Source organism: Bos taurus, chromosome 18 (genome assembly GCF_002263795.3).
Source record: "Bos taurus isolate L1 Dominette 01449 registration number 42190680 breed Hereford chromosome 18, ARS-UCD2.0, whole genome shotgun sequence".
NCBI lineage: Eukaryota > Metazoa > Chordata > Mammalia > Artiodactyla > Bovidae > Bos > Bos taurus.
In genome coordinates, this window is record NC_037345.1 from 20,090,438 (window position 1) to 20,234,616 (window position 144,179).

General features: G+C 41.1%; 1 protein-coding gene and 1 long non-coding RNA gene across 3 annotated transcripts; one reads left to right on the forward strand and one right to left on the reverse strand.

Moving 5' to 3' along the window:
- Positions 1-19,147: 19,147 nt before the first annotated feature.
- Positions 19,148-95,049, reverse strand: LOC132342806 (uncharacterized). 2 transcript variants are annotated; one of them, XR_009491309.1, is made up of 3 exons: positions 94,036-94,182; positions 50,610-50,758; positions 19,148-25,256 (listed from the first exon to the last, which is right to left on the reverse strand). It is a non-coding gene; the product is annotated as an uncharacterized lncRNA (long non-coding RNA). The 2 variants fall into 2 exon arrangements; XR_009491310.1 differs by lacking the exons at positions 19,148-25,256; positions 94,036-94,182 and adding exons at positions 47,406-47,598; positions 94,968-95,049.
- Positions 95,050-115,760: 20,711 nt separating this feature from the next.
- LOC516179 (homeobox protein Nkx-6.2) lies at positions 115,761-124,454 on the forward strand. The gene is made up of 2 exons (XM_059877309.1): positions 115,761-115,943; positions 123,430-124,454. The coding sequence occupies exons 1-2, from the start codon at positions 115,761-115,763 to the stop codon at positions 124,036-124,038; spliced, it is 792 nt and encodes a 263-aa protein (XP_059733292.1). The 3' UTR covers positions 124,039-124,454.
- The last annotated feature ends 19,725 nt before the right edge of the window (positions 124,455-144,179 follow it).

Consider the following 144,179-nt stretch of genomic DNA (forward strand, 5'->3'; position numbering starts at 1 on the left):
CTGAAAGGAAAATGACATCGGAATCAAACAATGAGAATTCTTATCAATTATTTGGTGTCTTATTAGAGATTGTTTGGACGATGATGTGAAAGAGTGTGTAGAATGAAGTTGCTGACATTTTGAACAGCTTTCCTTTGCCTCAGAGGCAAGCTCAGTGCTGCACTCACATGGCTCATAGTTTTAAGATCCATTTGTTGCCTGAAGACAGGCTGTTTGAGTTCAGGTTTTGGATTTGATTAACAGCAAGGCCCCCACAGGCCCCTTCTGCAGTGGGGGCTGGAGTCTGAGACACGTTTGGAGCTAAATCTCATTGTGAAATCCATATCTCTTTCATGAAGTGTTTTGGTTTGGGATCATGACAAAATTAATGTGTGCTCAATGCTAAAAAAACCCCTTCCTTGGAGGAAGTATGTGGGAGGTGAGAACGGGTAACAGGAGAAACACCCCAAGTTCAACAGCAGCCTAATCACATTTTAGATGTCAGGAGGCAAACTTACTGAGTATTAATCAAGAATCAGGATGGCTTGATTATTTTTTTTTTCTAGTAATAAAAAATTAAGACAGAAATACATAAAATAGACGAAATAAGAAAATAGTAATTCTTCTTCTTTCAATCTGCCTTCCTGCTGTTTTGTGTTTCGATGTAATTAAAAAGTGGAGAGATTTTTTCCTTCCTTGGAAAAACTAATGGTCTCAGTTTATGTTCCTTTATTGTATGTTCTCTGGTCATTTTGTGACTTGTCATTTAAGAGCCGGGGAAAAGAGGCTGCTTTGTATCAGGAGAAGGTTTCAACTGGTCCCCCAGCCTCGTTGCTACAAACATATTGGCCAGGGAAGGATATAGAAAGGAACTACAGAAGGTGAATAACGACTCCTCCAACAATTTAGAATGTTTGAAGTTAATTATCCTACTCTGATGACTGGTTGTCTAGACATTTTAAGTATTTATTTTGTGGTGTCCCCTACAGTTCATAATTAAAGACCTAAAGGAAGGCTCCCGGAGGTTTTTACTGGCCAGACCAGAAATTACCCACACATCATACTGTGCTTGGGCAAAACACAGGAAGAAGTTGAATTCCTTTTTTTCATGTAGTCTGATCGGAGGCAGTGGCTAGAGTATTGACTGTCTTTGAACCACAATGGTATTAATGAACCTAACCAAGATCCATTAGGCTCAGCTAAGAAGAATCTCTGCCTGGGACTCAATGTGTCAATGGCTCCTAAGAGACAGAATGGAAGTGGGACAATCTGCTAGAGTCATGAGCTTCTTAGTTTTTATCTATGCATCAGAGTCAGGAACACAACGGGAGACACTGAACTGATATGTAATCCACAATGCTGAATTGCTCATTCATTCATTCTTTCGACAAATCTTTTCTCAGTGCCCTGGGTCAAAAGTATTGAGTTAATACTTTTGATAAGAGCACAGTGATTGGGCCTGAATCTTGGCTTTGCTACTGAGATGTGTGACCTTGGGCAAGCTGTTTAAGCTCTCTCTCACTTTGTCAAGTGAGGATAATAATATTCATTCTCACATAATTTTCAGATGCATTAAACAAGAGAAGATATATACCATTCACTCAGCATAGTGCCTAGTACGTAGCCAAATGTTTAATCATGGTGGATTTCCAATGTGTGAAAATATTTGCTGATGATACAATGGACACAAAGGCGGTGTAGAAGTTGTGGAGTTCTACACAGTTGTGATGGTGTTTTCAGTTCTGTGAATCTTTCCTAAGTTGGGGGTCCCAAGGATATGCAAAGAAAGAGGTTCATTGAGTGTCTTCGGTGTTAGACCTTTCCTTTCATCAGGAAACTAAATAAATCCCCCAAATGGAGTAAAATAACACTCAAGAGAGGACAAGCCAGGTTCTAAGGCATGGGGGATGGTGTAAATCTAGAGGGCTGGCAGGACCCAGCGAGGCTTCAGGGACAAGGCAGCATTTATAGATGAGATCTTCTGTTGGCACTCAAGAGGCTGCACTTTGCCCTCTGCCTGGGCCTCTTGGCTTCTTCCCCAACCCTCCCAACTTTAAGAAGAATATGCAAGTTAAACGCAGACACACATGCACTCAAACACAGGCAGAACTTAAGTGAGATCACAGTGTACTTAAAAACCAGTGTGTGTGTATATGTGTCTGTTTGTGTGTGTGTGTGTGTGTCTGTGTGTCTGTGTTTGCATCAAGCTATAAATCTTTTTATTTGGTCTCTGAACATTTCATCCCCAACTCTTCTTCGTGAACTTTCTGCCTTCACTTCATTCCACTTCAGTGCCATACTCAACACTCCAGGGCTGCCCTCTCCTCAGCTGCTTCTCTGTGCTCCAAAAAAAATCCCAAGTATCATCATGTCAGCGAGTGGTAAAGTTAATTGCAAAGCTCATTCTTCAAATTCTTCATCACTTCTCAGACCCAATGTCTGCCTTCTAGAGCTTTCTGCATTTGGTTGGAAAACTAAGCCGCTTTTGAGGAGTATCTAGAGAAGTGAACAATGGGCGTGTCACCCTTAACCACATTCATTTGCCCCAAGGATGGATGCTCACAACAGGTAAACTTGCGGGTTGTGTTCTTTGAATGTCGGAAAGGAAGCACTAGCTTCAGAAGAAAGATTGGTTGAAGGTGAGGGCTATGTCTGAGCCCCCAAACTTAGCATGTGATAGAGAGTGGGATAGAGACTGGTGGAAGGACATGGAGACAGCTGAATGTAGATTCAAAGTTCACTTCCAAGACAAAGGACTTAATTCAAGGACTTTGGTCCAAGCTCTGGAATAGAGGAGCCATTTTCTACAGATGGTGTTGGTTAAAATGAGGATGTAGACCCAGAGGTAATGGAGAGACCCTTGAATGAAGAGAGGGATTAAGAATGGGAGGGAGAGAGACAGAGAGACAAAGAGTAGGAAACAAGTCATGGTGACATTGTTCAACTACCTCCTGCCAGCCCTGCCTGAGCCCATTATACTACTAGACTTTTCTGCCATATGAAGCAAAAACCCCACCCCGCCCCTCTTCCCCCTAAGTCTTTTTGATCATTTGCAAACAATTGATTTAAGTCTTGATTAATACAAATGATTGGAGGAGTTTAATATTATTCTTATTTTTCTTCTGAAAATATAGGAGAACATGACTAAGAGAAAGGTAGAGAAACATGTTTTATGGTATGTTCCACAGTGATTTATATTCTCTGAGAACTTTTGAAGGGTTGAAGAATCAGACCAACAATAATCCTGCCTCACAGTAGGCTTAGCTTCTTTAAATGAAGTAGCTACCCTTAGCTTGAGCAAAAGTCGTCATCTGGGGGACAGCGACATTGTTTGGAGAGGGACAGCACTGGGGTGCAGATAAATTGGATTCTGGTTTTCTTTTATGAGGAGAGGAGGGAGGACGTGTTATAATCTCTGTGATGATGTGATAAGTCGCTTCATTTATGTCTGCCTCTTTGCGACCCTATGAACTATAACCTGCCAGGCCCCTCTGTCCATCGGATTCTCCAGGTAAGAATATTGGAGTGGGTTGCCATGCACTCCGCCAGGGGATCTTCCTGACCCAGTGATCAAACTCAGGTTTCTTATGTCTTCTGCATTAGCAGACAGGATCTTTACCCCTAGCACCACTTTGGAAACCTGTTATAATCACTGTTTTTGAGCAATAGGCCACTTGGTAATTTTCTTTTTTTTCAGAAATTAATTATCCACCTTTCCCTCTGATTTAGGTATTGGAAAAATCCTTCTCTGGAAAAAAGTTGACTGAGGTCAACTATTAGGATATCCTCCTGAAATTATGTCCAACATGTTCCTTCAGGTAAGAAAAAAGTGGATTTTAAATAGCTCTGATATTTCCCCTTTGTTTTATCAATACTGCCTCATTTCAGTGTGGGCAGGCCAAATGGTTCTGGCTTCATCCCATGAATTAATGATTCTTCAAATCAATTTAATCTGGAGCCTAATAAATTTTCTTAATGACAAATCAATGTCAAAAATAATGAAAGAAGGTGTGATTCAATGTATTTGCTCCCCCACCCCAATCTCTACCTACCTAAGCAGAGATGTATTATCTGAAGGGCAGATTTTTGCATTTTCTCTTTCTACAATGCATGACACTTTTTCCTATGCAGAGTGAATTGTCAGAGGCAAGAATACAGATTCTTTCACATCCTACAGTCAGACCCTGGTGTCTACATGTTACCCTTTCTCATGCTTTTTAAAGCTTGACCAGAGTCAGCCTCAGAGAATTAAATTATTTAGTGTTCCCTGCGCAGACAAAGAAACAAACATTTTTAAAAAGATGGTGATTTTGTGTGCGCGTGTGTGTGTGTAATACATGTGTTTCTGGAAAAAATTTAAACAGAGTTGATAGGTGAAGATAGGCAATGTATTACGTAATGGAGTATGTAATGGAGAAAAACGGACAAGACATGAGTACGTTTCTTCCTCCTGACTTGACTTCCGTAAATTGAAACAGACATATAATGACACTATTAAGCTAGCATTACTTCTGTCTCCAGACGCTTGGTTGATAGCCCCAAAGAGGAGTCTGCTCTGTGTCCATCACTGTAAGGTACTGTAAGTAGTCGATGAGATTAGGTCTCAGCCTTCATGAAGTTTGTAAGGATGCAAATCTAACACACACAAAACAGTTAGAAGGAAAGGTGGCTGCTGATAATGCTGACAGGGGCTTCTCAACTCTTTTCAAATTCAGAGTTGGGTGGGAGGCCAGTTGTGAAAGAACGTAGAAGAAGAAAAAGTCATGTTTAAGAGGCTGAACTGCAGGGTTTCGGCAAAAAGCCAGGGACTGAGTATCACCTGAGAGTGAGGATAAAAACCTGATGGACAAGAAGGTGATAGCCTCGTTGATTCTTCCCCAGTTTGATGGGCGAGAGATTCCACCTGTACACTCATTTGCTCTTCTAGGGACCCTCTTTAGTGCTGCCTCCTGAAGGAGTGCTGGGCTGGTGAGGGTATTTTGACTGTGTAAGTCATGCTCATGGTACTCCATTTGTAAAGGGCAATGGGGATATATTCTCTGTGCATTTATCTTAGTTCTCTAGACTACCTTCAAGTTGAGCTGAAAGATATGGGAGTAGAAGTGACCAGAGAAGATGACCCCAGGAAGATTTCCAGAGATAAGTCTCCTAGAAGTCTCAGAGGCATTCTCTTCCAGGGTCATAAACCTCACCCCTCATACGTCTGCCTTAATGGATGTGTTTAATAATACCCATTGCCCTTTTGGGAACAAAGTTCAAAAAAGGCTCAACCTTCCCCCCCCCCCCCCCCGCCCCGTCAGAACTAAACATCATCAAATATTTAACACTGGAACTCTCCCTTACCCTTGGCCATTGTTCAAGGGAGGGAGCAAGGAGAAATCCCAGTCTCAATCTTGGTCACCTTGAAATGCTGATTTTTCTCTTAGACATTTAAGTGGAAACCAGGTGGGTTAATGACAAATTAGGACAAATTAGAACAAATTAGAACTTGGAAGCTAGACTTAGCAACAAAACCCTCTTTTATTCAGCCAAAGTTTTTGGAAAAGGGAAACTGGTCTGTGTAATACCATCGATGGTTAACTTGCCCTTGGATCAAGATAGATATGTTGACAGCCCTTGATTTTTCCAAGTGAGAGTGATGGGTTTTCATAGGTTAGAGGCAGGGTTAGGATATAAATGGGAGACGAAAATTAGGAAAGATTCACTCAGAAGATTTACCCTGCATCATCAAGTCTTAGAGTGTCATTTTAAGCATTTTTTTATTGCTTATTAAATAAAAGCTCAAAATCATGATTTGAAAAAAAGTAGTATCATGTGACTTTCTCATTTGTAAATTACATTGAACTAAATATTTTATTTGAAATACTTGGATGTCGCTTGAGAAAAATGTTACTGGGGTGAAATGAATTGGAAAGAGAGCATCCTTTGCTGTTGCTCTGGGTGAGGTCAATGACTCTAACTTAGAAGCATCCCCTTGCCCAGGACAACAAGTGAGTAACCCCGTTTTTCACTTGACGATTGCTCTGCTTTGTGGGCTCCACGAGTGGAATGAGAAACACCTTATGTCCTTTCTACATCTCCAGTGACATTAGCATATTGCATGTTCTGAGATACATGTAGTGAGGAATTCTGGTTATCCTGCACATCATGCTTTATATGACAATGGGACAGATGTGTTTAGGTGACGTCCCTTCACTTGGTTCTCTGTAGAGTATGGTTTGGGAAATGTGCCATCAGCCATACTTTAATTCTTTGACTTTACCCACACACATCCCTGGCAAATTGCACAGTGCACATTGCACAGCATATACTGAGTGCCCATCATATATTTTTCTAAGTGAGAATGATGGGTTTGCATAGGTTGGAGACAGGGTTAGGATATAAATGGGAGATGAAAATTAGGAAAGATTCACTCAAAAGTTTTTCCCTACACCATCGAGCCATACAGTGTCTTTATTGCTTTCAGGGTGCTTTAACATTTATGACTTCATTTGACCCTTGAAACAAAAACTCTTCATCTCACAGACAAGAAAAATGAGAGGCAGGGGAAGTCCAGTGACCTGCCCAGTGGTAGCATAAGAATCTTCATTGATGTCTGCTCAGAAAGCATCTGGTGAGAAGTGTAAAGTCACCCCAAAGCAGGAAGAATGGGAGCCCCCCACCAAACACATGAAGAGTCTGGATTCATCTCCACATCTCCACTCGCTCTGAAATGTCCCACATGAATGTCTCTGTGCCAGGCTCAGTAGCCTTGTCTTCCTGCCATAATTCTATAATCTAAACAATGGAATGCCAACGGGTCAGCTGAACAGGGTATCTGGTTCCCAGTCTGGTTTTTCTTGCTTTACATTCTTATTGTTCTGAAAATCTTGGCTAACGAATACATCAGAGCCCTAAGAGTAGTCTCGGGCTGCTGTTGAAGCTAGACTATACCTGGCCTAGATGCTATGATGCCAGGGTAGATACATCGCAGTGTACCCCAACCAAGGCCAGTGGGGTGTGCAGGAAACGCAGGAAAACAGAGCATGGTTCCAGGCTCACCAAGAAGAGAAGTCCCTGACTCAAAGCTTCATAGGCTGAGAAAGATGGACTGAGCCTTGGTGAGGCAGGAATCCCAGAAGATCAGACCCAGGGGCATCCCAGTGTTTAGTCTATCTTCATCCTATCCATGTGGTCAGTGCCTGTGAGCTTTCTCAAGTCCTTGCGTCATCCTCTTCTTTGGCACAGTAGCCAGTAGCTACAGCCTGTTGTCCTGGGAGGCACACACCTTTGCCTGACTTTCAAGACCTCCCAGAATATAGCACACTGTCCTCCATGCCCCATCTGTCTACCATCTCTCTGTCCAGGCTACTCAGCTCACCGCTCCTCCACCATCACATCCAGTTCACCCAAGTCCTCTGTATTCTGGAATAGTCCACTGAGGTCACACTGCCTCTCCAACTCCTAGCTATCCTTCAAAAACCCTGTAGTCCCACTTCTGCTCTGAAGGGTTTCCTAGCAATCCTAGCCCTGACTGATTCTGAGTCTGACTTGAGTAGCCTTCATTTTGGCTGTAGTGGGTTCTCAGCCCTGAATTATCAATGCTTAGTTCCGTGTGAGTACTTCTGGTCTCACCAGACAGATTTGGAGTTTCTTGGTTGTTATCGTATGTCTTCAAGTTCCTGTGTCTCCACCCTTCCTCAATTCCCCAGTGGCTAGAATGACAGGAGGCTCAAACAAGTCTTCTGATACCTCTCCAGTCCTTGTTCATCGTATGACATTCTGTAGGTAGCCTTGAAGGTATGCTCACTTCTTTAAATAGTCACAGAATAAAGTGTGGCATCTGGAGCAGTTTTTTTAGATTGGTTATTACTTTTTAAAAAATGTTTATCAAGCATCAGCTATTTCTCCTAGGTTCTCTGCATAAATTATCTCATTTAATCTTCCCAAGAATCCCGGGAATGGAGGCTCAGAGAAGTTAAAACAACTCGCCCAAGGTCATTCTGGAAGTGGCAAAGATGGGATTCAAATCCAGTAAGAACATTCCCCAAGCCTTGGGTGGCAACTTCCGCTCAGGTGGGATTTATTCTTTTTCCACTCTGGCCTCTTGATGTGACTGTTGAAATCTGCTTCTTCCTTGTCACTCTCCAAGTTGGAAAACAGACGCTGTCTGCCCTTTACCAGTCACTTGGGGTCAGAGAAGCCAGCCTTTGACAAAGGACCCCCCGGAAGAGCCACTTCCGTCCCTGCCACGCCCCCATCCCTTGCCTGTGGTCTGGAACCTCTGTGGTTGCTGCCCCTACCTCCTGCATCTTCCATCTCCCTAGTCCCCCTCCTCTGCCCTCAACCCCCATCCCCACCATTAATGAGAATCAGAAGGAGGGAGAGGTGGGGACTTGAAAGAGTCATTCCTTTCTTATTTATAGGTCTCCACCAGAGGACCAGGGGCGAGGAGTGTGGTCTCTACCCTAAAGCGAGGAGCAAAGCTCTCATACGGGCCAGGGTCCTGGCTGGGCTTGGCCTGTGACCCCTAGTGCCTTAATCTCCCCAGCTGTACAATTAGGTAAAAGTTGGGCTACAATGAAAACCAGATGTTACATCAGGAGCAAAGTCTCCTGGGCAAATAAATTAAATAATAAATAAATGCTTTCGGTTTTACTAGCGACTGGCCATTCTGTCTTTCCTCCCAGGCTCCAATTAGAGTACTCCCGTTGTCTTGTGGAGTTTTAAAACCCAAGTGTAAATAAGAACGGGTCCTGCAATGGCAGAAATGCTTGCTAGTTTTGATTTTTATTTTTGTCGATGGTTTGCCTTTGGTTTGGTTTTCTGCAATGTTGTGAGCCTGTTTTTGCAAATCCTCCTGAGTATGACTTTACATTCAGGTTTAAGTTGGGGGTGGGGGGCAGCAATTAACCAGGTTGTACTTTTTTTTGGTCATTTGGGGATCACTGATCTTGGGACAGTCTCATGCATGAAGGACTCTGAGGATCACGGAGACATAGCGTGCATTTCTCTTCTCTGCCAAAAACCCACACCAAACCCAAATCTGCAGGACTCCAGCTCTAGGAAAAGCAACACTGAGCTTGCCGGTTTAACTACAGCCAGCCGTTCACTTGAGAGTCTCTCTACAGTGTTTGTATCTGCTTCTCTGCCTTGGCATTTAGAGAACCATACTTGGCTGAATATAGAACTTAAGAGGTCTCAGACACATTACGCTCATTCATTCTTTGCCTTGTGAACTCATTCATTCATTTAGGAAATATTTATTGAGCACCTGTTACGTGCTCAACACTTTTCCTGGAGCTGAGCATACAGCTGCAAACCAGCAGAGTCCCTGCCAACAGAAGGACTAAAAGAAAAAGATGCTGATTGTACCACCGATTTCAGCATTAGGGCTCTGGTCATTCCTATTGAACCCTTGGGGAAAACTCAGGAAAATGTGTATTGACAGGCAAAAAGGTAGTGTAGTTGTCATGTGGAAGTGTGACTCTTCCACAGTCATGTTTGGCCAAAAGTGATCTGAGCTTCCATTAACACTGTTACGACCGGGATTCTCACTAAGTGAGCACCTACTAAGTGTTGGGCATGGGTAAGCATTTCACACACATCACCTCATCTTATCCTCATCATTTTAGAGTCGAGGAAACAGAGCCTCCAAGAATCCTGTCCTACCTTATGCAAGTTCTCCCATTCCTGTTGGTTGCTAGGAAACCTGTGGAAATGTCTAGTAGAAATTATAACAGTATCTAGATATTAATTCAGAACCTACTCGGTGCTAGACACTGAGCTGGCAACTTTTTGCCTGTTATCTTGTTTCATCCGCAGTCTTTCTGGATGGTCACTATCGTGATCAGTAATTTTACAGCACAGGAAAGGGAGGCTCATCAGGGTGAAGTTCCTTGCCCCATGTCACACAGCTCATAAGTGTCAGAGCATGATTCATATTCAGGTCTTTCTGCTGCCTAAGCCTGCATTTAGTCACTTCCCTTTAAGCTTTGTATTTTATAAGCAAACAAGGAAAGGCTGGAACCAAGGAAACCAGCCTCAGTGGCTTTGCTTAGCTCCCTTGACCTTGTCAGAGCCTGAAATCTCAAGACATGTTCTAGGGAGTTCCCTAGAACATTTACGCCTAGAGGGTGATGATTTTCTCAATGGTCATATGAGGACTCTGAAGCCAAGATCGGTTGTACCACTTTCTCAAGTCCTTAGCCGAAGTAAAGAACAGGGATTCCTTGGCTTTGCCCCTAGTTGAGTTTCGTCTGAGACACTGAGTAGAAATATACTCTGACACAGTGTTCTCTTGAGTGACGTGGGTTAGAAGGATACAGGGAAGCTACACGAGGGACCAACCCTTGTCTCTTTCCCTCTTGTGTCCCTCAATCCAGCTACAAACTTGGACACAAGTCTGGATCCAAGAAAGATTTGCCTGATCAGGATATGGGTTTTTTTTTTTTTATTACTTATATCTTGCTTAATTTTTGTATCAGGAGGAACATCTTCTAACAAACAGCAATGATTTGTTAAATGGATACACTCATATAACCACTGTCTCAATCAAAATAGACATGGGATATGCCCATCTCCCCAGAAAAGTTCCCTGTTCCCCTCTGCAGCCAAACTACAACCCCCACCCAGGCCAGGTAACTGCCCATATAATTTTGATATTTTCTCCTCTCTCCCCACTTTATTGTCTCCTTTTCTAGTGATAGTAGTGTTTTCCCCTTGTAGGAATGCTGGTAATTGCAAATCACACACATTCTTGGATCATCATCTTATCAGTTTGTTTTTTTCCAGTGTTCTTATCTGGCAAAATAGAAAGTTTGCAACCTTAGGTCTGTACCTTTTACTGATCTATGAAATCAAAAAATCTATCTTTATAACAGTGAAATGATTTGCTTAACTGTGGACATAAGAGAAAGAATTATGCAAAGAAAGTGTTGGGAGTAAGGATTCAACATTGTGTGTATAAGCTCTGTACTTAGCATGTTGATCAGTAAGCTCTGCCCAAGGATGATGCTGGCAACTGGTTCCGAAATTCACTTTTGAGTGAATTTGACTCAAAAGGTCCATCTTTGAGTTCCAAGAGGCTTCAGACAGTGGTTGCTCTTTTCTTAAGTATTTTTTTAATTAATTTTAATTGGAGGATATTTGCTTTACAATATTGTGTTAGCATCTACTGTACAGCAAAGTGGATCAGTTATACGTAAATCAGTCCTCTTTTTTTGAATTTTCTTCCCATATAGGTCACCGCAGAGCACTAAGTAGAGTTCCCTGAGCTATAGAGTAGGTTCTCATTGTTGTTGCTATTCAGTCGCTGAGTTGTGTCTCACTCCTTGTGACCCCATGGACTGTATGTAGCACACCAGGCTTCCCTGTCTTTCACTTTCTCTGAGTTTGCTCAAACTTATCCTCATAGAGTCGGTTCTCATTAGTTATCTATTTTGTAGATAGTATCAATAGTGTTTGCATGTCAATCCCAATCTCCCAGTTCATTCCACCCCTCTTTCCCTCCTTGGTATCCACACACTTATCTCTACATCTGTGTCTCTATTTCTGTTTCACAAATAAGATCGTCTATACCATTTTTCTAGATCCTGAGCTCATTCTGCTCATCTGTAAAGTAGATTGGTTCGATTATTTCGGTGGTCTTGCTTTCTTCTCTAGCCAGGTTTGGATTCATCGGCACTGATTTCCCCAGAGTCACTTGGGGTCTGAACTCCAGGCTAGCATTTCCACCCCAAAGCAAACACGGCTCTAAACATCAGGCTTCGAGTGAGTTCTGTCTAAAGTTTCCTTCCACCTCTTTCTGGGAAGCAATCAAGGGGTCCCTTTTCTAGGAGACTGTAATTTGTTGAAAAGCATTTGATTGTTGTATTGAAAGGTGCACTGTATGTGTAAAAAGGTGTTTATGAGGCTTCGTACAGTATAGTTAATAACCAACCACAACCAGGGTCTTTATAACAGGGACCCTGGCTGCAAGCACCTACGCTGTGCCGTTCTGAGGCCCACTAATGTATAATTACAGTGGCTGGTGGTCTGGAATATAAACCCAGGGTGCTTGCTGCAGGCTTGCAGGTCAGCCTTCTCTTCTATCCATGGCAGCACTCTGTACATTTCTCAGACTCAGCAGAAATACTCCTCCTGACCCTCTCAACCCAACTTATTGGACACCTGCAGATTCTAAGGTAGGCTGCATCCGTGCATGCTAAGTCACTTCAGTCGTGTCTGACCCTTTGTGACTCTATGGACTTTAGCCTGCCAGGCCCCTCTGTCCATGGGGATTCCCCAGGCAAGAATTCTGGAATGGGTTGCCATGCCCTCCTCCAGGGGATCTTCCTGACCCAGGGATCAAATCTGCATCTCCTGCATCTCCTACATTGGCAGGAGGGTTCTTTACCACTAGTGCCATCTGGGAAACCCAAAGTAGGCTGAGCAAGGTGCATCTTTAAATGCATTGGAAGCAAAGAGCTGGGCAACGACTAGTAATAATATGAGTTCTGGTGTTTGTTTATGCAGGCTTCCTCAATGGCTCAGCAGGTAAAGAATCTGCCTGCAATGCAAGTGACACAGGAGATGCAGGTTTGATCCCTGGGTGGGAAGATTCCCTAGAGGAGGGAAATGGCAACCCACTCCTGTATTCTTACCTGGAGAATTTCATGGACAGAGGAGCCTGGCAGGCCATAGTCACAAACAGTAGGACACAACTGAGTGACTAAGTATGCAGCAAAATGTGTTTACTTATGAAGGGGAAATTCATGACTGAAGAACCAACTAGCTCAAGCTACAGCATTTCTTGCCAGGAGAAGGATGACTTCTTAGAAGGCTTCTCATTCCCACTCTGCCCACTCGTCACTCCCACCCCTGCTCCCCACTCCCCTGCTGAGCCATGCCCCACAAGGCAGGTAGCATGCTCTTCTAAATACACAAATCTGACCAGGGTTCCTTTTCTTAAAACCTTTTGATGGTTCCCCATTGTTCTCTAGGATCAAGCTCCACCTCTCCATCAGGGATCTGGGGCCCTGCACCATCTGCCCTGGTGATTACCTGAGACCTCTGTGGGTCACAGAACACTTTGCTTCCTGATTCTCTTTCTCACTGACCTCTTTTTGGGTCCCTTCCTCCTCTGAATCCCCCTGTGACTTTGGGTCTGTCATCTGGCCTGATCCCTCCCCTCTGCCTTCCCTTCTTCAGTGCCAGTGACCCTGGGCCCAAAAAGGATGTTGCAGTTGTTTCTGAAATTCATTCTCCACCTCTGAGTTCCCAGTGATATTTCACAGTACAGATGAACCATACTCTATCTAACCTGTTTCTCATTGATGGTAAATTTCTGCTCTGTCTTCAGATACCAGGGTGAAATGCCACTTCTTCTGGGAAGCCCTCCCTGGTCTCCTAGACCAGGTCAAGTTCCCCTACTTGGTTCCTTTATTCTTTTCTTCCAGAATTACTCTTTCCAGAGTGTGTAATATCTGCCTGAAACTGAGGTGAACAAGTTTCCAGGATATAATTCACTTAGGAAGCATGTACTGAGAATATCCTCATGTTACAAATGCAGAACCTGAAACTTGGATGGAGTCAGAATGTTGCCCAGCAAGTAGGAGAGCTGGTAAGTGACCAAACAAGAATTCAGAAACTCTGAATACAAGCCCTTCACCAAAAACACAGGCTCATCAACATTTTATTGCAGAGTGGGGAGAATGGCACATAGAACACTCACATATGTTAAATATCTGTCTCCAAAACACAAGGAAAAAATGTAGTAGCAAGACTTCAGTGAAAGACACAACATATTAATAACAAGTATTGTTTAGTAATGGTTCTGGGAATAAAGTTCTTTTCCCCTTTCAGTTTTTCTCAAATTTCCTAATTTTCTTCAATGAGTACCTATTCTTTTTCTAAATCCACTTAAGTGAAGTGTGGATTGCCTGAAACATTAAAACTCCTAGAATTAAAAAGAAAATTTACCCACAATATCACTACACTAAGCAAACCAACTGTTTCCAATTTGGTGTTTGCCTCCCAGGACTGATCTCTAGAAATATTTCATTTCCTTATAGTTGTAGTCATAGTGTACATTCTATGTTGGCATTCTGTTCTTTTCAGTTAATATTTCACCCTGATGATCTCGTAAATAATGGGGGAATGCTCCATCAAGGTGAACTTCATCTCTGGTTCTAGAGTCATTCATGAGTGATTCTGGCCTCCAAGACCAGCACTATCTTTTGGTTTAACCCAGTTCACCCTGACATTCCTACTTCCGTTCAATGGTTTAATCATTCATTCCACAACTATTTTTTAAATGCCTACTATGCACCAAGCAGTTTGCTAGGTATGCTCCAATCTACTTACACTATGTGACAGCTACTGCTGAAAGCAAAACAATTTATTTCTTAAGATGTTTTTAATAAACTATCGAAGACTTTGGGGATTAAAAGACATCCTATAGTAAAATGAGGATTCGTGCCCTTGAGCGATATTCCCTTTTAAGTCAATAAATTTCAATTGGTGAATTACATAGAACTTTACAGTTTATAGGCTTCTTCTACACCCATTGTCCCTTTTAATTTGCTAACATCTGGGAAATGGAAAGATTCTCTTCAGATGAGGAGACTGAGGTCCCAAGAGATTATTTCATTTGTCCAATTTTTCAGTCCATGAGAAATGTGCCCATACCACACGCATGGTGTTTTGACCTGATTCCCTCACATTTTAATATGTCCTGGGAATACTTCTATGACAGAACAATCATTAAAAAACAAACAGTTGCAGATGATTTCACAGTATGAATGAATCATAATTTATTTAACATGTTTCCCATTGACGGACTTTTATGTTCCTTCAACTTTTTCATTGGGACTTCCCTGGTAGCTCAGACAGTAAAGAATCTGCCTGCAATTCAGGAGACCCAGGTTTGATCCATGGGTTGGGAAGATTCCCTGGAGAAGGGAATAGCAACCCACTGTAGCATTCTTGCCAAGAGAATCCTATGGGCAGACTAGCCTGGCAGGTTACAGTTCATGGGGTCCCAAAGAGTCAGACATACTAAGTGACTAATACTTTCACTTTCCGGTTTTTCATTGTTTTAATGTTGCAATTAAGAAGACCTTAAAATACATCTATTCACACACTATCAATATATAAAATAGATAAAAACCTACTGTATAGCACAGGGAACAAAAAAATAGTCCCTGTAATATATCTTTGAGCAAATGAGATTATTTCTGTAAAACAGACTCTTTGAAACATACATAGGGGAGTAGGTAGGCACATTATAAATTTTGACAGCCCAATAAAGGCCTCCATGGCTCAGACAGTCAAGTGTCTGCCTACAATGCGTGAGACCCGGGTTTGATCCCTGGGTTGGGAAGACCCCTGGAGAAGGAAATAGGAACCCACTCCAGTACTCTTGCCTGGAATATTCCATGGACTGAGGAGCTTGGTAGGCTACAGTCCATGGGGTTACAAAGAGCTGGACACGACTGAGCGACTTAACTTTCACTTTCACAGCTATGTTGCATGGTGATTGCCTATTTGCCAGCAACTGTGTGGATTGTTGAAATGATTGATTTTAGGGTTTTGCCAGTATTATAAGACCAAGATAGTGTCTCACTGTTATTTTCAATCTGCATTTTCTTATTTTTAATTTTTTTTTTTTTTTTGCCCAAGCTGCGTGGCATGGGGGATCTCATTTCTCCAACCAGGGAATGAACCCACACCCCTGCATTGGAAGTGCAGAGTCTTAACCATTAGACTACTGGAGAAGTCCTTTACTGTGATTTTCAATCTGCATTTTCATCATTAGCAATGAGTTTGAGTATTTTCTCATATGCATATAAGCCTTTATTAGCATTTTATCTAGAAAGAACTTCCTAAAGTCCCTGGGAGAAGGCTTTACAGGAAGGGCCCCTGGGGCTGGGGCAGGCTTTCTCTAGGAAGTCTGTGGTTTATGCAGTCAAGTCAGGAAGGCAAGGAGAAGCCAAAAGGAAGAATCAGTAACAAGATCAGAGGCTAGAAGAGGAAAGAAAGAGAAACAGAGAGAGGATGGGACAAGGCTATGTCAGATTCTCCTTGATACAAAGTATAAAGGGAAGGAAAACTACAGACCCTCCCTTGTCACAGTTCCCAGGATATATTATAGAAGTATCTCCTTCAAGGAGTCATGCTCCCTGGCATGAAACTCTGAGGATGGAGTCTGTGCTGGGGGAGCTCAAGGAGGTTTGGGCTTACCATGAAGTTCATGAAGATTGATTTTTAGCACTGCTCACTTGCACAAACCCCTTCCGCAGCCCAGAGAAGGGCTTAACAGTGGGTTCACGTGATCACCTGTTGTATAGCGATTGTGTCCCCTCCAAATCCATATGTGGAAATCCTAACCCCCAAGAGATGGTGTTAGTACATGAGACATTTGGGAGGTGATTAGGTCATGAATGGGATTCGTGTCTTTATAACGGAGGTATGAGAAATCTCCCATCATGTTCAGTTCAGTTCAGTCGGTCAGTTGTGTCCGGCTCTTTGCAACCCCATGAATTGCAGCACGCCAGGCCTTCCTGTCCATCACCAACTCCCAGAGTCCACCCAAACTCATGTCCATTGAGTCGGTGATGCCATCCAGCCATCTCATCCTCTGTCGTCCCCTTCTCCTCCTGCCCCCAATCCCTCCTAGCATCAGGGTCTTTTCCAATGAGTCAACTCTTCGCATGAAGTGGCCAGAGTATTGGAGTTTCAGCTTTAGCATCAGTCCTTCCAATGAACACCCAGACTGATCTCCTCTAGAATGGACTGGTTGGATCTCCTTGCAGTCCAGGGAATCTCAAGAGTCTTCTCCCACACCACAGCTCAAAAGCATCAATTCTTAGGCACTCAGCTTTCTTCACAGTCCAACTCTCACATCCATACATCATTACTGGAAAAACCATAGCCTTGACTAGATGGACCTTTGTTGGCAAAGTAATATCTCTGCTTTTTAATAAGGTTGGTCTTAACTTTCCTTCCAAGGAGTAAGCGTCTTTTAATTTCATGGCTGCAATCACCATCTGCAGTGATTTGGGACCCCCCCAAAAAAAAGTCTGACACTGTTTCCACTGTTTCCCATCTATTTCCCATGAAGTGATGGGACCAGATGCCATGATCTTCGTTTTCTGAATGTTGAGCTTTAAGCCAACTTTTTCACTCTCCTCTTTCACTTTCATCAAGAGGCTTTTGAGTTCCTCTTCACTTTCTTCCATAAGGGTGGTGTCATCTGTATATCTGAGGTTATTGATATTTCTCCCGGCAATCTTGATTCCAACTTGTGCTTCTTCCAGCCCAGCTTTTCTCATGATGTACTCTGCATAGAAGTTAAATAAGCAGGGTGACAATATACAGCCTTGACGGAGTCCTTTTCCTATTTGGAAGCAGTCTGTTGTTCCATGTCCAGTTCTAACTGTTGCTTCCTGACCTGCATATAGGTTTCTCAAGAGGCAGGTCAGGTGGTCTGGTATTCCCATCTCTTTCAGAATTTTCCACAGTTTATTGTGATCCACACAGTCAAAGGCTTTGGTATAGTCAACGAAGCAGAAATAGATGTTTTTCTGGAACTCTCTTCCTTTTTCCATGATCCAGCAGATGTTGGCAATTTGATCTCTGGTTCCTCTGCCTTTTCTAAAACCAGCTTGAACATCTGGAAGTTCATGGTTCACGTATTGCTGAAGCCTGGCTTGGAGAATTTTGAGCATTACTTTACTGGTGTGTGAGATGAGTGCAATTTTGCGGTAGTTTGAACATTCTTTGGCATTGCCTTTCTTTGGGATTGGAATGAAAAGGTTACACTAGAAGACAGCTGTTCATGAACTAGGAAGTGGCCCTCACCAGACATTAATCTGCTGACACCTTGATCTTGAACTTCCCAAACTCCAGAACTCTGAGAAAGAAATATTTGCTGTTTCCAGGCTACCCAGTATATGGCATTTTGTTTCAGTGACCTGAATAGACTGATTAAGGCAGGATGTTTTTGTGAAATTTGCAAAATTATGTATTTTCATTGCACTTGGGTCACAATGGCACCCCACTCCAGTACGCTTGCCTAGAAAATCCCATGGATGGAGGAGCCTGGTAGGCTGCAGTCCATGGGGTCGCTAAGAGTCAGGCACGACTGAGCGACTTCACTTTCACTTTTCACTTTTATGCATTGGAGAAGGAAATGGCAACCCACTCCAGTCTTCTTGCCTGGAGAATCCCAGGGATGGTGGAGCCTGGTGGGCTGCAGTCCATGGGGTCGCTAAGAGTCGGACACGACTGAGTGACTTCACTTTCACTTTTCACTTTCATGCATTGGAGAAGGAAATGGCAACCCCCTCCAGTCTTCTTGCCTGGAGAATCCCAGGGACAAAGGAGCCTAGTGGGCCGCCGTCTATGGGGTCTCACAGAGTCAGACACGACTGAAGCAACTTGGCAGCAGCAGCAGCAGCAGGGCTGCTATTTCTTTCTGTTTCAATTTTCCTCACATTACACTTGTCCATGTGTTGGTTGCTGACAACGTTTTTCAGGAGCTGGTCAAGAGGACACTGTGTTGAAGACACTTTTTGCCTGTATTTAGTGAGATATATTTTTGCCCATGGAGAGTAAGCTATTGATGGCTGCCCCAGGGTAAGTGTGGGTTCAGGCAAGCTGTGAGTTCAGCTCCTGCCCCTGGGCCAGCTCACTGCATTGTGACAAGATGGTGCAAAGACAGACACTGTATTGAGATAGGAGCATGTCTGTGGTCCCCAGTCCTAGAATTAGGAGGACAGAAGAGGAAGGAAGAAACACGTTTGAAAAGCAGTGAGTCAGAACAAGGTTATGAAAAACTCTGTACTGGTCAAATGTGCAAACTTATAAGCAGAAATTTCTGTTCACATTAATTCCTAGTCAAAATAGAAGCTCTTTCCTGTCAGAATATACCAAATAGAGCAGCATTTTATTGACAGTATAATTATAAACCCACCATCATTTATATGAACATCTCATGAAATATAATTTATCAGAAATATTGTGTTTGAAGGGTTCAAACCTGTATCTTTCAGTGAGGACTTCTCTCGGTGAAGTTACATGTTTCACACAGCCCAAATATCATGTTTTACTATTTTGATCAACCATAGAGAGGAAAGACTGACCTGTCTTTCTAGTCTCTCCACTGAAAATATGACAAAGTTATTATCATAAGAGGCAATCCAAGAGTGTGAAGCCAAAATTGTAAGAAAAAGTACTATAGAGGTGTTCCAGGCAGCTAATTAATTTAAAAATTCTTTGTCTGGAAGTTTTAATTAAAAAATTGGTCAATCAGCTTCTTTTTTTTTCTTTTACTTTTAAATTTTATTTTATTTTTAAACTTTACATAATTGTATTAGTTTTGCCAAATATCAAAATGAATCTGCCACAGGCATACATGTGTTCCCCATCCTGAACCCTCCTCCCTCCTCCCTCCCCACACCATCCCTCTAGGTCGTCCCAGTGCACCAGCCCCAAGCATCCAGTATCGCGCATCGAACCTGGACTGGCAACTCGTTTCTTACATGATATTCTACATGTTTCAATGTCACTCTCCCAAATCTTCCCACCCTCTCCCTCTCCCACAGAGTCCATAAGACTGTTCTATACGTCAGTGTCTCTTTTGCTCTCTCGTACACCAGGTTATTGTTACCATCTTTCTAAATTCCATATATATGCGTTAGTATACTGTATTTATGTTTTTCCTTCTGGCTTACTTCACTCTGTATAATAGGCTCCAGTTTCATCCACCTCATTAGAACTGATTCAAATGTATTCTTTTTAATGGCTGAGTAATACTCCATTGTGTATATGTACCATAGCTTTCTTATCCATTCATCTGCTGATGGACATCTAGGTTGCTTCCATGTCCTGGCTATTATAAACAGTGCTGCGATGAACATTGGGGTACACGTGTCTCTTTCCTTTCTGGTTTCCTCAGTGTGTATGCCCAGTAGTGGGATTGCTGGATCATAAGGCAGTTCTATTTCCAGTTTTTTAAGGAATCTCCACACTGTTCTCCATAGTGGCTGTACTAGTTTGCATTCCCACCAACAGTGTAAGAGGGTTCCCTTTTCTCCACACCCTCTCCAGCATTTATTATTTGTAGACTTTTGGATCGCAGCAATCAGCTTCTTAAAATTGGTATCTTGTCATGATTTCCTTTCTTGTTTTAAATAAACATGACCATCATGCCTAAGTTTATGTCATGCTTTCACAGTCTTTTTCTTGATGTTGTTCTAGTTTTAGTCCCTAAGTCATTCACTTCTGACTCTTGGTGAACACATGGACTATAGTCCAGGCTCCTCTATCCATGGGATTCTCTAGGCAGGAACACTGGAGTGGGTTGCCATTTCCTCCTCCAGGGGATCTTCCTGACCCAGGACTTGAAACTGAGTTTCCTGTATTGCCGGTGGATTCTTTACCACTGAGCCATCAAGGGCTCCCAAACTGCATAGGTTTCAGGCTCCACCATCTGTAGGAGACTGGAGAGTTTGAGGTCAGCCTCAATGACATGATTAGTCTAGACCATAAGCACAGGAAATGTGAGTTCATGGTATCTTCTGTCTAAACCCTTAAATCACTGTTACCTGCAGTAACCAGTGTCAAGTAGTCACTCAAAAAACCTTTCCCATGACTGAGTATGAATGAACAACACTTCGAGCTCTGTTTTTTGGTACTTATGGGAGATTGTTGTTCAAAAATGTTCACTTTCTTCCCTTCTTCACTGCCAAAGGAGCAATATACTTCCCCACTGACTGCTATTGAACTTGGCCATAAGGCTTGCTTCCCCCTCATGGTGGGAGGAAAACACCTGCTGTCCGTTGGTGTTGGATGCTGGAAGAAATGATGCAGGTGGAAGCCAGATCTGAGCTTCATGGTTAACCCCATCCTCTTGTACTTCTGCTCCCATCTCACCATGAAAAAGGGCAGGTCATGGTTAACCTGCTGATCCAAAGAGAATGAGATGTCTGTTGACAGAGGAATGGATAAAGAAGATGTGGTGCATATATAAAATGGAATACTACTCAGCCATTAAAAAGAATGAAATAATGCCATTTGCAGAAATGTGGATGGAACTAGAGATTGCCATACTGAGTGAAGCAAGTCAGAGAAGGAGGAACATCATATGACATCCCTTATATGTGAAATCTAAAAAGAAATGATACAGATGAAGGTATTTACAAAACAGAAAGGGACTCACAGACTTAGAGAATGAACTTATGATAGCTGGGGGGAAGTATGGGGGAAGGGATAGTTAGGGAGTTCAGGATCAGTATGTACACACTGCTATATTTAAAATGGATAACCAACATGCATATCTCAGGGAATTCTGCTCAATGGCAGCCTGGATGGGAGAAAGTCTAGGGGAGAAGGGATACATATACATATATGGTTGAGTCCTTTTGCTGTTCACCCAAAATTATCACTACATTGTTGATTGGCCATACTCCCTTTAAAAGAAAAAAAAAAGTGGGTGAGAGACATGCGATTTGAACCTGACACATCCAGGAGTCTTTATCGTCTCTGGGTGCAACTGTGCCCTGACTTTTGGCATGTTTCTTGATTTTTGCCTTCCAGCTAGAAACTAGCCAAGAAGCTATGTCCCCATGCAGACAGATACATGAGCAGGGGTAAGATGAACCAGCCAAAGTGAGAGGCAAGAAAAATAGCCTTGCAATGCAACCACTTAGACAAAGTCAAATATAGATTTAACAACTAATTATAGGAGAAAGCTGCAAAGTGCGTTATAAAATCAAGTGTTTGCACAGAAACATTTTTGCTAGAAAGCAAAGTGGTAGCTCATTTGCATGTTTGGTATTGTTAGCATACAAAGGAGCTGAACTGCTAAAATTAAGATAGTGAGTTGTTTGAAAACCTCATTTTAAAATAGAATAAATCACACCACAGACAGATGTTCAAGAGTGTGCCTGATGTGGGGAGAGCTGGCCTCCAGTGTGAGGCTTGGCAGGGTTGAGCCTTCACTCTGGAAAGGCCAACCACATTTCTCTCTGAACTGCAGGGATTGGGGATATGGGAAACTCAGTATCTAAGGTTTCCTGGGAGAGGGCCTTGGTTGGAGGGGGGCTTCCAGTCTGGGGCTGGACTGAGAGTGAGTATCAATTCTAGTAGCTACCAGTGGCAAGTACATGCCAAGTGCTCATGGGCAGTAGATGTGAAATGTCAGGGGCCAACTCTGCATTTACATACCCTGAGAGCTCACTCTAGTCCCAGCTCTCACATGCAGCCTCAATTTTAGCCCTCATCCAACATCATGAGTTAAAGTATTAGTATCATGGTTGCCATCCCATTTCACAGATTGAACATGTGGAGGACGGGAGAGGTTGTAAAACATCTCCTGAATCCAATAGGAGGCAAGTAGGGGTGGCTGTAAATCGACCCAAGTGTAACATTATAGAGATTTCTGATCATCAGACCTTTTTATTGCACACCCCATTATGAAGAAAATGCGTGAAGAGACACTTCCATCACTATCTACTTATTGATTTATAAATGATACACAAGCATGACTACATTATCTACTGTATATAACAAAACTCCAAGTAGAAATAGGGAAATAATGAGATAGAGAAAAATATGGAAATATTCCTGTTTTCTTCACACTAAAATGGATTATCTCCATTTTTCAGGGTGTGAGTTTTTCCCACATTGGAGATAAGTACTTAACCAGTATGCATTTCATTCTAACATGTCCTAGGCTTGGGAGGTATATTAGTCTGGGTTCTTGAGAGAAACAGAATATGTGTATGTGTGTGTGTGCATGGATGCGTGTGTGTATAATATGTCTCCAATGGGAGATATAGCTGTATCTATCTATCATACACCTATTTATTGATGGAGAGAGACTGATTGATTATGATGCATTGACTCACAAGATCATGGAGCCTGAGAAGTTCCACAATCCACCATGTGCAAACTGAAGCGTGGGGAAGAGAATGGGGGACCCCATGAGGCTGGTCCTGTAATTCCACTCAGGTCTTAAAGCCAGCAAATCAGGGGAGCTGATGATGGTGTAAATCCCAGTCCAAAGGCAGAAGACCTGTATATTGCTCAGTCAGGCAGTCAAGAAGGAAATGGATGCTCTCCCTCACACATGGGGGAGGGTGATCTACTTTCCCTAGTCCGTCAATTCAAATGCTAGTTCATGAGGAAACATGCCCAAAGATGATCCCAGAAACAAAGTTTAATCTGAGCATCCCATGGCTGGTCAAACTGACACATAAAATGAACCTTTGCAGGCATGTGTGTGTGCTAAGTTACTTCAGTCATGTCTAACTCTTTGTAACCCTATGGACTGTAGCCTGCCAGGCTCCTCTGGCCATGGGATTCTCCAAGCAACAATACTGGAGTGGGTTGCCATGCCCTCCTGAAGGGGATCTTCCTGACCCAAGGATGAAACCCAGTCTCTTAGGTCTACTGCGTTGGCAGGCAATTTCTTTGCCACTGAACCACCTGCTTTTGACGTATAAGGTACTATTTGTAGGTTACAGGGGTGAGGTGGAGATATGTGGGGACCATTGTTCAGTTTTCCACAACATCTCTCACAAGGTTTGCCCAACTGTGACTTTTCACAGACTCAAAGCTCCACAAGTACAGAGGCCACCACTTAGGGAGGCCAACCATCCAGGGGCTTTCCTGGTGTTTGCACGGAAAATTCCCTGTCCCAGCAAACTCTCAGACCCAGACAAACCAGGACAGTGTGTCCCTTTACTGCTTCCTATAGGCGCATGGTACCATATTTACAGTAGCACACAGTGAGTGCTAAATTGACCCTTCTTCCAGAGCTGAAATGACCTTTCCTTAAAGTCTCTCTAGACTTTTCTAATCTCTGTAATTTCCCTTTATGATCCAGATTGGCAAGAAGATCAAACCAGTCCATGCTAAAGGAATCAGTCCTAAATATTCATTGGAAGGACGGAAGCTGAAGTTCCAATACTTTGGGCACCTGATGTGAAGAGCTGACTCATTTGAGCAGACCCTGATGCTGGGAAAGATTGAAGGCAGGAGGAGAAGGGGATGACAGAGGATGAGATGGTTGGATGGCATCCCTGACTCGACAGACATGAGTTAGAGCAAGCTCTGGGACTTGGTAATCGACAGGGAAGCCTGGCTTGCTGCAGTCCATGGGGCCTCTAAGAATCAAGCATGACTGGGTGAGAGACTGAAATGAACTGAACTGATAATCCAGATCTCCCCCAAATCTTGAATATTTATCCAAGTCCCATGTTCATTGCACAATCCTTTATTCCTACGTGCATATAAATTGTTTCATGAAAATAAATTCTGATGCTTCACTACAACATTAAACCCATGAACCCAGACATGAAATCATCTTGTATCTTTCTCCTTCAGGTCCTAAAATAGACCTCAAAACAACAAAATGCTGAGTGGATACTTGCCATCCCACCTTGCCATCACAAGGCAACTACACAAAATTGTGGTGTAAAGATGTGACAGAGATGGAGAAGAGAGCAGGGGTGGGGGTCTTAAATCATGACAGATTATTGGTGGTGATGAATTCAAAGCCATTGCCTAAAACAGTCATTTTCATAATTTTTGAAATATGTGTCACATTTGAATGTTTTCATCTGTAGTAAAGTTTTTTTTTTCTTTCTTTTTTTTTTACTTAAATACATTTGAAAAGAAGATTAAATATTTAGTGGTAGCTCAGTGGTAGAGAATCCGCCTGCCAATGCAGGAGATGCAGGTTCAATCCCTGGCTCAGGAAGATCCCTGGAGAAGGAAATGGAAGCCCATTCCAGTATTCTTGCCTGGGAAATCCATGGACAGAGGAGCCTAGTGGGCTACAGTCCAAGGGGTCACAGAGATTGGACCTAGCTGAGTACACACCAATACAAATGTTTAGTCTGCCCGTTTTCTCCCACTACACATTATCATAAATCTGATGTTACTCGAATTATCTATTGCTGTATAACAAAATAGCCCCAAAACTTACTGACTTAAAACAACATTTACTATCTCATGGTTTCCACAGCTCAGGAATCCAGGTGTAGCTTGGCTGAGTTCTAAGCCTGTGGTCTCTTAGGAGGCTGTAGTTGAGGTGTCCGTTGGGGTTACTGTGGTCTTGAAGCTGGACTAAGGAAGAATTTGCTTCCAAGTTCTCTCCGTGGCTTTTGGCAGGATTCAGTTTCTCCCAGGGGTTGCACTGACGACCTCAGCTCCTTGATGGCAGTGGGCCAGAGGCCACCCTCAGTTCCAGGCCACCCGGGCCTCTCCATAGGGCAGCTCACAACTTGACAACTGTCTTCATTGAACTGAACAAGTCAGAAAGCAAGAGAAGGCATGCTAATGAGACAGTCATAGATTTTTGTAACCAACCACATCTTGAACGGGACAGCTCAGTACTTTAGAAGCAAGTCGCTAGTTCTAGCCCAGACTTCACAGGGAGTGGATTATCCAAGGGTGTGGCACCTCAAGGTGGAAATCGTTTGAGGCCACGTTCCATGTCTGTCCAGACCACTACCCTCTCTGAAATCAGCGTTCTTACTCTCAGGGTTCAGGTTTTGCATGTTGGCAATTCCTCACATTAGGGATGCAGACAGACTTAACTTGGCACAGGTGGCGGTGGACAGAGGGCATAAGGAGGCGGGGGAGTTAAGAGCCAGCCACAGAGAGACCACAGGAAACGTGTGGATGTCAGGGCAAAGAGATTGAGTGGGAAGATGAGTGTGAACTGCTTCACTGGAATGGAAAGATCACTGGAGAAAAATGAGGCTGTAGAATTTTCTGAAGTAGGAGAAAATTTTAGAACCAGTCAGCAACCAGTCACTACTTTCCCTTGTACATATCAGGCCCAGCTCAGTGAGAAATTCAGTAATAGCTTTTTCATTTGCAGAGAAAATTATTTCAGATGGATTTTAACAGATAGCATTTGATAGAGATAGATTTAATGTGAATTCATTCTGTATTTGAACATAAATTTTCCCAAGGATTCTGCACTACTCTCTATAGTTGAGCACACCCCAAATCCCATGAGAACTTAGATCTTATCCAGTCCTCTAGAGCAAAGTTCAGCAAAACTATGGGAGCCAAAGCTGGCCAGCTGCCTGTTGGTTTATGATCCAAGAGGTAAGAATTTTTTTTTTTTTACATTCTGAAATAGTTACATTTTAAATACTTATACAAGTACCTACATAATAGCCTTGATTTTTAACTCCTGACTGGCAAAGCCTAATATTTATTATAAGAAAATGTGTACCAATTCTTGCTCTAGAGTTCCACAAAGCTTCAGACCCAGCACAAAGAGGGGTCAAAAAGAGATGAGTTATATTGTTGTTTTAGAAAGAACAGGAGGAAAGTTCTTGTTTTCAAGAGAAGGGAGGGAAGGAGAAAAGGAAGATTCTTATAGCTCACAGCATCTACAGCCTTCATGCCACCCCAGCCCACCTCCACCTGTACTGATGCCGTAAGTACCCAAGCTGACAAGGGAAACACCATCCAAGACTGGCTGTCTTTCAGCCATCAAAACCTCTTAGACCAAAAGGTACTGAAATATCCTTAGGTTAAAAAGAAAGATAATGTTAGGACCTAACCAAAAAGGAAAAACAGAAACATCACTTCAAAAACACTAATGCGAAAAGATACATGTATCCCAGTGTTCACAGCAGAATGATTTACAACAGCCAAGACATGGAAGCAATCTAAATGTCCATCAGCAGATGAATGGATAAAGTGGATGTGGCATGTATGTAATGGAATACTACTTGATCATAGAAAAGAATGGAATTTTGCCATTTGCAACAACATGGATGGAATTGGAGGGCTTTATACTAAGTGAAATAAATCAGACAGAGAAATACTGTATGATGTTGTTTATATGTGGAATCTAAAAAGTAAAACAAATTAGTGAATATAGCATAAAATAAGCAAACTCAACAGATATAGAGAACAAATTAAGTGTTATTGGAGGTGGTGGGGGGCAATATACCAGGGATGAGGGAGTGAGGGGTACAAACCATTGGGTATAAGACAGGCTGTATTGAACAGCATGGTGAATGTAGCTAATATTTTGTAATAACTGAAAATGTAGTGTAACTTTAAAAATGTATCAAATAATTTTTTTAAATGTGTCCCCATTATCTGGAAACTATTGTGGTAGTGGCTTAAAGGGAAAAGAAGAAGTTCTCAATAAAAACCCTTACTTAGTCCAAGAAATGTAGAAGAGAGGGATGGAAAAGAAACAGTTTAAAAAAGAAGAACCAAGGGGCCTAGAACTTTACACAAGGGGATGTAAACAAGAAGACTGCATATATATACAGTTTTTTTTGAAGGAGAACATAACATATCTTCAGGAAGCGAGAACAATATGTGAAAGTTTCCCCAAAAGTGTTGTCTAAGTAACATGCTATTGAAACTAGAAAAGAATCAGTCTAAAACCCCTTGAGATTTAAAACCTATGGCAAAATTATGAATCCATTGTCATGAAGGGAGTGAACAGAATCACAAAAACCACATATTTCTGTCCATAATAATAAATATCTCTAACAAGAGTAGAGAAGACTGCGGTGGAAGAAGTGTCTGACTTGGACTGAACTTTCTCAACCTTTGAGGCCAGTGTTTCTAATTGCTGTCATACCACTTCCTTCTTCTGTCAGAGAACAGCTTGAAGATATCTATTTTTAACATCTCACAATGTTCCCTGGAATTGAGTTGCAACAGATGAAGGTATTGATGAGCATGGGATGGCAGTTGCTTAAGAAGGTAAAATTATGCTTATCAGTTGATCCAGTCATTCTACTCCCAGATATTTACACAAGAAATATGGAAGCATGTGTCCATATGAAGACTTCTATACAAGTGTTTACAGCTGCTATTTGGAATAGCTGAAAGCTGGAAACAATCCAATGTTCTTCAACAGATGGACGAATAAACAAATTGTGGTATATCTATACAATTGGATATTACCTGAGGATTAAAAGAAATACTCTATGGGTATGTACTATGACATTTATGAATCTCATAATAATTATACTGAGTGAAAGTGATAAATCAGACCAAAAATATATATATGCTGTATTACTCCATTTATATGAAAGTATATGAAATGTAAACTGATAATAGAGATCATATTGGTTATTTGGAGAGGTGGATAAGAAGGAAGAAATTAAAATGAGACATGAAGAAATAGGTGACTGATGAATTTGTTCATTATATTGTGTGTAGTGATGGCTTCAGGAATGCATATATACATCAAAATTTATCAAGTTGTGCACATTAAATGGGTAGCTTAATTTATGTCAATTACACCCTTGCAGGTCAGGAAGCAACAGTTAGAACTGGACATGGAACAACAGACTGGATCCAAATAGGAAAAGGAGTACGTCAAGGCTATATATTGTCACCCTGCTTATTTAACTTATATGCAGAGTACATCATGAGAAATGCTGGACTGGAAAAAGCACAAGCTGGAATCAAGATTGCCAGGAGAAATATCAGTAACCTCAGATATGCAGATGACACCACCCTTATGGCAGAAAGTGAAGAGGAACTATAAAGTCTCTTGATGAAAGTTAAAGAGGAGAGTGAAAAAGTTGGCTTAAAGCTCAACATTCGGAAAACGAAGATCATGGCATCTGGTCCCAACACTTCATGGGAAATAGATGGGGAAACAGTGGAAACAGTGTCAGACTTTATTTTTGGGGGCTCCAAAATCACTGCAGATGGTGACTGCAGCCATGAAATTAAAAGACGCTTACTCCTTGGAAGGAAAGTTATGACCAACCTAGATAGCATATTCAAAAGCAGAGATATTACTTTGCCAACAACAGTTCGTCTAGTCGAAGCTATGGTTTTTCCAGTGGTCATGTATGGATGTGAGAGTTGGACTGTGAAGAAGGCTGAGCGCCAAAGAATTGATGCTTTTGAACTGTGGTGTTGGAGAAGACTTGAGATTCCCTTGGACTGCAAGGAGATCCAACCAGTCCATTCTGAAGGAGATCAGCCCTGGGATTTCTTTGGAAGGAATGATGCTGAAGCTGAAACTCCAGTACTTTGGCCACCTCATGCAAAGAGTTGACTCATTGGAAAAGACTCTGATGCTGGGAGGGATTGGGGGCAGGAGGAGAAGGGGACGACAGAGGATGAGATGGCTGGATGGCATCACTGACTCGATGGACGTGAGTCTGAGTGAACTCCGGGAGTTGGTGATGGACAGGGAGGCCTGGCCTGCTGTGATTCATGGGGTCGCAAAGAGTCGGACACGACTGAGCAACTGAAGTGAACTAAGCTGGTTTAAAAAAAAAAAAAAGCCTTGTTCAAAAATTCAATATTGTTAAAATGCCAGTTCTTCCCAACTTTATCTATCAGTTCAGTACAGTTCAGTTGCTCAGTCATGTCTGACTTTTTTCAGTCTCATGGACTGCAGCATGCCAGGCCTCCCTGTCCTTTACAAACTCTGAGAGTCTACTCAAACTCATGTCCATTGAGTCGGTGATGCCATCCAACCATCTCATCCTCTGTCATCTCCTTCTCCCCCCACCTTCAATCTTTCCTAGCATCAGCACTTTTTTTCAATGAGTCAGTTCTTTGCATCAGGTGACCAAAGTTTTGGACTTTCAGTTTCAATATCAGTCCTTCCAATGAATATTCAGGACTGATTTCCTTTAGGATGGAATGGTTGGATCTCTTTGCAGTCCAAGGGACTCTCAAGAGTCCTCCAATACCACGGTTTAAAAGCATCAATTTTTTGTCACTCAGCTTTCTTTATAGTCCAACTCTCACATCCACACATGACTACTGGAAAAACCATAGCTTTGACTAGATGGACCTTTGTTGGCAAAGTAGCATCTCCGTTTTTTAATAAGCTGTCTAGTTTGCTCATAGCTTTTCCTCTAAGGAGTAAGCGTCTTTTAATTTCATGGCTGCAGTCACCATTTGCAGTGATCGTGGAGCCTCCTAAAATAATATTTGTCACTGTTTCCCCATCTATTTACCATGAAGTGATGGGACCAGATGGTAGGATCTTTGTTTTCTGAATGTTGAGTTTTAAGCCAACTTTTTCACTCTCCTCTTTCACTTTCATCAAGAGGCTCTTTAGTTCCTCCTCTTCATTTCCTGCCATAAGTGTGGTGTCATCTGCATATCTGAGGTTATTGATATTTCTCCCAGCAATCTTGATTCCAGCTTGTGCTTTATCCAGTCCAGCATTTCTCTTGATGTACTCTGCATGTAAATTAAATAAGCAGGGTGACAATATACAGCCTTGACATACTCCTTTCTTGATTTGGAACCAGTCTGTTGTTCCATGTCCAGTTCTAACTGTTGCTTCTTGAACTGCATACAGATTTCTCAGGAGGCAGGTCAGGTGGCATGATATTCCCACCTCTTGAAGAATTTTCCAAAGTTTGTTGTGATCCACACAGTCAAAGGTTTGGCATAGTCAATAAAGCAGAAATAGATGTTTTTCTAGAACTCTCTTGATTTTTTGATGATCCAGTTGATGTTGGCAATTTGATCTCTGGTTCCTCTGCCTCTTCTAAATCCAGCTTGAGCATCTGGAAGTTCACGGTTCATATACTGTTGAAGCCTGGCTTGGAGAATTTTGAGCATTACTTTGCTAATGTGTGAGATGAGTGCAATAGTGTGGTAGTTTGAGCATTCTTTGGCATTGCCTTTCTTTGGGATTGGAATGAAAACTGACTTTTTCCGGTCCTGTGGCCACTGCTGAGTTTTCCAAATTTGCTGGCATATTGAGTGCAGCACTTTCACAGCATCATCTTTTAGGATTTGAAAGAGCTCAAATGGAGCTCCATCACCTTCATGAACTTTGTTGGTAGTGATGCTTCCTGAGGCCTACTTCACTTTGCATTCCAAGATGTCTGGCTCCAGCTGAGTGATCACACCATCGTGGTTATCTGGATCATGCAGATGTTATTTTTTATAGTTCTTCTGTGTATTCTTGCCACCTCTTCTTAATATCTTCTGCTTTTGTTAGGTCCATACCATTTCTGTGCTTTATTGTGCCCATCTTTGCATGAAAAGTTCCCTTGGTATCTTGAATTTTCTTGAAGAGATCGCTAGTCTTTCCCAGTCTATTATTTTCCTCAATTTCTTTACATTGATCACTGAGGAAGGCTTTCTTATCTCTCCTTGCTATTCTTTTGTATAGCTTTCCTTTTTTCCCTTGCCTTTCGCTTCTCTTCTTTTCATAGCCGTTTGTAAGGCCTCCTCAGACAACCATTTGCCCTTTTGCATTTCTTTTTCTTGGGAATGGTCTTGGTCACGGCCTTCTGTACAATGACACGAACTTTCATCCATAGTTCTTCAGGCGCTCTGTCTATCAGATCTAATCCCTTGAATCTATTTGTCACTTTTAGGTCATGCCTGAATGGTCTAGTGGTTTTCCCTGCTTTCTTCCATTTAAGTCTGAATTTGGCAATAAGGAGTTCATGATCTGAGCCACAGTCAGCTCCCTGTCTTGTTTTTGCTGACTATAGTTTCTCCATCTTTGGTTGCAAAGAATATAATCAATCTGATTTTGGTATTGAGTATCTGGTCAAGTCCATGCGTAGTCTTCTCTTGTGTTGTTGGAAGAGGGTGTTTGCTAGATTTAACATAATCCTAGCACATCATTTTATAAATACAGACAAATGGATTCTAAAGTTTATATACAAAAAAAAGCGAAACCATTTTTTCTAGAATCTCTGTGTGTGTGTTAGTTGCTTAGTCATGTCCAACTCTTTGTGACCCCATGGACTGTAGTTCACCAGGCTCCTCTGTCCATGGAATTCTCCAGGCATGTATACTGGAGTGGGTTGCCATTCCCTTCTCCAGGGGATCTTCTCAACCCAGGGACTGAACCCAGGTCTCCCACATTGCAGGCAGAACCTTTACCATCTGAGACAACAGGAAGCCCAATGTCAATTCTTCCCAACTATATATATATATATATATATATATATATATAGTTTTAACATAATGCCAGCACACTATTTTGTAGATCAGTTTAGTTCAGTCGCTCAGTCGTGTCTGAATCTTTGCGACCCCATGGATACAGACAAACTGATTCTGAGGTTTATATATGTTAAAAATTTTTTTTCTAGAGTTCATATATGTGTGTTAATATACGATAGTTGTTTTTCTCTTTCTGACTTACTTCACTCTAGGTTCATCCACCTCACTAGAACTTACTCAGTTTTGATGAAGCTACTTGCAGGGAAAGAATGGAGGCTCAGCTGTAAAGAATGCACTTGTGGACCCAGTGGGGGAAGGAGAGAGTGGGATGAGTGGAGAAAATAGTATCAGGGTATATATATATAACCATGTGTAAAATACATAGCTGGTGAGAAGTTGCTCTATAACCAAGGGAGCACATACTGGTACTCTGGGGGGATCTAGAGGGGTGGGCAAAGGGAGGGGAAAGAGGCTCGAGAGGAAGGGGATATATGTATAATTATGACTGATTCATGTCATTGTATGGAATAAATGAGTACAACATTGTAAAGCAATTTTCCTCCAACTAAAAAAAATAAATAGAAAAAAAAAATTAAGAGTATGTACCCAGAAAATAAAAAGAAAACAAAAGACTCAGAATAGCCAACATAATGCTGAAAATAAAAAACAAATTTGGAGGACTGACAGCAGTGAGCTTCAAAACTTACTATAAACCTACAATAATCAAGGCAGCATAGTATTAGAAAAAGAATAGACACATAGTTCAGTGGGACAGAGAGAAAGCCCAGAAATAGAGTCACACAACTATAGTCAACTGATCCTTGACAAAAGAGCAAAGCCGATTTAATCACAAGAAGATAGAAGATAGTCTTGTAAACAAATGTGCTTGGAGACATTTTGACTTGCATAAGAAAAAATGTATTTAAACACAGACTTTACACTTTTAAAAAAACTAACTCAAAATGAATCACAGACCTAAAAGAAAACTTTGAAAGTATAACATAGGAGAAAATCTTAAATTTGGTAATAAGGTTTAGATACAGCACCAAAAGCACAATTCATAAAAGAAATGATTGATTAGTTGGTCTTTATTAAGTTAAAACCTTCTGCTTTGAAAAAGAGACTGTTTTGCAAATGAAAAGACAAATCACAGATTGGGAGAAAATCTTTGTAAAACACAGATCTGACAAAAGAACTGGTATCCAAAATATACAAAGAACTCTTAAAACTCAACAACAAAAGAAAAAGCCCAAGTAAAAATGGGGAAAAGATATGAACAGACACTTTCCTAGAAAAGATACACAGGTGGATAATAAGCGTATGAAAGATGTTCAACATCATTTGTCATTAGGGAACTGCAAATTAAAGCAACAAGATACCATTATACTATTAGAATGGCTAAGATTCAAAACTGAAAACACCAAGTGCTAGTGCGGATGTGGAGAAACAGGAACACTCCCTCATTGCTGACCGGAATGCAAAATAGCACAGCTATTTTAGAAGACAATTTGGCAGTTTCTTACACAGCTAAGCATATTTTACCACATGACAGATAATTGCACTCGTAGGTATTTATTCAACTGAGTTGAAAACGTTTGTTCATCAAAATATGCACATGAATGCTTATAACAGCTATATTTTGATTATTCACCCCAAACTGCAAGAAACTGAGCTGTCCTTTCATGGGTGAATAAATACATCGTGAAGGTGACAGCTGTTCTGTCGTGTCAGACTCTGCAACCCACTAGGCTCCTCCGTCCATGAGATTTCCCAGGCAAGAATAATGGAGTGGGGAGCCATTCCTTTCTTCAGGGGATCTTCCTCACCCAGGAATCAAACCTGAGCCTCCTGCATTGAAAGCAGATTCTTTACCATCTGAGCCATCAAAGAAGCCGAATAAATCGTGGTACATCCAAACAATGGAATATTTTCAGTGATTAAAAGAAATGAGCTTCCAAGCCACATAAAGCTATGGAGGAAACTTAAATGTATATTCTTTGGTGAAAAAAAGCCATTCTGACAAGGCTACCTTCTGTATGATTCCAGTTATATGTCATTCTGGGAAAGGTAAAATAATAAAGATACTAGGAAGGTCAGTGATTGCCAGGAGTTTGGAGGGGAGGTGAAAGGAATGAATAGATGTAGCACAGGGGATTGGTGGTAAAAATATTCAGTATGATTGTGTGATGGTGGATACATGACACTACATATTTGTAAAAACCCATAGAACTTTATGGCACAAAGAGTCAACCTTAATGTATAAAAATTTGAAACAATAATTTAGAATCTCAGAGGGTCCCAGGAATGAATGCAGACTGCAATGAGATTCTCACTATATAGTGAAACAACCTTGTGGAAGGGAATGGGGGGAAGGTGCTGAACTAAGTCATTTTGGAAATGGAATCCGTAAGACTAAAAGCAAAAGGAGCTGCACATAAGCTCTGTACTCATTGACAAAGTTGTTTCTGACAGGGGTGTGTGTGTTAAGTCGTTTCAGTCATGTCTGACTCTTTGCCACTTCATGGACTGTAGCCCACCAGGCTCCTTTGTCTAAGGGATTCTCCAGGCGAGAATATGGAGTGGGTTGCTGTGCCCTCCTCCAGGGACTCTTCCAGACCCAGGGATTGAACTCACACTGCCTACCTCTCCTGCACTGGCATACAGATCCTTTACCACTAGTGCCAGCTGGGAAGCCCTTCTGATGGGGGTCTAGGTTAACAATTCTGACAGCGGTGTACATGTGCATTGGAATTGAACAATTCATTAAGTGGATGGGGAATTTGGGAGGCAGGTTTCTTGACGCTGTTGTGGGAACTTACATAAACAAGCGGAGAAGAATAGAATGATCCATATGGTAACGGATCAGAGTTAGAGATACCAGTAAGAGGTCATGTTTATCTTAAAATAGATAGAGATGGTTACATAGAGAAATATTTATAGATATGTGTATATACACAGGTTAATATAAAATACAGATACTCCTTTGCCCTGTCAACTTAGGGGGTTCAGATGCAATGATACCCTAGTAATGATAAATCCATCTAGTACCCAGATTTTAGTTTCTAATACCATATTCCAGTTAAAGTAACCTCTTAAAACAAAGGCTGATTCTTGGACTAGAGGAAGAAATAAAGATGAGCCTGGAGCGTCTTGTATTGCCAGAAAATAAGGACATGGTAAAAGAAAAACAAACAACAAAAATTAAAAAAAAAATAAACCCCAAACACATTGATAGATACATGTCAAGGGGGCACAGGATTTAACTTAAAGAGCACACAATGGTCAAAGCTGAAACAAATTGAGTTAAAAGATAAAGTAGTATTTGATTATAACCCAAAGTATAAAATAAATATTCACAAGGACATACTGATATAAATAAATATTGGGTAAGTTAATAAATGGAGAAGAGCCAAATTGGCCAGGCAGAAAGATTCCAAATAAATTATGTAGTTACTTCGTCCTCAAGGAGGGAGATAATAAACCCCCAGTCCTTAAGTGAAGGCTACACATTACCTTCCAAAGAGGACACTATAGAAAGAAATGGACAGAGTAATGGAAGTAAATGGACAGAGTTTACAGTAGAGAAACCTCATAAGCACTAACTGAACCAGGTGACCAAGATGAACACCAACAACAATAGATCATGTTGATTGCATGTATCCTTGATATGATGTGATTAAAATGAGATTTTAAATTTTTATTTTTTTATTTTATATACCTCGACAGCCTATTAAAAAGCAGAGACATTACTTTGCCAACAAAGGTCCATCTAGTCAAAGCTTTTGTTTTTCCAGTAGTCACATATGGATGTGAGAATTGAACTATAAAGAAAGTTGAGGTCCAAAGAATTGATGTTTTAGAACTATGGTGTTGGAGAAAACTCTTGAGAGTGCCTTGGACTGCAAGGAGATCAAGCCAGTCAATTCTAAAGGAAATCAGTCCTGAATATTCATTGGAAGGACTGATGCTGAAGCTGAAACTCCAATACTTTGGCCACCTGATGTGAAGAACTGACTCATTAGAAAAGATCCTGATGCTGGGAAAGATTGAAAGGGAGAAGAAGGGGATGACAGAAGAGGAAATGGTCGGATGGCATCACAGACTGGATGGACATGAGTTTGAGCCAGTTCCCAGAGTTGGTGATGGACAGGGAAGCCTGGCCTGTTGCAGTCCATGGGGTCGCAAAGAGTCGAACACGATTGAGCAACTGAACTAAATTAAACATGAGATTTTACCTCTGTGATCTTCTTTCTCCAAGTCTATGACCCCAGTCTAACCACAAAAAAACATCGGACAAGTTCCAGTCAAGGGATATCCAACAATATACTTTACCAGTATTCCTCAAAAGTGTTAAGGGTTTTAACACTTTAACAAAAACAAGTAAAAGTCTGAAAAAAACTGTCAAATCAAGAGAAGTCTAGGGAGACATGACAATCAAATGTAACATGGAATCCTGAATGGGATTCTGCAATAGAAAAAAGATTGCCGGGTAAAATCAAGGGAGATCTGAGTAAACTGTGGACTTTAGTTAATAATAATAATAATAATAATGTATCACTGCTGCTGCTGCTGTTAAGTTACTTCAGTCGTGTCCGACTCTGTGCGACCCCATAGACGGCAGCCCACCAGGCTCCCCCGTCCCTGGGATTCTCCAGGCAAGAACACTGGAGTGGGTTGCCATTTCCTTCTCCAATGCTTGAAAGTGAAAAGTGAAAATGAAGTCACTCAGTCGTGTCCGACTCTTTGCGACCCCATGGACTGCAGCCTACCAGGCTCCTCCATCCGTGGGATTTGCCAGGCAAGAGTACTGCAGTGGGGTGCCATCGCCTTCTCCTGCTGCTGCTGCTAAGTTGCTTCAGTCATGTCCGACTCTGTGCGACCCCATAGACGGCAGCCCACCAGGCTCCCCCATCCTTGGGATTCTCCAGACAAGAACACTGGAGTGGGTTGCCATAGCCTTCTCCTAATGTATCACTATTGGTTCATAAATTGTCCAAATACTCCCAGTGGCTCAGCAGTAAAGAATCCACCTGCAATGCGGGAGACACAGGGTCCATCCCTTGCTTGGGAGGATCCCCTGGAGAAGAAAATGCAACCCACACCAGTATTCTTGTCGAGAAAATCCTATGGACAGAGAAGCCTGGTAGACTAGAGTCCGTGGGGTCACAAAAGAGTCAGATGTGACTTAGGGACTAAACAACAATGGACTTTAGCTAACAATAGTAATGTATCACTATTGGCTTATTAATTGTGCAGACATCCAACGCCTAATGTGAGATATTACCAATAGGGAAAATTGTGTGTTAATATGGGAAAACCTATACTATCTGCTGATTTTTTCCTGTAAATCTGAAACTGTAATAAAAACAAGGCCTATTGATTAAAAAACAGAGTGACATGACTTGTGAAATTCAGGAGATGGCCCAGCCTCCAGGTACCTCACACTCCTAAGACCAAGATCGTTCTGTCACACACCCTTGCCTTTTGCCATTAGTGACTGATGTGAACTATTTCAGTTATGGCCAGTGCTATCTAGAATGAGCTGGAAACCTCATCACATAAGTCACTCTGTATCTTCTTACAAGTTGGGCCAATTCTGTACCTCCTGCCCACATCTCTGAATGGTTAACAACTGCTCATGGGCAGAAGGGGGATGGGGGAGGGGAGGAGATAGTCTTACCCCCAACAGAGTTTATGGAAGCTCAGGAACATATCCCATATACAACTTAAGCCTCATGTTTATGTCTGGGAATATATTAAATGCCATCTGCCTAACCATTTGCCATGTTATAAATTAAGGCGACATCAACAATGCTACAATGCCAAGGAGCACTCTGCTGCCTTCCAGTTTGATATTAAATGGGTTTTGTTACCAAACTCTCCTTACAAACAAGAAAAGAACAGTTGTAAGCCTTCTGGAGGAGCAGATGGTCCCGGAGGCTTCCCAACGCTGGCTTGCTGTGAAAGTTACAGGGTTTACATTTTCTTTTCTCTAAAGAGTTGTCTGAGTTATGGCTGCTATGCGGGAGAGCGAACATTGGGTGGGGGTGTTTAAACCATGGCCCTGCCACTTTCTTGCTGTGTGAACTTTGGTAGGTTACTTAACGTCTTGGAATCTCAGTTTTGTCACCTGTAAAATGGGGGTAACAACATCAACCTCAAGATATAAATGAGAAAACTCAGGGTTCCTCTAACTGCCCTTGAGTTCCAAGGAGGAATATATTTTCCCCTTGACCTAATGCACATACACACTCACACACATAATTGAAACAAAGCTTTCATTAGCAAAGCTAATCCTTGCAACACATGATATACTTCACACTGCTATGTTCAAAATGGATAACTAACAAGGACCTATTGTAAAGCACATGGAACTCTCCTCAATTTGTATGGCAGCCTGGATGGGAGGTGGGTCTGGGGGAGAATGGATACATGTATATGTTGGCTGAGCCCCTTCACTGTTCACCAGAAACTACCACAACATTGTTAATCAGCTATACACCAATGCAAAATCAAAAGTTTAAAGTTTGAAAAAAAAAGGAAAAAACATAAAGATTCTTTATTCATTTATTTATGTATTTATTTTTGAAACATAAAAAACACACACTGCATATGTATTGAAAATAAAGTTAGCAGGGAGAAAAGAAGCCAGACTTTTCTTGCAAAGTCAGTTTGATTTACGAGGTTGCTTTGACCAAGAGGACTGACTTGACTAATTAGATTGTACCATGTACACATAAATTAAACGTATTCATAAATTAAATGAGTAAAATCAAGATAGTGTATTTAAATACAGGAAAAAGTGCTTGACAGGTGAAAGTTATGCAGTGAATGCTAGCAGATAATATGGTGATCACTGGCATTATTATTGATCATGGCAAAGTGATGTGAAGAGGTAGAATATAAAACCATATCAATCTGTTCCCACAAATCCAGTCAGTAGGCTAGTTCTTTCCTAACCTCGAATTCTATCTACTAACAAAAGCAGTAGCATTTTAGTCTTTCCAGTGTCCAGCCCAGTACAGTGATAGAAACTCCAGTGCTTACTCCCGGAGGAGACTCTCCCCTCTTTCAGCTCCCGCAAGGAGCTGCCTCCCACAAGGTCAGCTTCTCTCTCTTCCTCACTTTCCTGCTATTTCAGAGTCCCCAGCAGGACTAACCCCCCATGTCCATGACAATGACCTGCTCTGCTCATGAATGCACCCTGTATTAGAGTGTTTCCTTCCCCATCTCTCTTCCTTCCTCCCTTACCAGTGCTTCTTGGGATCACCTTCAAAAAAAAAAAAACTACTTACTTGCACTCACACTCTTGTCTCAGGGTCTACTTCTGGGAGAACGCATCCTCAGGCAGTCCCCTGCACATAATCCATCCTTAAAGTGCCTGTGAAATCAGCCTCAGGACAGATAGAGGGGTAATAGGACAGGTGGCTCAGTGGTAAAGAATCCTCCTGCCAATGCAAGAGACACAGGAGATGCAGCTTTGATCCCTAGGTTATGAAGATCCCCTGGAGGAGGAAATGGCAACCCACTCCAGTATTCTTGCCTGGAGAATCCCATGGACAGAGGAGCCTAGCGGGCTGCAGTTCTTGGGGTCACAAAGAGTCGGACACGACTTGGCACACACCCATGATAACAGCTATGGACATCACTCAATGTGTGGCAAATTATAAATTATTAAAGTAAAAACTAGGAATGTTCAGGCCTGCTCACTGTTCTGTTTAGGACCTATAGACTTACCGAAGCTACGTTCACTCATGCTGGCTCCGGTCCTTGCTGGGAACAAGTAAAGATGGTGCCCCAGTCCTCGCCTTGAGCAGAGGCCAACCTTGAGGACTTAGCTGCTTTTCCCCTTTGTCATTTCCTCTTTGCATGGATGAAACCTCTGACCCTACATGGGTCTGAGTGGTGAAAGGCTTCTTCCAATAATGCACGACATCTATCTCTCCATCTTTTTTTTTGTTGTTTCTTTGCCAACTAAAGTGCTCTGATCTCAAACATGGTGAAAAAATTATTTGCCTATCTTTCTTAAAACATATCTAATACCCTCCAGGTTTAGAAGTGCTAAACCACCCCTTGTATAACTCACTGGAGTGCCCACAAAACTACATTTTCTTCAGACAAAACATATCTTTTATTGGGCTTGTGTCTGTGATAATGATGCAGGTGAATTTTATCATTCCTTTCACCCTACTGGTAATGAACAAATTCACTGCGTATTACTTTGGACTTGATCTCTGGCAAAACACTACTGGAACAAACAATTTGATTTGTCAACACCTTTACAAGGGCTCCTCAATCAATGTCACAAATCCAAATTTAAACAGCAAAGTACATTTGACTGCAAGACCCTAGACTGATTAGAGCTCCGAGTTCAGAGAATTGCTCCAGACAGGGCAGCAATCAGATTATTAACTCCACTTGAAAATACTCTCTGCTGCCCGGGATTAGCATGCATATTTTGATATAGATCGATAAGCAATCTCCTTTCTATAAGAAATGCCTGCAACATTCATTTGGCTGATCAAAGGCAGATATCAGCTGGCTGTGACAGCTAGCTATTGTTTCCCCGCTTTCTTTACAGAAGAGCCTCTATTAAAAAAATTCTCTGGCTCTTTTTCGGCTAATAGTGGAAGCCAACAGAGAGTCACAAAATCCCATCTCCTTCTCGATACTGAAACACAATTAGTGCAGCAGGGACTTGAGTCCTTTCTATGCTAACTTAACCCATTTCCACTGTGTTCACTGACAAGAAATGGCAAGTTTCTTCTCCTCCCCTCCGTCCCCCATTCCCTTCCACTCTGACATTGTTCATGGCTGTAGTGGTCCCAGTGGTCTGGGACTGTTAGAAGGATGGGCCCCATCCTTTGGCATCTAGTTGCTTCCTTGATGAGGTCAAAGTTCATATGTGAAAACTCTGATACCATATTAAATGAGTTAGCTCAGCTTTAGATTCTGGTTGTGGACACAGAATTGATTCATTGCTTTAAAAGCTGTTATTCAGTCCCTTAACCTTTATCTCTCTCCCCACTTCTTTTCTAAAATATCATTTTCTTGTTGGAAATAATTTTTATTTGCATTCTCTGCCTGTTTTCTCCACCTGAAACTCTTTTCCCCTCACCTACAGCTTTCTTGTACTACTAGCTCACTAACGAAAACCTAACTTACACATCAGTTGTTCCCTTCTGTCTGAAGATCCCAATAAATAAAAGCAAGATACAGTCCCTCTCAAGACAGATGGCTAAGGGACAAATGTGGGTTACAGAATAGTTTGCACAGTGTTATTTAGTTTTTATTTAAAAAACAAAAGTATGCTTGTGTTTATATGTGCCTATATACATACATTCACTACATGTATATGTTTGCTATGTATATGCATACAAACACACCTATATAAACACACACGCACACAAACACACATATACGAGAAATTCTACAGTCATTGGTTATAGAAGGATGATTAATAGAGAGCTTATGTTCTGCTTCTCTGTTTCTGTTCTCTTAGGATTTTTAAGCTTTTGTGTTATAATTCAGGAAATGAATGACCTTAAGAATGTGAATCAGAAATGTCTCGCATATTCTTACTATGTATATGCTCTGATTTGTTTCTAAACTTTTTGCCATGAGATGTCAAAATGTTTCTCTTGGATCGTGAAGTCCCTGAAAGCGCTTTTTGATGGCTAGCTCTCAGCGAGCACATCACTGGGCTTGTGTCAATAATATGGCAACTGCTAGGTGTATTTGGAGAAGGGAATGGCAGACCACTTCAGTATTCTTGCCGTGAGAACCCCATGAACAGCATGAAAAGGCAAAAAGATATGACACTGAAAGATGAACTCCCCAGGTTGGTAGTTCCCCAATATGCTCCTGGAGAAGAGTGGAGAATTAACTCCAGAAAGAATGAAGACATGGAACCAAAGCAAAAACAGTGCCCAATTGTAATGTGACTGGTAATGGAAGTAAAATCCAGTGCTATAAAGAACAAAATTGCATAGGAATCTGGAATGTTAGGTCCATGAATCAAGGTAAATTAGAAGTGGTCAAACAGGAGATGGCAAGAGTGAACAACGACATTTTAGGAATCAGTGAACTACAATGGACCAGAATCGGCAAATTTAACTTAGATCACCATTATACCTACTATTGTGGGCAAGAATCCCTTAGAAGAAATGGAGTAGCCCTCATAGTCAACAAAAGAGACCAAAATGCAGTATTTGAGTGCAATCTCAAAAACGACAGAATGATCTCTGTTCATTTCCAAGGCAAACCAATCAATATCACAATAATCCAAGACTATGCCCCAACCACTAATGCCGAAGAAGCTTAAGTTCAATGGTTCTATGATGACCTACAAGACCTTGTAGAACTAACACCAAAAAAAGATATCCTTTTCATCACAGGGGACTGGAATGCAAAAGTAGGAAGTCAAGAAATACCTGGAGCAACAGATAAGTTTGGCCTTAGAGTACAAAATGAAGCAGGGCAAAGGCTAACAACACACTGGTCATAGCAAACACCCTTGTCCAACAACACAAGAGATGACTCTACACATGGACATCACCAGATGGTCAATATTGAAATCAGATCAATTATATTCTTCACAACCAAAGATGCAGAAGCTCTGCTGCTGCTGCATCACTTCAGTCATGTCCGACTCTGTGCGACCCCATAGACGGCAGCCAACCAAGCTTCCCCTCCTTGGGATTCTCCAGGCAAGAACACTGGAGTGGGTTGCCATTTCCTTCTCCAATGCAGGAAAGTGAAAAGTGAAAGTGAAGTCACTCACTCGTGTTCGACTCTAGCGACCCCATGAACTGCAGCCTACCAGGGTCCTCCGTCCATGGGATTTTCTAGGCAAAAGTACTGGAGTTGGGTGTCATTGCCTTCTCTGGGAGAAGCTCTATACAGTCAGCAAAAATAAGACCAGGTGCTGACTGTGGCTCAGTTCAGGAACTCCTTATTGCAAAATTCAGACTTAAATTGAAGAAAGTAGGGAAAACTATCCACGTTTGACCTAAATCAAATCCCTTACTATTATACAGTGGAAGTGACAGATAGATTCAAGGGATTCAATATGATAGACAGAGTGCCTGAAGAACTATGGATGGAGGTTCATGACATTGTTCAGGAGGTGGTGATCAAGACCATCCTCAAGAAAGAGAAATGCAAAAAGGCAAAATGGTTGTCTAAGTAGGCCTTACAAACAGCTATGAAAAGAAGAGATGTGAAAGGCAATATAGAAAAGGAAAGATATACCCATCTGAATGCAGAGTTCCAAAGAATAGCAAGGAGAGATTAAAAAAAAGAAAAGCCTTCCTCAATGATCAATGGAAAGAAAATAGAATAGGAAAGACTAGAGATCTCTTCAAGAAAACTAGAGATACCAAGGGGATATTTCATGTAAAGATGAGCACAATAAAGGACAGAAATGGTGTGGACCTAATAGAAGCAGAAGATATTAAGAAGAGGTGGCAAGAATACACAGAAAAACTATACAAAAATATATTAATGACCCAGATAACCACCTAGAGCCAGACATCCCAGAATGAGAAGTCAAGTGGGCCTTAGGAAGCATCAATATGAGCAAAGCTAGTGGAGGTGATGGAATTCCAGCTGACCTATTTCAAATCCTAAAAGATGATGCTGTGAAAGTGCTGCATTCAATATCCCAGCAAATTTGGAAAACTCAGCAGTGGCCACAGGACTGGAAAAGGTCAGTTTTCATTCCAATCCTAAAGAAAGGCAAAGGCAATGTCAAACTAGTGAACAAATGCACTCTTCTCACACGCTAGCAAAGTAATGTTCAGAGTTCTCCAAGCCAGGCTTTGATACTATGTGAACTGAGAAATTCCCAATGTTCAAGCTGAATTTAGAAAAGGCAAAGGAACCAGAGATCAAATTGCCAACATCCATTGGATCATCGAAAATGCAAAAGAGTTCCAGAAAAATATCTACTTCTGCTTTATTGACTATGCCAAAGCCTTTGACTGTGTAGATCACAACAAAGTGTGGAAAAGTCTTCAAGAGATGGGAATACCAGACCACCTGACCTGTCTCCTGAGAAATCTGTATGCAGGTCAAGAAGCAACAGTTAGAACTGGACATGGAACAACAGACTGTTTCCAAATTGGGAAAGGATTACATCAAGGCTATATATTGCCACCCTGCATATTCAACTTATATGCAGAGTACATCATGCAAAATACCAGGCTGGATGAAGCACAAGCTAGAATCAAGATTGCCAGGAGAAATATCAATAAACTCATATATGTGGATGACACCACCCTTATGGCAGAAAATGAAGAGGAACCAAAGAGCCTCTTGATGAAAGTGAAAGAGGAGAGTGAAAAAGCTAGCTTAAAACTCAACATTCAAATAAAGAAGATCATGGCATCTGGTCCCATCACTTCATGGCAAATAGATGGCAAACAATGGAAACAGTGATAGACTTTATTTTTGGGGGCTCCAAAATCACTGCAAATGGTGACTGCAGCCATGAAATTAAAAGACACTTGCTCCTTGGAAGAAAAGTTATGACCAACCTAGACAGCATATTAAAAAGCAGAGACATTACTTTGCCAGCAAAGGTCCATCTAGTCAAAGCTATGGTTTTTATAGTAATCATGTATGGATGTGAGAGTTGGACCATGAACAAAGCTTAATGCTGAAGAACTGATGCTTTTGAACTGTGGTGTTGGAGAAGACTCTTGAGAGTCCCTTGGAGTGTAAGGAGATCAAATCAATCAATCCTAAAGGAAATCAGTCCTGAATATTCAGTGGAAGGACTGATGTTGAAGCTGAAACTCCAATACTGGCCACCTGATGTGAAGAACTGACTCATTGGAGAAGACCCTGATGTTGGGAAAGATTGAAGGCGGGAAGAGAGGGGGACAACAGAGGATGAGATGGTTGGGTAGCATCACCAACTCAATGGACATGAGTTTGAGCAAGGTCCAGAAGTTGGTGATGGACAGGAATGTCTGGCTTACTGCAGTCCATGGGGTTGCAATGAGTTGGATACGACTGAGTGACTTAACTGAACTGAACTGAACTGAGGTGTGTGGTAAGAGGGTGGTGACATACTCTGAAGGATTATTTGATTTGTTTTAAAATCTCACAGGATCTGAATGGACTATGGGGAAGTAGAGCTTCAAGGAGTGAAAATATACATTTTAGTATGGCTTAAAATAAATGCACTTGTCATCTGAGGTATACCTGAAACCACACAAATAGATAATATCCAGATTGAAAACTGTAATAAAGAGGTAAAAGTATGCAGTAATATATAATTTTAGAACACTTAAATCTTTGAAGTAATTAAAACACTGAGTATTTCCTTGAAATCTTTAATTTTTCTCTCTGTCAATATAATATTTGATATATTAAATATTTGAAATATCTCTGAAAAGGGATATAATAAGCCTAAGCTTTGTCCAAGTAACTTCAAATGTGCTGAAAGTGGCATTTAGGGACATCCTTTGAGTTTCTTAAGACAGATATCCTTTATAGGTTTACATTATCCTGGGCTTCCCAGGTGGCACTAGTGGTAAGGAATCTGCCTGCCCATGCAGGAGACACAAGACACGCAGGTTTGATCCCTGGGTGGAGAAGATCCCCTGGAGGAAGGCACAGCAACCCACTCCAATATTCTTACCTGAATAATCCCAAGGACAGAGGAGCCTGGCAGGCTACAGTCCATGGGATTGCAAAGAGTCAGACATGACTGAGCACAGCACAGCAACTGCAATCTTCCCAGTAACATGGTGGGCTAATTCCCACCTTGCAGATATTTATTCCCATCTTAGAGATAAGGAAACTGCGGTTCAAATAGCTGAATCAATTACCCATGACTTTCGATTTAGATCTGACTAGAAGCTGGGAAGAAGAGAGACTTAAACTTCAATGGCATCTGGAAGCACCTTACACCTTATGATGTAATTAATTTTTAGTGTCAAAAAACCAAGTTGTAAAAGTGGCATTCGTGAAAATATCTCTTTTTCAGGAATACAACAGAATTGATCCTTATGATTGATGTGGAATCTTGCTTGGAGAGTCATACTTCTGACATACTCATAGGAACTGGAGGACTCTGCCATTTCTGATAAACTTTAGTTATATTGATTTAGAAAATGTTGGACTTCCCTGGAAGCTCAGATGGTAAAGCATCCGCCTTCAATGCAGGAGACCTGGGTTCGATCCGTGGGTCAGGAAGATCCCCTGGAGAAGGAAATGGCAACCCACTCCAGTGTTCTTGCCTGGAAAATTCCATGGATGGAGGAGCCTGGTAGGCTACAGTCCATGGGGTCGCAAAGAGTCGGATTTAGGCCCAATAAATAATTATATTTGATAGAAATGTATATAAACATGACTTAGTAGGGGCAGGCTTGCATCTCTTTCTGATTAAAACATGCATCCTGGCTGAACCTCTTACTTGTTGGGCAACTTTGGTCAAATTTCTTAATTTCTCTGTGATTTCTTTGCTAAACAGGATGGTAATAATGGTGTCTACCTTGTGTGGTTGCTGTGAGGTTTAAGCAAGATGACATGTGCGAAGTTCTTGAAATAGCACTGGAACATGCTATTTTTAAACTTGTATTGATAACATTTATTTTGTACTCATTTTTAAACTTACTTCAGTTGCATTTCCAGTTTATATATAATTTAACAGACACATTATAGCTTGTGAGTTATTTGCAAAAACTGAACTGATGTACACACCTTTTCTTAGAGGTAAAAAAGCACATAAGGAATGAACATGAGATGCAGGGCCACCTCTGGTAATTACACAACAATTTAGCTCTGTGCAGCCACTGTAATAGAAGGTTGTTGTCGTTTAGTCGCTAAGTCATGTCCAACTCTTTTGTGACCCCATGGACTATAACTACCAGGCTCCTCTGTCCATGGGATTTCTCAGGCAAGAATGCTCGTGTCGGTTGCCATTTCTTTTTCCAGGGGATCTTCCCAACCCAGAAATCCAACCTGCATCTCCTGCATTACAGGCAGATTCTTTACCACTGAGCCGCCTGGGAAGCCCATAATAGAAGGGCTTTATTTCTTTACTTATTTACTCAATAAATATTAAGAGTTATTAGGAACAGCAACAATACATTTCCTCAAGCTTTGGTTTTCTTATCTATCCAATCAGGAGCTAGAAAAAAAACGGAGTTTTTTTCTTTTTTAAATGGGTCTTTCCACTTATAACATTTTCTGATTGATTAGGTTGTTTTTCCCTCTGTTGTAAAGACATAAATCTTTAGCTGCAGATATTGAAAATGGCTATATCTGTTCCCAACATTCTTAAATTTTCAAAATAATTTCATATACTTTATCTCTCATGAATCATCCTAAGATGAGGTGAATGCAGAATTATTTAAGAAATATTTATTAAGCATCGACTGTGTGCCAAGGCATCGTGTTAGGTGCTAACATACCAAAATGCTAATGTGTTTGCCCTCTGGAACCTCATAGTCTCATGAAAAATTATTAGTCTAGTTTGAAATAAAGGCATGTAGAAATGAAGCAAATTTCTCTTTAATCATCAAAACCTGGGGCTTCTTCATTCCCAGTTTTGTTCCATGAAGATAGTGGGCTTGTGGCCTGCAAGCCACAGAGGTCTCAGGAAGGAAGGAAAGGCAGGAGGGAGGGAAGGACAGTTTTACTTAGGATCAGTTGACGATGGTTAACTGTAACACGGGGCTGGAGTTCTAGCTGGAATTATAAAAGGGAAAACAGTTTAATCATCATCTAATAAACACAATTTAACTAGTATGGGGGACCTGTCCAAATAGTCTGTCCAAGAAGGAAACAACTAGCTTTGTCATTCTTGACCTTGATTTGTACGTATTATGCTTGTTTTCATTATGCTCTTACCCCTATAACTTTAGGTTTGAAAATTCAGCTTTCCATGTGCCTGAGCTTGTTCCTGAAACCATCAGACCTAGCCACCTCGAAGGCCATGGACTTACAAAGGAAAGCATTTTTCATAAGGTCTTGCCACATGAGAACCTAACTGAAGTAGGAACTCACTTCCTAGTAGCAGGTATTAAGGTTCTCTGGACTTCCACGATGCCAATTTACATGTCAGTCATTTTCTTGGCACTCTAAGTGGCAAACCCTCAAAAGTGTCATCGTCAGAAAAGACAACAAATTCCCCTTGCCAGGCCAATTGGGTTTTGCTGTCTTGGTGCTGTGTGGTAACTGCCTGCCTTGGGCATTTTCCTAAGCACCTTCCTGCTACAATCTGTTATATATAATGACTTGGCAAATGTATTTCTTCTTCCCTGACTGAGGAAGAAAAATGGTTTTCATTTCTAGTCCAATAATATAGGACTTCTGCAGCAAGAAAAGTGAATCTAACTTTTTGATCCACCTAGTCAAGCCAAAAAGGACATTAGGATCATGTTACTAACCATCTAGGCCTGTGTCCTATATCAAATCATGGCTTTTTCCTTGTGAGAATGATGCTGTTGACAAGGATTCAGACAATTTAAGGGCACGCCTGATGAAAAATCTCGTTTTTCTCCTTGGCCTGCCACAGATAAATCAAATGCAAAGTTTGTGAGAATCACAATGGGTGTCCCTTTGTGGGGACACGTTCTCCTTCTGAAGTGAAAGATTAAGTGCAAGAGGCAATCCAGATTATTGGATAACTGTAAAAATCAATGAATGAAAAATATTCTTCTCTGTTGAATGGGGTAATTTATTCTCATCAATGGCACAAGAGGTCAGAGAATGGTTCTTGCTTCATTAGTTCCCTCACGGCAAGACACGTCTGGGGCCACCCGAGGGACTGTCTATACTAGGACATGGTCAACACCCCCAACTTGTAGTGTTATTGGAAGTAAAAGTTGCTGAAAGACAGTAAATTGCTATGTTTTCTAATACTCAGATGATTTACTTAGTGTGTGGGGACAAATGCCATCCTTACACTGCCTGGTTTGATTTGTAAAATTATAGTGATTTGTGAGTCTACAAAATAAAGGTCAAGAGTCACATCATCTTGCCCATAGGACTTCCTTCCAAATGTATTTTGGAAGACATTTTCTATAAGTATCCCAGGGTCCAACACATATAAGTTATTTAATAAATGTTTCTTAACGTCTCTACATTTAAAAAAAATGTATATTTGTGTTTGGCACATAATAGGTATTCATTAATAAACAGCTATTTTTAATAAGGAAATTATATCATATGCTATTAATTATAATAATGTGCTTTTTGTCCTAGATCTAATCTTTATAATCCAGTGGGAGAAGCATTAGAACTATACATATGATTTCACATACTATGATGCAAGCAAGGATAAATGTATGCACAAAGTATTACAATCACACAGAAGAGAAGGGGGTAGTTGAGGAAGGCCTTATAATGGAGGTAATGGCTGAGCAGATTTGAAAGATGAAGAGGAGTTAGGGAGGTGAGGGTGGGTAAGCAGAGAAAAGTATTTCATGCCAAAGGAAACTCTGTGAAAAGACACAAAGGCACAAATACTCAGAGTTTGTGTGCCAAACCGTAAGTAAATCAGTTTTGGAAGATTATGGTTTATCTTAATGGCTAAACATTCCATATGCACAGTGTGGAAAACAATGTGAATTCTGCTTTGGTTGCATAGTTTTCTATAAATTGAAAATTAGATATAGTTGGCTAATGGTTCTCTTAAAGTCTTTTATGTTCTTACTGACTTTCTCTCTACTTGCTATATTGATTATTAAGAATTATTGAAATCTCCAAATGTTACTGTGGATCTTTTTTTTTTTTTTTACAGTTTTATCAGTCTTGTTTCATCTATTTTGAACATCTACTACTAAATGTATAAACTCTTAACATCACAAAAATATTCCTGATGAAATTAACTTCTTTATCATTACGAAGTTACTTTCTTGTGTTTAGTAATACTGTTTGCTCTGAAATCTACTTTGGCTGGCATTCCTATTCTTTTGCTTTTAGCCTATTTATGTCTATTCAGTGGCTCAGCTAGTTAAGACTGCCTGCAATGTGGGAGACTTGGGTTTGATCCTTGGGTAGGGAAGATCCCTGGGTTGGGAAGATCCCCTGAAGAAGGGAAAGGCTATTCACTCCGGTATTCTGGCCTGGAGAATTCCATGGGCTATATAGTCCATGGGGTCACAAAGAATTGGACAGGACTGAGCGACTTTCACTTTCATTTTAAAGTACAGCTATTGTAGGCAGCATATAGTTGGGTTCTTGTTTGTTCATCCAACTTGACAACCTCTGCTTTTTAATTAGACTGTTTAGACCATTTACATTTAATATAATTATTGGCATAATTAATATAAATATATTATTTTACTAGTTGCTTTTTACTGATTTCATTTATTCATATTCATTTTTCCTTCTTTTTCCAAGAGTTTGGTATTAAGTACTTTTTATTACTCCTTTTTTATCTCCTTAGCTGATTTTTTAACTATAACTGTTTAGTTATTTTACTGGCTGCTTTAGAATTTCTGTGCACTTTAAACTTACCACTATCTACCTTCAAGTAATATTTACCAACTCATGTAGCCTAAAAGAACTTTTGAATAATTACCTTCACTCCTCCTTTCTCAGTCATTGTGTTATTGTTACCATACATTTTATTTCTATATATGCTATAAACTTTACATCACGTTATTAACCTTATATCACATAGTATCAATTCTCATATAAAGAGTTAGTTATACTTTAAAGATACTTAAATAACAACAACAACAAAAACTTACATATATATATCCATGTGGTTATCATTTCTGGAACTCTGAATTTGTGTGTGTGTGTAGATCCTTATTCCCATTTGGTACCACTTCTATCTGCCCAAAGGACTTACTTTAATGTTTCTCACACTGTGAGTCTCCTCCAAGATTTTGCTTTTCTGGAAAAAAAAAAAAAACTTTTTTTACTTTACATATTAAATTTTATATAACAGTTTCGATTCACAGAAAAATTGTGAAGATAGGTGGGAGGTGAGATAGAAAGAGAGAGAAACTAGCACTTAGAGGATACCATTTGAGTTGCACTAGCTATAGTCCAGAAAATACATTTCAGACCCAGTACATGGGAATGACAGTGGAGAGGAAAGGTAGACTTCAAAAATGATTAGGAAGTGCATGTGATAGGAATTGTGGGTTGGCAGCCAAATGACTGTGGTGGTGATGAGCTTATCCATCTATGTCCTGTCAGGAAAACATGAACCACTTTGGATTTTTAAGCCAAGAGGAGTTTAGCTCAAGGTATTAGTTATAATATTTTGGGGAAAGCTGGAACATCAAAACAGGAAATAGATATTATCTGGAAACTGCAAACCCACTACTGCCTCCGGGATGGAACCCAAAAACCCCAATTCACTGCTCCTGTTACTGGAAGCATAAACTTATGGTGCTAACCAGTGATCTATGCCGTTGACCCTAATACTAGTGGAGCTGTTGCTGAGATGCTGCTGGAAACCCAGATGCTGAAGCTGTGTGAGAGTCACCTCTGCTACTGTTTGCAGAAGTGTCACCAAAAGTAGACAAGCTTCTAGCTTGTCTCTGCCTTCTACCCTGTCAAGAATGCTGCCTCCTGGAACCAAGTAGGCAAGGAGATTTAAGTAAAAAGAATTTGCAGACTTTCACATTAAGAGGTACAGAGCAAACAGAAGAATGGATATGAGATGAGAGGCCACAATATATGATATATATTTGGCATAGAAAGTAAGAGATGGGGGTATGGTTTCTATTTGTGCTGAAGAAGGAGATACTGCAAAGTTATCCCAGGGATCTATCAGTTATATCATGTTTCTTGTTCCATAGGAAGGCTAAAATCACCTCTCAGCTCAAAGAGAGAAAACTTGGTGCCTGGACTCAAAAAGTGCACAGTTCCAAATGGGTCAGGCCACCATTACATGCTTTCCTGTCATAACAGGTAATTGCAATTAAGGCTTCCCTAGTGGCTCAGTGGTAAAGAATATGCCTGCCAATGCAGGAGACACAGGTTCAATCTCTGGGTTGGGAAGATCCCCTGAAGAAGGAAATGGCAACCCATTCCAGTATGCTTGCCTGGGAAATCCCATGGACACAGGAACCTGGAAAGCTACAGTCAACAGAGCTGCAAAAGAGTCAGATATGAATTAGGGACTCAACAACAATTGTAATTAAATCATTAAGTGAGACTATAAACTCTGTGAGGGTAGAATGTGTTTGCCTTGCATGCATAGTGGTAAGTAGCTTAGCCGTATTTGACTCTTTGTGACCCTATGGATCATAGCCCTCCAGGCTCTTCTGTCCATGGGATTCTTTAGGAAAGAACACTGGAGTGGGTTTCCATTCCCTCCTCCAGGAGAATCTTCCCAAGCCAGGGATTAAACCCGTGTCACTTATGTTTCCTGCATTGGCAGGTGGGTTCTTTACCACTAGCGCCATTTGGGGATCTGTGTTTGCCTTGGTTACACCTATATCTCAGCATCTTTAATGGTCTATAGTATAGTATAGTGTTAGTTGCTCAGTCGTGTCCATCTCTCTGCAACCCCATAGACTGTAGCCCACCAGGTTCCTCTGTCCATGGAATTCTCCAGGCAAGAATATTGGAGTAGGTAGCCATTCCCTTCTCCAGGGGATCTTCCCAATCCAGGGATCAAACCTGGGTGTCCTGCATTAAAGGCAAATTCTTTACAATCTGAGCCACCAGGGTAGCCCCTTTAATGATCTGCTGCTGCTGCTAAGTCCCTTCAGTTGTGTCCGACTCTTAGCGACTCCACGGACTACAGCCCACCAGGCTCCTCTGTCCACGGGATTTTCCAGGCAAGAGTACTGGAGTGGGTTGCCATTGCCTTCTCCGATTTAGTGGTCTAATACATAGTAAATACTCAACAAATATTTGTTAACCAAGTGCATGAGTGATTGTTGAATGAATCCTGTTAGGGAGACTGGACACATAGGTAAAACAAAGAAAAATGTCACCCAATAGTTGCAATAGGACAGAAGAGATTGCAAAACTCTGGATGGTCAGATGGATCTGAAGGTGAGGGAAGGTCATGAGTGAGGGGGAACTGGAGAAGCCTTGCATAGAGTGTATCTGTGTGTCTGGAGCTGAACTGAACAGGAGGGAGAGGCAGGTCTTGGCCTTTCTCTGGAAACTCCTATGAAGGAGAAACTTAGTGAAAAGAGTACGGGGCCGCTTTGTGTACAGGGCATTCTATATTTCTTCTCTTGCCATCTAGAAAAGAATGACTCCCTGTTTTCATTGGGAAATACAGAGACTTTTCCTACGATGAGAGCAGAGGCTTTGTGTGATTAATTTTAGCTTGGATTATGGATATGTAATAATAAAGGCCATTTAAAAACTGATTATAGATGTTTATTTTTAAAGCACTAAAATGCTGAAACCCCATGCTCAACTAGAGTAAAAAGCTTAATTAAAAGCAGAACCTTTCTAAAGGGCAATCGGACCTAGTATCCATATAAAACCCCCACACTGGGCATAGGAGACACCAACAACCCAAAGGCCAACAATAAATGCACCCCATAAAACCAGAAATAAAATGAGCTCTGTCTGAGGCATGCAGCAAGGGGAGGGGCGGCCCCACGGCTGTATAATTGTCCAGCCCTCACCTCATTGAGGCCAATTACCTAGGGGAGGATTAGAAACTGACCTGGAGGTGACCACTTGTGCTTTAAAGTGGAAATCCAAAGTGGAAAGAGCTCGCCCAAGGGATGAGGGCTGGAGGTGTGACAAGACCCGGGGGCATGGGCACCGAGGAGCGTTCTGGCTCCTTCTGCCCTCACCTTCCCAGGAGAGGCATCCTGGATTTTCTGACTCACCCGGTGATGAGGTCAGCAATCCCTGTCCACACTGTAGGACCTGCTGGAGTCAAGAGCTGGATTTAAGGAAAATGCCAGGGAGCCCTGTGAGCACACAGAAGGCAGTGCCACAAGGTGGGGTAAAGGGGAATGAATGGAAAGACTCACTCCCCTGTGTGTGGTCCCAGAACGGCAGCCTCAACACTACCTGAGAGCTGGTTGGACATACTCAGGCCACTCTCCAGAACCACTGAAGCAGAATCTGCATTTGAAGGAGATTCCAAGGTGGACCGAGACTAAATAAAAATGCTCTCCACATCTGTATCATGGCCATGCTTACCCCAGCATCCCCAGCTCTGAAGAGGGAATATAGAGGAGGAAGAATGAGCTGTGCAGATCAGAAAGGGCCTTCAAAAGGCAGATATGTCAGATTAATGTTAGGGGAAATGACAGAGATGTTCCTGCTGTGCAGATTAAAAGAGTTGCTATAAAAGGAGACCCAAGATCGACACACCTCCACCTCCCACAATCTCTAGAAAATAAACAACGGACACATATGGGTGGAGCTTACAAGTGTGGCTCAGAGTCAGACTGCCCTGGGATTTGCCAGCATGCCACTGCTTGGTTGGTAGTCTAGCAAATTATATCACCTTTTTGTGCCCTAGTTTCCCCATCTGAAACATGGGGATGTTATAGGATATTACTTGAGTCAAGACATAACGCGTAGACAACAGTGCTTTCTCCCAACCAAGTGCTCTGTAAATGATAACCACTGTTATTATCTTACGTAGCATCCTGGAAAGTCACTAAAATAATGCACCGAAAGCAACAGCAGCATTACTTACCTTGTTGAGTTGCCAAGTAAGTAAAACAAGAGACCTGAAATGGGTCCACAGAGGAGTAAGGATTTAAGAGCGATTTATGGATGTCATCGTTGCCGCTGCCATTATCGTCATTGTTTGAGGACCATGTCCACAAATCATGTCCCCCCATTAAATATCCTGAGCATCCACAAGGCCCACCCAAAGTTCTGCAGATGAAATTCTCAGCAGAGCTAATGTATAAAAGCAAACCCATACCCCTCCACACACACACACACGTGTACATGTGCTCACACACACGAACACACCACACAAACACAAACACATCATATTTAACTCCCTGGCAGCTACGTGCGAAATGACCTTCGTGGGAAGAGATGGGATGATAAGGAGACAGGTAGAGCATCTGACCACACAGTCAAGGAAAGCTAACTTGGAGCAGCAATTCTACAGCAGATCCTACAGGAGAATGAGAAACAGCATCCGTTTCTTCCCAGGAGGGGCTCTCCGGACATCCAAGCTTACTTGCTCTCTGAAGGGACACTTGGTTGGAAACTCTGCTCGAACAATATTCTACAAGAAAGGGCTATGTTCAGAGGGGTCTTCTGAACCCCTGGCCTTCCCAGGATTCTCTTTCCTTCCAAAGCCCTTCCTATAGACGGAAGCGTTCATGCAATCCTGAAAAGCTCCCTCAGAGCAAAGAAGGTTGAGGATGACCTTATATAAGAGGAGCTCAGGCTCAGAGGAATGAAGTGATTGGCAAGGGTCACATGGCCCACTGGAGCTCTGGTCACATGTTTTGACCCCTCATTTAGGATGACACTACCCCGGATAATGTTTATTCAGCCATCTATCCAGTGACCCTCCCCACTGTACGCTCTGGTGAACAAGGATTCTGTTTCCTTCCATTGCTATTGTCCCAGAATCTAGTGGGCTTTGTTGGTGGCTCAGACGGTAAAGAATCCACCTGCAATGCAGGAAACCTGGGTTCAGTCCCTGGGTTGGGAAGATCCCCTGGAGACAGAAATGGCAACCCACTCCAGTATTCTTGCCTGGAGAACTCCATGGACAGAAGAGCCTGATGGGTTACAGTCCGTGGGGAGCACAGAGCTGGATACAACTCAGCGACTAACACTTTCACTTTCCAGCATCTAGTACAATGTTCTATATACACATACTTCTTAATGTATATTCAGTCAATAAATCTCGGATAAACTCTTAAACTGGACTCGATCACCCAACAGCGTAGAGAACCCTGGCACTGCCCTTAGAAAAAAGCACTAGAGTGAAGGGACACTCAGGGGACTGACACAGCTGTCTGTGTCTGGCAAAGTCACTTTGAGTAGACACCTGCCAGTGTGTCCCACTGCAGGATAATAATAATATTAACTGCTCATGACTGAGTCGAAAGCCCTGTGCCATGAAATGGACATGTTTTGTCTCACAGCAGCCATGAATTGGAGATATGATCCCCATTTTACTTGTGTGACAACTGGGCTTCTGAGAAGCAAACAACTAGAGATCATGGAGTTAATGATAGAGGTGCAAGTCCAGGAGAGGCTACCTTATTCTGAGCTTGTTTTCTCTCCATGCACGAAACTGTCTGATGAGAGGTGCTGTTAAACTTGCTGGGCTTCTAGTAAATTTCCATCACATCTCCATTAACCATAGGCCATTGCTATGGTTAATGTATAAGAGCAAATTACTGTTGGAAAATTTTCCTTTCAGAGGCTGGCCTCTCTCAGAAACTATCTCCTGATGGATGTAATTGTCAGGGCACAGGGGACCACCCCTCCCACCACTGTCCACCCAGCTATCTCTCCACTACACAAAAATTTGTTGACACTTCCTAATGGCTGGTAATGTGCCAGTGAATGTGTGTGTGTTTGGGAATGGGCTGTGGATTAGGGCGGGGAAGCAAGAAAGCTAGTAAAGGCAACATATTTCCTGCCTCCTAGGATCGTGTAGTCTAGGTTAGAAAGAGGTAAACATAATTGTGATAATACTAACAATAACTGTGCTAAGTTGCTTCAATCATGTCTGACTCTTTATGACTCCATGGACTGTTGGCTGCCAGGCTCCTCTGTCCATGGGATTTTCCAGGCAAGAATACTGGAGCAGGTTGTCATTTCCTTCTCCAGAGCATCTTCCTGACCCAGGGATCGAACCCGTGTCTCTTACATCTCCTGCACTGGCAGGTGGGTTCTTTACCACTAGCACCACCTGGGTCAGGAAGATCCAGGCTGAGGATGATAAGAGACGAATAGGTCCTTCCCAGGGGAGGGGGATTTCAATAAACTCTGTTAAAGCTGCTGCTGCTGCTAAGTCCCTTCAGTCGTGTCCGACTCTGTGCAACCCCATAGACGGCAGCCCACCAGGCTTCCCGTCCCTGGGATTCTCCAGGCAAGAACACTGGAGTGGGTTGCCATTTCCTTCTCCAATGCATGAAAGTGAAAAGTGAAAGTGAAGTAGCTCAGTCGTGTCCGACCCTCAGTAACCCCATGGACTGCAGCCTACCAAGCTCCTCCGTCCATGGGATTTTCCAGGCAGGAGTACCGGAGTGGGGTGCCATTGCCTTCTCCGCTGTTAAGGCTAGAAGGAAATTTTCTGAAGGAGGAGCCTGCATTTGAGGTGGACATTAGGGTACAAATTAGATTTTGGTAGGTATACAAATATAGAATAAAAAAAGACCATCCTAGCCAGAAAGGACAACACAGGTAAATGAAAAAGTGAATGTCACGGGTGAAGGCCTCTGATGGATTATGGTTCCCTCGCTGGTCTGCCTTAGTCTTGAGACTGTTCACTTTTAGTTACTCTTTTGGGTTAAAAACAGAGAGGTCCATTTACAGTACTGGTACAGCACTAGGAAAAATGCCGTATTCAGGCCTATGAACTTCTGTCTGCTTGGGAAAGGAACTGAAGAGAACTATACACCAGGAATTGGGGAAGGAAATGGCAACCCACTCCAGTGTTCTTGCCTGGAAAATCCCAGGGATGGGGGAGCCTGCTGGGCTGCCGTCTATGGGGTCGCACAGAGTCGGACACAACGGAAGCGACTTAGCAGTAGCAGCAGCAGGACACCAGGAATATGCACTACTAGAGCGGATGTTAGAGCAGGAACAGGAGTGACAGGGATACTACTGCCTCCTTCTAAATCCAGCGGACATAACTAATCGATAACAGCATTGCTTCAGAAGCCTTTCACACCAGCACTTTCCCACCCGCTAGCAGTTGACAAGAGTTTGTATACAAAGTGCATCTCATTTGCCCTCCCTGTAACAATGCATAAGGTACCTGGAGAGAAGTCTCCAGGGGTCAGATGATTAGGGTTTGAGTCCTAGATTTACTACTTCCTGCTTTGTCACCTTAGGTTATTGGGCTGATCCTCTGAACTATGTGCCTGAAAAATGAAAATGTTAGTCGTTCAGTCATGTCTGACTCTGAGACCCCATGGACTGTGGCCCACTGGGCTCCTCTGTCCATGGGATTCTCGAGGCAAGAATACTGGAGTGGGTTGCCATTTCCTTCTCCAGGGGATCTTCCCTACCCATGGATCAAACCTGGGTGGCCCACATTGTAGGCAGATTTTTCACCCTCTAACCACCCATTTGCAGATGGGAAGGACATTTTCTGGATCCTATAGTAGAGACAGTGTTACATGTTTGCTTAATCCTATTTTCTTCTCTTTGTGGATGCATAGAGACCCCACTCCAGTACTTTTGCCTGGAGAATCCCGTGGATGGAGGAGCCTGGTGGGCTGCAGTCCATGGGGTCACTAGAGTTGGACACAACTGAGCGACTTCACTTTCACTTTTCACTTTCATGCATTGGAGAAGGAAATGGCAACCCACTCCAGTGTTCTTGCCTGGAGAATCCCAGGGACGGGGAAGCCTGGTGGGCTGCTGTGTATGGGGTCGCACACAGTCGGACACGACTAAAGCGACGCAGCAGCAGCAGAGAAACAGCATCCTCTAGCCTCCTCTGCAGTTGAATGAGGCCAGGTGTCTGATCTGGCCAGTGGAATGCAAGATGGAAGGGACATATGCAACTTCAGGCTTAATCCTAACCTCCAGGTCCTCTGTCCTTTCATCTGCAGACTGCTCCCTGGAGGACTCTGAGGCTCTTGGATAAGGAAATCAGCTCAGGTGGAAGCAGCCTGAGTGCCTGAGTCATTGCAGGGAAGGCGTCCCATCACACTCTCAATTAGAGTTTATGTGAATGAGAAATCAGCTCCTATTTGATTAAGCTAATGAGACTTTGGAGTTTGCATGGCAGTTACCACTCCCTACCCCAACTATTGGGCTTCCCAGGTGGTACTAGTGGTAAAGAACCCAACTGCCAGTGCATGAGATGTTCGATTCCTGGGTCAGGGAGATCCCCTAGAGGAGGGCATGACAACCTACTTCAGTACTCTTGCCTGGAGAATCCCATGAACAGAGGAGCCTGGCAGGCTGCAGTCCATAGGGTCACAAAGAGTAGGACATGACTGAAGTAACTTAGCATGCATGAATGTACATCCCAACTCTTAAAGTACAAACACATGACTTCATTTGAGTGCCTAAACAGCTCTTTCTGGAAGGTACAATTCTCCCTATTTTGCTATTTCATTGGTGACAAAACCATGGCTCAAAGAGTTCAGACAGTGACCCTAGTGCTCTGCTTTGGAAGGTGATGGAGTTTGAAAGCCGCCTCTACCTCCAAAGACCTTAATCTTTATTCAGTACTTGGAATCTTACAAGTAAGCCCCATAGGTAGTACAAGAATTTGAGGTTTGATGAGTTCATGGAGAGGAACAGATTTATAAACATTTATGAAGGAAATGTGCAGAGGCTGGTTATGACAGTAATGGTGAAAAGACAGGGCAGGCCAGTTTTATCCACTGGAGAAGCAACCTGAATTCAGATGGTCCCCAAAGCTCAGATGTACAGAAGGAAGGGTGAAGAAGCCTCAGAAGCAGAAACCCTGCACCCCTGAGGAGTCAGTGGGATTGGGAGAGGGGTGGGCTGGGAGAGGGTGAGCAGAATAATTATAATGGCACAGCAGTAAATGAGCATACTTTTAAGTATCAGCCTGATTTACAGGTTCCACCCACTTAATTGCTTCTTTCATAAACTGTGCACATTCCATACATCATGGGAAAACATTAAAGAAAGAATCTTCAAGTAAAATATTAAAGGCGAATGGCCTCTTCAAGGGACAGCCACCCACTACTTCCCAGTGTGGCCAGGTGTGGGGTCTGAACGGGCAGAGACCTTACGTGGGAGTGACTTCTCTCCCCCACCTCTCTGAAGCTGGCCAAGCCTGTGCCTGAGTCTGAAGGAACAGGGAGGGGACTTGTGGCCCTCAGCTGCAGTCCTGGCTTCTGGCCTTGTTCCCATTTGCCAAGATTAATAAAGCCTCCAAAAGCAGGCAAAGCTTTGCACAGGAACTTCGCTTCAAGCCCAGCCCTGCAATTATGAGAAAGGACCTCATCATAAATCCCCCAAGGTGATCATGGCTTGGCATAGAGGAAACCTTGTTGGGCTGTTCAAAGACTTGAAAGATGCTGCCTAAAGAGGATTTTGGTTTACTTTAAAAAGCTGTAAAACTGTCCTTCACATCTTTGGGTCTGAGTATCTGTGCATTGTCAACCATAAAAACAAGAAAAGTGGATCTTCTGCTTCACACTGGAGGATGTTATTAAACTGCTTTCTGTAATCGATCGATAACGTTTTTCCTGACCACCTACTGCATGCACCACTCTCTTAGGCAGTATGGAGAATGAGACATGGTTTCTACTTTTAAGGTGTTTTCAACTTGGGAGGGGGCTTCCCAAGTGGTGCTAGTGGTAAAGAACCAGCCTGTCAATGCATGAGACATAAGAGACACATGTTCGATCCCTGGGTTGGGAAGATCCCCTGGAGCAGGGCATGGCAACCCACTCCAGTATTCTTGCCTGGAGAGACCCATGGACAGAGGAGCCTGGCGGGCTACAGTCCGTAGGGTCTCACAGAGTCAGACGTGACTGAGGCAACTTAGCATGCACATTCGCCAACTTGGGAGAAGAAGTAAAAAACACAAGTAGCATTCAGCAATCATTCATGCAATTATTGGAGACTTCGATGGACCACTCAGTGTGAGGCACAGGGTAGATATGCAGATGGAGAGAGGGGAAATATTTTAGTTCAGGCTTCTATAATCCATTATCATAGACCAGGTGGTTTATGCACAACATTATTTATTTTTTGCATTTTAAAGGCTGGAAGTCAGCATGGTCAGATCCTGGTAAGAGCATGTTTCTGAGATGCAGACTGTTTACTCCTCACTGTGTCCTCATATGGCAGAGAAGGTGCCAGACAACGCTTTGGGGTTTCTTCATAAGGGCACTGTGGGTCCTTGTTCATGAAGGGTCTTGTCCTTGTCCATAAGGGTCTTGTTCATGAAGGCCCCACTCTCAAGACCTAATCACCTTTAAAAGTCTGACCTCCTAACACTATCACATTGGGGATTGGAATTTCAGCATATAAATTATTTTTTGGAGGGGACACAAACATTCAGTCCATTGCAGATAGCTGTGGGGACATATAACTACTCTTGTGATGGTAATGTTTAATAACCTGCTCACAGAGAAGGAAGAAGATCACTGGCTTGCAGTCTTTGCTGTGGTATAAATACTCCCCACGCTTTGGCCACCTGATACAAATAGCCAACTCGTTGGAAAAGACCCTGATGCTGGGAAAGATCGAAGGCAGAAGGAGAAGATGGTGACAGAGGATGAAATGGTTGGATGGCATCACTAATGCAATGGACATGAACTTGGACAAACTCCAGAAGTGGTGAGGGGCAGGGAAGCTTGCCAAAGCTGTGATCTGTGGCGTTGTGAAGAGTAGGATACAACTTAGCAACTGAACAATGAAAAACAAATACGTTCAACATGGATACAGCCAATGTCAAGCCAGCAAAGTGATGTCACTGAAAGGAGGGTTGGGAAGATATTACACAGTAGGATCTCTTTTGAGCACAACATAATGAAAAACTAGATTGCATGGTACATACAGTCAATATCTTGCAGTATGGAGGAGGAGGAGGAGGTCAGAGTAGACTTTCATTCAGGAAAGGGTTCTTTGGCCAACACGGATAGGACCCAGACATTCAGAATGACCAAGCTTGGCAGAGGACGAAGAAAGACTTTCTAGACCTGTTGTTGTTCATTCGCTCAGTTGTGTCCAACTCTTTGAGACCCATGGACTACAGCATGCGAGGCTTCCCTACCCTTCACCATCTCCCAGAGTTTGCTCAAACTCATGTCCATTGAGTCAGTGATACCATCAAACCATCTCATCCTCTGTTGTCCCCTTCTCCTCCTGCCTTCAATCTTTCCTAGCATCAGGATCTTTTCCAATGAATCAGCTCTTCACTGATATACTCAGGAGGCCAAAGTATTAGAGCTTCAGCATCAGTCCCTCCAATGAATATCCAGGGTTGATTTCCTTTAGGATTGACAGATTTGATCTCCTTGCTGTCCACGGGACTCTCAAGAGTCTTCTTCAACACTACGGTTCGAAGGCATCATCAGTTCTTCAGTGCTCAGCCTTTTTTATTGTCCAGATCTCACATCCATACATGACTACTGGAAAAACCATAGCTTTGATTAGATGGACCATTGTAGGAAAAGTATCATCTCTCCTTTTTAATGTGCTGTCTAGGTTTGTCATTGCTTTTCTTCCAAGGAGCAAGAGTCTTTTAATTTCATGGCTGTAGTCACCATCCACAGTTATTTTGGAGCCTAAGAAAATAAAGTTAGTCACTGTTTCCATTGCTTCCCCATCTATTTGCCATGAAGGGATGGGACCAGATGCGATGATCTTAGTTTTCTGAATATTGAGTTTTAAGCCGGCTTTTTCACTCTCCGCTTTCACCTTCATCAAGAGGCTCATTAATTCCTCTTTGCTTTCTGCCATAAGGGTGGTGTCATCTGCATACCTAAGGTTATTGATATTTCTCCCTGCAATCTTGATTCCAATTTGTGCTTCTTCCAGCCAGGCATTTCACATGATGTACTATGCATATAAGTTAGATAAGCAAGGTGACAATATACAGCCTTGAGGTACTCCTTTCCCAATTTGGAACTAGTTCATTGTTCCATGCCCAGTTCTAACTGTTGCTTCTTGACCTGCATACAGATTTCTCAGGAGGCAGGTCAGGTGGTCTAGTATTCCTATCTCTTTAAGAATTTTCCACAGTTTGCTGTGATCACACAGTCAAAGGTTTTAGCATAGTCAATGAAGTAGAAGATTTTTTTTCTGGAATTCTCTAGCTTTTTCTATGATACAATGGGTGTTGGAAATTTGCTCTCTGATTCCTCTGCCTTTTCTAAATCCAACCTGAGCATCTGGAAGTTCTCAGTTCACATATTGTTGAAGCCTAGCTTGAAGGATTTTGAGCATTACTTTGCTAGTGTGTGAGATGAGTGCAATTGTGCAGTAGTTTGAGCATTCTTTGGCATTGCCTTTCTTTGGGATTGGAATGAAAACTGACCTTTTCCAGTCCTGTGGCCACTGCCAAGTTTACCAAATTTGCTAGCATATTGTGTGCAGCACTTTAACAGCATCATCTTTTAGGATTTGAAATAGCTCAGCTGGAATTCCATCATCTCAACTAGCTTTGTTCACTGTGATGCTTCCTAAGGCCCACTTGACTTCATACTCCAGGATGTCTGGCTCTAGGTGACTGAATATACCATCATGGTTATCTGGGTCATTAAGATCTTCTTTATATAGTTCTGTGTATTCTTCCACCCCTTCTTAATAGTTTCTGCTTCTGTTAACTCCATGCCATTTATCTCCTTTATTGTGTCTATCTTTGCATGAAATGTTCCCTTGGCATCTCTAATTTTCGTGAAGAGATGAGATATCAACAAAAGCAAAGAAACAAAGACAAGAATGGATGAAGGGTTAATGTGTTACTGGAAACAGATTGAATTGGGAAGCCAGAACACCAAAAGGCCAGAGAGCAGGTTTCAAAATTATGGCCTAAATTCTGTGTGCCATCTTGGCTAAAGAAGAAGATTTGGTTACCTTGGAGGCCCACAGGGGTCCATTCTGGTTCAGGTAACCAAAACCTGCCCTGGTACCATGGATGTGCTCCCCATGACACAATCAGTTCCAGGGTAAATGGCATGTCTAAAGCCATGTCTAATGATGGTGTGTCTAATGATAATTATAATAATAGCAAACACTTATGAGCATCTGTTTCATGTCAGAAATGTACAAACTGCTTCCCAGCTTATTTATTACTCAAAACCTAATGAGTGGGCTTCCCTAGTGGTCCAGTGGTTAAGAATCCACCTTGCAATGTCAGGGCCACCAGTTCGATCCCTGGTCCAGGAAGATCCCACATGCTGTGGAGCACCTAAGCCCATGTACCACAGCTCCTGAGCCTTGCACTTAGAGCCTGTGCTCCACATCAGAAGACACTGCTGCAATGAGAATCCCTCACACCACAACTGGAGGGTAGCCCCCACCTCCTGGAACTAGAGAAAGCCTGCACAGCAGCGAAGACTCACCGCAGATTTAAATAAATAAATAAACAGCCTAAAGAAATGAGTGCTATTACTAAACCCATTTTTCAGGTCAGGAATCCAAGGCAGCAAAAGCTTAGGTAATTGTCAGGACCCCCTTGTCTGGGATCACACAGCTCACAATGATAAAAATAAGATTTGAACCCAGGCAGCTTGGCTCTGAGCCTTCCCTCTTAACCACTCTTGTTTTTTCCTTTTATTTTCATTTCTTTTTTCTTTTCTTTCTAAACTTCTAAAATTTTAAACATTTATTCAACAAGGAGCCCTCATACCAATTACCTATCTTTAGCAATCATTACTTCATGGTCAATCTCATTTACCCTAATCTTTCTCACTCAGTTATTTTGAAGCAAATCCCAGGCATATGTAATTTGACCCATAAATATTTTAGTATGTATCTCTAAAATATAAAGACTCATAAAACACACACATAATACCACTTTTGCAGTCAGAATTGACAATGATTTTTAATTACATTCAATAGCCAATCAGCAGTCACATTTCTCCAATTTTCTCATAAATACCGCATAAAAGTAAATATGTTTTTATTTAAATTTGGATCCATGCAACATTCATGCATTGTATTTGATTGCTCTTTACAACTATTTTAAGCTACATTTTTGTAATTCATTTGTAGAGGAAACCATATTATTTGTCCTACGTGTTTCCCACAATTTGGATTTTACTCTTTCTATCTCCATGGTGTTTTTGAAGATTTCCTCTGCTCCCTACATTTCTAGTATGTTGGTAGCTATTTCTAGAGGTCTGATCATATTAAATTTTTTCAGTAGGAATTTATATGCAGTAAAATCTAAATTAAGCATAAAACTTGAGCTTCCTGACCGCCAAGGCAAAGAAATCTAAAGAAGCTACACAGTGCCTGTTACACAATAACAGGAAGCATAGCAAATCACTAGGAAAAGGGGTTTTCAGAGCTTTGATCTCAGTAAGCAACTTAGAATACAGAAATTTAAAAGGACATTAAAAGATAGAGTATATTTTTAAAGCCTTTTACTAAAATTTCAGAGACTCTTGCTATTTTTTTTTTTACCTTCACTCATTTCCCTCACTGCTTACCCCTACCTGTGGAAACCACCATTCTGTTCTCTGTGCTTAAGAAGAGTCAATTAAAAAGCAAAACAAAACATCATCAAGGTTACTTCTTAAGAAATGTATTCTTCCAATGGGAGGCACCTAAAATCTGGTGTCTTTCTTTCTGGGATCTTAGCAGTCATTGCTAATTAGTACCTAAACCCATTATCTCGATGTTGCTTAGGTGCTAAGTCGTATCTGACTCTTTTGTGACCCTATGAACTATAGCCCAGTAGGCCCTTCTGTCCATGGGATTGCCCAGGTAAGAATACTGGAGTGGGTTGCCATTTCCTTCTCCAATTATCTCATTAGGGACCACAAAACAGTGCTGTTCTAATTTTATCATTCATTTGTTCCAGAAGCTGTGATACTTGTATAAAGAGAAATTGCCATTTACTATTAATAATTAACTACTTGATTACCTTAATGAACAATTCATAGATGAAATGCAGGACCAATGCTTAATTATTTTCTTTATTATTTTTTCAAAATAATGTGCTTCCTATCAACCTCCAAAAAGGAACACTGAGACTTTGGTTGTTAGCTGTTTATGTGTTTGTGTGGTGGTTTTCATATCAATATGATCTCATGGATTTCAGCATTTATAATATATTCAATCTATTGTACTTATTACTCATTTAATGCTCCAGTTATCCCATTTTGGCTACTGGGAATCTTCTGAGTTCTCTGACTTCTGAGTCCTTTTGACATAAACTCAGTAATCTTTTACATCTTTTTTCCTTTCTGGAATAAAAAAAAAAATTGTCTAGGCATGCCTTGCTAAGGAAATAGACCTTATTTGCCCATAAGACTTGGAATAAGCCTTTTCTTCAGTGGAAATGATAGTTAGAGACCATACTCTCAGAGCTAAGGATGTCCTACACAGCTTTCATCAGAAGACAAACAGTGGTGTGAAAACATCAAGCTGAAGATGAGTCAGAAAAATTTCTATTTGGTCTTAGTTCCTGCCAGTTAAAGCAAAGAAGGAATGCCCAATAGATAAATTTTCAGGTTGATCAAGTTTTCACAACTTGTCTTTCCTTCATTTTATCCTTTAGACTTCATGGAAAAGCAAGACAAACTAACAAAGATAAAATAAAATTTTCCTGGGAAACATTATCAATATCAAAAGTCAAATGTATGAAATTTTGTTTTGCTATCTCTTGCCCCCTACAAAGGAAGCAGAAACTGACCAACACTTTGATTGCATTAGTAGTGACCCTAGAGCTATATCTGTTAATTTGGGATGTATGGAAAGGACTCTGAAAAAATATTCTCAATTTTCTCTAAGTTTTTTAAAAAATTCTCTAATATTCTCTATAAAGACTCATTCCCTAGAGTTTTGGAGTGTTGATCTTTCAATGAATACTGCTGGTACTAAAATGTTTTCCAAAGATACCTCTCAGCACAATTTCTAAAAAACAGTATGCCTACAAACTTTCAAAGACTCTGAATTGGTTGTATAATTGGTTGTATAATGTTGGTGTTTCTTAAACATATAGTCTAGGCAAATCTTCCTTACATAAATATCTTCCACTTCAGGAATGATAAGAGATGGTGGTGAACTGTCCACCAAAGTCCTTGTTTTCTGTTCTTCCTGGCAAACAGCAAACCTACATTTCTCAGTGTTCATTTAAAGTTACTGCTGCTGCTGCTGCTGCTAAGTTGCTTCAGTCGTGTCCGACTTCAGTCATGTCTGAGCCACCAGGCTCCCCAGTCCCTGGGATTCTCCAGACAAGAACACTGGAGTGGGTTGCCATTTCCTTCTCCAATGCATGAAAGTAAAAAGTGAAAGTGAAGTCACTCAGTCACGTCCGACTCCCAGCAACCCCGTGGACTGCAGCCTACAAGGCTCCTCCGTCCATGGGATTTCATTTAAAGTTCAGTTCACTTCAGTTCAGTCGCTCAGTCGTGTCTGACTCTTTGCGACCCCATGAATTACAGCACACCAGGCCTCCCTGTCCATCACCAACTCCCAGAGTTCACTCAAACTCACGTCCATCGAGTCGGTGATGCCATCCAGCCATCTCATCCTCTGTCATCCCCTTTTCCTCCTGCCCCCAGTCCCTCCCAGCATCAGAGTCTTTTCCAATGAGTCAACTCTTCGCATGAGGTGGCCAAAGTACTGGAGTTTCAGGTTTAGCATCATTCCTTCCAAAGAACACCCAGGACTGATCTCCTTCAGAATGGACTGGTTGGATCTCCTTGCAGTCCAAGGGACTCTCAAGAGTCTTCTCCAACACCACAGTTCAAAAGCATCAATTCTTCGTCAAATAATAAAATTCATATCAATGAACATGGCAGGATGTGATATGAGTCACTTCCAGGATTGGTCCATAAAACCTTCATCTGTGGGTTCCTCTATATTCTCTGCTTCTGCTTGGATGAAAGGGCAGCATTCTCACAACATCTTACATAATGGGTTGAAAATGAAAGAGGTTTCATCAGCCTGAATCCCTGCATATTTGTATGGAGGAGAACTGCCCACTTAACCAGAATGCCTACCTAAGTCTACACAAGGGAAAACTATACTTCTACATTTGCACCATTATATATATATAGACTGCGGAGAAGGCAATGGCACCCCACTCCACTGCTCTTGCCTGGAAAATCCCATGGATGGAGGAGCCTGGTAGGCTGCAATCCATGGAGTCGAGAAGAGTTGGACACGACTGAGCAACTTCCCTTTCATTTTTCACTTTCATGCATTGGAGAAGGAAATGGCAACCCACTCCAGTGTTCTTGCCTGGAGAGTCCCAGGGACGGGGGAGCCTGGTGGGCTGCCGTCTATGGGGTCGCACAGAGTCGGGCACAACTGAAGCGACTTAGCAATATATAGACTGGGTCTATTACTTATAGCAGTTAGCATCATCTAACAATACCAAGAGCCTCTATATCAAAAGGAGCAACTCTCTAAAGGCCAGATACTCTGGGCTCATGTGATTCCTGTTCCTACTGCCCACTGGTTCTTTAAAATCCTCCTAAAATTAAAGTCTAGTCATAACTAGATAGGTTTACCTTTTTTACTCGTAAGGTTAAACTGATTGAGACAATGAAGTCAGGCTTAAGGAAGTATACCCTCCCCTACAGAGATGCACAGCCAGTATATGATTGCAGTTCAAAAAATAATACCTTACTTATAAAGCCAAAACCAAAAATGAACAAATAAAAACCAAAGCCTACGTACCTGGTTCACAGGCCAGCTCCAAATTTTACTAGACTCAGGTAAAAAAATCTTTCTGTTGTGGTTTTCTCATGTGTAAAATGATACTAAAGTTTTGAGTTAATTCATAGAAAGTACTTAGATCAGTGCCTGGTACATCATACGCGTTCAATAGACGTTAGCTACCATTTTTGAAACTTCATCAACTATTAATAATTAATTTGTCTAAGAAGGATTACATGCCTCGTGGTTTTGGCACTGGGGTTTCAGAGGAATGAGTATAGGTTAGAGGAGAGATTCAGCAGTCATCATTAGAGCAAGAGGTAGAGGAAGTCTTCAAGTAATATATTTTCATATACTTATCAGATGTAAATTCTGTTAGCCTCTAACAAGAGTCTCATTCACTCACTCATTCCCTCATTCATCAAATCATAGAATACACACAGTGCATGGACTTAGACCTCATGTCTGGGGCTGAGGGAGGGAAAGATGAATAAGCCTGTTTTTGCTTTTTTAATACTTTTTGATGTGGACCATTTTTAAAAAGTCTTTACTGAATTTGTTACAATACTGCTTCTGTTTTATGTTCTGATTTTTTTGCCATAAGCCATGTGGCATCTTAGCTCTAGGGATTGAACCCACACCCCTGACACTGGAAGGTGAAGTCTTAACCACTGGACCATCACATAAGTCCTCAAATAAGTTATTTTTAATGATTATGACTACAAAATAGCTTAGAAGAGTTAGGCATGCCTGGAAAAGGAGTCCTAAGAAACTAAAGGCAACATGAAACAAATTGAAATTCACATATCTACTGCTTAATCTCCTGTTAATTCAACAACAAACTAACTTCCCGATACCTTGACTCTAGAACTGGTTATCTCAGATATAGGCACCAAATTCAGAGCCTATAAAAGAGCCAGGCGGGTACTTCAATGATTAAAATCAACTATCCTAAATAATGGGGCTGCATTTAGATACCCTTCACCATGCAGGATGAGGTTGGCTGCCATGCAGGAAGGTGGGCCCAGATGGCTAGTTCTTCTAATCTTTCAAGAGGAAAATTTGGTACAGTGGTTTCCATGATTTGGGGGGGAAAAAATCTAAAAACTACTCTATAAACCCAGCATTGGATGTGAAAACTTATCATTTTTAAGCATTTACACATTCTTTTGGCAGTATTTTTTAACTGTGCACAACCAGCAAAACCCAGCTGTGAGCCAAACCTGGCACACGGGCCCTGGGCTTCAAACCTCTGGTTTGTGTACCAGAGAGGAGTTAAAGGGATTTTGGCAGTTGGAGAGTGAGAATCACTAGTGGCAAATCTTTCATTGAAAAGAAAACCAAACAAAACAACAATGGGGAGGAGCCCTGGGCTCTGGGAAAGAGGCCATCCTACACCCTCCTCATGCAAGAAGCAGCCAGCATGCCAGAGGAGCCCAGCTATACAAGAACACCGTTAATCACTGGCATGCGTGGTCTTTCAGCAATTTTCTGAGGCAAGAACCCTTCAAAGCCATTTTACCAATATGAATATTGCTCACGTGATTACTGGGGAGAATACACAAACAGACTGCAGTAAAACCCCAAAGAACTTTTGAAGGAAATAGTATTCCTTCTGAAGGAATCATTCTGAAGGATTCATTACAGAAGTCCAAACAAGGTCCCATACGTTTCCCTCCTCTTTATGATGGATTATGTCGAGCGCCTGTAATAAAATGAGAGCGGTGACTTGCTTGCTGAGGCAAAGGATAAGATCCAAGCAGCTGATAAATAACCAAGATATCTTTATGATTATATAGGTACATGCTTCCTAAACCGGCAGAAGTTTCCTTGCTGATATACATTTGCAATGATGTTTTAATTAACATTGGCTCGCTGTGATAAGAGATGACTAATTTGTCTGTCTTTGTGTTCTGTTCATTTCCCCACCCCCACGCCCATTTTGTCTTTAAGTAAACTTATGAATTTGGTCGCTGTGGATATAAGACTCTCTCGAACTTTACTGTTTAGAATCAAAAGTCCCTTGTGATTTCTAGGTTGACTGAAGGTTACATGGCAGTGATACAAGAACTTACCCAGAAATTATGTTTCCTTATAATTTAGGAGAATTACGTTTATTCTCAGAGCCTGTCCTAGGCTGTATACAATGTAAAATTTTATTTTATCTTTAAGATAATAAATTTTCCTATAAATCCCAGAACACATTAACTGTTTTAGACAAAGTTTTGGGGGTCTAAAAGGATGAAGAGGAAAAAAGGAACTTTTTCATACACATACAATTGCCCTCTGGTTTAAATTACATCACAGCATATATATTAATTCCTTTTTAATTCATGTTTTGTCGTAAAGGACTTGGCCCATGGGAGATGATGCCAAAGCTTAGAATATACAGTTCAGGCTTTCTGAAGGATAAGGACAGGCTAAAGTGAGTTGCGTCCTGAAATATTAGAGGACTAATACACTATTATAAAGGAAGAAACCATCCTTCCTTCTTAAGTATATCTTCCAAGAAGTCCTGGATGAATTCCATATGAGATGCTGTTATCATGAAAGGTTTAAGAACTTACACATAATGAAGTGTACACATTTACAGAGCGAGAAAGAAAGAAACAGCCCACTGCCATCTTAGCTAGCTAAGGAGAAACTTGATGTTGCCATGATCTTTCTTGAACCACCTTTAAGGTTTTCGTCTCTTTTCTTCCCTTCTCTTTCTGGTTAACCTTAAGTTTAAGCCCTAATAAAATACAAATTTATGGGGATCAAGCTTGTCACCAGCTTTTCATTACTGTCAGTTTCTCTTCAGTTTCATCTAACTCAGGTTGGGGCATTTAAAAATGTTTTATCACACTTGCTAGAGACTTTGTGTGCAGTCACCACCAAGCCCAATAATGACCTTTTTGAAATAAACCAAGACTCAAGACTAAGATCAAGGACCAAGATACAGACAGTCCTTTAGAGTAAGAATCTTTGCTGGGCCCCAGTGCCTCGTGTTTTAATCAGGAAAAGCGGGTGGCAGGTCACAAAGATTAGGTTTAACCTTTCTGATATACATCAGATCTCTTGCCCTTTCAACCTCCCAGCAGTGTGAGGAGGCATTCTTTCTGAAACCCATAAATTACAGGCCAAGGTTTCTTTGCAAAGTGTAATGACAAGATGACAGAATCCCCACGAAGCCTAACTCTTTTCCCTAGACATGAGATTTTTATTTATTTTCTTTGGAACATTAAGCCATGATCGGTGGGTCAATGGGAGTCCTACACATATTTTTTTTTTGATGATGAAAAAAAAAATGCTCTGGTCATGAGTGCATTCTGCTAAGATTTAAGACTCCCCAAATCCCAAATGACTCTTCCTCGTTTACATGCTTGTTTCAAAACCACTAAGTAACTTATTTAGGTTCTGAAAGTTATATACAATATAAATCCATCCAGGCTGATGTAAAAAAACCCAGGAGCTGTAAAGCTGGTTTCTATATTGTTTGGACATAATACTGTTCTCAAGCAAAATCATAAGGGAATAGGGCACTTAAAATAGGGTGTCACATTTCAAGGTAATAAATAGCAGATTGATTCTACCTCCCAATTGATCCTGCAGTTTACTTATACACAAGATGGAAAATAAAGTACCAAAGCCACTGTGATTTACTTTGTAGAAATGAGACACTTGGTATTAGCTTAAGTGAATGCAAAGGCTGGCTCTGACAATTTATTACAGGCTCAGTCCAAATGCAGTTTGGATCAAGTTGCACTATTGGCACACACATTTTGCCTTGCTTTTAGCATCTCTGCAGTTAAACACGTTTTAGGTCTCTTGATTTCTTAATATACATTTCGTTGTCCTTTTCAAACTAGCCTTGTCATCCAACAACAGATCAAAAGGAAATTCACTCCTTGCTTTGCTGAACATAGACTATGTTAAATAATGGGCCATCATTTTGTCCCTGTCTATGCAAGGGTGGTCTCTACTATTTAGAAATTGGGATGAGGTCTAGCTGTTTGTTTTTTCAGTTCTCTTCAATAATTTTCTTCCTTTCAACATGATGTCTTATAATGCAGTTGTCTTGTGTTATGGACTGGAAACATGTTTATTTCAAGGATATCTGGGGAATTTTCCAACATCTTTTGGAGCACCCCTAATCACTATTCTGGAATTATAAGAGTTAACCTTGGCCCCTGTCCAGTGGGTTCATCATTGAAGGGATGGATAGTATCACTCCATCCTAGACAAACAGTCCTGAATCATAATTATCATGAAACACAATTTTTTGAGCTTTCACAATATCATAAACTGTGATAAGTGCTTGTCAATTCTTATCAAATACAGTGTTGTCAGTTCTTACAACAGTCATATACATAATTTCTAATAGCACCCTTATTTTCAGAAAAAGAAAGGGAGGCTTAGAGAGGTCAAGCAACAGGTTAAGGAATTCAAACTGAGGCTTCTATGATTTCCAAGTCCATGATCTTGATCAGGTTGGTATAATTCCCTCAAGCAGGGCACATCAATATTGTCCCTATCCCTAGATTACTAAAGACTACAAATTCCTTGTGGAGCCACTGTTCCTAATTCTCTACTAATATGTTTGATTGAATCAAATTACTTACTTCAAACATCAAACTGGTATGAGGGCTCAAGATACTAGTATAAAATTTCTATTTTCCTGTACCGCCTCCTCTTTTGTTTATTTGCTGCCATAATAGGATACTGAAATTTCATTTCTAATCAACAAATTTTTTTTTAAACTTTGGGAGCTCTTTGGGGCTGCTAATAGACAACAAGTTCTGTTTCAGAACCTAAAAGTTTGCCTATATCGCAACATAGGTTTGTCTTCCCCTAGGCATTAAAGAGTTAAGTTATAGAATGTAAGCATAGTGTACTTGAAATCTGACAGTAAAAACTATACATATTATCCAGGAAGTCTGAGAGTTGAATTTTTCTCATTTGTTTGGCAAATGAGAATACATGAACATGCATCAAGGAGATACTAGCAGACAATTTAATCTCACACACAAATTATTTTATACTGTAGTGCAAGGGATACTTTCAGAAGACGTAGAAAAATCATAGTCTAAAAGACTTCCTGCTTCCAGAAGTATGGCGGAATACTAATTCCCTGCATGCATGTGTGCAGGAATGTGCGTGCGTAAGCGTGCATGCGCGGACACATATCCCTATGCTGCTGCTGCTAAGTCACTTCAGTCGTGTCCGACTCTGTGTGACCCCATAGACCGCAGCCACCAGGCTCCCCCATCCCTGGGATTCTCCAGGCAAGAACACTGGAGTGGGTTGCCATTTCCTTCTCCAATGCATGAAAGTGAAAAGTGAAAGTGAAGTCGCTCAGTCTTGTCCGACTCTTCGCGACCCCATGGACTGCAGCCTACCAGGCTCCTCCGTCCATGGGATTTTCCAGGCAAGAGAATTACACACAAAAGGATGCTCACACTGAAATTTTTAAAAACTATGCTGTAATATATGAGGAGAAAACTCTCATATTTTTAACTGAATTACTGAGCTTCCTTCTTTTAAAAAATAAAAGATTGCCAGAGAAAAAGAAACACAAAGGAAAGAGGGATCTAGAGAGGTAGATAATACTGAATCTGGCTTTTTCCTCATAAATGGCTACGGAAGACACAAGGCATGAAAGAAAAAGGAACTTCAAAACACCTTATCCTTACTGGAAGGATAAAATAGAAGTGTTCTTTGTATACATGTGCTACATCTGGAAACATCAAGGAAACTGAACTGGGTTGCTCTACTTTGAGAACGGATAAAGAAGATTTTTAATCATGAGACTTGTCTCATTGTTGTCCAAAAGTCCCTCAGGGTAAGAACTTGTTTTAAATCGATCCCAATTTTATTGAGCCTCCAGACAACAGGCAGAAGCAAACAAAATATTCTCTGGAAGGGCAGAATTCTAAGAAATATGTGCTCACAGTGGAACATCACAGCAACAAGTGGAATTTGAGCTAGTTAAAATAAAAGCCATAGAATGACAGCAACAAAGCTTTGGTAATAAAATCATAAAATGCAGAACATAAACAAACCATGTGTAGTATAATTAGAAAAATGTAACAGGGAATTAATCTATAAGTTAGGAGCAAGAGACAATACAAATAATGAAGTAGATTTGGAAAAGTACCAAACGGAATTTCTAAAATTGAGAAAAGAATTAATATACAGTATTTGAATTGATATTTGGCAAAACTAATACAATTATGTAAAGTTTAAAAATAAAATAAAATAAAAAAAAAACTCAATGGATGTTTTTCATTGAAAATTCTAAATAACCAAAGATATTATGAATTAGATGCTCACTCTGAAGGAATTTTCCAGAATGCATCATGGGGAGTGAGGAAAATAAGAGAAAAAGGAAGAGGTTCGGAGGATAGAAGTAGAAGACACAACACATATTTAATCAAGTTTCCTGAAACTCAAGATGAGAAACTGAGGGAAAGGCAATATTGAAGGCTAAGTAAGAGTTTTCCAAAATTTATGGAAAACACAAATCTTCAATACAAAAGGCAAGGGTCCACTGAAAAACTAAACATTCAACTTTGACAATAACAAATCTAGAAATTGGAGGATGAGAATAATAAAAATAGCAGAAGATTTTAATGAGGGGAAAACAAATTTAAATTACATAATCTCAGTTTCTTTAATGATTAATTTTCTATTTCTTCTGAGTCAAATTATTAGTTATACTTTTTCTAAGAATTTGTCTATACCTATTTTCAAATATCTTAGACTAAATCATGACTAATTTTATTATCTTTCTAATCTTGACAGCCCTGTGGTTATTCTCATTGTTATTTCTGATGTATTTATTGGCTCCTTTCCTGCTTTTATTCATAATAAGTCTTGTCAAAAGTTTGTTAATTTTATTAGTCCTTTAAGAAAACCAGTATTCAGTTTTATTGAGACTCTATAGTGTAAAGTTACTTTCCATCTCTTTAAAACCTGCTGTTACTTTTTTCATCCTTCTATCTTGGGGTTTGTTATTGTCAAACCAAGTTGAGTGCTTAGCTTATTCAATATCAGCCAGCCTCTAATTTTCTTATACAACCACTTGTAAAATGTCTGCAACTTTTCATCTAAGGAAGCGTTATCTAATCTCACAAGTTTTTATATAGTATTTTTACTATTTAGGTCTAAATATATTTTAATTTCTATTGAGATTTCATCCTTGACTCATGATTATGCAGAGTATGGTTTCTAACATCCAATCATATGACATTTGTCTAGTTTCTTCTTATATAAAAAGCTTTGTTGAGATATAAGTCTTATGTTGTACAATTTACCTGTTAAAGTATACAATGATTTTGATTATATCACAGAGTTTTGCAGCCATCACCAAATCAATTTTATGACATTTCCAATCTTCCGAAAGAAACCTCATACCTACTAGAAGCATTCCCCATTTCCCTGCAACCCTCTATCCCAGCCCTAGGCAAACAAGAATCTACTATAGATTTGCCTGTTTTGGACATTTCATACAATATGCAGTCTTTTTATCTACAAAAAAATTACAAAAATTAAAAAGAGTCTTAAAAGTTTCCTGTTACAAAATATAGAGGTGAATAGCCTTTCTAAACACCATTAGCAGCTAGAAAGTATAAAAAATATGATGATGGTAGCAACATAAAACATAAAACAAATAGGAGTAAACCAAACAGAATATCTGCCAGATCTTTAAGGAAAAAAATGGGAAACCATTTTGATAGGCATTCTTCAACTACATGGCAGGATAAAAACATTAATATCATAAAAATATAATTTATCCCAAGATTTCTTTATAGATCAGTACAATTCCATTCAAAAATGCCAATGGTAGTTGAATTTGACAGTTAGTTAAAGATGAATGCTCAAGATTGTGAAAAAAGAATGGCGGGGGGAAACAGATTTCCCTACCAGGTATCAACTTCTTAAAAACTCTAGCAATTAAGATAGTGTGATATCAGAACAGGGGTAGGCAAGTAGATCAGTGGAGCAGAAGAGGAAATTCAGAAACAGACCCACACCTAAATGAAAAGTTTTATGAGAAAAGTGAACTCCAAATTAGTGAGGTTCAGTTTCAGTTTAGTCGCTCAGTTGTGTCCGACTCTTTGTGACCCCATGAATCGCAGTACGCCAGGCCTCCCTGTCCATCACCAACTCCTGGAGTTCACCCAGACTCAGGTCCATTGAGTTAGGGATGCCATCCAGCCATCTCATCCTCTGTCGTCCCCTTCTCTTCCTGCCCCCAATCCCTCCCAGCAGCAGAGTCTTTTCCAATGAGTCAACTCTTCGCTTGAGGTGGCCAAAGTACTGGAGTTTCAGCTTTAGCCTCATTCCTTCCAAAGAAATCCCAGAGCTGATCTCCTTCAGAATGGACTGGATCTCCTTGGATCTCCTTGCAGTCCAAGGGACTCTCAAGAGTCTTCTCCAACACCACACTTCAAAAGCATCAGTTCTTCGGTGCTCAGCCTTCTTCATAGTCCAACTCTCACATCCATACATGACCACAGGAAAAACCATAGCCTTGACTAGATGAACCTTTGTTGGCAAAGTAATGTCTCTGCTTTTCAATATGCTATCTAGGTTGGTTATAACTTTCCTTCCAAGGAGTAAGCGTCTTCTAATTTCATGGCTGCAGTCACCATCTGCAGTGATTTTGGAGCCCAGAAAAATAAAGTCTGACACTGTTTCCACTGTTTGCCCATCTATTTCCCATGAAGTGATAGGACCAGATGCCATGATCTTAGTTTTCTGAATGTTGAGCTTTAAGCCAACTTTTTCACTCTCCACTTTCACTTTCATCAAGAGGCTTTTTAGTTCCTCTTCACTTTCTGCCATAAACGTGGTGTCATCTGCATATCTGAGGTTATTGATATTTCTCCTGGCAATCTTGATTCCAGCTTGTGTTTCTTCCAGTCCAGCGTTTCTCATGATGTACTCTGCATAGAAGTTAAATAAGCAGGGTGACAATACACAGCCTTGACGTACTCCTTTCCCTATTTGGAACCAGTCTGTTGTTCCATGTCCAGTTCTAACTGTTAGTGAAGTTATGCACTTGTAAAAATATGAAATTGGGCCTCTCCTGTACTCCCTACATAAAAATCAACTCCAGGTATGTTAAGGCCTTATGTTAAAGGCACCATCAAAAAAAATTTAGATAAGAATTTACCCTTTGTAATAGGGTAAGATTTTCTAAAATAAATCTTAGAGTAAAGCAAAACTTACAAAGGAAAAGATGAATACATTCTGCTTATCAAATGACTCTCTAAAGAGAGCTCTTAAACTGGAAGATACTCTCACTACATATAACCAGTAAAAATGGGGCACCCAAAATGTTTAATAAACTCTTAGAAACCAATGAGAAAAAAGACAAGAAACCCTAATGAAAAATAGGCAGAATTCTAGACAAAACTTTTCAAAACAGGAATCATGAATTGCCAATACTTATGGTCATTAGAAACCAAGAAATTTCAAAGCCAAGTGATATTATTTTATACCTAATGGATTGACAAAAATTTTAAATGTCTGATTGTATTAAATGTGTTGATTATATTACATTACATACTTCTGATGGACATGTAAATTAGTTCAACCACTTTAGAAAATGGTTTTGCATTTATTATTATGTTAAAAAGCAAGTACCTAAAAATGAAATTTTTATCCTAGAAGCACAATCTAGAAAACCGCTCACAGTAGATATCAACAAGGTGATTGATAACAGCAAAGTTTATCTTAGCAAAAGCAAAGTAAAACAAGAATCTGAAGAAACATCAATATCTATAGATAGGAGAATGGAGATGGGAGAATGGACTATGACCACAACAAAAGTCAAAATTATATTTTCAATAGCTGCATGTCAACATTGACAAAGTTCAAGACAATGCTGAGGGAACAGAGCAACAGATAAATATCTAATGTAGGAATCCCTTTGCTTAAAAACATACAAGACTCAACAGGTTAGAGATAAGTATGAAAATCAGAGAATGGTAAAATAACAAGTACATTATGAGAGTGTCAAATGTACTTCCGACCTACTTTTCAAGTTGGTTGAGGAATACATGGATGTATTACATATTTTATTCTTTTTCCTTAATCTAGAGGGCTTCCCTGATAGCTCAGTTGGTAAAGAATCCCACTGCAACGCGGGAGGCCCTGGTTCAATTCCTGGCTGGGAAGATCCGCTGGAGAAGGGATAGGCTACCCACTCCAGCTGGTAAAGAGTCCGCCTGCAGTGTGGGAGACCATTGCAGTCAAATGTACTTCACCATTTGACCAACTGAGCACACCAGTTGATCATTTTGACCAACTGATCACACCAGTCACATGTACTCCTGATCTACTTTTCAAGTTGGGTTGAGGAATACATGGATGTATTATATGTTTTATTGTTCTTCCTTAATCTAAAAAATTTCAGTGTAACCGTTTTGAATTTTTTAATATAAACCATTTTTAAATGTTAAAAAGACATAGTTAGAAATAAAAGAGAACCTCAAAGATAATCATGTAGAGTGATTCTCAAATCATGTGATAACAGTTGAAATGATAATGATGATGATGATGACAGTAATACTGGCTTACCCTAATGCACACTGTAGAAGTTAATTATTTCTGATATTGATATACCAAGGTTGTTGAATGGCTTACCTTCAAAAACTGTCAGCTAAAGCAGAATCAATTTCTTTCTACTGTTACATCACATTCACAGACTGACTTTAACATCGGCTCTGTTTTTCAGGGAGGGAGGGCTCGCAGAGGTAGCCACAGTAGGAATCACCCACAACACCGAGCCAATTTCGGCATACCTTGCTTGATCTGCTATTTCTGGTAAAACCTGAATAAGTGAGGTGTTTCTATGCACAATTAGATTTCTTTTCCTGGAATTCTTTTTGGACTTTTTTTCAGAATCTGGTTGTATCCATGGAAGTATGTGTGTGTGCTAAGTTGCTCTGTGTCCGACAAGCCTGCTCAGTCCAACTCTGCGCAGCCTATGGACTGTAGCCCACCAGGCTCCTCTGCCCATTGGATTTTCCAAGAATACTGGAGTGGGTTGCCATGTCCTTCTCCAGGGGATCTTCCCGACCCTGGGATTGAACCCTAGTCTTTATCCCTTCTGCATAGGAATGTGCTTTCTTAACCACTGGCGCCACCGTGGGAAGCTCATCTTAGTCACCATGACACAACTTTCATTTAGAAAGTGGTTAACATTTATTGAATGCTTTGTGTTAGGCAGTCACACGTTATCTCATTTAATTCTTAAGATAACCTAATAAGGTGGGGACTATTATTCATGTTATTAAGTTAATGAAGAAACACATGACTTAAAAGGTTAATAGACTTACCAAAGGTTTCAGTGCCCATAAGTGATTGGTCTGGGTCTGAACCAGGTCTGGCTGATCCTAGACTCTGAGGGGCTGGCCCTCAACCTAGTCTTTTTTTTTCCCTCAAGAATTGAAAAGCTCTGATCAAAGACAACCTCATTTTCTTAGAGGCAAGAAAATCAAGGCCTCTCAACAGAGGTAATGATGCAATATGGGTCAATTTATGACAACAAAATAGATAATATGCATGACATTATGTTAAAAACTGGGAAAAATGATTTCAGTTGATTTCTACCTGTTTCCATATCTGTAAAAGAGAGGGGAACCATCAGTGATTCTTAAGTTTTTTTTAGGCCATAGAATCTCTCCCCAGAAAAGAGTACCTGAGAACACATTCATGTAGTGTTTGCGTATGATGCCAAGGGTTCCCTGGCCCCTTGAATCTCATTCCCAAGTCTTGTCAAGATGAGTAGATTTCAGGTCAAGAATCTCTGGACCCCAAAGATCTGTGAAGTCCCTTCCAGCTGAATCATTCAGCTTTTCTAAAATATCTCTTTAAATAGTTACAAAGGGAGCCTTCCTAGCCAGCCACAGAGAAGAGAAGGCGCCTTTCCTCTGCAATCCTCTACTATCTGCAAACTGAGAAGCTCAGTGGGGCCTCACCAATATTTTAGTGTCTGCCAAGGAGGGCTTTGTGTCAGGCTTATTGGCAGTAAACCAGGAAATGAGGACGGGGGCATTAATAGCCTTTGTAAACAGCACCTTCAAGGTCTTCAATCACCAATTTGAGGGTGTTCACCACCAGGGTGGAAAAAATAAAAAGGAGGAGGAAAAAGCCAAACAGGAAATGCAATGAAAGGAGATGAAAGCAGATCAATAAAGAGAGAAACATTTGGTTTGAAGTCTTTCCTTTAAAATAATGGGAAACCACCCCCCGCCCCCGGCCACTCCCTCCAGAAAGTAATTTGGGGCATTACCGCAGGTCTGGCCCTTAGGTGTAATTGCCCCAGATTCCAGCCACACAGAGGTTTAGAGTTCCAGGGCTTGTGCAAGGAATTCAGTTTGGGGACATAGATTTATAAACACCTTTTAAATAGATGGTGTTTTTTTTAAAGGATTTATTTAATGTTAGAAGACAATACTGTGGGTTTTATTTTATTTTTCTTCTTCCCAAATTAAGAGAAGGCAAAAGGAGCTATTCTCAGGATGCGTAGAGTAATGCAGTGGGGGAGGATAGTGCGATGCCACAGCATGGAACTGCGTCTTGAGCTGAATTTCTTGGAGTGAACAAGCAATAGGATTTTCCCTTAGAGCCTCGAGGCTTTCCTGATAGCTCTGATGGTAAAGAAGCCATCTGCAATGCCAGAGACATAGGAGACACAGGTTCAATCCCTGGGTCGGGAAAATTCCCTGAAGAAGGAAATGGCAACCCACTCCAGTACTCCTGCCTGGAGAACTCCATGGACAGAGGAAGCTGGTAGACTATAGTCCATGGGGTCGCAAAGAGTGAGACATGACTGAAAAACTAACACTTAGAGCCTTGCGAGTGACATACTGGTCCCCATGGTCCCCTAGGTCATTCAGAATCCAACAGCCTCTGCCTTTGGAAACAGGAAGCACTGTCCTTAGAGATGAAGGACTCAAAAAGCAAAGAATTGTGGAGGCTTGAAGGAAAACTGGTCCTCTCAGCAGGCCAGGAGTGAGAAAGAAATGGGAACACATTGCATTTCAAGTCTTTAATTTATTTTTTAGGCATTCATTTTGTTTCTAAGACCTTGAACAGAATGCCAATCTCATGATCACACTTTTTTCCTTTCTGTTTTGCAGAGATGAGACTGGAGAATTGAAGGGATTCTAGAAGGAAGGTGAGCAGATTGGAGGTTTAGGAGAAGATAAGGAGACTGAAACACGATTCAATTACATGATGGAAGGGGCCATTATTTTGTGGCATGAAAAGATGGACATTTCCAATCCCATCCCTAAATGGCTTTTGAACTCCCACCATCTAGAGAGCTCATCGTATTTCTGTGACTGGGTGAGTCTCCAGCAAGAGAGTGGTTTTTGATGAAAATCCCCAATACCTTTCCAAATCCTATTTTGCAAACTGAATGGGGCAAAAATCATCCTTTCCATTCATTTTATAATGCCAGCTATGTTTAAAAATAAGCACCTGTCTTTTCTTACTACTGTCATTCAGTAAAAGGAAGACCATCCATTATTTTAAGATTCATTAACTCATTAAATAATATTTTTAAAACATTTGCTTTCATTTGGCCTTTCTATGAAGCACTCAACAAATGGACAGCACAGAATAATTTTTTTCCTCGAACCTCTATTCTTTCCCTTTCTTTTAGGCTTCAGACTTCTAGCACACAGAGAGGCAGAGGGATGGTGGAAGTCTGAACTGCAAACATCTTTATTTTTATTCTCTGGCTTTCTTTTGTTGTTGTTCAGGGGCCATTTTACAATGGATGCTTTATGATCCCTAAATTACTCATCTCTCCCTTGCAAATCCCAGTGATTTACAGATCTTAATTTTATAGATATTCCCTGCAAGACCCCCTGTCTCCTGGAACCTCATACTTTCTTCACATTCTTTTCCTGGAGTCCCAGTTTCTGTGGTCACCAGGTCACAGAGCACCAAATGTCACCATAAACCATAAAGTTTGTTCCTTCTTTCTGGGGTCTGCTTGGGGGAAACCCACTTCTCTGTGAGCTGTGTGTCACCCTGAGTACCTCTCGGACAGTCACTTTAGGAAGCACCCATGACAAACCCACTGAGTATTGTAGGTTCTCATTCTCGATGGCACACTGGGCTTAGCTGGAGAATTCTGAAAAATAAATTCTATTTATTTATCCAAATTGCAAAATAGGATTTGGAAAGGCATTGGGGATTTTCATTAAATCCACTCTCTTGCTGGAGACTCTCCTAGTTGCAGAGATAAGGTGAGTTCCCTAGATGGTGGGAGTTCGAAGTCCCTACCCAGAGATTCTGACATCAATTGCCTGGCATCACTGGCATCAGATTGTTTAAAACTTCCTTAGTGGGTTCTAATTTGCAACCAAGTGTAAGAACTACTGCTTTTTAGGGTCTGTCCATTCCTTGTGGGTTTTTTCCACACACATTGGGCTTCCCTGATGGCTCAGACAGTAAAGAATCTGCCTGCAAGGCAGGAGACCCAGGTTCAATCCCTAAATCAGGAAGATCTTCTGAAGAAGGCAATAGCCCCCCAATCCAGTATTCTTGCCTGGAGAATTCCATGAACAAATGAGCCTGGAGAACTACAGTCCATGGGGTCGCAAAGTTGGACACGACTGAGTGACTAACATTGACAATTAGAATTCATGATCTATCCAGACATGTAAAAACTTCAGTGTATTTTCTTTTTGAGGCTTCTTAGATTGGGGGTGTTGATATCCATCAAAGACCTCCCCTCTCTCCCATTCCCTAAGCCCAGGGAAGCTGGGTGGGGGGATTAATTATGAAAATAGTGTAGGTGCTGAGATGGAAACGGCGACCTTACTCTGAAGATCCAGCTCTTTTAACAGAATGTACTGTCTTCTCAGATTCCCTGAAGCCTGGATCAAAACCCAACTCCTCAAACGCTGTGATGAGATTTTGAATCAATAGAAGACTCCCTTCCCACCATGGTTCGATGCCTCAGCTCTGATATCTAGTGGCGCCATTGTAAGAAGTCCCAGTCTTTGTCAGCCTGCAATTAAATCCGTGCCGAGGAGTCTTCGCATTTAGGACCTAAGCTCTACGGTGTTTTGAGAAATGACTGTTCAAGCTTGATGGGAGTGGGAGAATTCTGAGGTTTAATTGCAGGAAATTTCACAGGAAAGGCATTCAGTGAATTCATCAAGCCCTGCCTTCCTGAAAGTCTCTTCTTAATGCCAGGTGCAAAGTGGCTTTAACACTCAGAGGCTAAGTATCTCTTACACCATAAAACACCATTCTGGGTAAACATGAAGAGGTTTACTAGAGAGAGTGTAAACTTCCCAGAAAAGATTAGATAATAGTCCTCGGCAGGTGCAGTGCAGACATGTATGGCCATGGATGGAACTCTCTGAGCATGTCTTGATTTAAACAGGAATCCTGGAGCCCCCTCCTTGAATCAGGAAGATATGGAAAAAGCAAGGGGATTGGATCAAAATGTAGGAGTTCATTTGATCCTAGGATACACTGCAGATCCTAAGACCCATTTAAACCCTGACAAATCTAAAAGCATGATGGCAGATGAATTTGCAAGTGGAGAGTGCAACTGATACATTTAATAACCATGGAAGAAAATGGTCTTTGTAGGACACTCTTAGGACTTGCAAGTTCTCAGATTCTTGAAGGTTGTAGAATGTGGGGGAAATGGTATTGCTCACTTGCAAATGGTTTGGCCCAATACCAAAAAATTACTCACTGAAACTCTGGCAGGTTAAAACGGTGGCTTTTGCTTTGCCTGAGTTTCCATGACCTTTAAGTAAACTTCCTCCAGGACAAATATTACCCTTATCCAATTCCCCACCTCTTTGCCACATATAGAATCTCAACCAGAATCTCTGTATAGATGAGAATGGCATCCGTTATTACAATGAGGGTTTAATCTAATAAAATAGTCCTTCAAATTTGTTGCACTTGGCTTTGATTAGTTCCTTCCAATTTCCTTTGAAATTTCAGGTGGGATAAGTAGCAAGAGTGATTTTTATCCATGTGAAAGATATAGTTAAGAGTCAGAAGAGGAAAGCAGAGAACGCAAAGATATACAAGATTCTTCCCTTCCTGGATTCACAGGAAAACACCTGCTCCAACCTAGAAATGGCTGCAGTATGAATTCTTTTATGAACCATGGTGTAAACTGAAGCCCCTTCATGGATTACAGCCTTGTTGTGGTGAAGACACTTGTACGTGGGTCAAGAAGCAACATTTAGAACTAGACATGGAACAACGGACTGATTCAAAAGTGGGAAAGGAGTGCAAGGCTGTATATTGCCACCCTGCATATTTAACTTATATGCAGAGTGCATCATGTGAAATGCCAGGTTGGATGAATCACAAGCTGGAACCAAGACTGCCAGGAGAAATATCAACAACCTCAGATATACAGATGAGATCACTATAATGGCAGAAAGTGAAGAGGAACTAAAGAGCCTCTTGATGAAGGTTAAAGAGGAGAGTGAAAAAGCTGGCTTGAAAGTCAACTTCAAAAAACTAAGATCATAGCTTCTGGTGCCATCATTTCATTGCAATTAGAAGGGAAAAAGTGGAAACAGTGACAGATTTTATTTTCTTGGGCTCCAAAATCATGTGGACGATGACTGCAGCTATGAAATTAAAAGATGCTTGCTCCTTGGAAGAAAAGCTATGACAAATCTAGACAGCATATTAAAAAAACAGAGACCATTGGTCCCTATAGTCAAAGCTATTGCTTTTCCAGTAGTCATGTATGGATCTGAGAGTTGGATCATAAAGAAAACTAAGCACCAAAGAATTGATGCTTTCGAATTGTGGTGCTGGAGAAGACTCTTGAGAGTCCCTTGGACAGCAAGGAGATCCAACCAGTCAACCCTAAAGGAAACCAACCCTGACTATTCATTGGAAAGACTGTTGCTGAAGCTGAAGCTCCGATACTTCGGCCACCTGATGCAGAGAGCCAATTCTTTGGAAACGACCCCTGATACTGGGAAAGGCTGAAGGCAAAGGGAGAAGGGGGCAGCAGAGTATGAGTTGGTTAGATATCATCACTGACTCAATGGATATGAATTTGAGCAGACTCCAGGAGATAGTAGAGGACAGAGGACCCTGGTGTGCTACAGTCCATGGGTTAGCAAAGAGTTGGATACGATTTAGCAACTTTACAACAACACAAACTGAAGGCGAGTGGGGCTAAAACTAATGTACAGCAACACTTTGAGGAAGCTGAAGGCCTTTTTGACACTGAGAAATCAAGGTTCTACAAGATAATGATTTATCCATCTGAGAATTCTGATTAGAATTATTAATCCTATAGTCTTTTTGTTTCTTCTTTTAAATTAAAAAAAAAAAGAAAAGAAAAAGGTAATACTTGTGTAGGGAGCATTCTAAGTGAAATAAAAGGACATATGATTACAAGTAGGCTGCTTTCCATGAGTATTCTCCAGACACCTTCTGAAGGAAGGTGCACCTTCATTTTGCAATCCAACCGTTAGAAGTGGGGTTGGCAGCAAAGACCGTGTTGGCTGCATGATGTTATTCTGACAGCTGATGACACAGACAGTTCATGGGCTCATCTCACAGCCTAAAAACAGGAGGACCAATATTTACTGAGTGCTATGGGTCTGATATCTGTTATCACAATGAACTCCATCAACACCATGTCTGCTGCTGCTGCTGCTGCTAAGTCGCTTCAGTCGTGTCCGACTCTGTGCGACCCCATAGACGGCAGCCCACCAGGCTCCCCAATCCCCGGGATTCTCCAGGCAAGAACACTGGAGTGGGTTGCCATTTCCTTCTCCAAACACCATGTCAGGACCAACTAATTTGTGCAGCTCAGTACACAGTAAAAAGATGGAACCCCTCGTGTCAAAATTAAGAATTTTAAGATGGCACTAGCAGAGCACCAAACTAAGTATGAGGCCCTTCCTAATTACACAGGCCACACCTCCATGGAGGGGGCCTGTACCACTTACTAGGGGAGCATTGTTATCCCCAGTGAACAAATGAGAGAAGGAGGCCCACCGAAGCAGTATGATTTGACAAAGGTTGGATCAGTGAGGGTCACAAACCATATTCAAGCCAGGTGTACTGGACCAAAGACTGCAGTCTGTCTGCAACCTTGAGTGGGTTAGCCCCTGAACCTCAAGGACATCTTCCTGGGCCAGTGGGTCAAATTACTATGCAGTAATGTTCATACGCTTCACTTAGAAAGGAGTCTGCCTGCCTGGGAAATGTTTAGGGTGATCAACACATTATGATAATTCAAACCGAATTACAATTCTTGTCTTGGATTGTAAAATGCCATTCAGGGTGCAAGTTCATAGATGAATCAAATTTATTTATAGTAAGTATGCCTAGTCAAAACAGGAGAACTACTTAACATTATAATTAAAACCGATACATATCTAGTTGAAAAACTATCCAGAACCCAAAACACCTCCACAGGAGATGTCTACATACTTTGGCACAAAATCTCCCTGCCCCTTCCAAAACATTTAATTTTTTATTCTGAATGGGAGATTGTAACTTTTCTCACAATATCATATCAAACAAAAGTGCAGCATTATGCATTCAATAAACCTCAGTACCAGGCAACCCAGGGATCAGTTGCACTTGTGCTGTAAGCTGAGACTCAAGGAAACATTTATTTATTTAAAATATTTTTCCCCATAAGTTAGACAGCAATATTTCATTTCACTGTGTTTTAAGACAGCCCTGTAGACAGAAATCCTGCAGACCAAGGCTATGATCATGCTTACATTTGTAGACAGATTTAATTATTTTTTTCTTTGATGTCAGATATTCACTGAGAATTTTCCATATGAACCTAGTTCATTTGAAAGTACGCTGTATATTGACTATGGAAAACCATACACCCCTTTTTAAATTATACTCATTATTTTCTCTATACATTTCACCACAAGCATGGCAACTTTCTGATAGTATATGCAGGAGTGGGGTTAGGGTTAGGGTTAGGGTTAGAAATAGGGTTAGTTAGTAGCAGACAAGCCTTGTGAGTTGTTTCAAGGAGACAAGTAGAGAAGATGCAGGAAGATGGACAATGATGCCGTTAGACAGGTAGAACTTAATGTCATCTCAGAGAAACTTCAGAGGTGAAGTTTTTACAGTGTCACTGCTGATTACTTATGTTGATATTTTAGTATCAAAAATTCTTTAGGACCAACCTAAATCTTTCAGTGTTTTTATCTGACTCTTTTAATTTTGTAAATAAGTGACATCTCCCTTACTGCTATTATCAGTGAGCATGAACTAGACCAGTGTTCTTCAGGGTATGGACTCTCCAACCCAGCAGCATCAATGTTACCTGGGCACCCACTGAACCAGAAGTTCTGGGGTTGGGACCCAGTCATCTGTGTTTAACAAAGTCTCCAGTTGATATGGGTCTCTCTGATATGGGCTAAGGTTTGGGAACCACTGAGCTAGAAGTCGGAGAAGGCAGTGGCAACCCACTCCAGTACTCTTGCCTGGAAGAGCTAGAAGTTGAGAACATGTCACAAGGAGAGATTCTGCATGGTCCCAAAGTGAGAGACTTTGTCTTGGAAAATGAGTAACAATGCAGATTTGCACACATTCTGTAGGTTTTCCCTGTACCCTAAAAGCACGGATATCCTGAAAGTAGATGTGACCTCTTTTTTTTTTGATGCAAGCAGTGACTATTTTTTCAGATTTTTAATTTTTTGTAATTTTTTTTTAACTGGAGGATAACTGCTTTACAATATTATGTTAGTTTCTGCCATACGTCAACATGAATTAACCATAGGTATACTTATGTCCCCTCCCTCTTGAACCTCCTTCCCACCCACCCCATCCCACTCCCCTAGGTTGTCACAGGGCACCGGTTTGAGCTCCCTGCATCAAGCAGCAGATTCCCACTGGCCATCCATTTTACACATGGTAATATATGTAATGGATGTAACATATTGTGTATGTTTCAATGTTGCTCTTTCACTTCATCCCTCCCTCTCCTCCCCCTGCTGTGTCTGTGAGTCTGTCTTCTATGTCTTCGTCTCTGCTGCGGCTCTACAGATAGGGTCATCAGTACCACTTCCTAAATCAAAGGTCTTGTGTTCTAGGACGGGTTGTTGTTGTCATGTCCGATTCTTTTGCGACCCCATGAACACTTAGCCCGCCAGGTTCCTCTGTCCATGGGATCCCCCAGCTAAGAATACTGGAGTGGGTTGCCCTTTCCTTTCTCCAGGGGATGATCCTCCCGACCCAGGGATCAAACCTGCATCTCCTGCACTGGCAGGTGGATTCTTTACCACTGAGCCACCAGGAAAGCCCTCAAGGATAGGCACACATCAAAAATCTTAGGTTTACACCCTCACTGCATCAGCATAGCCCGAGGAACGTCTGAAAATAGCCCAACATCCTTGACACCCATAATATTCACATTTAATTGGTCTGGGGTGATACCACATCCCTTTAAAGTTTTTCAAGATGATCCTATGTGCATTTAGGATTGAGGGCAATCAGTATAAATGTATGGTATTCCTGTTACTACTATTAGTAAGTGTTTATTAATGTGTTTTAAAGTAAATATCTGAGATTTAAGTCATCCCTTTACTATAAAGGAAATCTGAGTTTAATCCTATTTGAACATCCAAGGGAAAGTTCCTTTCCCCACCCTGGGTCTCAGTTTTCCCATCTGTCCACTGAGGATCCTGCTGATGATGCTCTCTGGTCCTATATCCTATACGTGTCTCCCCAGAGTATTCACAAATGGCAGCCACAATGGGAAGAGGTGCTGGCTTCCCTGTGGAAGGAGAACCAAGGAGGAGAGATGGCTTAGTCCTTACTTGTCACTGGCTCCAGCTGAGTCCACATGACACCAGACATGTGGATGAATAGGGAGCAATTTAAACATCACCAGCCCCCTCCTTCATCTGGATGTTTGGCAACAAGAATGCTCTAATATTGATTAATTGCTTGCTGAGACCCAGATTGTCTCCAAGATTCCAGTAAAGCAGTTTGGGGGCTCTCAACCATTAGCATCTCCACTCTGGTCTCTGATCTTTAAGATGACCCCTTGCCCAAACACACCCTACAATCCACTCACTCAAGAACTAGCTGTGAAGCTCCCCTCGCTCCCAGGGAGGAACCACACCTTGTGTTTTGCCCAAGCCCCTATTAGGCTGAGTTCAATTCCTTGCTTGTAGCGCATGTTCAATATATTGTTAATGAGTCAGCAATCAAATGCATGGTAAGTTGTATTTTCAAGAAAAAAGTGGATGAAAATAGCTGATAAAGTTGATGATGATAGAGAAAACTAACATTTGCTGAGGACTCTCCGTGACAATCAGTGTGATGTAAATTTACACACCTCATTCACTCATCACGCCTATGAGGTTAGCACTATACATAGCCACATTGTATACAAGGCGGGAGATTGGTGCTCAAGAGATTCTTGAACTTGCCCAAGTTCACCAAATAGTGGTATCAGTGGGGATTCTGAACCATCCTTTATCTGACTTGAGACATTCACCGATCTGCAGCATGCTTGCATGCGTGTGTCCTCAGTAATGTCCAACTCTTTGCAACCTTATGGACTTTGCCTGCCAGGCTCCTCTATCCATGGGATTTTTCCAGGCAAGAATACTGGAATGGGTTGCCATTTCCTTCTCCAGGGGATCTTCCTGACCCAGGGATAGAACTTGCATCTCCTATGTTCCTACATTGTTAGGTAAATTCTTTACTCTGAGCCATCAGGGACCAGGGAAGTTCAATGATTAAACTCTCTTTAATGGTTTTCAAGAACCTTTCACTTCTTTTGGTACCTTCCAAATGACATTTTAGTAGAATTATATGTCTATAAATAGTTGGGCTTAGGCTCTGTGCCAACCCTCCTTTAAATCCTTTAAAGTAAAAAAGATAGATGGCATGCTTCTACCATCAACAATATCATAATCTTATGGGGGGAGACAGACATGTCAGTCATCAGTACACAATGTATTTACAGTCAGAAGTATTGCAAGGAGGAAGAAGCCTTTAATTTACCTACATTGTGGTCTTCACAAAAAGCTGGTGAGGTAAGGTAACCAATCTTAGACAGATATCCTGTCTTGCAGGGGAGCATGAACATTATGCAAAGAAAGCTAAGAATGTATACATACACAGGCATGTACAAACATTAACACATTTATTATATTTACATATATGATATTGTATATGTAGGCACATTTGCAATGTCTCCTAAACTTTCCTGATTGTAAAAGCCTGTTAGATATCCCAAAATGCATTTATATTTTATCAAGAATCCTAGGAGATTCTTTCAGCTCTAGCAGGATTGGGGAACACACATGTATGTATCAGAATCTTCATCTCTCATTTTAAATGTGCTTTATAATTTTCAGGATGTAATTTTTAATTACAATAGAATCCCTTTACTGAATTTGGTATTACTTTGGTATAACTCTACATACCACAGGTCAAAATATGCTCCTTGAAATAAAACTTATGTGTAAAATACTTACATAACAAGCTTACAACAGTATCTATTTTACTCCTCTACCCCAAGACACACACATGGAATCACACACATGTGTCCCTAAGCTCAAAAGGTCTAAACTTATTTGTCAAATGACTCAATGAATACAGTTATCCCTAAGCTGATCAACAATTCCTTTAGAAGCAAACAATATACAAACTGTTAAGCCTTATATTAATATCTGCTCCCATATAAAATTATAGGAGATGCTGTCAAATATTATTTCCTTTCTTTTTGCAAATGCACATAAGTGGGACTCATTTTTCAACACTCAACGGTCATATTTACTGGTCATAATGTATTCCTAGTAATCCAGACTTCCACATATACTTTAATATACTGTTGTCCTCCCGATGTACCCTGTTTACAATTTCCAAACATTTTTACATGCAATTAAGGAAGGCCTGAATTAATATCAAGTATTTATAACTCCATGATTCTGATTTAGAACTTAGCTTTGGAATAAAACCCAGGGTAAAACTGCCTTTGTTGAGCAGCTCTAAAGGGGCTTGCTCCATCTTCCCATGGAGCCAACATGCAACAGGCCAAGTTGATATGTATCCTGTGGCTAGAATGATAGCCATGGGATCTCGTGGTTTGACTCAAGAACCTTCCTTCCATGGCTGGGACTTTGATGAAGTGAGTGTGGTGGAGTGTGGGTGGGATGTTGGCCAGGAAAGCATCTCTGAGTGAGCCTCCAAGGGTTGCGGTATGCAGTTGCACTCCATTCAACATTTGACTGCAGCTACAAAGGGTTGGCCAGTAGCTGTCAGCCAGGCAAGTCAGAGTCAGGAGGAGTCTGTTCTGGAATTTTGGTTTGAAGGAGTGTAGCAGTTACTGAAAGAGTAATAATAATATAATAATAGCCTTCTTGTTACAATGTCAATTTGAAAATGGACTGACTACCTTTGGTTCTAAGTAAGCAAACCTTAAATCCCAGAGTAACTTCATAAAAATGCATTCATCAGGACTCTTCCTTTTGCAAATGACAGAAACAAGTTTATCAGTTCAAACACAATGGTTAGGACTTGGCTGCTTTCTGTCTCTCTCTCTTGTCCCCCCCCCTCCTCCCCCACCCCACCTCGCCCCACACCTCTCTTTTTAATAATAATCTCCACTTCTTTCCCTGGGTGGCCTTATTTCAGGCAGGGCTTTCCCATGTAGCAACCTGAGAGTCACGAACATTTATAGGCTTATAGATCATTCTTTCAGTAAATCCTGCAAAATAAGTTTATCTTCTCAGCCAAAATTCTAGAAATGAGTCTCACTGTCTCCGGTTTGTCTGGCTTGGGTCAAATGAGCAACCCTTACCTAACTGGAGTAGACAGGGTGAATGTGACACTCAGATTGGCCAGGTTTTGGTCTCTGCACACACCTACAAGTGTGAATTTGCCTAGCCCCACGGGAAACACAGGAACTAAATGCTGGGGAGAAGTAGCTTTGCTCTTCTCAGAAGACGGGAAAATGGATCCTGTGTAGATAAAGGTGATCAAAAGAGAAGGAATTTATCCTCACGTAACCTTCATGGTAGAAATACTCATCCCAGTGTAGACTTCAAACAGAATGATTATAGCTTACTATTTATTGTTAAAAGATGGCTTTTTTTCAAAGAAGGGAAAATCATGACTTTCATACAGATATTCAATGAACACATGTCAAAATTTTTGCTGAAGTCATTAACCAAAACGAGAGAACAATGCAGATGTCACTACTAATTCCAAGGAGAATCCAAAGAATAGCCACATTGGCAGGTTGGGGGTATTGAAATGAACTTGCAAACTGGATGCAAAATCACCTTTTCCATGGCAAGGAAGAATTGTACCTCCACCCACAGAACGGTGTAGCATCACCATTAATTCTCTAGACCTTATCATTCAAAGTCAGTGAAAGCTAAAATCAAAAAACCTGGACTCTGAACCCTAAATAAGGCATAGTTTTCAATGGACATTCTCCATCTTTTTTTTTTTTTTTTGGCTGATTTCCTGACAGTCTCCCCTCAGAGAAAGACAATTGCTGGTCACAAAATAAGGCTGGTCTTCTTGCTCTGGCCTCATTATTTATATGGTGCAGCAAGAGTGTTAACTTAGCACAGCAGTCAGTTCAGTTCAGTTCAGTTCAGTTGCTCAGTCGTGTCCGACTCTTTGCGACCCTATCAATCACAGCATGCCAGGCTTCCCTGTCCATCACCAACTCCTGGAGTTCACTCAAACTCATGTCCATTAAGTCAGTGATGCCATCCAGCCATCTCATCCTCTGTCATCCCCTTCTCCTCCTGCCCCCAATCCCTCCCAGCATCAGGGTCTTTTCCAATGAGTCAACTTAGCACATAGGTTTTCTTAAATTTGCTTTGCTGAAACTTTTCCTATGAAATGTTAGACTGGGAGTTAAAAGCCTCTGTTATTTGTTATCCTGAGGCTAGGAAAACAAGCTCAAAAACTCTACCAGATTTTACCTCCAGTACTTTTAAATTTTTATGAATTCTTCTTTCCAAAATATCTCAAAGTTCCTGGCCTCTAGGAAGTGCCCTTCCTTAGAACTGGGACCCTGTAAGTCCTACCAGGCCAACAGTTTTTCCAGAAGAGTTCTCTAAGCACTGGCTCCAGAGAGTCAATCTTATTTCCTTAAAAGTGATTGGCCATATCAGATTATATGAGCAACATTTCAAATGACATTCCAGGCAAGGGCTTGATTATGTAACTAATGTTTCTAATCACATCCTGATAAAACAATGACAATCTTATTCACAGTCTATGCAAATTGCTAAATTGCCATGAAAAGTAAGGATACTCAATAAGAATTGATGAATTAGTGTTTCCACAGAAATGGTAAAAACTTTTATTCTAGTTCTGTGAACAATGCAATTGATAATTTGATAGGGATTGCCTATAGAAGGGGTATTAGTAAGAAAAATATTATTGAAATGTCTCATTTTCATTTCCAAAAACAGAGCCTACTAAATTGTCATGGGCTATAGCTTGAGAAAGAAAGGAAAAGGGCTTCCTTTTATATAGAAAAAAGTAAAACAGTAAAATAGAATCTGTAATATTACAACAAATCACTCCCGTAAAATTTCCTCATTGATTTATCTGGTCCTTTCTTGTTCCACAGGGTCTTGGGTTAGCAATCTCATGAAAACATGTGCTTTTCAAATAAAAAGAGTTCCGGAAATCCTGACTCAGCCCACTGGAATGGTCTGAATGTTATCTAAGCAATGACGTCAGAACACTCACCAGTTGTTTTTTTTTTTCTAGTTTCAGTAGTTTGAAGTAAGTGGTATAGTCCTTTTCCAAGAAGCACTCAGATGGTCCTTCTTTAGTTAAGTCCTTCAGTGAACAGGAGCTCTAGCCTGGGGCTAGTGGCAGAGACTTCCGGCAAGTATTAAAGACAAACTGTGGGTAGATGCCGGTAACTTAAAATGCCTGTAGTTAATTTATCACCAATAATTTCCAAAAATGAAAGATCCAGTTAGAGTTCATGACAAGAATAAGGCAACTGACAAGGAAATTTGTTTGTTTCTGTGCCAAGCAAAACAAAGTGATAAAGTCATTGCAAAATAGAGTCTGCCATGAAAGTGATTCAGCCTATTCTCAAAGAAGTCAGTGAATGCTACATCTGACTTACATAATGGCTAAGTATGATTTTTCATAAAGGGAAAAATCTTGAGCTACAACATATATTAATAGATACATGTAATTGTGCCTGAGTAAAAATTAGTAAGAATACACCAGGCATAAAGTAAGAACATACTAAGAGGGTTTTTTTTTTTTTTTTTTCCATTTTAACAGTTTTTTAAGTTCTGTACCAGACTACTTTATTCCTGAATCTTCTCAATTGTTTCTTCCTTAGATTTGCCCTTTTCCTTTCCCACTGAGTGAGATTTGTGTTTATGTTCAAGGATCTTTTTGTGATCTTTGTCCAGTTATAGTCTGTTGATAACCACCTTGCTGGAGTAAAGTCCACATGAACAGTCCTGCCATTAATCTTCTCCCTCTGTATTCACTCAATGTAGGCAACATATTTCCTCCCATAAACAACTTCAACAATTTGCTGACTTCTGTTGTGCCTTTTTACCTACAGCTTGAATATCAGTAAGTCTGGAATATGGGCAAGAAAAGTATTTTTATAAAACTTTGCAGTGCATCCTCAATCAAAACCCACTTACCTAGAAGATGCTAGGTTTCAATAAAAGTGAGGTGATATTTATTTTCCTCTTCCTGAGTTACTTAACTCTGTATGTGGAATCTAGAAAAATAGTACAGATTAGCTTATCTGCAAAGCAGAAACAGAGACACAGAAGCAGAAAACAAACATATAGACACCAAGAATGGTAAAAAGGATGCGAAGAATTGGGAGATTGGGATTGAATATATATACACTGCTGATAGTAGAGCTATAGTGCTCAGAGGCTCAATAGTGTCCGACTCTTTTTGACCCTATGGACTGTAGCCTGCCAGGCTCCTCTATTCATGGGCTTCTCCCAGCAACAATGGCATCCTGAAGTGGGGTGCCATTTCCTCCTCCAGGGGATCTTCCTGACCCAGGGGTTGAACCCGAGTCTCTTATGTCTCCTGCATTGGCAGGCAGATTCTTTACCCCTAGTGCCACCTGGGAAGCCCCACACTGCTGATACCATGTATAAAATAGAATCTACTGTATAACTCAGGGAACTCTACTCAGTGCTCTGTGGTGACCTAAATGAGGGGAGGGGATCCAAAGAAGAGGGGATGTATATATACCTCTAGCTGATTCACTTTGCTATGCAGCAGAAGCTAACAGAACATTGTAAAGCAAATATACAATAATTTTTTTTTAAAGTGAGGTGATAACTAAGCAAAGATTTTAAATAATAACCCAAATCATGACTGAAATACTGTATTGTTCTTACCCGATATCTTCATGGCTATGATAAATAGAAACGTGTCATGGAGAATGAGGGCCCTGACAAATCTCTAGGAAATTCCCAGTATACAGCTTCTGAAATTTGTGTATTTGTAACACTTGATTTACACAAACTGAATGTGGTAGAGGAAGAGCATCTCTTCTGATATGGTGATTCTTCCCAAACAATGTATCAACAATAATGTTTTAAATAAACCTAATTATTTCTAGCACTTTCCTTCTATTAGGAAAAACAACAAATCTTTGTGATTTTCCAAGTAAGTTTCTGAGAAACTTAGCTTGCAAAAGGTAACTTAAATTTTTTTTTTTTAGTTTGATTTAATGTTTAGGGTATGCTTTTGAGCAGGTGATGATAAAAAATCCTGCCAAAGAAGATTTGGACATTTGATTAAGTTAGTATCTCTGATGTTTGACACACAATGCTTGGTTGCTCATTTAATCAGAGATGATCAAACATTAAAAAGTAAACGTAGAAGGTGATATGATTGTAAATAACCTGTAACTTTTTAACGTGAGGAATCTTTGTTTTCATAACTAAGAACTTAATAGTCAGAATAAAGTGAAGAAAATAATTTGGTAGGATACAGAATCTTTGTTATCTAGGTAGATTACATATGAAAGAATAACCCCTAATATAGGTAAAGACAGTAAGCCAAGGAAACGCACCCATCAAATTGTGCAAACGTTTGCCAAGATTTTAATATATTTCATGCTATTCAGACTCAGGTATTATCTGTAAATCAAGATAAGTAAAATTTACTTTCCAAGTTTTGTTTTACATTATGCTTCCCTGATAGTTCAGTTGGTAAAGAATCTGCCTGCAGTGCAGGAGACCCCACTTCAATTCCTGGGTCAGGAAGATCCACTGGAGAAGGGATAGGCTACCCACTCCAGTATTCTTGGGCTTCCCTTGTGGCTCAGCTGGTAAAGTATCCACCTGCCATGCAGGAGATCTGGGTTTGATCCCTGGGTTGGGAAGATCCCCTGGAGAAGGGAAAGGCTACCCACTCCAGTATTCAAGTCAGACACAACTGAGCAACTTTCACTTTCACTTTCTTTACTTTAGGTCTGTAAGGTCAGAACTAATTTCATAGTAATATTAAGATGTTATTCACGTGCAATGCATTCATGATTGCTAGTGTCAAATGAATCAGGAAATATCTTAGAATCAGTTTTAATTTTTAATATGGTAAATATCAGTTGTTATAACTTAAAAATCAAAGCTCTTTGGGAGCCTAAGTTCTAACAGTATAAAGAGATCTGAAGGCAAAAACAAATAAAACTGAAAACCACTACTTTACTACAAAACTTTTTTTCTTTGAGAAATAGAAACATGTTCATAGTTATATTCTTTTTTGCTATTACTTTTAATATAGGCTCTCCTTTTTTTTTTTTTTTAAATACTCTCTCTTCCCTGGTAGAACAGATGGTAAAGGATCTCACTGCAATCTGGAAGACCCAGGGATGGAACCTGGATCAAGAAGATCCCCTGGAAAAGGGCATGACTACCCACTCCAGTATTCTTGTATGGAGAATTCCATGGACAGAGTAGCCTGGTTGGCTACAGTCCATGGGGTTGCAAAGAGTCAGACAGGACTGACTAACACTTTCATTACACTTTCAAATATTTATATTAATTAAAACTTAACTCAAAGTAACTACCTTCATTTCACAGAGAAAACTGTAGGGTGATTAATTGAAAAATGTTACACTAATATTCAACTGGCACTCACATCCCCTACACAACTACCTCAAGTAGCAAAAACACATTTATTAACCCAGGCCAAGTTTGCAGCATGTCTGTGCAAATAAAAACAAAATGGAAAATACATAATCTTAAAATTATACTTAGTAACCAACGCTTTAGTAATGTGTTAGTTAGAAATGATCACATGCCAAATGTTTATTTATTAATTAACTCAGCATCATGCCCAGGTTTTTAGTTACCTTAAGACCTTGGAAATCATCGTCAAGCTGACATACTACAAATAATTACAAATAATTACATAATTACTGCTGACATAAACAGTAGATGAGAAGTGATTCCATTTTGTTAAACACCAATGTACATTTATATTTTTTATAGCCTTAAACATTATATGGGGGGCTTCTCAGGTGATTCAGTAATAAAGAATCCACTTGCCAATGCTAGAGATTCAGGATACAGGAGTTTGATCCCTGGGTCGAGAAGATTTCCTGGAGGAGGAAACGGCAACTCACTCTAGTATTCTTGCTTGGAGTATCCCAGTGGACAGAGGAGCCTGGCGGGCTACAGTCCATGGGGTCACACAGAGTCAGACACAACTGAGCACTCACACATGAAACATTATATAGGAGTAACGATACATTATTTGATCGCTAAAGCTGTATAAGTTTAGGAAAACACACTGCTGCATAATAAAAATGTTTGTATCATAACTGACAGTAATGAATGAGCACATATAGTGGTTTTCATTAAACAAAAATTATTAAAGTAGTTTTGTCTATCAAAGATTTACCTCAATTATGTGACTTTCAATTATTACAGTATTTCTGAGTTGGTTTCTGTAACAATATAAATAGGGTGTTTAAAGTTTTGGAATTAAATTTTCTTATATTCTGGGAATATTAAGGATATCTAATTCATACCAAGGCATATTTATCTCCACAAATGAATCAGAACAGAAGTCCTTTAAAACCCTTTATAATCTAGTTTATTAATATCTCCTGGTGATGTGAAAATTCTGCATACTCAAACACTGAGAGGTAAAGTCCTTTCTAAACTACAGACATATAGACACATAGAGATCTTGAAGTTTCAATTGTGTATTTTCACCCACAGATTAGGAGAAAACACAGAACACAAAAGCTCATCAGTCTGGCTATTGAGGAGCTATTCTCCTTCCCAGTACAAACTTTTTATTTGATTTGATCTCATAATAGATGAACACACAGCAAAGACTAGCAAGCAAGATTCTGTCACCTCTCGCCCAACGAAAACTAGATCTCTATAAACCATTAATCCATACCCAGAAGTCACCAAATGGTCTGACCACAAAACCGAATTCCCAATCACTGATGTCATTAATGGGAAATAATTTATTGGCCATAGACAAATCAAAAACAAAAACAAAATCGGCAGAGAAGAATAAAATTGGAAAAGTGGAGAATCAGTTAGGTACTACTGCTGATTTAGATTCATATTGGGAACTAAGAAAAGATACCCATGAGCTTAAGTAGCCCTTGGGTTTCTCTACCTTGGGAATGAAATTTAATCCATTCTGTCACATGAATCCATTGAGCATCTGAAAGGATTTCTCAAGCTGTTAAAAATTTCAAGTGAAAGTAAAAACATGACTCTCTGAATATTGTGATTTATAAGAAACATATATTTGCTAATTCAGATGACCAAAATATATTTTCCACATATTTTTGGTCTTAATCCAGAGATCTTTGCTCACAGATCCCAAAACCTTTGAAATTTCTTGAGTCAGAAGAGTAGTAGGAGACAGGATTTGGTCTCCTGTCCTCAGTTTCTGAAATTGCTTCAGAGCCATAAAAGTGAAATGTTATTTTTAGCAAGCCCTTTCCACCACAACTGGATTTATGTAAATGAGGTGACTTTTTAAAACACTAGGAACAGAGGGTTGGAATTTGTAATCCCTGATTTCCAGGGAGGGGAGGAGGCTTGGAGGTTGAATAAATCACCAAGAGTCAATTATTTAATCAGTCATGGTTATGTCATGAAACGTTCATAAAACTCATAATGAAGGGATTGAGAGTCTCTTGGTTAATGAACACATGGAGATCTGGGGAGACTGAGACACCTAGAGGTGGGTATGGAGACCCCACGCCCTTTGCGCTGTGCACATCACTTCCATCTGGCTGTTCCTGAGTTATGTACCGGGTTCAGAGTGCATTCTGGTTGGGGAATTAGAACACTTCAGTCAGCCACAGTGTGTGGCCCCAAACTCCAATACGACAGAACTTTAAAAGAAAAATTATTTGGCTGTGCTAGGTCTTAGTTGAGGCACACAAAACCTTTGAACTTTGTTGGGACATGCGAAACCTTTACTTGCAGCATTCGAATTCTTGGTTGCAACATGTAGGATCTAATTCCCTGATCAGGGACAGTATCTGGGCCCCCTGTGTTGAGAGCATGGAGTCTTAGTCACTGGACCACCAGGGAAGTCCCAAAGATAGAAGTTCTTTTGTTTGGAAACTCGTCCTATGTGTCTTGTTGTTGATTTGTATCCTTGACTATCCTTTGTAATAAACCAATAATCTAGTAAGTAAAATGTTTCCCTTAGTGCTGTGAGTCACTCTAGTAAATTAATCCAGTCCAAGGAGGGGATCACTGGACCCTCCAATCTATAACCAGTGGGCCAGAAGCACAGGTAACAACCCGAGCTTGTGATTGGTATCTGAAGTGGGGGTGCGGGGGCCAGTTTTGTAGGACTGAGCCCTTAACTTGTGGGATCTGACACTGTCTCCAGGTAGACAACATCAGAACTGAGTTAAATTGTGGGACATCCTGCTGGTGCCCAAGCGTTGCTTGTTAGTGTAGGGACGCTCTCTCCCCATATTGAAGGTGGGTGACAGAACCATTATTCTCATACAAACAAGTGAACAAGTGTCAAAGATTTCATTTAACTCCTTATTGAAAGAGAATTCAAAGAACAACTATATTTGTAGATCCGAAATATTGAAATGAACTTGCGACTCATGTACAATGTAACATGCTAGGCTATATTTCAAGGATTCTAAAATGAGGAAGACATGGGAATTATGCACCCTTATGCAAATAAGACCAGGCTTACTTTGCTGCTGAAAGGCTTGTTATCAGTCATCTTTTCTATGTAACAAGCCACCCAAATGGTTTAAACAATAAAAATTTACTTGGCTCATTCGTCTCTGGGGTGATTGGGAGTTTCTTCTGGCCTAGTTTGGACTCAGCAGGCTGCAGCTGGAATTGCTCATATATCTGAGCCTTGTGGCTCAGTTGGTAAAGAATCCACCTGCAATGCGGGAGACCTGGGTTCAATCCCTGTGTTGGGAAGATCCCCTGGAGAAGGGAAAGGCTACCCACTCCAGTATTCTGGCCTGGAGAATTCTATGGACTATACAGTCCATGGGGTTGCAAAGAATCGGACACAACTGAGTGATTTTCACTTCACTTCTGCTATCACTTGATAGATTAGATGAAGACTCAATCCTATGGCTTGTCTGAGATGTCCTCCCCTGGGACAATTTTCCATGTGGCTTCCCATCCTTCTACAAGCAAATCACTAGCAAAATTCTCTCAATGGAGGTACTTAGAGCTGATTCTAATAATTATGTGTGAGTGTGCATGCATGCTAAGTCACTTCAGTGGTGTTCAACTCTTTGCTACCCTATGGACCATAGCCTACCAGGCTCCTCTGTCCATGGGATTCTCCCCAGCAAAAATACTAGAGTTGGTTGCCATGCACTCCTCCAGGGGCTCTTCCTGACCCAGGGATTGAACCCAAGTCCCTTATGTCTCCTGCATTGGTAGGTGGGTTCTTTACCACTAGTGAAACCTGGGAAGTCCCCTGAGTTTGTTCACATGGTGTCAATGATAGGGTACCAAGAGTGTGAGCAGAACCACACAAGGCCTCTTAAGACAAGCGGCAAAGTGATTCTAGATTCAAAGGTTGGGGGAATAGACCTCACCTCTTCATGTGAAGAGCACATCACCAGGACATGGATACAGGACAGAGGAAGATCACTTAACTAATGCAATTAATCTACCACAGGTCCTTAACTTATGAAATTTCACTCTCCAGGGCAGGAGGGAACTATGACATAAACATTTGCCTTACAAAGCAGACACGGACGCTGCCCTAGAAGCCCGTTCTACCAACAGATACTGACAGAAAAGACAGAGGTTGAGTTGAGGGTATCTGGTAAAGCTTCACAGGTGTGTGATTGGAGCTGTTTTGAAAGATAGGCAGAAAACATCCTTCAAGCACAGGTGAAGATGGTTGAGGGGAGTCTGACAGAGCGATAATTGAAATTCAAAAGCTGTGCTTCATGCCTTCTCTCTAGACTTAGCATCATGGCAGCATCCACAGAGAAGGAGGACAGGGTGGTTAACAAATGGAGGCTCCAATCTTGGCTTTCCCACTTAAAGACAGAATAAATAGGTGTAAGGCATTCCCCTCTCTCTGAATTTCCTTTCTTCATTCATATAACCCTAGTCCTGATCTGACTACATAGTAAGGAAAAAGCACCAATCAGAAATCTTGAGTAGGATCTTGTAAACAAAATGGAACTTCAAATGAGAGACTGAATGACTGAGATGCATGGTATGCAATCAGTTGAAGTTAATATTAATGTAATGTTCTTTAAATAATTATGAAGATGAAAAACAGCAGAAAAGAAACATTTGTACATAATGTGAACAGGCAATTGTTTGAAGAAGAAATATGAGTGACTAATAAATATATAAAAAGATGCTTCACTCCTCACTACTGATTGGGAAAACACAAACTAAATAATGATGTGATACCATTTTTTTTCTTTAAAGTTGGTAAAAATTTGAAGGTTGATTCTATCTAAGGTTGGAAGAAGTGAGAAAATGAATCCTATAGATATTTTGCATAGTGTGTATAGACTGTATCAAAAATTTAATTGATTTATATCCTGATCCAAACACTCTATGCTTAAATGCTTATAGGAGCCCATACACAAACACACACACACACGGGCACACATGCACACATATACATGCATGAATGTGTATATGTATTTATGTATATATACACATAAGTATACATATCCTTCCAACAGAATATTGATTCAGCATTGTTTATAATAAGAGAAATCTGAACGCATCCTGAAAGTGAAAGTCGCTCAGTTGTGTCTGACTCTTTGCAACCCCATGGACTATACAGTCCATGGAATTCTCCAGGCCAGAATAGTGGAATGGGTAGCCATTCCCTTCTCCAGGGGATCTTCCCAACCCAGGGATTGAATCCAGGTCTCCCACATTGCAGGTGGATTCTTTACAGTCTGAGCCACCACGGAAGACCTAGAAGTCTCCAATTAAACCAAATTTTTACATAAAAGCCTCAGCATATTATTGAAGGGAAAAAACAAGTTGCAGAAAAATATAGGAAGTATACATATATCCTATATATATACATATTACATTAAATAATTTCATATCCTACTTTCTTCAAAGGATGCGATGCTAAAATGAGATAATAGATATTAAAGTGTTTTTGAAACGAGATGCCAGTCCAGGTTCGATGCACGATACTGGATGCTTGGGGCTAGTGCACTGGGATGACCCAGAGGGATGGGGAGGGAGGAGGGAGGAGGGTTCAGGATGGGGAACACATGTATACTGGTGGCGGATTCATTTTGATATTTGGCAAAACTAATACAATTATGTAAAGTTTAAAAATAAAATAAAATTAAAAAAACAAACAAAAAAAAATTAAGTGTTTTGAAACTGTGGTTGTCGTTGAGTCACTAAGTCGTGTCTGACTCTTTTATTATCCAATGGACTATAGCCCACCAAGCTCCTCTGTCCATAGGACTTTCCGGGCAAGAACACTGGAGTGGGTTGCCATTTCCTTCTCCAGGGATCTTTCTGACCCAAGGATTGAATGCACAACTCCTGCATTGGCAGGAGGGCTTTTTTTTTTTTTTTTTTTTTTTACTACTGAGGTGCCAGGGAAGCCCAGTTTTGAAACTGTAAATTGCTTTAAATGTTAAGGCATATGTGAATTCAGCTTTTAAAACTTTTAGAAATGTATTAATTTATTTCAAAGCTCTATGGCTTCCATTTAGGACATACATCTGATTTTTCCAAAGGAAATGAGGAAATTATGTAACGGGAGCCTTGGCAAAGTAATTTTGGGTGCACCGGAAATGAAAAAAACTAGTGGCCCCGACTGCACCTATCTAATTTTTCCTTAGAGAAGACAATCAACCAGCAATGACAATATTTTGCTCTCCCCTCTCAGCCTTTCTCTTCCCTGAGCAAACAGTTAAACTGGATAACAAACTAATAAAAAATAATTTGGAATCTGGGGCACGATTATGGCCAGGAATGATGCTGATGATCATTTCATGTGATCAGAGGAAAACCTAAAATAGAACACTCTTCAATTACCATAATTTCTACTGTCATCGCAATTTCTGTACATAAAAGCCTTTGGTCTGAGTCACAACAAATTTATCTGTAAATTACACAATAAAGGATGGGGAATGGACTTTCCTTTAAAAGAACAAACAGAATCAGTCATTTATGAGGACATCTTCATCTTAATCGACATGTAAGTGCAACCAAATGCAGACTCCATTATTGTATAAAGTTCTGAAGACTGTCACCCAAACCCACTCCCACCCTCTCCCAAGTTTAATTAAACCAGTATCACACTGAGACTGGAAGGAAAACACAATGATACAACAATAAACAAACATTAATCATGATCATTACATACATTTTATTACATGAAATAAATAATACTGTGGCGCTTTCACCAGCCGATACAGTGCTTCCTCTTGGATAACATCCTAAGGCAATTGAGGGGTAAAATAATACTAATAATGATAATAATAATTAGTATGAAAAGGAAAAAAGGGGCTTATCACCACATAAAGCAGAAACCGTATCCTCCTTCACTTATATTAATCTCATATTTGCTCATTTCTGGTTTCTTCTCACAGAGATAAAGGAAAAGTAATTTTTTATTTGTAGCCTAGCTTGGGTGTATATAATTCAACTCTAATTGCCCCAGGGCAAGGAGATTCAGGGAAGATTCAGTCAATATTCAATACACACTTATGGGACTCTACCAGGAAATAGGGGAGGGAGTTCTGAAGACTTGGGCTGCACAGGAGCAGGAATAAAAAGAAGAAAAGGCCCTTGGCAGGACTCAGGGCAATGGCTTTTGTCTTTGCTTGAGAACAGACCAAGTCTCCAGTGTCACTCTGTTCAAGTCCTTTTCGAAGCTGACCTAAGGATCTCCCTGGTTTGTTTCTGAATCAGGAATGAGCCCCCTTGGAGGAATATTCTTTTGTTTTTATTTCCAGAGGACTTCTTGACATTCTTTTAGTGTAAAGACCACACTGGGAAGGCCCACTAAATGTGTAACATGGCTGTCCAGTCCTACCTCTACGTGGAAATGACAAAAAATAGGTCCTTTCCTGCAGAGATGTCCATGCAGAACCACTTCAACAGGCAAGACGTGAATCCCACTCTGTCCTGCTGTTTGGCTGGGGGCTGCTCATGACACCATCTTAGAAAGTCTGACACCAACACAAAGTCTGTTACAATGAACAAAAAGATCCAACCTGTGGGCTTCATGATATGAAAACAGGGTATCAGGCTGAAAGTGAAAGTCGCTCAGTAGTGTCCGACTCTTTGTGACCCCATGGACCAGCCTCCTCTGTCCATGGAATTCTCCGGGCAAGAATGCTGAAGTGCGCTGCTCTTTCTTTCTCCAGGGGATCTTCCTGACCCAGGGATCGAACCCAGGTCTCTTGCATTGCAGGCAGACTGTTTACCATCTGAGCCACCAGGGAGAATATTAGGCTAAGAAATATTAATAGCTTTTGTCCTTTCTCAGCTTCTGGGCATGTAATGGCTCACAGGGGTGATGGAAAATTCCACCTCAGTCTTCTAGTGGGAATTCTGGAGAAAGAATCCCCTGTCATCTTTTGTGAAGGAAGGAGGAAGGTATTGCTATGTGAGGATTTACTTTTGACTCCCTCTCGAAAGTTTCCTCTGATTGTTCTAATCCTAGTCCTGCTTGGAAGAGCTAGAGTTTTAGTGGCTTTATGATTCAGGGGCAGGCTCTGCTTCCAGGTTTAAAATGGGAGCTGTTGAGCTATGAGCATGAGTCGATGTGCCTTTGGATCCATGGCTGTGGTCTCTTGCATAGTCTCCTTGGAGCTGCTTGGCTTGGCTTTCAACCCAGGTGGGAAATATGAGAAGCAGGCTCAACTCGGGTGTTGCTCTTCCTCTGGCTAAGGTATCGCTCCCTCCTACTGGGAGCCCTTGGTGCGGAAGCTTGGGAGCCACTGTTGCTGCCTTTGGGGCTGGCATTTGACAGCCAGGGACAGAAGACAGGCAAGCGTGACTGGGGTTCCCCTCTCCTGGCCTGTGGCCCTTTCTGCAGGAGATTAATGGGGAACGTGACCAGTGTTGAAGAGGCCACTGATGTTCCCGCCACTCCCCTGCCACAGACCTTTGGGACAGACGACAAGAGAAGGAATAGGTGAGTAGACACACTCCAAGCCCACTCCTGTTGCAGTCCCTCAGGAAATGTCGCCTCAGCCTCTGCCAATGAATTTCTAGGGCTGCCTCCATCATAAATACTCTGATTAAAATGTAAATTTAGCCAACCTATCAGCTTCCCATTAAGGGGACTCTTTAAAAACGCCGTTAATCAGCTGAAAGATATGTAGTGAAATACCACTCATCAATTATAACTGCTTATGACAGTTAACAAAGCTTTATATTTGCCCCAAACATGTGCTGATCTATCCATTATGCCAAGGTTCACTCTCACGCTAATTGTACATTTTCTTCTCTAATGCATTTTTGCTGTTATCTCATAGGCTAATGAAAGCCAGGAAATCAATAAATATAAATTATACATGCAAAGAAGGACTGCTGCGAACATAAAGTTTCTAATTAATTGCACTTGATTAATTTATATCCTTTAATTATCTTGCTAAGCCACAAACAACATAAATATCTCTGCAATCTGGTTATTGCTATGTCAGTCATAAAAAAGCAGACACAGTAAATCTATAAAATCTAGCAAACTGCATTGCCAGAAAACATGGAATGGCATAACCCATAAATATTATCGGACTTACTCAAGACACCGATGAATAATTTCAGCGTGACAAATTAACACTAAATATGTTGTACGGTTATTTGACGAAGGGTATAGTGATGTGATAGGTTTAAATGGTGCATATGGAGTAAGCAAAAATGTGGATCTTACCAATAGGCTTATAAAAAAATCTGCCCAAACCGAGGAGGAGCACTGTGGCTAATGACCCCCACATAAAAATCCAGTGTCATTGTGCAAATGGAATACTTTCTGCTGGTCAAGCTGAAAGGCAAATTGTGAATTACTTGGTTTCTTCATTTCCCTTTGATAAACTTGATCAACAAAGAATAATCCCACCTCTTCTGCAAAGGCAAAAAGTAAAATGTAGGAATTTAAATCCCAGGAACTTGACACCAGGTTGGGAAGAGAACTGAATGGTGCATGCTGCCATTGTCTTAAGAGATACAACTTTTACATGGAAAGTGGTTTCTTTTTATCCGCATCTCCACCCCCCACCCTGACTTTTAATTTTATCTGACTCTGCTAAGCCAGCCATCTGTCACTGATCTGAAATCTAATCCTCTCTGTCCACCGGGCGTGCCCTCTGTCCTAGGCCACCGCATATTACCAACCATCTATATCTACAACTTTCATAAATGTGTAAAAAGAAACTGTATCTGTCCTCAGCTACACTCAGACAAAGACCATCTGTCAGCCACTGCAGCTATTCTTTAAAAAAGAAAGCATCCAAAGGGATTTGCCCTTTACCAAGTAAACCCACTTAACCCTTCCAATAAGATTAACTGTTATTTGTTTCCATTAAATAAAAATGACCATGCTAATATACATTTAATAGTTCTGTAACAGTTGCAGGAAGATCAGCTCTCCTGTGGATATCTTTTGTAGATAAAACATACATGCATATAAACACCAGAATTATGACGGCAAGGAGATAACCTGTAAAGCAGAAGGATGTTTTTGCTTCCTTCTTCCAGTCTGGGGCTATGAAAGAGAAGCCAACATAAAATATAGAAGCCAGAAAGTGCCTACTCTCCTGGCCTTCAATTTTACAGTAAATAGCTCTTCTGGATATAACATATGGCTGAACGCATACAATTATTAAGATTCAGAGGCCATCCTCTGACTTCTGCCCTCTTATCACTGTACATTCTTGGAGACAGTTTTATGGCTGTTACACGGCACATTTTGAAAGTCTATATATGTGTGCTTTACAGATACACGCTCACTAGGTATTATTGTAATTATGGGAAATTTGTCGGCCGAGGGAAATAACTGCCGTTTCGTGACACTAAAGCCGAACTACGGTAACCTTTGGGGATTTCTGTCTCCTGTTTTCATCCTGAAGACTGCCAGAGTTGTCTGACTTGGCATTTGAGAAGCGAAACAAATAATGCATTTGCTTCTATGGAAAAACCCAGGTGAAACATTTTTCAAATGTCTATTCTGTAGATGTTTGTGCACAGATCCCTCCAGGATAACCGTGCTTTTAAGGGTGCATCCTCAAAGTACGTAGGCCAAATTCTGCCTATAGGGCAGCTGAGATATATATGAGATCTTACAGAAGAGCCCAAACGGACTTTTTGGCCAAGACTATATATATATCTCTATATAGGGGTGTGTGTGTGTGTGTATTTTTTTTTAACATAAGCTTAATTTACCACCAGCTTCTGTAGCCTTGACAGGCCCTTTGTGTGCCCAGGACTCCCTGTTTTTCCACTCGGGAGCTCCACGGATTGACAGAACCAGGGTTTTTGCAGATAACCGGGGCTGGGTGAGCAGATGAGCCCATGGATGGCAGGCAGGCCACAGAGAAGACGCTCCGGACCTTGGCCAGGCTCCCCTGCCGTGTTGGCTGTGGAGGTGGCAGGGGGTGGGCCCGGAAGGGCAAACTACCAGGCAGATGACGGCTTTGTTTCTCCCTCCTGCTGAGCTTCTAGGTTTCCACCCTTACAACATTTTACACAGTGGAGCATTTACTCAGTTTCACGGGAAAATCCAATCTAAAGGTTCCCAGATCCAAACAGATACACCTGGCATTTGGCAATCCGCGTCTCTTTTCCTCCTCTCCTTGAGCTATGTTCTGGTCTCCCCCAAATGCTCAGGAGTGCCCTGCAGACCCCCTGCCTACTCTCGGCTTGACCCAGACCCCTGCCGCGGAGTGTGCCCTTCGGCTTCTCTTCCTCTGGAGGCCCCAGTTCTGGCACCTGAAGTCCAGCTTCACAGCCGGCTGGGAGCTAAGCCCTGGTGCCATCTCCGTAGGAGGGGAGGAGTCTTGTGCTGCGTTCAATGCGAACGCCGCAGTCTCTAAGGAGACAGGTAAATCTCCGGATGCTGCGATCAGATTGCTGAGGGAGATCCGCTTCCGATGCCTGCCTCCTGGCTCCTCCGAGGTAATGAAAAGGCAGGCCCGTGACAAGTATGGCCCCCGCGTGTTCCCCTGGCTGATGGTTGGAAAAATACCAATGCGTCCAGCAGGCAGGAAGTATGGATCTCCCAGTAGAGTTCACTAGATTTGTCATTTTCGATTTAACCGCACCTAGGTAGCGAGCCGACTCACTAGGTTTGACTGCAATTACCTTATCGTTCCTATTTTTAGTGACAGGACCAGATTATTTTAAGTGCATTTTATAGAAAACCCTTCTTTACTGAAGTATAAAGACTGTAATAAAGACAATACAATGTTTTGAAACTGTTTTAAATCCTTCACTCAGCGTTGCTTCTACAGATTTAACATGTAGGGGTTCTAATCTTACTGCTACTAATTAGAGCTTTAGTGTAATTGTGCCAACAGGGTGCTTGGCATAATAATTACTATTGAGAGATTCTGGTGGCGCAGTAACATGCCTACATAATGCAGATATGTCTAGGATTACAGTGCAGTCACCTTTGTATGTTGATTCAAGTTGGATTTTAACCAAGTAAGGGGTTATTTTGCCTTTATAATAAAGCTTAAAAGGCATATACATATGTATGATTTAGGTATCCATTTTTCCTCTTTGAGTCTTTTGAATATTAATTAGCAGGAACCTCAGAAGGCAACAGGAACACATTCCGTTTCAAGTATCTCACAATTTGGGGCAATTCACTCTGTGAAGAGAATTTGTCCATGCCTGTGTGGCAGAGACTCTAATTTTGATGCAATGGTGCACAGCGCCGACATTGCTCCCAGGGTGAGGGTCTCTCTCTAGAGAAGTCCTGCCTTGTTGTGACAAGCAGAGAAAGGAAATGGGGGCTCAGGGCCCACGAGGATCTGCATTTGGATGGAACTGGTGTCTGGTTTATAAGAAGAATCTCTGAAAACATTGTCTCAGTAATTTTCAAGCCCTTGCATCTTTGAAAATGTAAGCCTAAGTCAGAGAAGTCTATTTCTACTCCAGCCTAGGTAGTTTTGAATATAATTATCGCTTGTTCCCTAGTGTTTACTGTAAAGGGGATATCTGAAAAAACTGTCAGGGTGTCATATGTAGGAGGTGGGTATTTGGGTGGATACACGAGGTGGGTATCTGGGGGTATACAGAGGAGGCGAAGGGACATGAGTTTACGTATGAGTCCTTCTTTCTTAGGAGAGACACTGGAACTGGGCAGGCGGCCTCCACAGCTCCACTAGATTTATCAGGCGAGAGGCAAAGGGCCACGCTGGTTGGTTTCACTTTCTGTGGTGTCTGAACAAAGTGAGCTCTAGGTGATGCTGGGTGGCCAGAGTGGGGACTTCCTGCTGCTGAAATGCTGGTCACAGAGACTCAGTGGACTGGGACCAGCACACTCTTATGCACAAACACAGGCACACTGGGAGTGGGGTTTTACTTTCTTTTTATATATATATATATATATTTTGTTGTTGTTGTTGTTGTTGTTTTGGCACATGTGAAGGAGTTTCTACAAAACTGATTTCACAGAGCCATAAGTCACCTAAGAGGATGTCACCGGCCATTTAAAGTGCTCTACAGAGGTTTTTTAATGTAATAAATACACGGGGAAGGTAGTGTGTAACGGCCCCCGGGGTCTGAACTATAGCTCCATTTAGCTCCCGACAGCCTTGTTTTTACTGCCCCTTAGTGCCTCACTTTTAAAGTGACAGGAAACCAATTTCTGATTACAAATCAATGGGTTAGGATGTCACCTCTGGACAGTGAAGTTAGCTGTAAATCCAAGGAGTCACCCAGGCTGCTAGGAAATTGGGGGTCAGGGTATGAAGGTGATTGCTTTACACAATGCAAAGGGAAAGACATTTGTTAAAACAGAGCTTTGTAACTGCCTCTCCGGGGCAATGCCCAGGTAGTTCCAGCCCCCTTCTCATCTCCCCTGACTGGTCCAGGGGCGAGAAGGTGGTTTTGCCACGTGCATCAAATATGGCAGTAAAATGCTCATTTCACTGCTCAATGCAGCCCTCCCCCAGGCTGATGAACTAGCAGAATTCCTCTCCTCCCAGCCTGTACAGAGCCTTCATGTTAACCAAGACTATATACACTTCTGTCATGCAAGATACCTTTTGATGAGGCCTCTTTTTTCTTTAAGCTTTTAAGATAATCTTAGAGAAATCATCAAGCTATAAAAAGAAATCAATAAAAACAGAAAAGGTTCCCATCACCCCGAAAAAAATCCATAACTTTTGCATTTTAATAGAGACGCTACAGGACCAGACCCGTCATTTTCTTTCTGATGTGTTCCTTTGATTTCCCTCGTATCTCACAGGGCTCTTGACTTTCTTGAGAAAGGGATTATTGAATTGTGTGTCTCCCTCAGATGTACTTGATCACTCAAGTATCTGTACTTAAGAATGTTAGAGTCTGTTCAGCTGTTGCCTCTTTGGAGCTCATTGGGGCTTGTCATCTTAATATTAATTGGGTTTTGTGCAGGAATCTGAAGTTCCACATTGAGTGGCTTTCAAGAGAGAAGATTACGCCCAAAGCCAGATACAAAGACAAACATATTTAGCACAACAATTATGATAATTACAGAAACATTCTGTCATGAAATAACCAATCTGATTAAGGGCTCTTATACATTATCAAATATTAATCTGATGTCTTCGGTCCAACCTGGTTTGAACATAAGAGGCTTCTTACGGTTTTATGTATTAACAGATTTGTAAAAGCTGGACATACAGAGCCTAATAGTATGAGACAAGCAAGCCAGTCTAGTAAAAGGATTTTTTGCTGAATGTAATCCATTTAATTTTAAAATAGACACAGATAGGATCATAAACATGAAATCAAAATTAAAACACAGCCTGCCAATGAGACCTTTTGTATAATTCCAACCACATGGCAATTCAGAAACATATTGTAAGAAGTATTAGTGTTCATTTCTACTAAAAAAAATGAGGTCAATATCTTGATGGTAAATCATCACAATAAATGTACAATCACTTGAAAGTTTCCAGACTTTCTTGAGACCCACACAAACTGGTTGGTAATAGAAGTAGTGATAGTCTTGCTAAACTAGAGAGTTAATTTTATTTGTAATTTTCAGCTGCTTTCAGCTTAATTGCACAATTTCCTCAATTATTAAAGTTCATTCTGCATACTTAAGTTCATTAGCCATTGTCAAATGGGCAAATTGCTTTGCAATTTTAATATTTGTTGGACAAAGCTGCATTAATAGGTTCACTCTGCAAACATAGTTTCTTAGCTTTTACTACAGTATCCACTGATCACTGTATTCATCCAAATCAGGAGTCAGGAGCTGTATTTTTTCTCTTTTTATGAATATCTCTTAAATGTTAGTTACACAGGTAGGCTCTTTTATTTGTTTACTTGGGAGGGAGGGAATTGGGGAGGATGGCAGTCTTGATAAAAAGTGTTGCAGTCTTGTATATTAAATGTGAAAAAGTACACAGGATGGTGAAAGTGCTCAGCATGCCTATACAATCTGCATAAATATGGTATAGTCATATACACATGATTTAAGCCTATAAAAACAATATATGCTTCTGAGTCATCAATAAATTAGATTTTCAATCAGGTTCTATGCTGTAAAAGTTATTGAGTCATTATGCTGTATATAGTATGATTCTGTCTGTACATTATACTATATATATATATCCATGTATTTAAATCTTTCCATCCAGCAATGCATTCCATGGTGTAACTTCTGGCATCAGAGAGGCATTCTCAAATCTCTCTCTCTCTCTCTGTCTCCCCTGACCCTCCAACCCCACAAACCACCACCACCACGTCAGAGCTATTTAACACGTGTGTATGTAGACTTATTTAAACATTCATACATGCCCTTTTAGCAACAATGCCCCTTTCTGTTTGCTTTCCCCTTGCAGTTATAAAGCACCTTTGCGCCCCCCCCCCATTATCTCATTTGATTAATGAATACGCACTTGCTCCCCCCTCCCAGCGTAGATGCACAGTTACCACACCGTCTTCCAGGGAAGACGATTCCTGAAATTTATCAGTATCTTTCTGTGAAAACAAACACACCCCACCTGCTTGGTCTCTGTCTGTCCTTACGTACACACTGTCTACAAAATGTCTGGGTGCAAATAGCTCCAGATCTCGGGGAAGGTAACCCCTGCCAGCATGGTTTATCTCCCCAGTAATTAGGCTTGTGTTTCTGCTTTATTAACTCGGCTACAACAACGCCCTGCCCTCTGTCACCAGGGGGACTAATAGATGATCGTCACTCTGATTTGGAAACCGTACAAATTAAATGACAAAGTGAGAGGAAGTGAAGTTAAGGCAAATTGTGTAAAGATAAGGCAGTTGGTCATTTATACACTAGTTTTTCAAATGCTTAAGCAGGGGTCTTTTGATTTTACATCTGCAGATGCAAAAGTGCTAAAATAAATAAGCCGTGTGTTCTTCCTGTGTTTGCTAAACCTCAATGATATGTGAATTCTTAAGCGATGTTAGGAAATAATTGATTGTGTATGTTTAAAACCAGGATCGCTTTTTCTTCTCCTGAAGTCCCATGTTTCAGTTCCTTTCCTGAGAAGGATTTTCTTCTATGAAATTGTGCCTGTGAATCCCTGAGTTTATTATTTTCCCAGGAACACTTCAACAGGTTTCTGTCTTCATCTATAAGGCAGATTTGCTTTTATGTCTTTTAAACTCGTGTCCTGACTTTCTAGGAAACACATTTGCATACCTTATACAAGATTAAAATTACCAAAAGAAAGAAAATAAAATTGAATGATGGAAAGAAAAAAAAACAGACCGTCCAGCAAAGCTGATTTCCATCAGTCTGCTGCAGGAGCTGTAATGTTTTGTTTAGCAATATGATTTAACAAGGAGCATTAGCTCTGAGTATGGAGCTGCCGGTTTAAGAAGGCTGATGAGATGTGATTATCTCCATGCAGAAATATCAGGGTGGTTAAAAGATAATTTGAAACGAGGTTAAAAATGAAGCAACACTAAGCTTCTCTCACTTGTGTCAAAACAATCACATCTTTTCTTTCCTTTTTTTTTTCCCTTTCACTTTGATGACATTTGCTCATATTGGAGGTGGAGACACTCTTCATAGCAAACTGTAATCCTTGACTAATTTTAAATTTAATGTGGCGTTGTGTGAAAGACAGGTCTAAATTTGATCCAAAATCAGCTTCTGGATATTATGGATAGAATTTGCAGTGTTTATAATATTTGGGAAGCCTTAAATATTGCTATTAGTGGCTGAACTAAAGTTTCATTTCACTATGTTAACAATATATTCATGGTATAAACAGCTTACGTTGACATAATAAATGACATTTGGTTAGAAAAATGTCTTTGAACTTTAGCTGAAAAAATGAAAACAGGTGAAAAAAAACAGCATCAACTATGAAAAGCCATATGTTAGTAAATGAATATACCTCATCATATTATGTAATCACTTTAAATATAATTACTGCTTCAAATGATTAAGTTTCAAAGTCAGAATATTCTTTACTTTAAAAGGATGTATTTCAGAACTAGAAATATTTATTCATTGTCTTTAAAAAAAATCCATGTAGCCATAGCTCCTGATTTAAAAACAAAACAGTAAAACAAGTTAAGAAAGTTAAACATTATCTCTGTGTATGTAAAGAGAAATAATTGGGTCACTTGCTGAAAACTTTAGAAAAGTCTGAAACAAGATTTCAAAACCTGTTCTTTTGTGTAAAAGATAAATTGGGACGTTCAGCCAGTTTCAAAAGTTTGATCAACATTTAAGAAAGAGAAGCCCAAAGTTACTCTGTGCGAGGCAGGCAGCAGTGTGCTTGCTCTGGAGGGCTGCAACACTCAGCCCAATTTAAGCAAGGAAATGCTCAGCAATTCTAAAATGCTCTGTTCACATCCATACATAAGGCAAAGTCTCCTTCATGCTCCATTCCGTCCCTACGTTATCAATCAGTTAGGATCAATTCTGCAGCTTAGTCCCGCCCAAACCCCCTGGCTTCCCCATCTTCTCATGACTAGTCTGCAGGGCTGGCCATGTTTATGCTGATACCAGGAGATGACAATTAGTCATATCTATCCATGCTGGTCCATCTAATCCCTGTTGATTTTAGTCATGTCAAATCCATTATCCCAAACAAAGCTGTGTACATCTCTTTGGAGATGCACACAGACTTGCCTTGCTTACTTTGAGAAGGCGGATTTTATGACAACATTAAATACATACTGAGCCCTAACGAATGGGGCACTGATAATTCCTATCACCCTAATCCACGGCTGCTTAACTTGCTTGTGAAAATTCATAGCCTCCTGGATGTGCCCTCAAGATCATCACATCTCCAAAGTTTTCTCCACAATTATATATATATACACACACATACATATATATGGTCATTGCACCCAAGTGTTTCCAGCCATCATAGAACGCAACTCCCGTCCTCCCAAGCCCCGCAGCCGGCAACCCGACAGACCCCTTCCCCACCCAAGCCTTGAGTTTCATCCTGTCTGCTCTCATGCTTTATTTTTGAGCCTGGTAAAAAGGGCGCCCCTCCCCCAGCTGTTTACTTAGAAAGAAGAATCTTAGGTGCTCTGTTTACTTACATTTTTCAGCATTTCTTTGTCTTCCAAACCATTCTAGCTCTTAATATGGAAGTTTTATGGGTTATTTTTATCAGAAAATGCAGACCTTGACTAGTTGACGTGAGCAGTTAGGATGGGTTAAGTGTGCTTTGAAACCCTCGATTTCTCCCCGAGAAAGCAATATATGGCATATGGTAACATCTAGAGCCTGAAAACACAGCCAGTAAGAGTCGCGCAGACTAAAGGAAATCACTACTTAATTCCACAAACATTTGTTTCGGTCCAGGAATGGCACTAGAAACTTTGAGCAGACTGCCCACTCCAGCGCCGGCCGGCACGCGGGATCCATACCGTGCGGCACAGCGCCATCTGCTGGCGGCTCCGCAGCCAGGGGGTGACTCGGAAATCCACCCGAGTCTATTTCCCGGACCTCGGTTCCCGGGGAATTCCTGCGTCTGGGGAGTTCTGAGTGTACTAAAAAGGCGCGAAAGAAGGAGATGGTGCTGGAGAGAAAAAGCAGGGCTAGAGAAAGTTTCCAAAGACTTATTTAACTTGTAAACGGAGGAAGATTAATACCTCTGGAAGGGTCCCCAGACGTCTTGCCAAGGGCACAGGTTTTCAGCTTTAAAGGTGAAGCTGAGTTTATTTGCATCCAAGGCAAAGAGTTGTTTTCCTTCTTTCTCTCTGTCTATAAAGCAGTGTAGCCTAACCATATTGTCTTCACAGCCGGGCTCTGCATGCTTCTTTATGGAGGTGAGGCAGAATTCAAGCCAACTGTCTGTCGGGTTCATTCATGTCCTGACTGTGTGTGTGTGTGTGTGTGTGTGTGTGTGTGTGTGTGTGGTGTGTAGCAGGGGAGTGATATTCAGAAGTGCTTTGGGAAACACTGGGGTTGTTTGCCTATCCATTCCAGAAATCAGTGGAGGGCCCCCTCCCAGGGGCAGAATGTAAGGACTGTGGGAATGCAATCAACACACTTCTGCATGTTTCCACACTGCCTTGAATGGGATCCCAGGCTCCAGGAAACTCATCTCTGATAGACTGTAAAAGACCCAAACTAAATGGACCGAAGAGGTGGTCATTATTCTTCAGGGAGGGCCCTCACTGTAACACAGGGTAAAGCGCTATCTGCAATGATTTTTTAAGGTTACTTTGGAAATCTTATTATTCTCACTCCACCTCCAGCTACCAAGCCTTGTGCTAACTGCGATTTCCATCCTGCAGCACTGACTTCCAGCGTCTCCCTCCCTTCCCTCTCCTTTGCTCTGTCTGTCTCCATCCCCGGAGACTTGTTCCAGACAAAAGCAGGTTGGGGAGGGTGCCATGTCCACATCACCTAGAGAGAAAGAGGAGGCCCGTGACCATTCCTGAATACCTCTAAAGGATGGTTTGCTTAGCCCCCTGCTGTGGGGATTCTCTGGTCCTCGGTGTATGATGGCATGGAGCAAGGATTAACTGTAATTGCTTCTGTGTACAGAAAGGACTAGAAGTGATCTCTTTTCACCTGCTCTCTCTGGAGTGTTAGGCACAACACCGCCAGTGAATGAGACAATTTGGGGGACAGAGTGCCCTACACCCTCTGCAGCCATAGGAGGGGCCTATGCCATTAGGAAAGGTGGCTGTTTTCTCAGGGGCTACCTCTCAAAGTGAAGCAATGTTTTTAAAACACTGTTCCTCCAGATGCTGTGACCCATTCCTTGGCAGACTGGACATAGGCTGGTGTTTTCAGGGAGCTGCTTCCCTCTTTTTCCCCACCCTCCACATCTTAGCAAGCCCACTCTCTCTTAGAAACAAATACAAAATCAGATGTGTTCACTACAGACTTCAAATTTAAGGTCTAAAGGATTTTAGAGACTAGCTTTGCCAGATAGCATACAGGATACACAGCTAAATTTCAGAAAGGTAATGAAGTTGTTTAGTATGTGAACATCCTAAATATTGTCTGGGACATACTCAGACGTGAAAAAGCTTACCATTCGTGTAACACTCAGATTTAACTAGATGCCTGTGTTTTTATGTTTTGGTGTTTACTGAGTCTGGCAGCTCATTAGATTCTCTAGTACAAGTCTTTAGACGGGAGACTAAAATCAACAGAGATAGAGAGCTATGCCCAGTTACCCAGCTGTTTAGAGGCAGCTGCTGGGCCAGAAATCAGGTCTAGAAATTCAGCTGGGGTCCTCTTGATCAAAGGCACTCCCTTGTCTTTCCCCAGGAGAGCCGACTGGAGGCAGAGGTACCAAGTGAGATGATGTAATAAAACCAGTCTCTTATATAATCATTTCAGAGTGACCGTGCATGCTGCAGAGGGCCATAAAGTAAAATGCCACTCATTTGGAAATGCCACTAGTTTATAATTTGTGAAGTTTCCTGCCCAAGTGAAATTTTACATAGCAAACCCTTTCTGGCAGGAGATTCCAGCACTTTCTTTTTCTGCAACCGTTGTTCAGGACGGTTTCAAGGGCTTTGTTCTATCAAGTGATTTCAAACACGAAAGCTCCCACTTACATACAAGCAAATACTATTCTAATTATTCCTCTCTCCCCACTAAAGCCACAGTTCTAAAGCCATTATTGTAGTCAGGTTACTGTTTATCTGGATTAAAAGACTAAACAGATCATCCTAAAATGGTCTAATATTTATCACTGACTTAAATTAGTTATGTATCTTGAGACTGCTCTGGATTCATAGCCAAATAGCTTTTTAGTATCATGGGAAATCTGGAGGAGCCGTTATTTGGGTGATAGGTATTGAAGAACTCAGCTTAGCCATGCTCCATGTGACATCTGAACCTCACTTTCCTTATATTGACACTGAGGGCTTGACGCCTTATGGACTTCCCTGGTGCTTTCAGACACAAGAATCTGCCTGCAGTGCAGGAGACCTGGGCTCAGTCTCTGGGTTGGGAAGATCCCCTGGAGGAGGAAATGGGAACCCTCTCCAGAATTCTTGCCTGAGAGTTTCCAGGGACAGAGGAGCCTGGCCGGCTACAGTCTGTGGGGTCTCAGACTAGGACACGACTTAGTTACTGAGCATGCCACGCTGTGGTCAGTATCCTTGCAGTGCCTACTATAATGCTGTACCCCTCCCTCCTCTCAAGCAATCTGGCCACCAAAAGCTCACACCAAGGAAGGAAAGAAAAGGAGGTTAATGAAACCAGTTGTAATGCAAAGAAAGGTCAGCCTTAGCTGCAAGCCCTGAAACTTAACTGCCAGTGGCATAAAGGGCTCCAGGTAAGACAAGGACTGTATTTACACAAGGTCTTTTCTGCTAAGCCAACTCCAGTCTGAGCTGAGCAACTACTCCAGGCAGCAGAGCTCTTATTGGAAGGCAGAAGCCAAAAGTTAAGTGTGAAGGATTTGGACCTTGTACAATTAGATCACCCCGGAGCCCCAGCATAGCAGTGAGTCTCCATGAGCATTTGGCAGAGTTGTGAAGGTGGGTGAGGAAAGGCCAAAGTAACCTACTTGGAAGAAGAAGAAATAGTCTGGGAGAGGATGGCAAGACCCTGTTCTGTCTGGGAACGCTCTCATGCCCTGCTTGGAGTTCACGTTTCACCAAGGAACGTAAAGGAAGAGTAAATGGGGCTGGGTGGAGAGAGAAGGGTGAGGTTTTCCCTCCCTTGCTCTCCCCTCTTTCATCCTCTTAGGACTTTTTTTAACCTTCATTTCCCTCCCGCAGAAAGGCCATTCAGCAAGGATGAATATAGACCCAAAGCCCGAATGCGCGTTCAATTGTCACCTTGAGTCTTCCCCGCCTGCTGGGTCTCATTCTCCCCTGAGGGAGGCTTGGCTCCTGTGCACAGTTAGTGATGGGGCTCTGACTCCCAAGGATGGATGGCTAAGTTCTTTTCAAAATATCGATCTCTGTAGCATTTTGTCCATGTCTTGAACAGGGCCAATTCAAGGACCTGGCTCTGAAACCTGCATGGATTATTTCCGCTGAGATGTTTTCCTCTGGCTTTGCATCCTGCTTGGAACCTGCAACACTTCGGCCACCTGATGTGAAAAACTGACTCACTGGAAAAGAACCTGATGCTGGGAAAGATTGAAGGCAGGAGGAGAACAGGGCGACAGAGGATGAGATGGTTGGATGGCATCACTGACTCAATGGACATGAGTTGGAGTAAACTCCGGGAGTTGGTGATGGACAGGGAGGCCTGGCGTGCTGCGATTCATGGTGTTGCAAAGAGTCGGACACGATTGAGTGACTGAACTGAACTGGAACCTTCCTGCGGCTTTCTTCTCAAGTACACGCTATGGTTTTGTGAGCTCATATTTTTTTTTTTTTCCCAAGGCTGGAGACTGTGCTCCATAACCCATTAGCCACGTCAAGTCTAGACCTAACCAAGAGCCCAAAAACTGTGGGTTTTTTTTTTTTTATGTTTTGGTATTTACTGAATCTGGCAGCCCATTAGATTGTCTAGTACAAGTCTTTAGACTGAAAACTAAAATCAACAGAGACAGAGACTTAAGCAGCATGTTGAGAAGAAAGACACTACTTCTACAACTTGATCAGCCACTTAGGAACTGCCATTTCTGAAAGATTAGAAAACATCCCAATTTGTGGCTGATCACTAGTATTTACGAGGGTTCACTGTATGCAAAGTCTTTTGCACTCAGCTCTCATTAAGTACTATAGTCCCACATTATGGATGAGTAAACTAAGGCCAAGAAAGGTTTAGTAACTTGGATAACATCACTACAATTAACTAGGAGAGACAGGACTAGAACGTGTTTCACTGCCCCCTAAAAGCCCAAGTTCACAGCTTCTGATAATAATAACCAACTTCCATTGAGCACCTACTGTGTGCCAGTTACTGCCATGTGTGCTTTATGTGTATTATCTCAATAACCCCCCTCAGTGACCTTGTGAGGCAGGTACTACTGTGAAACCCATTTCGTAGATGAGGAATATGATGGATGGAGACTAAGTGAAGAGTTGGAGTCATGAGCCACCCACCTAAATTGTCCCTCTGGATCAGTGGAGGCTATTGGTCTCCCTTCTAATCAACTTTACCATAAAGACTTGTGTAAAAGTCAAAATAAAATAGAAAAATCAACAGCAGCAACACCTAGCCCTCTGCCTCCCAGCCCCCAAGCAGAAGGCGATGTGTACCTTCTTCAGCTCCCTGTGGAGGTTCTGTCCTTCTCTTCCTCTCTGTACAAAAATAAGACCGGAGGGGACAAGGTGTGCCTTTCTGTGACCTGGGTTCCTTTTGTCCCCGTGGAAGACAATGGAAAATTAGCTCTTTAAACAACTGCACAATCCCTTTCATTCTGTCTTTGTCTCTCTCTCTCTACACACACACACACACACCCTTGCCCTCTCTGATCTGAAAATACTGAAAACCCAACTTCTGGAACTCTCCTCTGATTCTTTGGTTCAACACAGGACTCCAGCTTAGGATGGAGACACTCTGGGACCATCGGCTGCTGTGAGGTGGCTTCTGGGTTCCAAACCCCAAGCATTAACCCAGAGGCCCACCAGCCCCCTTACTGCCTGATAAGAGTGCAACCCTAAGGAAGCCGGCAGTTTTATTTCCCTCAGTAAATCTATTCTGATTAATGTACACACTGTATAATACTCCACCTGTAGGTACTGTAATTAAGGTGCATCGGAACCACAATCAACACAGTGACAGGCAGAGGGAAAATTATTGACCTCCCACAGATTTTTTAAGTCAGCACATTTACTACTGTGAAAATCACCAAGTCATTAGCAGAGGGGTTTAAAAAAAATTTTTTTTAAATGAAAGAAGTCTGCTCACATTACAGCTCTTTGTCTGTTAACCTCTGTGTCCCCTCTCTTTCTGATTTAAGATGAAATTCCTCCACACCCATCGGAGCCTCTGCAGACAGGGGGGCACCAGTCTTGGTAGGAGGTGAAAGTTTTCCCTTTTAGACTTGGAGGAGCTTCAAGACTTGGCCGCCCAGCACGGGGGGTCCTGGGATGCAGCCATCAAGCACCCCTCCCTCATGTTTATAGAATCATCAGTTGACAGCTCAAGGGCCCCGCTGGGCTCCCACATTGCCTGAGAGCTCATACCTTGACAAAATGAATCTCCGTGGATGCCCACTTGGGAGATGATTAGCTGTAGTCAGGGCAATGCCAGGCTGTCAACTGAGGGTTTGGGAGGTACCCAGGCCCCTTCCCAGCCTTTCCAACAGTGGTTTCAATCATTCCCAGCCATGCCTCTCCCACCAGGGAACCGGAGGCCCTGCCGGTGATGAGTTTGAGAAGTAGAGACACCCCCTGATGTCCATCTTCAATTATTAACTGCATGCTACCCACCGCCAAAAGGCAAGGATAGGTATTTTCTCACTGGGGTGAGAGGCAGGCAGGGCAATGGTGAGATGCATGAACTTTGGCATCACTCCTGTGTTTTGTTTCTTGCTCTACCACTCCCTTACTAAGCCTCTTTGTGCCTCAGTTTCCTTATCTGTGAAATGGGGATAACTGCTATATATCTCACTTAACAATGGCCATGAAAATTGAAAGGGAAGACCACAACATGCCTGCACAGTGCAGAGCACATTATGAATCAGGAGTTGGTGAATCTTTCTGGAAAATGCTGGATAGAAAATATTTTAGGCTTTGCAGATCATATTGTCTCCATCATAACAACTTAACCCTGCTATTGTTGCCTAGAAACAGCTATAAAGCATTTAAACAAAAGGATGTGACTATGTTCCAATAAAACTTTGTTTAAAAGAACAGGTAGTGGGGCCAGAGGTTGGCCGTTAGGTCATTGTTTGCTAATCACTGTTAAATTTAAAAAATGAATAAATGTCAGCAGCTATTATTACATATGATAGTTTCTTATTGATCAGCTATATAGAAAGAATTGGTGGTGAAATAAGATGTGGTCTGTCTTGAAACATGTTTGGTAGTCCAGGGAGGGGAGGCACTAATTTACAAATATCACTGTGTCCAAGAAGGATGATGCATGAACTAAAAGCTATTATACAAAACTTAAAGCAATATGTGCCTTAGACTATTTCATATTTATTTTGTACAACACCATGCGAACCCTATAGAAATGAATCAGGAATATGTTACATTTACCTCAAAATTAGGTTTAGAGACTAAGTTTTGTTTTGTTTAAAATAAAGATTGAAAGTGCACAAATATCATTGCAACACGCTCCAAATGTGCCCATGTGCTGTTGTAGGTACTACTAGCAGGAAGGCACTGGCGACTCACTCCAGTACTCTTGCCTGGAAAATCCCATCAACAGAGGAGCCTGGTAGGCTGCAGTCCATGGGGCCGCTAAGAGTCGCACACGACTGAACGACTTCGCTTTCACTTTTCACTTTCATGCATTGGAGAAGGAAATGGCAACCCACTCCAGTGTTCTTGCCTGAAGAATCCCAGGGACAGGGGAGCCTGGCGGGCTGCCGTATATGGGGTCACATAGAGTCGGACACGACTGAAGCAACTTAGCAGCAGCAGCAGCAGCAGGAAGGAAGGGGCCTTCACTGATAGCTCAGTTGGCAAAGAATCCACCTGCAATGTAGGAGACCCCCACCTCAATTCCTGGTTCAGGAAGATCCACTACAAGGGGATAGGCTACCCACTCCAGTATTCTTGGGCTTCCCTTGTGACTCAGCTGGTAAAGAATCTGCCTGCAATGAGGGAGACCTGTGTTCGATCCCTGGGTTAGGAAGATCCCCTGGAGAAGGGAAAGGCTATCCACTCCAGTGTTCTGGCCTGGATAATTCCATGGTCATAAAGAATCAGACACAACTCAGTGACTTTCACTTTCACTTTTCAGCAGGAAGGAAGGCCATCAAGGTTTTGTTTAAACTCACATCTTGTTTGTCCAAGTCAATACTCAGTCAAAACAGCCTGCCTGATCATTTTTTGATTGAACGTTCCAGTTAATGTATTCAAGGACCTCCATGTGGAGAAGTTGGAGATCTCTGCTGCCCAAAGTGTGAGGAGAGGAATGGAGTAGAATATCTCTACCTTCAGGAGGCAACTCCAAAGACATCATTTAAAAGCATACTTCGGGGCCGCGGCCGCCTTTGCGCGTGGCTATCCCAAGCCCCTGGTGGAGCTTCCCGGGCGCCCGCCCATCTTCTGGCCCGGAGTGGTGCAGGGCTCGCCCTGGAGGGACCCCCGCCTGGCCGGCCCGGCCCAGGCCGGCAGGGTCCTGGACAAGGACGGCAAGAAGAAGCACTCTCGGCCGACCTTCTCCGGCCAGCAGACCTTCGCGCTGGAGAAGACTTTCGAGCAGACGAAGTACCTGGCGGGGCCCGAGCGCGCGCGCCTCGCCTACTCCCTGGGCATGACCGAGAGCCAGGTCAAGGTGTGGTTCCAGAACCGCCGGACCAAGTGGCGCAAGCGGCACGCGGCGGAGATGGCGTCGGCCAAGAAGAAGCAGGACTCGGACGCCGAGAAACTGAAGGTGGGCGGCTCGGACGCGGAGGACGACGACGAGTACAACCGGCCCCTGGACCCCAACTGGGACGACGAGAAGATAACGCGGCTGCTCAAGAAGCACAGAGCCCCGAACTTGGCGCTGGCCAGCCCGTGCGGCGGCGGCGCGGGGGACGCCTCCTGAGGGCGCGGGGCCGGGCCGGACAACCAGGGTACGGACGCGGGCCGGCGCCCTCGCCAGCCGCCCCCGCCGCAGTGTGTATATATATTTTTACAGAGTAAGTTATACGGCGGCCCGCCTCGGGCTCGGCGTCTGGGCCGCCGCCCCGCGTCCCGGTGGGATCACTTTGTATAATCAATAAATTATTTAACACGTCAAAAAAAATAATAATAAAAGCATCTTGAGTTTTTAAGAGTGATGTCAAAGAATGCTCGCTATATATGTGGTCTTCAAGGTCAATTATAGACAGACAGGGGCTTCCCAGGTGGCGCTAGTGGTAAAGTACTCACCTGCCAATGCAGGAGATGGAAGAGACCCTGCTTCGATCCCTGGGTCAGGAAGATTCCTGGAGGAGGGGAGCATGGCAACACACTCCAGGATTCTTGCCTGGAGAATGTCATGGACAGAAGGGTCTGGCAGGCTACGGTCTATAGGGTCATAAAGGGTCAGACGTGACTGAGCGACTAGCTCTTCTACTTTCACACATACACAAACAGGTTGTCAGTTACTTAATATAGCTGTTCCTAATCTGGCAGGAACAGGAGTCCCATTTGGATTTTAGGTCAAATTGATATTTTCTATTAATGCAACATAGACCACCCCCTTTGTTATTCATTCAGTCTACAAATATTGTTGAGATTACGCTATATGCATTGCTTGAAACTTGACACTAAGAGATATAAAACTGAGTAAATTGTGGAACTTAAGCTCCTACAAGATACTAAGACAAAATGTGATGGAGAAGTGGACCGGAGGAAGTCTGTAAAGGGATCTGCATGCTAGTTCCTCACTCTAGAAGACGATGATCAAACTTCGTTTTTAGAAAGATGAGGCTCCTCTTCCAATAAAGAAGAGCATTAGGATGGAAAGGAAGATCCTGTGTTATCTACCTGTGTGCTAATGGTACTCTCTCGAATAGCGACATTGCCTACTTTTAGATTCTGCCAAGGCACGGGACTCACCTGTTCCTACCCTCTCTCCTCTACAAGTCATCTCCATTTCTACACACAGTGGGCTGGCTATTCCTTTACAAATGTTGTTGGCATAGACACCTTCCTGCCATGCCTACTGGTTTCTTTGTCCTACATGATTTTGCCTTTAAGTGATTTGTTCCTTTCATTTTCCTCTACTAGAGCAGTCCTCCACTTCTCTTTGCCTCCAAGTCCCCCATAACAGTAACCTGCTTCACCAACATAACTTAGGTTTCCTGCCTCTCGAACCTCCTTCCTCTTCTGCTGTTTGACTCTGTCCCAGATCTGAGGATCATGTGGTGATACAGTAAAATTCTGCAGATATGCTGGGGTGTGAAGTGTTTGGGGCTCCTGAGTTCTAAGCCCCAGCCCAAAGTTGGCCCTGGTGCTCATTTTCAAAGGCAATCACAAGATGCATATCAAAGAATTTACAGAATCCACATTGGGAAACCTGTCAGAAAATTGTTGGGAAAATAAAGTGAATCAATAGAATGTCAAGAGGCTCAAATAGAAAAAAATATTGAATATTCATTTTCTCCGTTTCACTGGGGTAGGGATTTACTAGGACCAAGGCAGCTGGTGGGATTTTCGGCTTTTCTTGGAATGGTTCGAATAATTTCTGTGCTGTGCCTTGGATTAGTATTCAATTAACTCCTTTAAAATTATAATGTGCAACTTCAACAAACTTGTTAACGAGTCTACAGCACAATTAGAGCAGTTAATAGCCACCAGGTACAACAACAAATGAAGGCTGTATTTCTCTAAACAGAGAACTTCTAAAACAAGCTCAGCGATTGTGTTTCCTATTTGCATCGCTGTTTCACTTAATGTGATACCTGTAAACACTAGAGAAAAATTATGGAGGGGTCCTTTTCTCTCATAGATTGATCAAAAAAAATCTGGTGTAGAATCCATGTAGAAATTGTTTTTTGTTTTCTAATGTGGTCACATTTCAGGAAATCCAACATGCTAACACAACCAGCTCTTAGTGGGGAAATCTAACTGGCAAAGTCTGTCCCATCACTACAGTGGCCAAAATGTTTTAAACACAGTCTTCTCCATTGCTCCTACATAGAGGAGAACCATGGAGCCGTCTGTCTTCATGTTGCTATGTAAAAAATGCGCTAGGCTTTAATTATTATGGTATGATCAAGACTGCAACTTTCTGTACAATTCTTAGGTTTCTTAAACTAGACAAAGAACTTCTAGCATTTGATTTAATGCAAAAATCAGAGACTAACTCTCCTGGCTGAGGGTTTTTGCATCTCAAGTTGATCTATTCAACTTTACAAAATCAATGCTAAATCAGAAGTTTATAATCTTAACATTTTTGTTCCCTATACAATAATGGCCAACGCTATTTGTGATTTTTTAAAACAGATTTTGACTGCAGGATATAACAATATCACATGGGCCACATCTTTATCCATGTCTTAGAAGGTTTCCTTCTGCTTTTTTCTGCTTAAAGTTACCTTACCCACTCTCCTCTCCACCCATATCCATGTAATTATGAAAGTATCATGTAACGATTTAAATAGATTAACTACTTTTCATAGTTGTGGAAGAAATGCTACATCGTTTTTTTTTTCCATGAGACTATAAAACTTTCTCACCATTCTTAAGTAACAGTAGAAATAATAAAATCTAAAAGAAAAAAAAAGTGCAATTTAATTTGGCTTTTTAGAACTATTTCTTCTCTAGCCTCAGAAGATTAGTTTCAAAGCAATGGTAAAATCATTGATGTACGTCTTTTCAAGTCAAAAGAAAAAAAGACTCCTAAATACCAAACATTTGCTCTTTGGAGCATAGCAAGAAGAAAGGAAGAGGGCCAGACGCCACATCCTAAGAACAAAGTATTGTCCAGGTAGTTGTCGGCTAAAATGGGATCTTTTCCCAGGTCTTTTTATTAAAAGTTTTTCTTTCCCAAATAAAACCTCATTTTCTTTCACTAATCTTTCTAGTGGGTATCTGCCAGTTCTTCTGCATGACTTGCTACATGAAAACTTGTAAAAAAGAAGAAATCTAAAACCAGTGCAATTTTATATCCACACTCTCTGTGCCATTAAGAAGTATTCAACTTTTACAAAACATTGCTTATTTTCCAGAAACCTAAAAAAATGACTTGATTACACTAATGATTACATTCTCCCCAAATTAGACCATTAATGAATCTCAATTAAATTTTTCACTATTTTTTTAACCTCATAAACTATAATGCTTACGGGGAGGAATAGATACATAAGAGTAACCAAGAATGTTTGGAAAAGAAGAGTAATAAGGGAAAATTTCTCCTACGACCAATTCAAACATCTTATAAAGTTATAGCATCAGCCTTTGCTGGTATAGGGTCAATGAAACAGAATAAAATCCTGGAAACAGTCCCAAGTAAATATAAAAATTTAGTATATGATAAAAGTGGCATTCAGAAGATGTGCTACGTTATTCAATAATTTTTGTCTTGTGGCAATGGGCTTTTCATTTGGCGGAGCAAAGAAAAGTAGTCTCCCTTTCATATGATTGAAATAATGCATTTTAGACAAAAGACATTTATAAGGGTTAAAAAAAGGAGACAATGTTCTCCAAGAATATGGAAGTGGGTGTTATATAGAACTGGATTGGGAAGCCTCAGTCCTAAGGCCATAATCACATAAAAACTAATAATGTTTACTTCATAAATGCAAAAAATATTTGAATATAAAAAACTATGACTAAGAGGAAGGATGAGAGAGATGACATTTTTAAATACATTAAATATATATACATGTGTATCATATATATTAAACAAACAGTTATCATGCTCAATATATAAATAGTTTTAACAACTCAATAAGACAAAGTTAACAACATAGAAAATTCACAAAAGAAAAAAATGTAATGATCATTTACCTATGCAAAAGCATTCAAAAATTATATTAGTGTTAAAGAGGATGTGAGAAAATGGAAATTCTCACATACTACTAGCTGAAATATACCTTGATGAAACATTTTATAGATAATAGCTTAGATACTGGCATGTTTATAAGTCCAGCCCATGCCACTTCTGGAAATTTATCTAAGGAAATAATCATGTATATAAATGAAATTTAATTATAAGGATGTTTGTTATACAAACTATTGTTTGGAATACTAAAAGCAGTAAAGAACAAAACCAAACAACAGATCCCTATATATATATATATATATATATGTATGTGTGTATATATATACACACACACATAAATAGAGGATTGAGTAATTATTTATTGGGGTGGCCAGAGGTTGTTCAGGTTTTTCCGTAAGATGTTATGGAATGAATTTTTGGCTAACCCAATAAAATGCAGGAAGTAATGTTTAATAACAATTCTTATGATACTTTGCCAACTGGATTAAGAAGTTTCAAAAAAGTATATGTGGTACAATGTCATTTTGTTAAACATTTAAAGTAAAATGTATGAATACATGAAATATGAAAGTAAAATTAAAATGTTACTATTATTTAAGGATGATAATTTAATGAATGGTTTTTAATTTGCTTTTTGCTTTCTCTTTTCAACATTTTCTTTAACCCCTGTGAGTGTGTGTGTGTGTGCGCATGCGTGTGTGTATGTGTGCATGTGCGTGCATGCGTGTGTGTTTGTCCTCTATTCTGGCAAGCCCTGGATTCTCTTGATTCCATCCAAGGTCTACAAAAGATTTGTCACTCCTCCTTCTCCTTCGAGAACCTGTGGACCTTCTCCTGAGTGGCAGGTTCATAGAAATGAAGACCTTTTTTCTATTTCTGTTTCCTTTTGTTCTTTGTTAATTTCCAAGATGACACATGGGCCAGGTGTTTCTCTTCTTCTCTTTATAACAGGAAATCTTTTTAAACATATTCATAACTATTAAGAAATTGCTGAATCTTTGGAACAAATTCAGATGACACAGAATTTCATCAAGCAGAACCTCTTCCCCCCACCTTTCTCTGTTTCCAGTACCATCTTCTAGCAATGACCTAAGTAAAGACAAAAGTGTGGTGTGTGTATTTTCTGGTCTTTCCTTAGTGCCTTTATAAATATTTTAACTATTCAATCCATCACAATTTATTTCAGTATATATCTTGTAAAGTGAAATATAATTGCTTACTTTTAACTTTATGAGTGTTAAGAGCAGAATTTATACTGAGTCTCCCTTTACTCTCTTCCAGGCTAAATGAAAGAGAAAAAAATTCAGGGAAGGAATTGTATAAAATAGCTTTTTTCCCCATATGTAACTAAGTTTTCCAGGATGTCCCTTCTTCCTGATGAACTAACTTGAAATGCTTCTTTTCTTTTTAAAATGATACAGCTGAGAGTCAGACATTATAAATTAAAATTCTTGTAATTTCCAATGGATGATGTGAGAAGTGTGGACTGAATCTAAGAGATTGTAGAGAGTAATGGAGACTGCAGAAAACCATGTATTGGTAATGGAATTTAAAATTTGAACAAATATAATTTTTATAATAAGGGAAAATTATTTTTAAAATACATGTTGAACAAACTAAGGTGTAGTTCTTGAAAAAATTGAAACTCTCTGAACTTCTTCTAAACTGCTGCAGATGATATTGCAACAGATTAGCTAGGAAAAACTTCTGAGTTTAATTCACATGGTCAGTGGACCTCAGATGTACCCAGAGCAGATCTTTCACAAAGATCAACATTTCGACACCTCTTTGACTTCAAGACTACAGTGCATCCTGATGGATCTTAAGGATACAGTGCATCCTGATTTTTAGCAGTGGAAGCTTCTACATGGAACAAGAACACAGATAATCAATATTTTAATTCTTACTATGAGACAGGCATGGTGCTAAGCACATTGTTTCCTATAATATTATTTTATTTAATCCCTTTGAAAATCCTACACCTTGGTACTGCAATGATCTCCATTTTATAGATGAGGAAACTGAGGTTTATAAGTGGCAAATAATTTAAATGTTAGTAAGAACTCCTTTTTTTGGTTTGTTTTTATTGGTTTTGAAGCTTGTGTTCTGACCCCCATACATTATGAGAAGAGATTCTTAATCCAGTAACTCTGTCCACCTGAAAGGGAGTCTGTTCAGGGAAGCCTACCTTCCGCCAAGGAAGCACACTTCCATCCTGGTATCTTGTCGTGTGAAGGAGGTGTGGTGTAATCACACACAAGAATGGAACCCAGACAGATCTTGATTAAAATCCCACATTTTGCACATGTGAGTGGGATGAGTTACTTCAATTTTCAGAAATGTGGTTTCTTTAAAGTCAGAACAATGTATTCTACTTTGTATGTTTTGGTGGGAATGAAGTGTGATACATGCCTAGCATGAAGTATGGGTTCAGTAAATGCTGGTTCTTTTCATTTTCTCTTGATGAAAGGCTGTTACGCATTGTTTATGTCACTCTCCCAGCCACTGTCCTAAGAGATCTATAGAAATGATGCAACTCAATTAATCACACTTTGTCTCTGCAATTTACCTAGAGGAGAGAAAATTAAGTTGTGGCAGGAGTGGCCGGACATGGTAAGAGAGACTGATAAAAAGATTTTGTTCTCACAGCTCCTGTAAGACTTATCTACCTGGCTCAGTTCACCTACAGCTCAATTTTGTATACCTATACAATTTTGTATACATCCATCTACTGTTCCTTGGAAGGTTGGTAATAATGCTTTGATTGATGTTGCTAGCAATACCTTAAGAGTCTGAACCCATCATCTAAGTAAAAACCATTGTGTTAAAATAGGAATGTAGTCTTGGAACAAGGTGAAAGCAACTCACAAGAAAATAAAATTACTCTATAACCTCGTGGGTCCAACAACTACCTATCTTCATGGTGTAATTTTCTTTAAGACAATGACTCTCTACTTGAAGTTCTTGAATGAATTTCAGGAGGTCCATAAACCTTATGAAATCACCAACTTCCACATGACTGTGCCCAAGTGCATTTTGCAGGAAGATGATCAATTTTGTGAAATTCTGAGGCGTGTCTATGATCTCAAACACCTAAGAACCATTGGTTTACAAGCTTACACTCCCATTCAGACATGTTGAGAGCAAGAAAGACAACAGTGATGTATTGATATGAAGTGGATCAGGAAGATCCCCTGGAGTAGGAAATGGCAACCCACTCCAGTATTCTTGCCATGAAAATCCCATGGACAGAGGAGCCAGGTGAGTTAAAGTCCATAGTGTCTCAAAGAGTTGGACACGACGAGCAACTGAGTATAAATGCACAGGAGGGAGGGAGTGGTCACTAGATGATTTGGGGGCAGAAATGGAATTTAGACATACAAACACATAAACAGATCTTTTCTGAGGAAGGTTCATTTTTGAGGTCTTAAAGAAAATAAGGAAGAGAACTCTTTGAAGACTTTCCCTCTCTACTTAGAAGACTTCCTCCCACTTTCTTTGCCACCCCAAACCACCAAACGTTTACATTTAAGTGGAGGGAGTAACCTACCAGCTAATTGAAACTGTTTCAGTGATGCATCTATTTTTCTATTTAGTATCTTTTCTCTCCCTCTCACTTGTCATTTCTTGCCTGAGTTCACATGGCCTGTTCTTTGTCTTTTTTAATAACTGGACAAATTATTACTATCAGTAATTTGAAGAGGGGAAAGAGAAATATAGATAAGAGAAATGGGTTTCCATGGCAACCACAGCCAAGTGATATCATTATGAACATCCTTTCTATGACTATTTCATTAGCACTCTCCTGAGAACCTGAGTCCCTGTTAACCCATTTAAGGACCAAGTGTTCTTTAGCAGATGGCTCTCAGGTTGCTCACTCACTATCGGAGATGCCGATTTATCATTTTTAGACTGTACTTGGATTTTGTAGCCAGAAGTAACCAATATCTATTTGTGTATCTGTGTCGTGCTTAGAATATGCCCTGTGACTCTCCAGCATCTGTTCACAGTTCCATGAACAAGGACCAATGACAAGTCATGTTTGTTTAAAAAAAAAACTAAATTAACATTTTAAAAAGCAGAGTACTCATAATGACAGGGCTGTGTTTATCGGGTCTAAACTCCACCCCTTTTGGTGGAAAGTATCAGTCAGGAGGGACTGAGTAGTGCTGTGGTAACAAACAGCCCTTGTGATGGTTAATTTTATGTGTCAACTTGGCTAGGCTATGGTGCTCAAATGCTTGGTCAAATATCATTCTAGATGCTTCTCTGAAGTGATTGTTTATATATTAACATTTAAATCAGAAGACTTTGAGTAAAGCAGATTACCCTCAATAATGTCAGTGGGCCTTCCAATTGCAGGTCTTATAAGAAAACACTTGGGTCTCCCAAGAAGGAAGGGATTCTGCCTCTGGACTCATTATAGCACTGATTCCTGCCAGAATTTCCAGCCCATGGGCCTGCCCTACAAATTTCAAACTTTCCAGTCCTTATAACCACATGAACCAATTTCTTAAAATAAACTTTTATCTATGTCTTTGTCTCTCTATCTCATCTATCTATTTATCTGGATATTGAGAGATTATATATTCATTCATTGAGAGAGTATGTATAATACATATCTTCATTCCTATTGGTTTTATTTCTCTGGAGGATCTGACTAATATGCAGACAATTCTCATTGAAGGAAACGGCAACCCACTCCAGTATTCTTGCTGGGAACATCCCATCAACAGAAGAGCCTGGTGGGCTACAGTCCATGGAGTCACAAAGAGTTGGACATGACCGCACACTTGAACTAACACAGTCAAAGTTCATTTCTTCTTCATGTTTCATGTCCAGTTCAAGTCGGCAGGAGACTCAAGACATGTGAATCACTCAGGGATCCCAGTTAAAAGAGTCTTCATCTCAACATGCACTTCCATGATCACAATAGCAGAAGAAGGGGCCCTGGTAAAGCAAACACTGGCTTTAAAGCTTCCATCTGGAAGTTAATACCTGTGACTTTCACTTGCATTTCATTGGCCAAAGCAAATCTCATGGTCATCCTAACTTCAAAAGAGGCAAGGAGGTATAATCCTATCGGGTGCCTGGAAGAAGAAAAGCCAGAAATATTTGGTGACCAGTGCTAATGACTGCCACTCATGGTGGGCATTTATGGAACCTCTTGGTCTACTGTGTTCTACTGATTAGGAAAAAATGTGAATCAGGAGGACCAAGCAATCTCTGGTTCTAGTGATTGTGTGATTATTAGAAGGTGCTTTAGCCCACATAAGCATCAGTCTCTCCATCTGCTTCATGAACGCAATAGAAGATAACATTCCTTCTCTTCTGTCCTCCTGCTACAACAGAGAAAATGGCCAGCCTCCTCTCAAAGGCCAGTCTCTCCACATGTCCTTGTAGTTTTCACACCCAGACACCTATTGGCCATGCTTGGTTCTATCTTCTACAACCCAACTTCCAGCTCCTCAGAAACCCTTGTTGTTCCCCATTTAAATTTTGTTTCAATAATATTCATGTCCCCCCTGTTTTCTGCCACCACCCTGTCCCAAGCCACCATCTCTTTTTTCCTGGGCTTCTGTAACAATCCTACAATGAATCTTCCTGCTTCTACATCCACTCACCTCCAATCTATTTTTCCACAAGCCCCACCCACTCCAAGATAATATTAAAATAAAGGAAGAATATAGCTTAGTGGTTAAGAAAAGAACAGAATCTGAATACACACCACCTGGAATTGAATCTTTGCTCTGCCCCTTGCTAGGTGCATGGCTTTGCAAAGTTACCTAACAATTTTGCATCTGTGTTATCTTCATTTGGAAATGAGGGATAATAATAGAACTTGCTTCATAGGTTTATTGTCAGGATTAAGTGTGTTGATACATGCAAACACCTATAGTGTTACCTGCCACATACTAAGCACTGTCTCTATTTGTTATTTCTATTATTGAAACTATTTGTTTGCATGTCTGTTTAGTTCCAAATATGAAACCTGATACCATAGTAAGTTGTCAAGTTATTATTTGTTGATAAAATAAACATAAACTATATAATGAATAAGTGAACTCATGGTTATGGCAGGCAGCTTCTAATCTAACTCGGAGTAACCTCTGCTTCCTAGAATTTATATTCTTGAATGGGGGCTGGATATAATGACTTGCTTCAATTGCATACAGCAAAAGTGATCAGCAAAATCTGAGAGGATGTCACTCCTGAAATTAGGTTATAAAAGTTTGTGATTTTCATTCTGCTTGTTCTCTCTCTCTCTACTGGCTCACTCACTCTGAAGAAGCAAGCTGTGTGAGCTGCCCTATAGAGAGGCCCATGTGATGAGGAACTGAGAATGCTCAGTCCAACAACCACGAGGAACTAAATTCTGCCAACAACTCCTGGGTGACCTTGGAAGTGGGTCCTTCTCTACTCTGGCCTTGAGACCACAGCAGCCCTGGTCAGGACCTTGACTGCAGCCCCATGAGTGATCAGGAATCAGAGGCCCCAGGTAAATTGCCCCTAGATTCTTGCCCCATAGAAACTGAGGGATATATATATTTCCATGCTACTAAGTTTTGGGGTAATTGCTATGTAGCAGATGATGACTTGGAGAAGGCAATGGCACCCCACTCCAGTACTCTTGCCTGGAAAATCCCATGGATGGAGGAGCCTGGTAGGCTGCAGTCCATGGGGTCGCTAAGAGTCGGACACGACTGAGCGACTTCACTTTCACTTTTCACTTTCATGTATTGGAGACGGAAATGGCAACCCACTCCAATGTTCTTGCTTGGAGAATCCCAGGGACGGGGGGCTTGGTGGGCTGCCATCTATGGGGTGGCACAGAGTCGGACACGACTGAAGTGACTTAGCAGCAGTAGCAGCAGATGATAACTAATAAAATAATAAAGATAACAATATATGATAGAATGATCTGAATATTCAGGAAGAGATTTTTAAAACCCTGAGCTTTTAAGAAAGAGGTTATTTTCCTAGGCTCATGGACATTCATTATTGCCTCCAGAATCATCCTTTTCTCTGAGTGTCTGTATCCTCACTTCCTGCTTAAGCATTGGAGGCCAATAGTAAGTAAGTAAAAAACTTAATCTCCTATTTTATTGACAGTGTGAACTTGACCTAGTTAATATATATATATATGTATGTATATATATATATACACACATATATATATACCACTAATAAGATGGGGTTAATGCTATCTCCCTCAGGGAATTACTGTGAGGGTTACAGTGTTCAGAATCTGGATAAAATACCCCAATGAGTGTCTAGAACACAGCAGATATTCCATAAACATCAGGTCTTGCCCCGATGTCTTCTACAGATTGCTTTGCCCCATTTTTAAGAATTTGTTTATAGCCAACATCTTCTTCACAATTAATATTCTTTGGAATTCAATAGAATGCAACTATCTGCCTTATGGAAATGAGTTCAAATGAGTTTTTTTACTATACAGAGCAAGAATAAAGTAATTCATCTTTGAACTCTTGTAATTGGGCAAATGATTTACAGTGTTCAAAGAGCAGCAAATTATAATGTATGTGAGGATTAAGAAAGAAAATGTTTGGTCTACCTACCACTTCATCAGGAAGCAGGCTGGCTTACTGTAAGGACCCGTAAGTACACGCATTGGCCAGGGTGAAAAACAATATTCTGGAGACAAATCCAATATGTGTGTGTCTTGTGGGGGCTGGAGAGACCGTAAAACATGTCCCATTGCTCAGAGAAAACAATGTCAGAGAACTCAGTGGTCCCAGTGCTAGAACTTAGGTCATTTAGAAAAGCAAGGAAAGGTAAAAGTTTTCATTTATAACTTGAAAGCCTACCTTCCCTTGACATCAAATACCACAATTAAGAATTTGCTTTTTAATAAACACAGGCTTGAGCTGGTAAGAGTCAACGCATCATTCACATATCATTTCCTGTACCACGCAGCTCATATAAGCAGACTTAGGAAAGCATCAACCACAAACATGTTGCTGATAGAAATTTCCTAATGCAAGCAGTCTTTATAGATTTCTGCTATTTAAATGTAGGTCTCCAAGGACCATTTGAATCCATATTAATTTCCTTTCTGGCAGTTATGCGGCTGAGTATGAACTGCACTATTTCACTTTTAATCTGTCAGTAATTTAGTAATGTGTAAACTAATTATGCACAGATATTAATGTAATCAGTTTGGGGAGCTATAAAATCAATGTGTTTTTACAGACTACATTAAAGAGAATTGTGTTATAATCACATGTCAGTTACAGATAACATTATGAAATTAAAAAACGGATGTCACCCACACTTCAGGGAGCACCCACTAACTCCTTCAAATCATAAGAGCATGGCCTTTACATTTCCTGGCACTGCAGGAATAATGTTATCATCTCAGCCAAGCCATCTTGCTTTGCTCTGACTCTGATAACATCACTGTCAAATCATGACTCTCTTTCTCCTCTTGTCCTTCTCCCCTTCCTCTGGGTTAAATACAAACTTGCTATTCAGAACCTCAACAAGTCGTGCCACAGCTCACCCTTCTGGGGGTGAGCCAGTGTCTCACGGTAATGGCCTCCTCGAGTGAAGTCCACACTAGTACAATGAACCAGATCACTATGCGACAGAAGGTAGGTTAGCATGAACTCAGTGGTCTTAACTACAGCCTTTGTAAGATGTTCTCATGTGACTACAGTCAGCCCAAGACATGATCAAATCCTTCCATAGGGCTAGAGGCATCTCACCACCTTGACCCTTGGGTATGGACACAGGTTTTCTATGCCCAAATAGAAGGAAACTTACTGCTCTAAGATAGGCCTTGAAATCTTGGGTTAGTACCTGTCCAATCAAGTGTTTGGATAAGTTCTAGAAATTCACCATCACATACCTCTCTTGAATAGACTCCCCTAACTCCCTAAGACTTCATCTCTAATCCTTTGCCTCCCTCTAAAAATTAGGTCATTTTCTTATACAGTCCTCAACATCAGTGATGTCTGGTAGAACATGCCATTACTTCCTCCTGGACATTAGTGAAGAGGGCCTATGCTCAGCCTTGCACTTTAGGCAATCATTGATATATAAGGAAAGCTGGATTTGGAGATTTGAGTTCCAGCTCTAGAACTGCAACCTTGGGTACACTGGAAGATAGGCCTGGGGCAATCATGATGATGACCTTCCCTAAACATGTGACTTTCTTATCACTTGGAATCTTGTTTTCTTTGTGTGAAGAATAAGATGATAATAACATTTTATGGAGAGTGAAATAGAGTGCACAGTTCTTAGGTCAAAGTAAGTGTTCAATAAACAGTAGCCCAAAGTAGTAGCAGGGCTTCCCTGGTGGTTCAGTGGAAAAGAATCTGCCTGCCAATGCAGGAGCCACAGGAGACTCAGGTTTGATCCCTGGGTTGGGAAGATCCCCTGGAGAAGGTCATGGCAACCCACTCCAATAGTCTCGCCTGGAGAATCCCATAGATAGAGGAGCCTGGCAGGTTACAGTCCATAGTGTCACAAAGAGTTGGACATGACTGAAGTGACTTAGCATACAGCACACAGTAGCAGTAAGAGTAATTATAGTAATAGTATTCAGTTCAGTTCAGTTCAGTTCAGTCACTCAGTCATGTCCAATTCTCTGCTACCCCATGAATCGCAGCATGCCAGGCCTCCCTGTCCATCACCATCTCCCAGAGTTCACTCAAACTCATGTCCATCGAGTTGGTGATGCCATCCAGCCATCTCATCCTCTGTCGTCCCCTTTTCCTCTTGCCCTCAGTAATGCTCATTTTACTCCCTGGGCCTAATTGTGACTCTATTATAAAATGAAAGTGAATCTCTAAACCTCTAAAGTCTATTCTAATGACAATCTACTTGCAAAGAGAATCCTCAGGAGGAAAAATGTTGATCAGCACAACCCTCAAGATTCCTTAAGGAATCTTCTCTAATCAAGATTAGAGATTTCTTCTCTAATCAAATCCTCCCACATTACCCTTCCCCCTCCCCTCAACACATCTTTTCCTCCTCCTCACTAGTCTCTGTCCATCACCATCCCATGCATCCTTCCTCTAACCCTCTAAGGTATACTGTGGGATCCACACTAAGGGAATGAACTCTCATTCATTCACTCCCCAAATGATTTACTGACGTCTATCAAGGGTACAGAAAGTTCAGCCAGGAGTGCTGATACTAATCAGATATGGTTCTACTTCCTTAGAGATAATTTGCACAGTTTCCAAATAAGAGAAGTCCACAATAAAATTTAATTATCCACCACCTTTTCCAAATATTTCTTTGAATGGATTGAATTCCTCATGTGGTGCCATATTCTCTACTATCTGTATGAATGGAAGCTCTGTGTCCCTTCCCTAGACATACAGAGCATGATCATTTTTTATACCACTCTTCATCATGGATATTCAATATTTTGCATTTTAACTTCACCCATTCTAATGGTCCTCATCTAATGGAGGTGTGCCTATTTCTAAGATTCATCGTGATATTTTTAGAACCTGATGCATATTTTTGTGCCACTCATCCTTTCTCATCATTTCTCACAATTTCCATGCCTATTGCTGTCTTACTTGTACATTTGGTCTCACCATGCATCAGTTCCAACGAAGGTCAACCACAAGTCGCAAGGGTCAACAACAGGCCTGACTACGCTGGTCATCATTAAATAAGACAATATATGTAAACTGCAAGGGAAGGTGCTTGACACGTAGGAAGCACGCAACACTTTCTTTTCCATACCTTCTGCCTCCAACTTTTTGTTATTCAGTATAATAGCTATCATGCCACCAGGAAACAGTGGCTCACAAACCATTTCCAAGGGATATTCTCAGAGATAGTATTTGTCTCCTGTCCTAGAAGCTAAGGACAGATGTTCAGAAGGATAGCCTTGGTGATCACTGTTCAAAATCATTACCATCCCATTATGGAAATTAAGTACCACTCACAGACTCAAGAAAATAGATTAGATATTTACCACTCACACATTTAACTTCTGTGAAATTGAGTTGAGGTACTTGGCCAAAAATGAAATAGAAGAAAAAAAAAAAGAAAAAGAAGAACAAACCAGAAGCAGACTAATTAAAATATATTCTGGATGGGAAGTCTTTATCATGAACATTAGCATATATATAAATTATTTGTATACATACAATATTACACAGGGCTGTAAACACAAAATCATAAAAATTGTCCTCTAAGGGTAATTTAGGGGATTTCTGGGGTAATCTTGATCACATTCAACTATTGCTTTAGACAAATCTGCTGCTGCTGCTGCTGCTAAGTCGCTTCAGTCGTGTCCAACTCTGTGCAACCCCATAGATGGCAGCCCACCAGGCTCCGCTGTCCCTGGGATTTTCCAGGCAAGAGTACTGGAGTGGGGTGCCATTGACTTCTTTAGACAAATCTAGACAGTGTATTAAAAAGCAGAGACATTACTTTGCTGACAAAGGTCCCTATAGTCAAAGCTATGGATTTTCCAGTAGTCATGTACAGATAGGAGAGCTGGACAATAAAAAAAAACAAAAACAAAAAAAACTGAGCACCAAAGATTTGATGCCTTCAAATTGTGGTGCTGGAGAAGACTCTTGAAAGCCCCTTGGACAGCAAGAAAATCAAGCCTGTCAATCCGAAAGGAAATCAATCTTGAATATTGATTGGAAGGACTGATGTTGAAGCTAAAATTCCAATATTGTGGCCACCTGATGTGAAGAGCCGACTGATTAGAAAAGACCCTAATGCTGGGAAAGATTGAAAGCAGGAGAAGGGGATGTCAGAGGATGAGATGATTGGATGACATCACCAACTCAACGCACATGAGTTTGAGCAAACTCTGGGAAATGGTGAAGGATTGGGAAGCTTGGCATGTTGCAGTCCATGGGGTCGCAGAGTTGGACACAACTGAGTGACTGAACAACAGCAACTGCTTTAGAATATAACTGATACAAAGAAATACTGTCCCATGATAAATCATTTTAGGATGATTTGGGGGGCACATTAATGGAACCAAGAAAGGATTTGGGGGCTAGGCTCTAGAGGTTGGCATTATCCACAACCAGTTCCCTCTCATTTCCCAAGGATCCTTAATTGACTTGACTGTGTCTTCTCAGACACTGTGAATAAAGAGACCCCATGCATCACTAGGAATGTGCTGAATATCCCAGGAATGTGTTGAGACATGTTCCTGCCCTGAGATGACTGGTCACTCCTCCTTACCCTGCTTTCTTCAGGTGAAACTGCAGGTCCATCTGTGCTCCGTGATCCTCCTCTTCAGCCATCCTTCTGGTTGCTGAAAGATGACTCTACGAAGACTCACCTGCCATGACTTCCCTGGAGGTCTAGTGGTTAAGAATCTGCCTTACAATACAGGGGGCACTGGTTCAATCCTTGGTTGGGGAACTAAGATCTCACATGCCAGGGGGGCAACTAAGCCCACCTACCACAACTACTGAGCCCTCAAGTCACAACTAGAGAGTCTGCGAGCCACAGTGAAAGATCTCACATGACAAAAAGAAGATCTCACATGCTGCAATTAAGATTTACTTAAAAAAAAAAAAAAAAACTCACATGCCATTTCTCTTCTTTACATCCATCACAAGGCTGGTCCTGGAATAATTAACGATAATAAATGTATCCAGGCAGTGGTATTCATAGGTTGCACTAAAGGAAATTAGAGCAGTAGCTTTTCCCTCCTATCGAGCGTATCTCCCAGGATAGCTTTTTCTTTGCCAAGAGAGTAAGAAAAATAAGCCCTGGAGAATTCTGTGTTATGATTGTCAAGACACGGATTATTGAGAAAGGAATTAGAATCATCAACTCCAACAGAGGAAATTTGAGAGGCTGAGGGGATTCGCGGGCAATGAGGACTTTTATGGTGAAAGATCTGGGTTGTAGCTTGAGCTCTTAGCTCTGCTTTACTGGTGAAGTTATGGACCTTAGATTTTAATCAAGAGTAACTAACGTACTACAGAAAAAATGTACAGCTGAGCTCTCCATATATGGAGAAAGTGGGCAATGCAGACATTTAGAAGGCCATAATTGAGCTTATCTTTTTTTTTTTTTTAAATATAGGTGTCTATTTTATTTACTTATTTGTTTATTTTGGCCTTGTTGTGCAGCATGTGGGATCTTAGTCCCCTGACCAGGAATTGAATTCCTGCTCCCTGCAGTGAAAGTGGGGAGTCCCAGCCACTGGACCACCAGGGAAACTCTGATTTGGCTTCTCTTGAGCAAACCGCAAGAACTCCAAATCGAGTCGCTGGACTTGGGTTCAAATGCTGATACATCACTTTGTAGATCTCCACCTGTGCTGTTTAATGTGGTACCACTAGTCACATGGGCCTTTTTAATTTGATTTGAAGCTAGTTAAAGTTAAATACAATTATTATAAAAATTCAGTTCCTTAGTCACACTAGCCATATTTCAGGTCCTCAAAAGTCCTAAGTGGCTAGGTGCTACTGTTTGTACAGTGCAAATGTAGACTAAAGACAAATGAGCTTTCCAAACCCCAGTTTCCTCATCTATTAAATAAAGAAAAAAGTAAGATTTGTCCTGTTTCCCTCCCAAGTGTGTTCTAAGCCAATGAATACAAAAGCAGTTAAAATTATAAGCATTTCATAACAGAAGAACAAGTAAAGTACTTAATTTAGTGTCTTGAACTTCACTTAGAGGAATCCCCCACATTCTTACTTAAAACACTAGGATTGTTTTAAAAATCTATGTGTTGATATCATTTCCAGTTGTTCCCATCAGAAGAATAAGAATGGGTCAAACTGTGTCTAGCTGATTCTCAGTCTTGATGTCTTAGCACAGAAAACTAGTATCTTAGTATTTTCAGTGGACTTTTAATTACAAACATTCATAACTTCACATCTTTCATGCAGCCCAGGTAGCACGTACAGAGAATTATACGGGAGAGGCTATGGTGATCATGACTTATACAGACCAAGCATTTGTGATCAACTTGTCCATGGGGACATCATCAGGGAAGTGGCATCTTGTGGCTGCTAAGCTGCTAAGTCGCTTCAGTCGTGTCTGACTCTGTGTGACCCCATAGATGGCAGCCCACCAGGCTCCCCTGTCCCTGGGATTCTCCAGGCAAGAACACTGGAGTGGGTTGCCATTTCCTTCTCCAATGCATGAAAGTGAAAAGTGAAAGTGGAGTCGTTCAGTCGTGTTCGACTCTTCGCCACTCCATGGACTGCAGCCCACCAGGCTCCTCCATCCATGGGATTTTCCAGGCAAGAGTACTGGAGTGGGGTGCCATTGCCTTCTCCAGTATCTTGTGGCTTCTCCCTTATTACTAAGAAAACAATGGGACTCTGCTGTACTTAGGGCTTAGGATTTATGTTCCTTTAACTTGTGCATTTCCTCTGAAGACCCGTGCCTTCTTTCCCCATGTGAGCTGCATTTGAAAATATCCATCTGAATTCTGCACACAAGAAACAGATCTTCTTTTTTCGCTTCATGGGTATCCGTGTCTAAAAGAGTATAATCAGTCTCAAGAAGTGAGTGTGCAGGAGAAAACAGAAAAGGGAAAAGTTCTGGGAGAAGGATGGAGAAAATATGCTGAGAGGTATCAGGCAAGAATAACTGAAAATCCACCTCTAATTTTAAGAGGTAAAGGGTAAGGATTTATAGCTAGAGCCAGACAGACAGCAGGTGTAATTGTCTTGGTTGTATACAACTGGATTATCACCATCATCATCACCACCACCACTACCATCGTTATCAAGCCATGTGTTGATATGGACCTGTGGGTTTGAAAGTGCTTTCACATGTGTGTACACATTTGATCATTGCAATAACCTATACTGAACCATCATGGTTTTTTCCATGCCCAGCATCCACTCCTTCTTAACCTGGTAATACCACCTTAATTTACTTTGGAAACTATCTCTGTAAATTTCAGTCTATATGTTTCAAGTGGGATTGACCCCAAGGTACACCCTCCAAGTGTGAGTTCACCCTCAGGCCCAGACCCCTCAGTTTATTACACTCATCAACCACATGATTGGTGTAGGAATAAGTACATGATCCAAGTCTGTCCAAAGAAACACAATCCTTGGGACTTTAGTTGAGCCTATCAGGAGAGAGAAAACTTTTGGGGCCACTAAACTTATAGGATGAAGCCTTGAGCTGCCTGGACCTTTGCTTGGTAATAGTTTCTCTGAGGAGAAAACTGACACCAAAGATCGCACAGCCAAAGTTGGAGAAAAAGCAAGACTGAGTCTTGAGAACCTGGCTTAACCCCTTAGATTCATATCTGGATAGGATTGTGCTACCTCTGGATATTCTTATTTGAACCAGACTGAGCTATGTTTCTGTCTTTGGCAAAGAGGTCTAGCTAATAGAACTAGAGAGAAGAGATTAGAATCCACTTTTTACAGGTTAGAAAATTGAGGCTCAGGACAGCATCCATTAAATCATGATTTGGACCCAATCTGTTGTCTCTCAATATGGAATTTCTAAAGAGTTCTCAAAGCCAGTCAATAGGGAAGATGGGAAGGAAAGGGTTGGCAGGCTGTAGCAACAAAAAAAATGTTTAAGGGTCTCATTAAAAGGAAAGTGAAACGAGAAAGAACAGAGCCATGCTTATGGCATTACAAGTCCTTGGGGAGAGTAGAAATGCTGAAGCTTACAAATGCACAGGAGGCAGCAGATAGCTACAGTTGAGTTTACTAAAGAAACAGTGTTTGAAAATAGAATGGAATTTAGCAATAGTGGGATATACATTGTCTGGGGGAAATTCACTGTATGTGTCTATTCTAAATATTTTGTAAATAGATATATTCAATATATCAAAAATATGTAACAGAATCCCTCAATATCCAAATACAGTAGTTAATCTGTAAAAGAATCCCTCAATATCCAAATACAATAGTTACATCACATATCTATCCATCTACCTCCTATTTATCTATCTGTCTATCTCTCTATAATACCTCCAAATATAGCATTCATATACCGATTCTGATGCATAAAATTTGTATATTAAAGTGATGGTTCTCAAAGTGTCATCCTTGGATCAGCAGCATCAGCACCACCTAGGAAATTCTTAGGCCTTACCCCAGACCTACTGGATCATAACTCTGGGAGGGGGCTTAGAAATATATATTCTAAAAAATCCTCCAGGTAATTCAGATGCATGCTAAAGCCTAAGAACCTTGTAGTAACGATACCTCAGTATGTACATGTCCTTGTATGTATTTTTTTGTGTAACGTTTTTTCAAGGCTTATCAACCTCCTCTGCCGGAAGTCTTGAT

Bases quoted from the DNA above. Each gene is read 5' to 3' on its own strand.
- LOC516179 (XM_059877309.1), top strand. From the start codon at position 115,761: ATGGCACTAGAAACTTTGAGCAGACTGCCCACTCCAGCGCCGGCCGGC. The intron at 115,944-123,429 runs GTACTAAAAAGG...GGAATGGAGTAG, and splicing joins GCGTCTGGGGAGTTCTGAGT to AATATCTCTACCTTCAGGAG.